Here is a 144,179-nt window from a genome sequence, read left to right on the forward strand (position 1 = left end):
AACAGCACACTATAACAGCTACTAGGAGGAGAATTGACTCTGCGCCAGCCAATACCAGGACACTCATGTAATCTGATTCTACTTAGTATTATTGTAAGATGACAATTAGAGTGCTCAGTGTACTGTGCAAATTACCTGCTGAGTTTTTATTCAGATATGCAATTTCTTTATGATCAGTTTGCATATCTCAAAAGAATCCATTGTCTTGGTGTCAGTATGATTTATACATGTGTACCTAGCTGCATTGCAACTATATCCCACAAGGATAAATAAGATTGTTTCCCCCAACAATCTTCAATACTGTAGCCAAGAACTCACTCCTGTTAAGATTATAGGCAACTGTATTGCTGGAAGACATTTAAATATATAAAGACAGCCTCAAGAACAAAGAGTTCCACATCCTTTCCTCTCCTCCCACCTCTACTTTAATGATTTGACACAAACAAAACAGAATTCCTCTCTTGGAGAACAATGAGTAGCTATAATAAATGAAAACACTGAAATAATACAGCTTCCTAATTAGACAAGGGTGGAAAAAAATCATTTATAAGTTCATTATGTACCACAAGGCAATTGAAGAAAAATACTTCCACAAAATAACAGCTCCTTAGCATCAAGGCTGTATTTTGAAGCAAGAGGGAGAAGACTACTTCCAGACAAAGTGCAAATGCTTTCACAAAACTGAATAAAGCAAAGCAAGCCAATTCTAAAGAATGTTTAAGTATCTGCTTCAAACACAACAGCTTCTTCAAACACAACAGCTTCTTCAAACTATTGCTTAGATGCTGGACTACCATAGAATCATAGAATGGTAGGGGTTGGAAAGGCCTTCCCAGAGATTATTTAGTTCCAACCCCCTGTTAAAGCACGTTCACCTCGATCAGGTCACTCAGGAACATATCCAGGTGGGTTTTGAAAATCTCCAGAGGGGACTCTACAACCTCTCTGGGCAGCTTGTGCCAGGACTCCATCAGAAATTCCCTACAGAATCACTATTGTTCATGATATGCAAACAATTTGGCAATGTGTCTTTTCTGTTGTCAAATCCCAAATCCATGTGACTTGCCCATATATTCGGTGTAGATATCTATTTGTAGATATGGTTTCTTCAAACATTAATCTACATGTAACTTTGAACTACTAAAATGACTGTACTTCTGCCATGTGTCTGTGTGAAAGTTGACAGGATGAGCTTGTGTTTTTTTGCAATGGGGGTTAAGTCTAAGGTGTGATGAAGATGTTAAACATAGTAATTATTAAGGCAATTAAAATTAAAAAAAAATGGGTCAGCATTTTGCTGCTGTTCCTGACTCTCCCTGACTTGCTTCATAATTTTGGCCAAGTAACTTAGCCCTTGATTCTGCAAATACCTTTACTCATGCTAAGTACCACAAACACCTGTATATAGGATAACACAGCTTTATGTGCATAAATTAACAAAACTGGGGTCTTAAAGCTATGTGACTTCACACATTGCTACAATCAACAGAATTGTTCTCTTGTACTCCAATGTGGTGTTATAATATAGGGAGTTCAAAAGAGTGCTTCTCTACCATTACTAAGCACTCCCCAAGAAAACATACCAGAGCACAACAGAAAAAAGGGAAGGCAGAAAGACTAGGATTCCTACATAGAATAATTTCTTCCGATTACTCTACCTTCTTTGCTCCCTTAGACTCAACCTTTGTCACTAAGACGTAAATACTTACAGGAAGTAACTTTGTTCTCTTACATGCACCTAAACATCTGCTACAGTTTTGGGATGCCACGGCTGCAAGGCTGAGAAAGGATGAGAGGCAAAAAGAGAATGAACAGACCTGTAGGCCTTTAGTCTTCCCTGTCCAACAAGCCAAACTTGGGCCAAACCCTGTGGCACAAACTGTGCCAGAAGACAGTGGAAATAACTTTCTGTGCTTATTCTGCATTCACAGTGAGTGCTGTGTTCTTTGCCTTCTGAGCAACAGCTGAGCCCGAGAGTGCAGGCCAAGCCACCTTACAGGAACCGGGCCATGAGCAACCCACACAATGGAGAAAACATGTCCCACTAGCCTCTGGCAGAGAGGAATGGGTGCTCCCACTCGAGCACCTGCAGCAGCCCAGCAGCAGGGCTCAAATGGGACAGTTGGGCTGGATGCTCCTCATCAGCGTCAGGCACATCCAGAGTCACCCCTGAGAGCCGACCCCACAGCACGGGACTCTGACGGCCGCCCCAGTAAGGTTCTAGTCGCTGGAGAGCTCACGTGGAAGGGGCTGCCCAAGCAGCTCCGCACGCGTGAAGGGGATTCAGTCGCTACCGTGGAGAGGATGAGTTAACTCTGACAGACAGAACTCCCTCCTGCCGCGCTGCCAACCTGCCAAGCCGCCAGCCATGTTTCCCACATCGCCCCCACCGCAGGCGCCGCGAGGGAAAGGCCGCCGCGCGGCCTCCCGCCCCCACCTGCAGCCCCTCCCGCGCCGCCGACCGCTCCCTCAGCCTCGCACCGCCTCCCCGCGAGCCCCGCCGCAACGGCCGCCGCTCGAGGCGCCAGCTCTCCTCCCCATTGGCCGCCAGGCCTGCCCGTCAGCCGCCGCTACCGCAGGGGCGTTGGAGGGCGGTGCCGGGCCGCGCCGCGTAGGGCTGCCGGCGAGCGGGGAGAGGAAGCGGCTGCGGGCAGGGCGGGGGGAGAGGCGGGCGGTCTGCTGCGATGTGAGCGCTGCATATCCCTTCCGCTCTCTCCTCATCTTTTTTCTTTTTTTTTTTCTTCCCGGGCTTTTTCAGAGAGCCGCCCCCTCCCCTCTTTTTTTTTCCCTGTAGGAACATACCTGCCTGTATACAGCCACCTACATTTTTTTTTCCTGGTCTTTCTCCGCAGAGGCCAAAGACTCGATCCAGCGGAGTGTGTACCTCCGGTAGCAAGGCAGAGCCCCGTGGTCAGGGGCTCCCTCAGCGACCTCCATCTCGCCCGCCGGTGCCGCCCCCGCAGCGCCATGGATCACCAACCGAAGTTCTTCGAGAACCTCTCGGGCACCGGGAAAGCCATCGGGGTGCTGACCAGCGGCGGCGATGCCCAAGGTAGCTGCTTAAACCTTTCGCTTCGGGGGCGACCGAGAGGAAGATGAGGAGAAGGAGAGGCAGAAGATGGTGGTGGAGGGAATTGCGGGCACGGTGGGGACAGGGGCCAGCCTAAAGGGAAGGTGAGAGTGGGGAGTCCCTCGGGGGATGGTATGAGGAGTCAGGAGCGCGAAGGGCCTCCCAGACAGACAGGCAGGCTGGGAGGGAGGCTGAGGAAGGAGCTATAGTGGATGTAGCAGCGTCTGCGGGAAGGGAGGAGGAAGCATGGGCTGCTTCTGGGGTGGCTGCGGAAAGCCGCGCGGGAGGAGCACATGGAGGTAGTAGAACGAGAAAGCGGGGTCTGGGAGTAGGACACACGAAGTTGCCGAGGTTTCTCTTTCCGTGACGGCCTTCGAGTTGTCTCTCTTAGTAGGGTCATTTAAAATAAATGATAAATCATTTTTGCGCGGCCTGGGCGCCTGAGCTGCAAACGTATCCTCATCCTTCCTCCTCCCTCCGTTTCTCATCACATTTCCCCTGAGTCTGACTTGGCAGGAAAGAGGGTAGAAACGCTCCAATAACTTCTGCCACCAAAATGTCTTCACCCCTCGGGAGATGGTGGGGAGAGGAGAGCGAGGAGGGAGAGCGGATGGCTGATGTGAGCGGAGGAGGAGGTCGTGCTGCCTTGCACGGCGGGTGGGAGGCTGTCTGCGCTGCTGGGGCTCTGCCAGCCCTCGCCTCATCTGCTTTCCACTTCATTTTGGCACCGTGAGCACTTCTATATTCCTACCCATGATTTAGAGCGCTGAGATGGTAGTTTACTCTGTAGCCTCGTGGGAGTATCTTGGAAACGCGTTTCACCTCCTTAAATCTCTGTAAGTGTAGCTGGAGTCCTAGCTATAGGAGAGAGAGAACAAAAGACCTGTAGACATTAAGAGGGAAGGGAAAGAAAAGAGACTTTATCGCAGTAAACTTAGTCATGGAGTCACGTTTTCCTACCCTTTCGTTTCCCCTTTTCTACCAGAATATCTCATATACGTGAATAGTTTGAAGTTTCAGTTAATTAAGATTTCAAGTGTGCAATGCTGCATGCTATTTCAGAGGGCTCTGCTTTTGCCAGTAAAGTTGTTTAGTGATGATTGCTTTTAGCTCCTTCCCTTAAATTACGATTTCCCACCCCCCCGGGGGTGTCTCGAAAGGGGTTTCTCTTAAAGAAGAAACGGCATTCTTATTCGAGAAGGCAGCAGGGCTTTCTTTCCTTTCTTTTGTGTGGGCTCAGTAGTTTAATGACCCATTTCCTCTGCCTTTAACGCACGCGGGGAGCTGCAGGGACCAGCCCGCTTCCACATCTGGGGCGTCCAACCCGCTTTCCTCGCGTGCGAGCGGGTGCCGGCGGCTGCCTCTCCTCCCTTCGCTTTCCCGGCGCGTTCGTGAGGTGGACGCTGGCGTGGACCAGTGTCTCCCCGCTCCCTCCCCACCGCCGGTGTGTACGTGATCCGCCGCGAGTCGCTGCAGATTCCGCCTCTTTGCGTCATCTGGGCAGGGAGAAGCATCCACCCTCCCAACGCCCGCAGGAATAACGGGGAGCCTCCGGGTTTACCTGTGATTATCTGAAACCCTTTCTTGTCAGGAGTGGAAGGGATTCCTTACCAAACGAGGAGGAAAATGTTACGGTTCCAGAGAAAAACCAAATTGATGCCCTTAAATGGCTGCTCTTTGGTCCTTGTTGAGGTTACACTCGTTCAAGTTTTATCCATAGTTTGTTGTCAGTGTCATCAGTTTCACTGCTAAATGATTCAAGGAGGGATTGTGAATAAAGGCATCTCTGTTTTAATGAACTGGTTGCCAAATCGCCATTTTAATTTTAAAGTGTGACAGTGCATTGCCTCAACCAGCAGTAGTGTGTTCATCAGGAGGCTGAGTCGGCTACTTGCTTCCGCGTGGCTGGAGATTATATAATACAGCAACAGATGTATCTCTCTTTATAAACTATTAATCTGTGTTTGCCACTACGTGTATTAAAGCACTTAAAGAACTTGCAGAATCAGTTCATTACCTGACAGATTGCAACTGAAGCATGTTTGCGTGGAGGGACAAAAAAGTACCAGCTTGTGAAAATTACTGTCTGAGGAGTGAGACTGTCGCAAAGACCAAAGAAAGTAAACCGCGTGTCTCCCAAGTTGTTTTGTAGGCAGTGATGTTTCCTTGATTTAGAAGAGACAGAGAAAAAAAACCCAACAGCTCGATTGTTTCAACAGAATTGCCACAGTTAAGGTTCATATGTTTACTATCTTGGTAATAGAATAGACATGTAAAATACACAACCTCAGGTCTGTTTGCATACTAGGTTAGGAGTTGAACAAAGGACAGAATGAGTCATGCCCTGTCAAGGTCATATGCCCTCTGTAGTGGCAAATATGAGAGAAGTGAAGTTGTGAAGCATAAGCAGAAGGAATCTTGTTACTATTACTGCAGAGCTGTTTGAAATGTTTGAGCGAATTGTAGGTGAGGCAAAACTACTAACTCTGAAGTAGGCAAAAAGGTAACCAATATGAAGAACAGAGTTCCAGTCTTCTGGGTTTGTTTTTTTTGTTGTTGTTTTTTTCAGATTTGTTAAACACTAGAAATCTTCAGAATATCCGTAATGAAAGCTAAACTCACAGGACATTGGAGTAGAAAGAACACCCATTAGTGTTGCAGTAAACATATAATCTTCATATCAGTAGGTGCCTTGATTTTAATTGGACTGTAAATCAGCCTAGAACAAAATATGCTTGAAATTATTTTAAAATAGAAGCTACTGCCTTTGCTGTTCTTGTACTTTTTAATAATTTACAAGCAGCATTAGGTAAATCACACAAGCCTTTCTATTTATAGGACATGTTAACTTTTAAATTGCTTTCTCATATTTGTGATACTTCCTTGGAAGGTTTTTTTGTTTGTCCTTTTTACTATCTGTGGAATATTAAGAACTAAAGAATGTGTATGTGTCCCACTGGAACTGTTAGGGTTTAGTTACCATATTTTAAACACAGGTATATTAATTTATTTGGTGGGGTTGAAGAATTTATCAGTGATTTTATTTCATAGAAAAAAAAGACATGTATTTTCAGTACAAGATTTGTAAATACTAAACTTTGCAGGCCATTCCTTTATCTAGCGAAGTGTTAAATTTTGAAGGAAAAAAGTATTTTCACCATATTCACAAGTACCTTGAGGCAAAAGAAATTTTGACAACTGATTCTCAAAATTTAAGTGTTCTATTTCTGGATTATTTCTAAATTATAGTGGCTGCAGTGCAGAAAGGTGGACCAATAAATGGGTTTTAAATCATGTCTCTGTCTTCAGATGGTGAGTCTCTCTGGTCATGATCTGCTTTGGGTCATGAAGTAGACTGGTTGTATTTGAGGTGGGTTGGCAATTGCTGCTACAGACACTTTTGGCCATGGTAGGTTATTTACATTCATATATCCTCCAATCAGAAGATTTTTTTCTGACTCTGGTAGGTATGGCTTAGCAGCAGGAAAAATGTCATCTGAAAGTTTCTGATAGAAGGCAGTTGTGCACTATTGGGGAATGCTGTGTTGGTGGTGACTTGGAGCTGCTGCCCAATTTACTGTCTCAAAGTTACTGTATTTTAATATAACTGTGTTATTTTTGAGATAAGCTCGAAGATTTAGTGTTGTGGTAGGCAGCATAAGTAAATGATTTATAGATTGCAATGTGGTAGTCTGGAATATCATAAACCATGATTGCTACAGCAAAGATTTGCATCTGTCTACATTTGAAGCGTTACCGGCATGTTTAATATAGTATGCAGATGTACTGTCCTTTGTTTAACTCTTGTCTAAATAAGGTACACTGGAAGAAAAAAAAAATAAACAAATAAAAGACCTCCACTCTTTCAGCAATTTCTGATCTTAGAAACAGTATAAAAAAACCCTATAGCCTTTTGGATTCCAGAGTTTTGGAATACCACAGGCTGTGGAAACAAAGATGAACATCTTTCTACTCTTGAAGCTTTACAGACTTCTGAGCAACATCAACAAGACATATTTAATATGATAGGGCAGATGTACTGATCTTGTCCAGGTAACATATGAACAAATAAAATTTTAACATTTAAACAAAAAAACAAAAAAACCCACACCTCTTCTGTCATCCAAATTATAGTTTATTTGTTAACACTTACGTAATTTGAAGATAGTCACAAGGAATTTTTAAATTCTAGCAGCTCTCTAAAAGGCACCTTTTCCAATAAACAATAGTGTGCATGTGTATAAACATCTATTTAAAATACATGGATACATGTGTCAATATATATGGACATAAAATTTGTACATAAAATTAAGGAATATGGTTATTAATGGATGAGTGTAACTATATCAGTGCATTTAATGTTTTGGAGGAACTGCTTCTATGATTAGTGAATTCCATGACTGAAACTTGAGATTTATTTTTTAAACTTTTGAAGGAGATCTATCATGTAGTCTAGATGTTATGCTATTGTATATATTTGTGCAGTGAATGTTCCAATCTAATAAAATATTACTGTTTAGAAAAGTTGTATAGCATTGTCTTCAGCTATCTAGATTCATTATTGTGATTAGATGCAATAAAATCTCTAATTAGAGGTAAATGTAACAAACACAAATTGTTTTCTTAATGATTTGGTCTTGTATTTTGACTGCTTCTCATTTTCCCTTTTGATGATTATAGGCTCTTGCATCATGATGATGATAGGCTCTTACATCATTACTGTTATATCCATTTACATATTTGAAGGAAGTCCTTCTATTTGGTAATGTTTAGACATTTTCCTTAGTTTCTGTGTTTTGCTATATGGTCTTTAAAGTCTTTTATTCAGGATAGCAGTGCATATGTTTAAGTCATTAAGCATTACTGCATTCAAGCCAATATTTATCTTTACAATTGATGGTACTTAAGTATTTCTTGGTGCTCGTCCAAGATGCATAGTTTTGATTTTTCTTTTGTATGGTTAGTATTGCAGTTATTTATTTTAAGGCTTGTCTGGCTGAGAAAAGTGAGGAAAACTTAGCTTTGACACAAAATGGTGTTATAATTTTATTCAAACTTCTCCATGTTAGTGGTGCATGTGTTATGTGGAACAGGATGTAGACATAAGAGAGGAGAAGTCTTGGGGGAAGGGAATGCCTTTGAAATAATGTGAAGATTTCTGCCATAGTTCATAATGCAATGAAAATTATTACTTTCAAAGACAAATAGATAATATCAAGAAGGACAGTAAATTATCAACTCTTAACTTAATTTCAAACATTATGTAAGGCCGTGTAAGTAGTTGCAAATTGCTTAATCTTTGTTGAGATCAGATGAGAAAAATAAGTCTTTTCCTCTGTCACAAGCTTTAATGCAAAAGCAAGTGTCAATTCAGAAGATTTTAAATAATTCTTACATTATTTAAAAAAATACTGGTTTTACTCTTGGCTTTCTTCTGAAGCTGCTCTTCTAATCCTGTATGTTTATCAGACTATATTTATAATTCAGGAGTAAATCCATGGTTAACTCAGTAAATCTCTCTTTCAATAAAAAGCATATAATTATATTTCATACCTATTATGGTAATTCACAAATACTATTGTAAGACTGACAAATAACCAGATACAGCAACATTTTGTTAGACAAGTTCTACAGAGACTTAATGAATTTCTCTGTATTTACATACTTGAATCACTGCAAGGAGTGTATTCAGATTTTGATAGCCAATGTGTAAAGTCTAAAGCTTCAATGTTTTAAGTGTATTTAGTAGATGTTAAATAACATCTTTCACTCCTCAACCCTTCTGAAATGTAGGCCACCTCTTTGTGTAAATTCCCATGTCCTTTTTCTGTATAAATAAATAAAATAGGCATCTAAATTATAAGAAAATATGTGTTACATAAACTTAGAAAGCTACAGTCTTGGAACTAAGAAGATACTTTCTGTCTTTAATTTCAGTGGATTTTTTTTCCTGGGCTTTTGTCCTTTGTTGTAGCAGATAAATTGAGCATTTTACCTAGTTTTTTACATAAGACACACAGAAACTGGGAATTATTCACTAAGAAAGTATATAGAATTGGATCTCAGAAACTTGAAGTTTCTTAAACCAGAAGGTTCTGAGTAGTCGTCCCCTAGTGAGGATGAACATTTTCCCTTTAGAAAATGAACCTTTTAGCCACTCTTCTAGAATTCTGCCATCAAGTGGATAATATAAAAAGTTCTTCTCATGTCTAAGAAAACCCCTCCACAAACAATGACAAGACACTCCCCCCCCCCAAAAAAAAAAACCCCAACAAAATGCAACAAAAAAACGCCTCAAAACCCAAATTACTGAGAAACCTCCTTACCAACTTATAACACAAAAAACCCCACCCTCCCACCTGACATTAATGCAAGCAAGCTGTGGGCTTTGGAAAGAGTAGCTTGTGTTTGTGTCTTCCCTGTTTGAGGAAAATGGGAGTGCTTTAAAATTCTATATATCTGCTTTCCAGGGGACATTGTTTATGAGGGAGGTGGGGATATTCTTGTTATGAAAACTTTTACTGAGGAGAAACCTTTGCTCCGTGTAGTAGGTCTGTTTTGATCTGAGACTGAGCATGATAACTTTTTCAGTACAGCTTATCAGATGAGATTCTTTTCTTTTCTTTGACATCATCCGATCCATCATCCAAACCTGTACTTATAGCTGTCTTGGCATTTGAGAACTTTTTCCAGCTCAGCCGCAAGGCTCACTCTGAAAGAATTCTTGCTGTTATTTTCTAGTACAGAATTGATGTGAATACAATGTTACTTGTGATTTTAATCTTAAGGCTAAGTGACATCTATATGGACATTAAGTTTTGGCAAACTTAATTTTTTGTTTCATATTGGCCAACTTTTCTGACTTTATTCTGGCTTTGTTCCAAAGTCATAAATCTTTTAGAAAACTTCTGTCTCATTCTTTTTGAGACAGATAAACTTCTAAAACTCCATTTTTTTTTTTTCTAATAATGGTTGGATATTGTAGGAATAGATATTTATGGTTTAGTGTGTTGTGGGTTTATGTATTGTAGTTGCTGACTTTTTACATCTTTAGAGAGGTGAACACTTAATAACTATGTTAAACAGCAGAGCTGATTTCTGCTTCGCTATTTTGATACTAAGTATGACAGATTTGGAGAACTGGTGCCCAGTATTTTGTATTGTCACGTTTCTGGCATCCCTTTTCAATTGATGTGCTGAGGCTATTTCTTTCAGTGTAGCCTAACTACTACTTCTATCCTTGTGCTTTGCATAATCTCCGGTGTCTGTTCAAGTGGTATGGAAGCAATTAGTTTTAATACTTTGGGAAATTCCTGAATAATGAGTAAGGTAACACAGAATGTGAAGGGATTGGTTATGACAGAAATTCATTTAACCCATGTGAAAAGACTAGTGGAACTTCAATCTCCTGAGCAACAGTGAGGTGTTTGACCATTGAACTTAAATGGAAGATTTTACAGTAGTATAGTCTCTTACTTTGTAAAGCTCAGGAAAACTGTTATGGCTTTTCCTTTGAAGAAGCTAATTTTTAACCAGCTGAATGTTTTACTTTTCAAATAGAAAATTAATCATTATTGTGAAATGAATTTACTTTCTGTTTCTGGTTTTGTTACTTTTACAATGCTGTGTTACAACAGCATCAATTTAACCTTTGATTAACACATGCTGGTGTCTACATAATTATTGTAATGAGCAGATAGTTCTGAACGCAGGTTCATGGGCTGATTGCACTGTCATTAAGCAAATTTCTATTTTAATAGATGATGATTATCATCTTTAGGAATGAATTAATATTTCCTTTCTTCTTAAAAATACTTAAAATTTATATCATAACAAAGTACTGAATTACCTATAACAATGTGATTTTGCTTTTTCTTCCCAGGTATGAACGCTGCTGTGCGCGCAGTAGTACGCATGGGAATCTATGTAAAAGCCAAAGTGTATTTTGTTTATGAGGTTGGTTTTTGTTTTATTCATTCTTTGTTTGTCTTCTGGCTGTACTTGACTTTTTGTGGAAACCTTGTGGAGAGTGAATAGTCTAAATTAAAGATGCGTTGTAGATGTCATTCCGTTTCATTGTATCAATGTTTTGTATCATATTTTGTATTTTATGGAAAGTACTTTTACTGACATATATGCTAAAACTATTTATTTTTAAAAAAAATATATGAAATTTTTCATAGGCCACCAGAAGCTTTAAAATAGTCAGAAAACCAGAGGTGGTTGTCACCCAGCAGTGAACTGTGTACTTGTGTATGTTAGATATTTGGCCACAAATATTGCATCTTACAAATACCTTTCAAAACCTAGTGGAACTACTAATTCTTAACCTTTTGGCTTCCCCACAGTCTATTTTCCTAAAGTATGATAAGGATGTGCCATTGCCCTCATTTCAGAGATAACACAACTTGGTTTTGATAAAGAATACTACGGTCAAGATGGTGCCAAATTTCCTAGCTTATAGGTAGGAAGTTGTAACTGAAAAAACTCCAACCAACAAATAAAAAAGACCTCACCAAAACACCTTTACCATAAATAGTGTGTTCAGACATCAGAATTTTGTGATTGAAGCTTATGACTGCATGTGCATGAAGATTGTTGATGTCTGCAACAATTATTTGATATGAAGAAATGCTGAGACAAATTTAACGTAAGTTCGAAAATAGTATACCGTCTGTGTATAGCTTACTGGAAGACTAAGTTATAGTTAGACTTTTGCCTGAACCACACTTTCAGTTTTTTGTGGATTAAAAAATGCAATGAGTCTAGTAGTACAAAGTCATTCTGTTCACGCTGGAATTCCTGTACAACTCCTTTGTGGTGATTACCAATCATAAGGAACGTTTGATACAAGGCAAAACTTGGTAGGCAGTATTCCTAACATAATGTCATTTTAATGTTTAATATAAAAATATGAGATGTTAGAATTCATAGAATTGCCAGGAAAGCACTTTAGTTTTATATATGCAAAAGACAATATTTAGCTTTAAAAAGTAGCCATATATGCATTTTATTTGTGTCTGCTTATTCTTATAGTTCATTTACTAAAGAGTTGTGAATTATATTGAAATGCAAATAAGCAGAGGAATGCAAATAAGCAGAGCACTGTGCTTGGAAGTTCTTTTGTGCTACAGCAAGTAGCTCTGAATACTTAGTGTGTGCTAATTACATGGCCAATTTCTAGAATTCCTTCAGCGTTTGGCTGTTTTGTGGGTTGCTGAAATGGGTCAGATACTTTTGTGAAAATGAGGGAATTTTACCCATCTTTAAAGGCTAGAACATGGGTATTTTTTTTTTTTTAATAGTGTTTTAACTTAAGGATTATCATCTTTGTTGTTCATCTTACGGTATATTTACTTTTGTCTCCTTTTAAAAGCTGTTTTGTATCACAGGGTGTATTCAATGATAAATTTCCAAAATTTCAGTTGCTTTCTTGAACTTAGCAAAATTGCACTTTTTAAGTTATAATGTTCCTCTGTTAATTGCTAGAGTTTGCCAACATGAAGTCACACATTTCTGAATGAAAAACAATTGTAAAAATAAAGCCAAAGTTGAAGTTTTGAATTTCAATTAGATATTGTTCTTTCTTCACTATAACAGCATAGAAAAATGCACATTTCACTGGAAGTATGGGTTACATCTCTGAAAGAGATCTTTGTTTCTAGATTGGACTGTTAAATCTTGCATTTCAGGAAGTACTGAATGCTAACCTTTTTTCTTCCCGGTCTTAAAAAAAAATATTAAGTCAGTTTTCTTTCACAATATTTGTAAGTACTTCAAAGAAAATGTCTTAAGCTTTGAAATGAAACAACTATTTCATCTCAGGACTTGGAAATAGGAAAGAGATGGAAGTGACAAGTGTAGTGGAAGGTCAGAATCTTAGAGTGAGACTTGTCACTAATGATCCTTTTTTATAAGGCTTTGCACGACATATACAGAGATGTATTTTTGTATATATTTGAAGTTATTTAACAATTTTAATAAGATCTTCCTAAATTACAGGTTATCAAATACAGGCTTAAGTGTGTTCAGCAATGATAACAGTGTATTTTTAGCCTGCACTCTGAATAGGCATTTTAACTAGACACACGTCAAAATAAAGTGATACTGGTATTGAAACTGCTTTGAAAAAGAAAAAAAACTGAAATAGCAACATCCAAAATGTTAAAGATGTTTTCTTATTTGAAGCCAACAATGAGTTAGAAGTCTCAATCTTTTCAAGCCTTCTTTGCTCTAGTTGTCTTACACACTTTTTCTCCTGTAACTTTCTGTGCCTTAAGAACTTCTTTTTGCACCGTAAAACCATCAATTTTGTACAGTAGTGGCTAAAACTTATATCCATTTTCTAATTAAAACTATAACTCTATTTTTGTTTTGTTTCCTAACTCTATTGTGCTTCATTTTGCAATGAGAGACAGATTACCAAGACAAATAAATAAAGAACAATAAAAATAACTAGATTCAAGTAATGCTGTAGCCTTTTTTAAGTTGGGTTTACCAAAGCCCAAAGAAAGAATCAGGTAGACATTGGAATCCGTGGGCTAGTTAGTCTGTAGTCACCCCCACTGGCTAGACTCATGTTATTCCTCAAATCTACCTGAATCTAAATTAAAATTTGAATGCCTGTGGTCACTCATGCTGTAAAAATCTTGGAGCTGGCAGTACAAATGAAACTACCAGGGTGCCCTAGGAGATTAGTTTAAAATTTTTTAAAACCAACAGAATTATTTAAATTAGTTGGGCTTTTGTGTTCCTTTGTTTGGTTTATTTTTTTCTGTTTAATTTGGAATGATAAAAAAAAGTGATGCCTCCCATTTACAGTAATTCATTTCAGAAATGAAAGTTTTAAATATTTGTACAAATAACCTGCACTTTTTCTAGGATTGAAGCACATAGTTCCCAGTGGATACATGCTCTTACTACTAAGATTCTTCATCTTGATTAAGGTTCTTTTTCTCAAGAGGCTGGCATTGGAAATGCAATGATGTGGCATTCATGAATTTCTGTGAGGAAAACTTCCATGTCCTTCATGTGGTGGTTTGTGCACTCAGTGATGCTAGTATTTTACATTGTCGGGTAATGGCTGAAAAAGCTCAGTAAGTAAACATAAATAATGTAAAGCCCAAAATAGCTTGCATGTAACATATCAGAACGTAACTTCTTTTTTGAAAGCTATTGTTTCCAGAATTAAGACTGGAAGCAACATTTAGGATCTCTACCACTCTCTGCAGGAGTTACAGTATGTATGTTTGCACTCTGTGATCATTTGTCCTGCAGAGATTTAATCTTGTTAAACTTTGAATATTCAAATTTTGCGTAGAGGAAGAAATAAGCATAAAATGGGAATAAGCAAGTATAATATACGTTATAATATAGTAAGTATATTGCTTATATATTTACTATATTTTTGACACTTTACTTTTTACTCTCTTCTTGCCCTGTTACTTTTTTATCTTAGTACCTAAGCTCCATTTTGAGAATCTTAAGTAGGGCTTTTTTTTTTTTTTAAAAAAAAGTAAATTGAGAGGTTCCCATCCTCTTTTTATTAATGGTCTCTATTCACATCTACCAGTAATTTTGAGTGACCAGATACTTGTAACACTGTTTTAACTACTTGATAAAATATTTCAAGTTGAATTCCTACTTTAGAATGAGTTGCCCAGTACCCAACTTAGCATCAGTGTTTTAAAAACAAAAATTGTAATTGTAAATCATTACTATTATCAATACTTCAGTTATAATTAACAATAATATTTTTCCCTATAGCTTTTCTAAAAAACTGTTTTAATTCTGTGACTTTTGAATCTCTTAATGGTGTGGAAGAACAGTGTGAAAATTCTAGCGATGTTCAGAGCTATCTTACATATACTGCTTTGCAAGCAGAACTGAGTTAGGAAAAGCTAATATAACAATTAAAATTAATCTGGCATGTTCAAAAAGTGCCCTGTGCTTACTGTGTACTGGGAGGAATTGTTAGTGCAGCCCCTGTTCTCACTTGTCTACGCATAGAAAGTAGAACTACTGTGGATTCCTAAGCAGAACACTTGAACTCTTTCTGCTTTAGACATGTGTGGTGCAGGAATTGGTCATAGGTTAGCCTAGCTATACTGTATTTAAAAATCTTACAGTTACAAGTAGAATCTGTGTTTTAGATTTGTTAACAAAATACAGTTTGGGAGTTTTCAACATTAAATCTCGTGATATGTGTAGAATTATGTATATGTTTATATAATACTTTCTTGGATGTGCTTTATTTTTCCTCTCAAGTAAAAATGGATGGTAAATGATTGGAGCAAATATGTAAACTGTATATATTTCTGTCAGATTGTAGCACAGCTTACTACTGTCAGTGTTACAAACTGATGCAACATCTGGATTTGTTGCCTATGAATTCTTGTCCTATCATGCTAGTGAAGGACTTAAAGGAGGATACAGCATTTATTTAATATGTATGGCTTTTTAAGCCTGTGTAGGCTTAGTACATTTCCAAGTTACTGTTTACTGGATAAAAGCTATAGATAGTGCCAAAGTGTCTCCAATTTATAATGTCAATTTTGCTGTCTTCTGAACTCCCTTCTGTTTCTAATTCCATCTGATTTATTATTGAGAACCCTAAAACTAAATATGTGCGGTCATACAAGAACTGCATGCAGAAGAAAAGCAAATTGTTTCTCAGCATGAAATCTATATGTACACATAATCAAAAAATGGAAACATGAAAATTGTCATGTTTGTTTTCATTTGTTTTGAATGTTAACACCATTGGTGTTATGGTTGGTAGTGGTGTTTGTATCAGGTTTTTCCAGATTAGAGCTGTGCTGTATTTTATTTTTGTGGATTTTTTTTCTGTGGGTTTTGCTTTGTTTTTGAATCAGTGTTCACCTATTGGAAAAGAATTATAATTGTAACTGTCTTTCTGCTAGTATTTATGCAGAATTAATAAAGCCAGGAGTAACAAAACCTTTCAGCTGCTCACTGGATAGTTTTCCTTCTTTTGATGGAGTGTAGTTCTTTACTTTTCACAACATGCAATGGTTTCTAAAGACCATTTCAGTTACGGTATTAAGGATTTCTTAAATGTATCACTAAAGATTGTATTTTTCTACTAAATTTCTTTCCTCTATTTTGTAACTCCTTCCAAACCTGATTTCTGTGTTTAGAAAATTTGTTAGTTGTTGCTATTTTGTTTTGCTTATACCTGCCTTGAGGGGAAAAAATGTAAAGTGTTACAAAGGTAGATTTTTTTCTTTTTCTAAGGCTAAGGTTATATTTTTAGGGAGCACATTTTATAATGCTTTTGTAGTTCTTAAAAGATAACAGAATATTTATTCCTAAGAAAGGAGAAATACGTTTTCATTCTAGTTTATAAACTGTGTAATCTGTGAAAAGTATTACTTTATCTTGAAGTTTTCTTTTTGATCTTTTAGAAAGAAGAGGTATTGTTTGGCTTTTTTTTTTTCCCCTCCAATGTGATACTTGCTTGAATGTTGTTTCATATAAATTACTTTTTTTTTTTTAATTCAGAGCATTAAAATATGAATAGCAGTGAATAGCAGTGCAATGAAAATGTTACACAATTTTTCAAATCAGGCTTCTGAAATACTTTTTCTATTTCAGGGTTACCAGGGAATGGTTGATGGGGGTGATAATATAGTGGAAGTTTCGTGGGAAAGTGTTTCAAGTATCCTGCAAGTGGTAAGTGTTACAGAATGGGGCTGGAACCCATATCCTCTCTCTTTGAATAGGAAACAAAATTTGAGATCCAGGCAACCACCGTAATTCTATGATGACTGAGTGACCAGCACACATGACATCTAGCAGAGCCTGATTTCTACAGTATAGGTGTCCGACACTTTATATGGATCTTTGCGTGGTCCTGTAGTTGGCCTACACAAACAATCTTGAAAACTTTTGTCCTAGATTTTCAACATTACATGTCATTAGTCTTCTAAAGCCATAATGACAAGCCTATATTTAATAAAAAAGACATTATAGGGCTAAAATATGAAACAACTGTGTTTTGTAAGGCAAGGGTTTGCTTACAAAACTCTGTTGGCTGTGTAAGTGGATTTACAATTATAGCAATGATTGTAATTACAGTGTAGTTCTCCAGCATTCTGATAATACCAATGACTTTGTATATTTCTATTTCAACATTCTGCAATTTGGATCTCATTATACTTTTCCTCAGCATGGCAACCTTACCTCTTCTAGAGCAGATGCTATGTATGGCATAGAGGCCTTACTGCTTGCCAGGCTTGCTGAAAACTACCTTCAGGTGCAGCATATGTTTGTTTGAAGCCTTTTGTAAAGCTACTGTAACACAACACAGTTAGCAGAGGGAAAAATAGTTGTTTTTTTTTTTTTTTTTTTTATTTTAAGCAAACAAATACCTTGGAGAACTGTGAGATATTTTGTCCACATATATTCTGGGTTTTGGTGGGTTTTTTTAATAACTCGTCCATCTTAGACAATCTGTAATCATAGAATATCTGAAGATAGAAGGGGCTGTAAGGATCATCAAGTCCAACTTTCTGGTCTTGGAGGACTATGTAAAACTAAACCCTGTGACTAAGAGCATCATCCAGACACTAAGATTAAGAGAAAATTAAGATTTCATGGCCAAGCCACACATGAGCAGGAGCAGGACATAAGCATCCTTCTATACGTGTACACAACGTACATACTGTAAGAAAAATACTTCTCTGAGCTTAAATGCTAGGAGTTCAACAGACAGTGGAGCTGAGGATACGTCTTAAGGATTGTATTTAATTGTTTTGATAAAAGATTATTGACCTCAATATATATTTCTATTTTATCAGAATAAGTTGTATTACATTGTTTTTGACTAGATGAAGCGAAAGCAGGGAGTATCATCTGCCTTGACTTCAGTGAGGCTTTTGACAATGTCCCACATAACATCCTCATCAGAAAGCTCAGGTAGTGTGGCTTGGATGAATGGACAGTGAGCTTGATCAAGCACTGGCTGAATGACAGAGCCCAGAGGGTGGAGATCAATGGCACAGAATTGAGTTGGAGGCCTGTGGCCAGTGGAGTTCCACAGGGATCGGATCTAGGGCCAGTCTTGTTCAACATCTTCATCAACGACCTGGATGAGGGGACAGAGTGTACCCTCAGCAAGTTTGCTGATGACACCAAACTGGGAGGACTGGCTGATTCCCCAGAAGGCTGCGCTGCCATTCAGCAGGATCTCAACCGGCTTGAGAGTTGGACAGAGAGGAACCTCATGAGGTTCAACAAGGACAAGTGCAGAGTCCTGCACCTGGGGAAGAACAATCCCATGCACCAGGCTGTGGGTCGAACTGCTGAGGAGCAGCTCTACAGAGAGATACCTGGGAGTCCTGATTGACAGCAAACTAAATATGAGCCAGCAATGTGCCCTCATGGCCAAGAAGGCCAATGGCATCCTGAGATCCCTCAAGAAGAGTGTGGCCAGCAGGTTGAGGGAGGTTCTGCTCCCTCTGTACTCTGCCCTTGTGAGGCCTCATCTGGAGTACTGTGTCCAGTTCTGGGCTCCCCAGCTCAAGAGGGACAGGGAACTGTTGGAGAGACTCCAGCACAGGGCTACCAAGATGATCAGGGGACTGGAGCATCTTTTTTTATGAGGAAAGGCTGCAGAAACTGAGACTGTTTAGACTTAGTCTAGAGAAGAGGAGATTGTGGGGGAATCTCATTAATACATAGAAATATCTAAAGGGTGGGTGTTAGGAGGTTGGGACATCAATTTTTCTTTTGTATCCGGTGACAGGACAGTAATAGAAAGAAACTGGAATACAAAAAGTTCTATTTAAACGTAAGGAAAAATTATTTCACAGTAAGGGTAATGAAGCCCTGGCACAGGCTGCCCAGGGAGGTTGTGGAGTCTCCTTCTCTGGAGATCAAAACCCACCTGAATGCCTTCCTGTGTGACTTGATCTAGATGGATGTGTTTCTAGCTGGGGGATTAGACTAGGTGATCTCTAAAGGTCCCTTCCAACCGCTACCGTTCTTTTATTGTATGATTCTACTTCAATTATATGGTCTCTTTTCCATTTAAAACTATGTTTCTTTAATTATGAAGTTATCTAATTTAGATGTGGCTTTTAGTCTTGATTGTTATTTTTAGAATATCATCTCCATGTGTACACCTCTGCTTTTTTGTCTGTGAAGAAAGCTGAACTGCTTTTATTGCACTTTTTGTCTTCCACTAGCAGCTGTTGTGTGTTTTAATGGCAATGGTAAGATAGTGGCTAGGATATTAGCTCGAGAACTGAAATGCTTAATGACTTTACAAATCATATGAGTACAGCTTTTATGTGACTGCTTTGAATCACATTCATCCAAACACTTTACTTAGTACTGTATCTCTTTTCTGTTGTCATCACACATAAGTAACAATTAGATGGTTTCTTGAAATGCTGCTGAAATTAATACCAAACCATGTATCATTTTTCTTCAAGAATAAGTTGGTTATCAGTCATTTGAGCGTTATTTCCATTTTCACTGGTGTATATATTCGTTCTTGAACATAATTCCCCACAGATTTGATAATTCTTTGGTTTTCATCACATTTTACTGTAAAAAGAAAGTTGAAGGTTAAGTTACAGTATAACCATCATTTACTGTATTTTTGCAAGATGAATTAAATACTGGATTATAAATTCAAACTGTTATACTTATTTTTACTAGGGAGGTACAGTTATTGGTAGTGCACGCTGCAAATCCTTTCGTACCCGAGAAGGCCGTCTGCAGGCAGCCTACAACTTGGTTCAGAGAGGAATCACTAATCTTTGTGTAATTGGTGGAGATGGTAGCTTAACTGGTGCCAATCTGTTCCGTGAAGAATGGAGTGGACTTCTAGAAGAACTGGCACAAAAAGGTAAGTTTGCATTTAGACCCTATCTATGGTATTTGTTTAAAATTGGAACATAAAACTGCTGTTTCTGAAAGTGCATCCATCCCAGTGGTTGTCTTTGATATGTATAGGGAAAAGTAAAAGAACACAAAAAGCCTAGATAGTGCTGGGTTGATGCTATATGTTATTTATAATATATAAATACTCTGATAAGTTTCATCGATTTCTGTCTTCAGGACTTCCTGAACGAGATGCTGTTAGCAGTCCTTAATTAATGTCTCTTCCATGAGTGTATAGTCTCCTTGAAAACATACAGATTTTTTTTCTGAAAACATTGTGTAGAGGGAGTTCTACAGCTTCAGTGAATGATGAAGATTGTGAAAAAGCTTCTCTTGTTTATTTTGATCTTGCTGGCTTCTAGTATCATTTGATGTCCTATAATTTTTGTGTTAGAACAAACAGTGAATGATCAATCCTGCTGCTTCTCTGCATGCCACTTGAGATTTTACAGCTGCCTTATTTTCCCTTCATCGTCTCTATTTCTAGATGGAAGAGTCCTAGTTTGCTTAGTTGTTCCTTATGTGTAAGTTCTATACCTTTGATCATCTTTGTTGCCCTTCTCTGAACCTTTTCCAGTTCTACCATGTCCTTTTTGAGGTGGGGAGGACCACAACTGCACGCAGTATTCAAGATGAGGGCAAACCATGGATCTACACAGTAGTATAATGATCTTTGTTTTGTTCTCTATTCTTTTCCTAATATTTCCTAATATTTTGAATTTTTTTTAACTGCTATTGAGCATTGAAGCTGATTTATTAATGAAAACAGCATTATGATACTATGCTGAAAATAGCATTATTTTGTTTCATATCAGGGTTCAATTTTTGTGTGCATTAATCTACATTTATCTACAGTGGGCTGCCCAGGGAGATAGTGGAGTCCCCATCCCTGGAGATATTTAAAAGATGCATAGATGAGATACTGAGGGCCATGGTTTAGTGGTGGGCTTGGCAGTGTTACGTCAGTGGTTGGACTTGATGATCTTAAAGGTATTTTCCAACCAAAATGATTCTATAATGAATTCCATCTGTTAATTTACTACTCACTGTCTTGCTAGTTGTCTTCATTTCTTCTCAGATACTCCACACCTTTAAAACCCAAATAATTCAGTTTGATCAATAAACTTTAGCATCTTGCTGCTCATTCCCCTTTCTAGGTTATTGCTGGCTATATTGAACAGCGCAAATCCCTCTAGAACTCAGTTACCGTCCTCAGATCTAAGAACTTGCATTTACTACTGCCCTCTGTGTCTTATTTTTTACTCTCTTTCACGTCATTTATTCTGTGCAAAAGCTTTGTGTATTATGCTGTGGCTACTTAAGTTTCCTCAAAATCCTTTGATGACAGAACTTGTCAATGGCTTTTTGGAAATCTAAGTAGAATGTGTCAACCAGATACCCATATTCATGTGATTATTAAGTCAACATTGGAATTCTGGAAAAGGTTTGTAATGCATGGTATCTATTAATAGAAAACATTGTGATTCTTCTTCAGAATGCTGTATGTGTCTTCATGGACATTAGTTCACTTTTTCATTATGGTTCTACCATTTTCTCTACTATAGACATTAAGCACACTAATGTATAGTTCTTCAATCCCATATTAAAAATTTGGCATTATATTTACCACCATCCCATCCACAGATACTGAGATCTAAATCTTTAAGCAGCTAAGGCATTTCATCCTTGAGATCCTTTAGAGCTCTTGGATGATTCAGCATTTTCACTAATGTCTTGGGAAACACAGACCAAGACTTAAAATAGGAGCTTTTCAATTCTATTTGCTGATTAATCATGAAATCAGAGCCTTTCAGTGTTGCAAAGGAGAAGACTTCAAAAGTTTAATGCTGGTTTTTGATTGTTTACATATGCCCTTAATCACATTCAGTTTGCAACCTTTTACTTCATTGCACTTCATACACTCAGACTTCAATTTCAATGTCGTTGTTTAAGTTCAAACCATCAATTTTGAGGTTGGTTACAAAACTTGGTAATCTCTTGACACTTGGAAATGGACTGGAAAGCTCTTATTTCCTTCCTTACTGTAAAGAGTTCTGTGCAGGATTGTTTTGTTTGGTTGTTTGGTTTTTGTTTGTAGTTTTTACTAACCATGTTACCTAAATATGTAAATGTAATTTAGTGTTTGGATACAAAAGTAGAGCACCTAAGCATATGTAAAAAATATTTCTTTTTTAAAAATAACTAGTCTTACAGCTCTTTCTCTGGATACTTCTTTACAGGAAAGATTGATGAAGAGGCTGTTAAGAAATATGCTTACCTTAACATTGTGGGAATGGTTGGATCCATAGACAATGACTTTTGTGGCACTGATATGACCATAGGTACTGACTCGGCCTTGCACAGAATTATTGAGGTTGTGGATGCCATCATGACCACTGCTCAAAGGTAAGTTGTGCATATTATAGAAAAATTAAGAAATATGCGGTTGTTTGTGCTTCACATCTGAAGTTTCTTATTGCCATATAATAGTGAAGGATATAAGTTAATTTTAAACAGAAGTTGAGTAACTGGTATTTGTAATATTTCTAGAGTGGGAATAAAAGCTCTTTTTGCTTGGATCTTTAGTCTCAGTTTAATTTTTTTATTAGTATCTACTTTTTCATCATTCCTGTTGTGGCAACATTTGAAGCATCTGATTGTATAGACTGCAGCATCCTCAGGAGCAGGCTTGCTTTTTTTTAGGATATTTTTAGCCTTTCCCAGATGTACTGTCCTAGACAAGATCTAGACACACCTTGAAGAGTACAAAGTAGCATCTGTTTGTATATGAGCTTTCCCTCGATAAAACTTAAGCAATTAAATGATTATTGTGTGTTTTAAAAATACTGCTATATCATTACAATTCGTATATATGGATCTGAGTAATTTACATTTGTATTAAATGTTCACCTCTTCTCTCATATGTTTTAGAAGAAAGCAGTAGTGAAAATGAATTATGTGTTGGGAAGTATGTAATTTTTAAATACAGCTTCTAGTATAGCCTTCTGTTTTGCTAATGAATTCTGTGTTTGGTAAGCATGATAAACACAAGCTTTTTCCTGATATCAGATTCTGATTTCAAGAACTTAGACTCTATTTTTGACTTACGGTATTACAATTAATTTGTTTTCTTATTTCTACAGCCATCAGAGGACATTTGTTCTGGAGGTTATGGGGAGACACTGTGGGTATGTATTGTCTCCAGCAGTTTATATCTGTACATGTATAATTGTGAAAGACCAAGAAATCTGTGCCGTAAATGTCTAATCATTTTTTATGTTTCTTAGGTATCTAGCTCTTGTTAGTGCCTTAGCCTGTGGTGCAGATTGGGTATTTATTCCTGAATACCCACCAGAAGAAGGATGGGAAGATTCAATGTGTGTTAAACTTTCAGAGGTATGTTTGGGATTCCCTGATGACTTTGCAGATGTTTAAAATGCACATGTTTGTTTGGAAGCAGTGATTCAAAAGTGTGATGAGGATTTTCAGCAAGTGTGCTTCTAGTGTTGTGCTATTTGATCTTAAACACTTCTTTTCCTACATTCTGTGATTGTTTTGAATAATTGTATGACCTACTCTAGGGATTACATAAAACTATTTCTATATATGCAGTGTGTGTACCATTCCTCATTGATACACAGCATTTGGCTTCATTAATGAAAAGACCTGTATGATGATAAAATGAGTGTAAACTCTGAAGTGATCAAGCTTAAGAAATATTTCCTAAAATTCTACTAGTTTAAAGTATAACAACTGATTATAAAATTGTGCTGTAAATATCCTTTTTTTCCTTATATTGATGTACTTTTATTTTTATTATAGAATCGTGCACGAAAGAAAAGGTTGAATATTATTATTGTAGCCGAAGGAGCTATTGATTGCCACAACAAACCTATAACATCAGAGAAGGTTAAGGATGTAAGTGTCAACATCCCTATGATACACTTTGTTTTGTTCTTTAGACAGTACTAACAATAACATTTCTGTAAACTTATTCCTGTAAGCTTATCACGTGGTTTACTTCTTGTGTTTTATTGTCTCATGTGCTGCTTTATCTGAATCTCTAGTCCACTAAAGGAGGAATTATTTCAGTGACTGTCAATTAGAACCTTTTCTACTTGTAATATAAGAAAACAGTCCCAAACACCTATTTCGTGAATGTCTTAATTGATAGAATCTGAAATTTACTCCAACCAGTCATGATAATCCCATTTCACTGTATATTTGTATTATTTTAACAAAGGTCTGTCTCATAATGAAATAATACTGTCTGCTTTGGACAAAGTCCTGACACTTTTTTTTTTCTAAATGGCTGCTCTGCTGAAAATTTCATTGATGTCTAAGATGAAGAAAAATGTTTGAGAGAAAATTATTCTGGTTTTTTTGAACAGAGTCTCTTAAGAAAAGAAACTGAAAAGTAGTCATTGGTAGGAGTGAATTATGACTGACTTTTAACTTAATATGAGATTTATTTGTACTTTGACCGTGAAGTTTTGTTTACCACAGCTATCATTTGAGAGTGGTCTTTGACTCTTAATTCAGAATTGCGGGTTTACAAAGCAAAATTTAGCAGCAAGCGATGTTAAGTGTGCATACAACAGAAAGCTATTGTGCATTTAAGAAACATTGCTTGCTGCAAATTTCAAACAGTTAAAAAATTCAAAAACTACAAATAACTGGGATAGATGATTTTGTATATAACTTATAAATTTTCTTTTATGCTTTACAATGTCCGTTACTGATCCCTAACCTTACAAGCTCACAGAAGATATATTAATAAAACATGTCTTTCTGTGACTTTAGATTTGGTGTGTTACAGAGGGAATGGAAAGAAAGTCTGACTGAATGAAACAGTTTTAGTATTGTAATGTTTACAGCAAATTTTTAAAATCTTGTCAGTGATACTTTAGTGAAGATGAGTTTTAATCTTTACTCAGTCCTTTGGGATATTAAGTGTTACACATAGTTGAAATGTAGAGTGACTCAAACATTATATTTGAACTTTGTTCAAGCATTCTAATTATAATATTTAGACCTGTTTTTGTAAGGTTGAGCTGTGCATAATGAAGCCATTGTAACTGTAGTAAAACATTGCAATCTAGGCCATTGTTTTGGTATTGTTAATGTTCGTTTAGATAAGGAACCTGGAGTTTACGTTTGGGTTAGGAATGCACTGAAGACTGGCTTAACTTTAGTGTTCAACTTAGTATTTTCATTATTGTTGACATAGTAATATATAGAGAATTTTACTATTTCAGTAGCACATAAAGCAGAGTGATGCTAACACATGCTTATCTAAAATAGCCTAATAATAAACCCACTTTATTTTAAAAATCTTTGCAGCTCGTAGTTCAGCGACTCGGCTTTGACACTCGAGTAACTATCTTGGGTCACGTACAAAGAGGTGGAACCCCTTCAGCTTTTGACAGAATTTTGGTGAGTGAACCTAAAATAATGACTCATGGCACCACACAGTAGCCCTACATTTAGATCATTTATTTGAGGATGAGGCAGTACTTTAGCTGATTAACTTGACAATCCAATTATTCTCTCACATTAACTGTATAGCTAAAATTCAGAATAACGAAGCCCTTTATCTAAAGGAATATGTATTAGGTTTAAAAGCTGCAAGAAAATTATCTGTGCTTAAGGGTATTAAACAGCCTGCAACATTTTCACTTACCAGGGAATAATTGATTTCAGCTTGATTTTTAGAGAAATCATGACCATTTCTGTGATTGTAAGCCTTATACTTTTAAGTGCTTGCTTAAACATTCAAACATTATCTATTTTCAGGCAAGTCGCATGGGTGTGGAAGCTGTTCTTGCCCTTTTAGAAGCTACTCCAGCTACCCCTGCCTGTGTCGTGTCCCTGTCTGGAAACCAGGCTGTCCGTCTGCCTTTGATGGAGTGTGTGCAGATGGTGAGTTTCTGGCAAAAAGCCAGAATTAATTACAACAGACCACTGTGTACAATAATTGTCTGTTGTCATTAAAACACTGGTGGGAATGTGTGCAGCGCTTTCCCACATCTAGGAAAATGAACTTCATATGTGTTTTCTATATTGTATTACTTATTTGCAAACTACCAACAAACAACATATATTTTTTTTTTTAATTTGTTTTAAAATTTTGTCTTGGATCTTTTCTTTATAACTACAACAAAATTCTTCAGATGCTTGCATCCTTTTACCCATCACACACAGCAGACAGATTTCTGCACTAAAACTGTTCAGTGTAAACTGAAAAAAAAAGTACAAAGTAGATACAGTGACTTTCTTAAATAGTTTTTGTCCCAGGAAGTCTTTAGATTTCTGTTCTGTTTTATTCTTTTCCTGCCCACTGTAATTTATGCTATGATAACAGGTATCTCATAAATTAGTAAAATGGCAATATTTATTTTTTCACTTTAGAAAGCTATTTTGGCATTATATGTGTATTGCAATATATTAAACAATCAAATTCCTGTGTTTTTTAAGCATATTGAGTAATCAACTTGTTTTTTCAAGACTCAAGAAGTCCAGAAAGCCATGGATGAGGGAAGATTTGTTGAGGCTGTGAGGCTTCGTGGAAGGTATTTCTAATAACTTGTATCAGTTTGTTTACTCTAGAAAAACAGGAATGCTTTGCTCCTCTGTTCTTATAGGAATATGGTGTAGTAGTGATTAGTGTCTGGACTCAATCATAAAGGTCTTTTCCAGCCAAAGGATTCTATGATTCTATGCTGGCACTTGACACTTTATTTTAAATAATATAATATCTATACATTTTTGTGTATTTGAGAATAATGGAGGAGATAGAAGACAAGTTGCTTGAATAGAATAGTTGAATTTCTTACTTGCATAAAAACCTGCGAACCAAAGAAAAACTAGTTCAATACTGTCAAACTAGTGACTGATACTAGCCTAACTAGTCACAAAGAAAAGAGCTGCTGTGTTGGATGAGATGACTTGTAGCAGCCATATGTTTGTTTATTCAAGATTTGTTTTTTTTGAGGCCAATGCAGTGAGCTTATTTGTAAGTAGCTGTCAGTTTCCCAACAGTGATGTTGGAGGGAAACATTCAACACTCTTATGTGTCAACAGAGTATTATCTGTTTCAGCTCAGTTGATAATAAAATGCTTTGTCCCAGATCTGTAAAACTAACTTGCAAGCTATAGAGTTATATTTTCTGACTAGTCTCTTACAGGATATTGAGCATTTTCCAGTGTTCTATCATTTCCAGTTTTTTATATGGTTTGTATTTGTAGTAGTTTTGGTGCTAATATTACATGACTATTTTTGAAAGTTTATGAAAAAATTAAATGTTCCTTTTCTTATTTCTTTATCTGTTTAGGAGCTTTGAAAATAACCTTAATACCTACAAGTTACTGTCACACAAAAAACCAGATGCTGAGCTTCCAAAGGTAAGAGGTTCTCTTTGAGTGAGCAATGCCTATCTGCTTTTGGAGAATCATAACAAATAGTGGTTTTCTTCTCACCCCCAGATCCTGCCTTAATACTGTCTTCAAACCTATACCATAGGATATTTTATAAAATTAGTTAAATGCTACAATGTCAGAAAGATGCTTGCAGCACACAGCTTTATTCTAATAATATCTATCATTTTTTAGAAGTGAAATACTACAAATTTCCTGTTAGTTTCTTTCTGTCTTGGATATGTGTCTGATCACAATTGCTATAATGTCTGGTCCAAATATTTACTGTTATGCTCAGTTCCTTAACATGGAGAGAAGGAAAGGTGATGTAATCATGATTAAGAGTCAAAATCTTAGGCTGAAGAAGGAAGATTCAATATGAAATAATTCTATCCTTCCCTTTTGAAGGGCAAAACCACCCAAGAGCAGGAGTAAATCCAGGACTTAGTGGGATGGAATAGTGAAGATGGATGCATCATGTTTACTTGGTCTAATAAATTACTGTGCATAATACAGCAGTGGAAACTCAATTGGGGTTTTTTTGTAGTTTAAGTTGTGTATAGGAGAAAATTTGAATCTATTAGGAGGTAGAAACTAAATATTATGTGCAAAGAAATTTAAGACAGGATTTTTTTTGTCTTCGTTAATAGTTTGCAGAATGATTCTGGTTTTGATGAAAGTTGGTGACTGTCACTTCACTAGTTAATTCTTTTTTTAATTGTGATTTTTACCTTATTTGCATGATTATGTAACTTACCTTTTTTTTTAATTTTTATTCTTCGTAAACATTTGAGTAAAGGTTAATATTTTCAATATTATGAAGGAGAAAAATGCCATTGAAAATAGGAAAAGGTCATTTGAATAGCTGACATCTGTTCTGAAAATCTGTGGATAGCAAGTAATCACAACTAGTCATTTTAATTGACAAAAAATACTGTGTAGTATGTCATGGAAAGCTTCAAACAGTAAAGGAAACTTGGTTACAAATCTAAAGTCATAGTAGAAGCTTCCAAGGAGATGACAATAAAATAACTCTAATTTAAATTATACTTTTGCATAAACATAAGTAGAAGTGAGTATATAGACCAAAGTTACTTCAAGTATTTTTTTTTTTCTCAAAAGTAAAGACCTAAGTTTAACCTTCAAGAGATCAAAGCATTCAGGATTTTTTTTGGTGGATATTTAACATTTGCTTTGACAGATCAGGTGTGTGTCTGTGTTCGGTGGTTTTTTTTTTTTTTTTATGTATACCACTGCAAATTTAGGGCTGTTAGTATTGGGCTTTTGTATTTTGTTTCAAAATAGCTTTGCCATATCTTTTTTTCTGATGGATAACAGTAGAAGGAAAAGTAGGCCACTTGTAATTATTAAGCACTTGGATTTGACCACACAAGCTAAATCTGTGTGCTTCAGTAAAAGCGGATGGAAATTAAAAAGTAGATGAAATATGTACACGTCCCATGAACTGAGGAAGAGGCTAAGCTGATCATATCACTAGAGGCTACTGATTGCTGCACTTCAGCAGTGCTGCTGAGCACAGATATTCTGGTACTGTGTTTCCTTTGCATTTTTCTACACTTTGATTGTTTGAGACCTAAAAAAGAATCCACATATGGTCCCTTTTTTATCTTCTTTTCTTTTTGTCCTGCTGCTCCTTCCTCCCACCTGGGTATTTTTTCTGATTGGAAGAGATTCCATGATCATTACCTAACATCTGTTCTGGTTTTTTGTTTTGTATTGCCGTCTTCCAGGATAAAGCTAATAACTTCTAGCTCTTCCACAGTACCAAATTATTCCAATTCTGCCATGTCAATAGGTATAAACAATTTAAACTCATCCAGCTTGCATTTTTCTTTATATGATTTGCTGCCATTTAAATTCTGTTTGCAAAATTCATATAGAGTGGTTAAACTCTACAGAAGATCAGGCATTCTTTGCTTATATTTTGCTCTCAGTATTAATTTCAAAGCTGTAAAAATAAACCAAAATTAATTGCAATGCTGTCTTCATTTTCTGGAAATAGATTATATTTTTATCCGTGGTAAATCAACAGTTACTGAAGTCAATGAAACTATGTTGATTTACACTAGCTAATCATTTTTCAATTAAAAACAGTAGCTTGTGATTTATCTGGAAATAAACCTTCAATTGCAAAGACTGTTTTGTGTATAGGACTTCAGGAACTTTGAAATTTCCTTTCCTACATTCCAATACATAGCAACTGTGTAGGATGGACAAATGAACCATGTGTAGAAATGAAGGTGTTTATGAACTATTATTTTTTTCTTGCAGACTAATTTTAACGTGGCAGTTTTGAATGTTGGTGCCCCTGCAGCTGGAATGAATGCCGCAGTGAGGGCTGCAGTGAGAGTTGGCATAACTGAAGGCCATAAAATGTTTGCTGTCATTGATGGATTTGAAGGTTTTGCTAGAGGGAAGGTCAGTATTACCTGTGTGCATTACATAGTAATGTGTACCCTGTTCCACACTTCTTACCTTTATGTTCTTAAAAAGTATGTTTTGTCATAACTATTGTGGGAAATGATTCTGTAAATTCTTTTAGACTAATTTATCGTAATTTATTGCTAATTATGTGCTGCAGAGGTACAAAAGATTAATCTGACCTTCAGATTTTGGTCAATATTTAGCGTAAGGTAGGTTTTCCACTGAGTAACAAGCTGATTCTGTGCAATGACTTGTTATATCTGCATTTCTTTGCTGTAAGAAACTTTGCAGTGGTGCTTGTTGAGTGAGGAAACTCCCCCCCCCCAAGTGAGTTAGATTCTTCTCTTCCCCTGTTAAAATATTAAGCATCAGATTGTATACTGAGGAGAGACTGATTTCTACTCCTAGCTGAAGCCATTGATCCCAAAACTGACTTCGAAGACCTAGTTTTAGATTTTTTTGCTTCATGATCAGTAGAAAAAAATGTGAAAATAGGATCATGGTGTGAAACAAGGAGGCAGGGTTGATCATGGTCAGGAGGAAGAAAGAACACATACAATGGAAAGGAATTGGTAACAATTCAAGATAAATTAAGTTAACCTCTTGATGCTGTTTTCTGTCTGCCAGGTTCATTTTTAGTGCTGTCTGTGCACAACAACTTGTTCCAACAGCTTTACATTAAGAAATAGCTGATGTTTGCTACATGTCAAAAGAAGTAATTGGATAATTACTTAACAAAATGTCTTTTTTTTACTTCTGTTCAAAGATAAAGGAAATCAGCTGGGGAGATGTTGGAGGCTGGACCGGTCAAGGAGGATCAATTCTTGGTACCAAACGGTAACATCAATATTTTACTACTTGATATGATGAGTTATAGTATTTTATACAACCAGTGTGTGATTCTGTACTCTTTTTCTTCCACTGAATGTTTTCAATATTTTTTTTAAAAACATTGTTATATTCCAACTTAGGTATCTTTAGAGTACTGTATCAGCACTGAGAGGATGAAATCGGGAGTTAGAGTATCAACTTCAAATTTTCTGGGGCCCTTACCCTTAAAAGCATTTCAGATCTGTAGTTTCTTTACAATTGACATGATTCCTCACTGATTGTCAGGAAGAATTACTTGTATGGGTGAATATGTAAACTGAAAAATATTGTGTTTCCTGCACACTTTACTATTTCAGCGTAGTATCTAGTTCTTATTCTGACAAGTCTGTAAATTGGTTTTATTTTTCTTTTGGTTTAATAATTTTTAGTACTCTTCCTGCAAAATATTTGGAGAAGATTGCTGACCAGATGCGCACTAACAACATTAACGCCCTTATGGTTATTGGTGGATTTGAGGTACATGGAAATGTCTAATTGCATCTCAGTAGACTATAATCCCTAACAGTATGCATAGAGTTCTTTAGTATGTACACAATCTTCACGTGGCTACATTTCGTTATCACCGTATTTGATATACAACACAAACAGTGTTCAGGATCAGAAGCACTGTCACTCACTGGTTGTGTGGAAAGCTGACATCCAAGACACTGACTAATAATTACAAAACAGAATGTTACCAAATGGATAAATGAGGTGAGACAGTGTGATAGTATTTTTGTATTAAAAAGAAATCATTATTTCAGTAGTGGAGGTTCCAGTCTATATCAATACGTAGAACAGACTTCCAGAAGTTCTTGACCTTTAGTTGAAACAAATTGCCCTGTGGTCCCTTATTTAAGCCACTCTTTCTCATGTAAGGCATTTCAAAATCTGAAATTGATCTAGAGAAGTATTTTATTTTTTTTTCTGCATTTCATGATAATTTCATTTAACCAAAATAATAAATGTTGGAAGTCTTGATTCGGGAAAGTATTTTGCTAGCTCTTCCCAGAGAAGAAAGTGTTTGTTGCTTCTTGATAAGGAATGAATCATCTGGTGTCTTTCCAAGCTGTTAGGTGTGGCTATAGTTCAAGAATATTAAAATTTTAAATGCGCAACAGTACTTGAAGTTTGGGGAACTACTTTGCAGCATGTTTGTGTTGTATAAAGCATCTTGTTGTGTCTTAATTATATATTCCGTTGAAAATGGATGTTCTACGTATGATTTATTGTCAAATGTGTACCTGTTTTTAATGCTTTGTTTTTTTCCTGCCTATTAGATTTTAGTGATTCCTTAATGCTTGACTTGCTGAAGTGTGCTGTGGTAGAAATGGCTCCCCCTGTGGCCCTTTCCCTTTTAACACTCCAATTTTGCCCTTATTTTATTCATCCTAATTTTTCACCCAATGCCTGTGCCCAACAGGCATACCTCGGACTTCTGGAATTGTCAGCTGCCCGAGAGAAATATGATGAATTCTGTGTTCCAATGGTTATGGTTCCTGCAACTGTATCCAACAATGTACCGGGTTCAGATTTCAGCATTGGTGCAGATACTGCTCTGAACACTATAACTGATGTAAGTCTATTCTGGTGTGTGCGCTTACTAACAAAACAGTTCTGGTTAAAACTGACCAAATTGGCTAGAACTGGATATTTTTATAGACCAGAACTTTGGAAATGTAATCTGAAAAATTATACAGTTACTTGATACAGACACATTCATGATACCTATGTGAAAAAGAGATAGTTTATGATCCCAAATGCTTCCATTAGATTTCCTCTGGAACTACCATGACCTGTAAATTTGTAACCTACAATATAAAATGGCATATATCTGTTGTATTGGGAAGAAAGAATTTGACCATTTGATGCATTATAGAGGGAAAAAAAGTCCCCATTATACATAGAGTATCGGTATACCTAGCTGTAACAAGCACCAAGTGACTTGTTTCTCTGTTCAGAAAGAGATCCTTAGTTATGTAATAGCTTTATTCCCTTAATAGAGAACTTAAGATCCATATTTCTCTAATAGTAGGAGCTACACGTACACAAGTAACAAAAATAGTTGACATATTATGAAATATATTTAAAAAATCAAATTCAGTAATGCAACATAAATAAAAAATTCTATTTCTATATATTCTGACAATTTTTTGTCTGTGAAACAAGAGCAGTAATACTACACTTCCTTCATACTTTATATTTTCAGCACTATCTGCAGACACGTACATATCACAAATAGAGTTGCAGAGTTAAAACACAGCAAAGACCCTAATAAAACGTTTGCCTTTGAAATAGAATTTTTATTTTCACCAATAAAGAAGAAAACTAATTATTTAATAACTTAGTGGATTATGATGAATTACCATATTTTATTACAAGTTCCTCTTCTTTATTTTTGTCACTGGCCATGTTTGAGTTTGAATGTCGGAATTTTTCACTTGTTGGGCAGTGGAAAAGAAAGAAGTGGAAAAGAAAATAATGAGCACATTGATTGTGTAAAGTGAAAAATAATTTCAAATTGCTTTTGAAAATTGTCAACTCTTCTCTCACCTAGAAGTATTTGGAGAATTTAATCATAATATTATTTTCAGAACTTTAAAAGATTTCTCAAAATCCTATCAACTTCAAAAGCACTAACATAACTTTCACCTTTTTTGTTTGCTTTGTTTTTTTTTACCATGCCAGTATTTTTATCTTCAGCAGAGTAAATTTCCCAGTTTCAGTTTTCTTTAACCATTGCCTTAACCTAGACTATAAGCTAACTAAAATTTATCTTGAACATACTCTTTGTAGACCACTTAGATTATAAATGTTCATGTTGTTTCCAGTTCTGGTAAATAAAAATATCTCTCCAAAATGACTGATCACAAATTAAGGTGAGTAGAATGATTGTGCATAACACCTACTTTTCTTCTTTTCTTTTCTTTTCTTCGTAAGCTTTGTTTACCTAACTGACTTCTTTTTATAGCTTATTTCATGTAGAAGGGATATACTATAGTCAGCCTCTCTCCTTGCTGTTTTGCTTTATAGTTAGGTTTCTAGAGATTTCTAGAATACTCTCAGTTCTCAAAATTCTGGGTTTTACATTTTATTTTGCCTATATTTTTCTCTGAAATAAATATGAAATGTGATGGCTTTGCAAGGTTTAGATTCAGTCCAATGAAAAAATGTAAATTATGTTCTCTTTCGGGAAGGAGCAGACTTTTGTGTTGGAGAAGCATTTCTGCTTGGTATCTTTTCAGTTTCCTGCTTTGATTGTTTGAACATAATTCACTAAAACTGATAATGAAAAATGTATGTTTTCATTCCTGTGTCCTGTGTTCAGATCAGGTTCGATAGTGATGATGCCCCCTATTAAATGTGACTGATAGGCTCAATACAAGTGGTACTATTGACTGTAGTAAATGAAAGTAGCAGATGGACATGAACATCCATAATATCTAGTTTCTGGCATTTTTATTCCTGTTGCCACTAGTAGGTCAATAAATGCATCATAGTCCTCAATGCTCTCATATTAGTACCTCTTAATGATCAGGCAAATGTCATCAGCACCTGTGGTACTGTTCTTACTTCTGTGTTCTTGACAACTGTTAGTAAGGTAAGTACATTTCTGCTGCCTAATGAGGCCTTGTTAGTCTTTGACATGACTAAACACTTGTTAATGTTAGGTTCGTTGAAACTTGTCAAGGCCTGCACATAGTACCATCAGACATTTGCTAAAAAAAGTGTTACGATGTCACATTTTAAAACAAAAACAATAAAAATAAGACTGATGGAATGAGAGATCTGGCAAGTGTTCTTCGCCTCAAGTCATAGTGGATGGTACATTTCTCAGAAATTAGAATTTAGATTCTGTACCAGATTCTGTGGCCCTCTTGATGTTCCCTTTTTTTCCCCATTTTTATTTTAAAATATCGACTTGTAAGCAGTTGAATGGTAGTATTTGGTTTGTCTTTTATGATATGCTGTATTTTTCACTTTAGATTTTCAGAGTATTAGTGAGAACAATTTTCAGTGAAAACTGACATAAAATACCGGGGCAAAGCTGGACATTTCTGTACCTGAAAAGGGTACCTAAGTATGCTTAAGGCATATCTAGATACACAAAATAATTTTTTTAGGATTGTGGGATATGAACATGAACTTTGAGTTTGCTGTGAAAAGAAGCATCAATAAAATAACTACTGTAATAAAAATACCTATATTCTCAATTTCATGTTGCTAATCCAGCAATGAATAGAATTTTATTTCAGACTGTAGAGCTCTGGAATGTCAAAACAAAGATGTGTTAATTTTTTTCCTACATAATCATGAAGGATGGAGTTTTGTTTTTTCTTTTTTTTTAAATGAAAGGTGGAATACTCTAATACTGATAAAAAAGAGGAGTTACCAATACATTTTGCAAATGGAACTAAAAAGCAGAAACATCTCTGTAACTAAGCAGAATGAATAAAAAGTTAGACTCTTTCAGCTAGCCTGTGGATGGACTTGAGGAAACTGTCTGAAAGAGGAATAAACTAGAGGAAGGTATGGAAGAATATTAATTTGACTTAGGAGATATAGAAGTAAATGAGGAAATGAAAAGAAAAATGGAGAAAAATAGAACCTGAAAAAGGGAGAGGCTAAAACTCACTAATGAGTTTCTTTGACGATCTGCCTTTTCCTTTCATCAAAGGGAAGGAAGTAGAGATTGATCAGATGGTTTGGGGGGAAAAATAATAGCAACCAGCCACTGAGGAGCAAAGAAAGCCACTGTTAAATTGCCTTAACACAGTCTCCATGCCCTTGAAGAACACAGACTCCTGTACCCTCCCATTGCTGGAACAAGCATATGTGGCTCCATATTAATCTGAACTGGGAAACTAAGAATTAGATGTGCTAAGGTAGCTAACCAGTTGAATTTTCATCTACTTCAGTGCTAGCAACAGCTACATGTGTAGCTGGACCAGTAAATCCGTACCTTTCAGTAGCTATTTACATCAACATAGTGCCACAGTTTTGCTTAACTGCAGGTATTTTTATAAAGCATGCTTGGTTATGGCAATACCCTTCTTAATAATACAAATACAATGAAAGGGTGTGAAGTGATCAGACCATTTTATTGACATAGTACAGTATCCCTCTATGATCTTATTCTAGTACTTAATTAAAAGCCTTAGTTGTAAAGCGATTGTTAAAACCACCAATCACACATTTGCCCTGTATAATTAAGTTACCCTTTATTGAAAGCATTTTGATATTATTTTGCCACAGTGATGCAAAGATGTTGCATATAGTCATTTAATGCTCGTGCTTGGTGAAGGTGCAGTCTTTGGATATGTTTGCTGAATTCACTTGCATCAAATAAAATGACAATATTTAATGCAAGTAAAACATATCTTAACTACATCTTAACATGTCATAAGTGCAGACTAACTAATTGCATTAGTTATTACTCTAAATCTCCCTTTTTTCTTGGTTTTATCAAATGTCTCAATGTAAAACTTTAGGGGAAACTCATGGTTTGCAGATCTCCAGGAAGCCACGTGGTTTTACCAAACCACTGTGGCTCAGTGAATGTCTATTTTTCAGTAGAAATAAAAATTCAAAGCAACCTGAGTGAGCCAAATTGTGCTCAGCAGTTACTGACTTTTTCTGAGGGAAGTCTTGTCCACTTTTGTGCATAGATGGGGGGGAAGCTCATCTATTGCCATTCTGGCTATACCACTTCTCAGAATTGCAAGTCTGAAAGTGCAGCCTTTTTTCAGACTGTGTCTCAGATTTAAACTGGAAATGCATCCTAGTACTGAGCTTAATTGAAAGTTACACTTTCTAATGTCAGTCTCATGTATTTTGTGAGTTTGCACTTACACACCTAATAATGTATGTCCTGTCCTCTTGTTGAATAAGGCCTGTTCTGTCTAGGACAAAAACCTAGAAAGCACAATTCTTTGAGGTGAATTTTTTTCCCCATATTTTTTCCTAAGTTATTGCTTAAATCAGTCACGGTATAGCTGTTTAAAGATTTAGCTATGTAGAGTTAGCCTAATAGCTATGTCATTTTGATCTGCAATAGTTTACTTCTCTGAACTGATTGGAGAAATGGAAAAGATTCTGTGAACATCAGTTCTTTCTGGGAGAGATTAGAAAGTGGTAATATGCCATATAATCAGGCTTTCTTGTGGAGAGTTGTTACATAGTCAGTTAGAAAAATTACCACTCATCATGAGAGATGCTGCGTAGTTTACGTCAGAAAGAATTGGAATAGCGTAACTAAAATATAAATTCATTGACTTAACAGCTGCAAAGTCTTAACCTTTAATAGGTGTCAACATAATACTTAGGAATACCTAATCCTTCTCACATTCTTTTCACAGATTTATTTTGTAGTGTGTGGAGCCTTCCCAAGGACGTACAGCTGCTTTTTAAAGAATCTTTGAACTATACTTGCAAACTTTTATTACCTCATCCATATGCACATGTTCCTGGATTTTTGGGGAGCCTATGTCCAGTCTTTGTGCATAGAGGCAGATATGTGATGTTGATAGAATCTTGGACAGCATAGGCAAAACTTTTTTCTTTTTTTTCTTGGTGGAAGTAGATGTGTGTCTGGACTTTATAACAGGTTTTTTGTAAAAACTGCTTTCTTTAAGCATTTCCTTCAAGTTGTAGGTGGTTTACTGGTTAGCTTTCTAAACTCCTTAACATGTATCAAACTTTGTTCTTTAAACGGTTTCTTGTGGAATGATTTCCAGTCTATCTTCATGCTGCTTTTTTCTGCCCAACTGCTTCAGACCTCTATGCTGTGCACAATTCACATTCGCTCTGTATTAACTTGCACTAATCTTCTGCGTTTCTTCAAAGAGCATTGTGCCAATGCAACCCCAGTGCACTGTTGTGGTATGTACAGGATATACCCCTGCCAAATAATCTCACCAGTTGTATTTACATGGGCCAATGGACAGCCAAATTTACCATCACATGCAAGGAGTCATTAGCAGAGCAATCCAAAGAGAAGGAATGTGTCACTCATATTTGTACCACTGCTTCAGGCCTATGAAAGTTGTCTGCAGCTACACGAGGCACGTTCCCGCTTTGAGGAGTTTTGCGTACCTATCTGTGTGTTGCCTGCTACTATTAGCAACAATGTGCCAGGCACAGACTTTAGCATTGGTGCTGACACTTCTTTGAATGCTATTGTGGAGGTAAGACTGCCTATCTTTGAAAAGTTAAGATGATAAAATGCATAAGATGAGTATACTTAAAGACCTTGAAATGTCTAGTTTTCTAAATAACTCGGTTACTATATTTTTTTAATGTCTTGTTAAGATATTCTAAAGGTTAACCTTATAAAAGTTGATAATATTCTGTGTTTAGCTAATGGAGACTCTGTTTTGTTATCCAAGACTGATACATTAGTGCTATGTTATGTATAAATGCCACATTTATTGCATGGGGTAATGACTGAGCTCAGTGCACCAGAGCATTTTACATACATGGTTAACACTAAACATGTGAGTGATCCCGTAGACTGTGTTAGGCCCAATATATATATGAAGTTCATATGTACATGTACACATAGTATAAGCAGTTAGGTCTGTCACTGATGCTAGCTAAACAATGTGAGGCCAGAACCTACTATGAATGAATTTTGGTTTAGTCAGAACAGTCCATTCTCCAGTTTTATTCTGCCATAGCTTTTTCTGTGGGAAACAACCGGTGTATGAACACTTCTTTACTATCCTGTTCAGTCTAGTGGGTTCACAGCAAATGAAACTGAGTTGAAGTCTAATGCAAACAAATGAACAAGCCTCTTAACAGTTGTGGGTTTTATGAAACCTCTCATTAGCACAAATTCATACAACTAATTATGAAGTAATTGCCCAGGCAAGTCAGAGAAAGGATCCAATGGTTTGACAGATGTAGGTTTGTTTTCCTTTTCTGATACAATGTAATTTATTCTATAGAATGAAAAAGCCTCAGCAGATAATTGAAAGAGCTGTGCAAGAATACATTATGAAGTGATCTTTGGGAGATGCAATACAGCATCCCTGGAGTGAAGTTGACCTGAGATGTAGTGTGGATAAATTGTAGCAATACATTCACAGGCAGGGCAACAGGTACTTTTACCACTCCATGAGCTGCCTCCTCCTGACCTACTTTATAAATACTAGGCAAAGTCTGCTGTGACTGATATAATTTCTAATATTGGTGCACCTGTAAAAGTTAAAATGGGAGAACACAGTTGGGGAAAAAAAATCACAGATATTGCTGCTTCCTCATATTTCACTGGTCTGGTTATTGGTTTTAGTTGCAATTTACACAGCTTTCGGTAAAAAATAAAAATGGAAAGAGCATTTAGTTTATTAAATGCTTGTGTGTCTATATATATGTGTGTATGTATGTGCATAACACACATGTATGCAAGTATATAAATATGTATAAATGAAATTACTTTTTGGTAGCTGGACCTAAAGAAATGGTTGTAAATATCTGTGAAACAAATACCTCAAGTATTATAGGAACTGTATTTACTCCTTCAGAAAATCAGTAGGGTATGAGGACTTTTTGATGTTACCATAATTCAGGTTTCAAGATGACAAGCTCCCCAGGTACTTTTATTTCTCATTTTTACTATACTGATGTAGGGATACTACATCAGTCTCATAGAAATCTTGTAACTAAGTGTGGTATAACCTATTTATTTTTAAGTGAAAAAATAGTCTCTTTTAATTTCTTTTATTTGCTTTCTGAAAGGAAGATACATTATCTAATGGCTTAAAAATAGCTTTGAATAGTAGAAAAATTAATTCCAAGAAGTGAGTTTATGAAATATCTTCAGATTTTAATAATACTCAAAAAGCTACTTAGGAACCTCTCATGGAGAGTGAATTATGTTACTTTGTGGCATGTAAGCAACAAATCTCTTTGTAGAGAACATTCCTTAGCTGATCAGAGTAAGGTGCAAGTGGAGATTGCACTCTTATTATATTGAATAATTATCTATTAATAACCAAAAAATTCTCCTGTGGTGCTTGTGGTCTTTATGTGGATAACATAATTGAAAAGAAAACCAGAGGGCAATACATGCTCAGGATTTAAGAAACTGTAAGGTTAAGTATGGTTGGGAATGCAGTGAATTTTAAGATCAATACTGAGGAAAAACCTTTTCAGTAATGGACAGAGTTAAAGCAAAACCAGAAATTTACTCTATTTACACTATTGATTATTTTTAAAGCTCCATTACATCTATTTCTGTCTCTTGGAAAAATACAACTTTTAATTCCATGCACAATCCAAAATTAATTATTTTAGTTTTAATTAATTTTAGTTTTTCATTCTTTATTTGCAGAAAGCAAATGAATAGGAGTTGATGGTAGTGAAACATTTTGACTGTGGTGTTCAGTGTACTACTTATAAGTATTGCTCTCTTCCATAATTATTATAGTTAAGTGGGTGATGCTATTTGGGAATTTTTAAAGACGTATTTTTTAGGAATTCTTTTAAGTGTGACACAAAGTTGCATGACACATAAAAGCTTAACAATGCAGACTTTTTTTTTTTTTGTTTAAACTTGAACTATCATGTTTTTGCTCAGACGTGTGATCGCATCAAACAGTCAGCCAGCGGTACCAAACGCCGTGTGTTCATCATCGAGACCATGGGTGGCTACTGCGGGTACCTGGCCAACATGGGGGCCCTCGCGGCAGGAGCTGATGCCGCTTATATCTTTGAAGAACAGTTTGATATTCGAGAGTTGCAGGTATAGAGCATTAGAAACACTTGCCTCGTTCGTAGTACATCCTGAAATTGTTGCACATCTATAGCAAAATGTGTATATCTGAAGTTGATGGCTCATGTAACCAAAAAAAACCCACCTTAGATTGTGTGTAAAAGCTGCATGTGTCAGTAAGACTTTGATATAGTGCCAGTCCTTATGCCGTATTCTGCACATATATACCCAGTTCTTCTTGGCGTCAGGTTCAGTTAACTGACAAAATTATGATATTAGCCATTAAAAACTACTAGATGAACTGATTTTAGTTTTTATTCTTTTGACTGAAGTTCAAATTACATAAAAGTGAACAGACCTGGGCAGTTTTAAAAGAAAAAGAAAAATAGGGGGAAAATAAAAAATCCACTATGAAATTGACCTTGTTTTGCTAGAAGGCTGTTCAGGTCGGGAACTGAACTGCATGTAAGATGTATTAGACACTGACTTTGATACCACAGCTATTTAGAGTATGTTTGAATGTGTCAGAAAAATAAAGATCTTGGGCTTTAAGGATTGCAGATTAGGGAGTAAGCTGCTATAGAACGTGTCTGCTAGGAGGATTCTGTGCTTCTGAGGTAGTTGATCCTAACTGTAGGCAAGGACAAATACAAAGCTAAAAAGAAATTTCCTGAAAGTAGGAAAAAAAAAAAAAAGGCATGAAATGAATCACAATTGCTCACAATTGCTCCCCACTCATTTCTCAGTGGTGTGTACTCCTCATGTCACACAGCGCAGTACCAGCACAGTAGTGCATCGCTGGATCCATAACAGGACTGTTGCAAGAACTGGGAGTGAGAGCAAGCCATGATCTTTTCTGTCAATTTCTGTGTTTTTATGTATATTGAGGTTATCTGGCTTGGTGCTGTACCAGTATAGCATACAAAACCCAACGTGCTATTAGAATCAGTTTGTGATGTGAAGGAAAAAGTTAGTTTCATTCTAAGATGAATAGCCATACACAGTATGTTATCCCAGAGCTCCCAAAACCTGTTGATGATTTGAATTTGCACATACTACTTTACATGTAGTACTTCACGGAGTTCTTGGGGTATATAGGCTCCTTAAAGTTGTTTTAGAGTCCTGTATGGCTCATTACAAATCCTTTTGTTGTTTCAAGGCTAATGTGGAACACTTGACTGAAAAAATGAAAACCAGCATCCAGCGTGGTCTAGTGCTGAGGTAAGAAAAAGCAGTTTTAATAGGCAACATCAGTGATGCTGGGCACTTCCAGACAGGTAGGCTGTTTGCCCACTTGCAAAGCCACTGTATTGCTTGATGAAAAAGTACCCTATGCTTACAATATTAGTAAGGAAGAGGTTAAGGGGCTATTCGTTATCCAGGCTTTTATAAAGGGTAAAATGATGACATTGGGTGTCCAAGCTCTAAATGCTGCTATCAAGAAAATGGGAAAACATTTGTCATTCAATAGCTATAAAGGTATCCACTATGTCAGAGTAAATTTGCTAACAAATATATGGCCTTAATTGTTACAGAAATGAGAACTGCAATGAGAACTACACAACTGACTTCATTTATCAACTGTATTCTGAAGAAGGAAAAGGAGTGTTTGACTGTCGGAAAAATGTATTGGGCCACATGCAACAGGTAAAAATTACGTAACTTTGCGTGAGCAAAGAGCACACACTATTCACCTGTTTCAAGTGTGACTTGAAAAAAAAAGCATGTGGATTTTTGTTTGTAGGTAACTCATAAGTTTTTGTGTAGAATTATGTTGTATTGCAATTCCTTCTTAAAAATCTAGGAAAAAAACCACATTAGCTGCTTAATGATTTTAATTCTTATTTCTATATTAATAAGCAATTGTAATTTAAAAATAGGTAATACAGCTATCTTGTTATTGTAATACATCCTTAGCACACATTTGTCTGCCTCTTTGTAATGTATCTGGCTTCTGGATGCTGGAAGAGATGATATTTCATTAAGAAAATGTACAGCTGAATTTTTCTAGTAGAAGAGACAGTAGAGAGATACTTCTTACATCTGTCTATGCTGCTTGTTAGTGGGCAAACAGTAAGTTTGTAATTTGACTATGCTAATCACCAAGACTGACGTAGAGTAGGGAAACCATGCAGAGCCAGATTTCTCAAGTGAGAACAACTGTCTCTACTTTTAAGTCAAGTGGTATGTTTATTCACCGTACTTACATATTTTTTGGTTATTCAATGCTGAGGTTTGCTAAATTTTACACAGAAAGTGACAAGTTTATTTTGAAGGTCAAGACCAGCATGAGTCAAACGATCTGTTAGGAACTATTTGGAACTCCTTCACATATGATCTCAGTTCCATCTGCTGCACTGAAAATGGACAAAAAAAGAGTCAAGATTTACATAATATGGGGGGGGGGGGACGGACCCAAATGTCAAAGCAAAAGAAAACAAAACCTGAAGCACCACTTTTGCTCCCAGAACTATATAAAGTCTGCTAATACTTGGAATGAAAGCAGCTGAAAAAAAAACCCCGAGTTACTACTAGTGTAGGAAGCCCTAAGGCCATTTTTTCACCCTTAGTGCTATGCCTTATGGTCTTCCTCCTCCTACCTGCACCAGAGAGTGGTGCTTCCCAGACTTTCTGGCTCACAGCACTTGGGTGTTGGAGGTTCCTTCAGACAACCCTTCTTCAGCAGCTTCCTGGCATATCTGATGCTGCATCCAAGTTGCCCTGTGGCAGGGTGAGAGCTAGGCAGTGTTTAAGGAGCAACACTGAGGGAAGTGCAAGAACGGGAAGCAGTGCCTTTCATTTAGCTAAAGGAAAAGTGTTATTGAACCAACAAGAAATCTACAGGTGCTTAACAGAAATTAGAAATGGTATAGCTTGATTTGTGTGGTGGGGAATTTGGTTTGTTTATTTCTAAGTGGGTGGGGGGAAATGGAAGTAAAGGGTAGAGCAGGTCCTTAACAGAGATGACTGATAAAATGAAAAGGCACAAAATACTGTTTCAATAACTTAACTAACCCACACTTTAATTTTCACACAGGGTGGTGCACCATCACCATTTGATAGAAACTTTGGGACAAAAATCTCTGCAAAAGCTATGCAGTGGATCTCCAAAAAGCTGAAAGAAACCTACCGCAAAGGTGCAGAAATACTTGGTGCTGGCTCTTGTTATTGGCTTGGGCAAACTGTCTGTGTGTAAGACTATGATGCAAATATGCCAATGTATATTAGTCAACGTGCTTCTTTCCCTCTTGCTTGCGTTTTTATTATTTGATAGTGTCTTGCAGTGCTTCTTGCTGTAAGATTTCCCCTCAAGCGAGGTCAATAAGAAAACAGCTGTCTGAATTATCTTTCTTTAAAAATATGCTAGTGTGCTTGCAGTTATTCATGCATGAAGGAATTGATGGTTATATAGTTACATCTATCTGTTCTTCCTTTTTGTTTCATGGTGGCTACATGGGAGACAGAAGAAGGTAATATGTCTTCTTTGGGAATTTTTGTAAAGCACTGTTTACTAAAATCTAATTTAAATCTGGATGTTAAAATTAAGTTTCTTTGTTTCTTAATTTTCATTGCTAATCACCAAAGCTGGATTTAAAAAGTGAAGATTTCCTAACCCTATTAAAGTACTAATTGATGTTTTACCATCACATTAAATATTCAGTAACTGGAATTAAGCTACCATAAGCTTCCTGTTCAGTTTAATTACAGACAAAGGGTATTATTTGCCCTTAAAAATGTGAGAAGGATCCTAATTTTTTTCATTCTTTTTAGGAAAAGTATTTGCCAATACAGATGACTCCGTGTGTCTGCTGGGCATGCGAAGACGCAACCTCGTCTTCCAGCCTGTGGCTGAGCTCAAGACTGAAACAGACTTTGTGTATGTATTTGCTGCTGATATTTTCACCAGCTCCACACAGCCCCTCTCTTCACCACCTTACACTGACAGCTTCTCCTTGGTGCTCACATGCAGCCCTTGCCAACCTTTTACTCCACTTTTGCCTTTGGTGTACCTTCACCCCTTGACTCACTGTGCTTATTCACTTGTCTTCTCTACCACCATTCTTCATGCTTTCTCTTCATCCTCCCAAGATGTCTCATTATGCACTCTGGGACCCCACTTTTTCTTTTTAAATAACTTTCTCAGAAATGTCTTTAATTAATTACCTTACATATACAGTTTAGTGGCGCAGCATTTTGTGCCAAATTTAATATTATTCTTATCTATGAAGAACATCTTTGGTAAAAGTATTCATTCCTTCTGTATTCTGGCCTTATTTCCACGCAGTTTAGGTCAGTGTTTACATCTCACCACAACTATCTCGCTCTGACCCTACTTCTAAGGAGGGCCATTCTGTTGGTGTTTCCAGAAGTGCACAAAGTCAATCCCCTTATCTTTTTTTCCCTCTACCCTCCTTCCACAGACACAGGATTCCCAAGGAGCAATGGTGGCTGAAGCTGCGCCCACTGATGAAAATCCTGGCCAAGTACAAGACAAGCTACGATGTTTCAGATTCAGGTCAGCTGGAGCATGTGGCCATGCACAGCCCCAAGGAGGCGGAAACCGGAGCCATCTGAACACACCACCTTTAGATTCTTGTGATAGATGCACATTGTGAGTAACAATGCTTTAGAATCGTTACAGCTTTGTTTTGTAACATTTAAATTATTGTACCAGCACTTTATGTGAAACAAGACATTCAGATGTCACACAGATTTGTCCTGTATGTGTTATGTTTAAACCAACCCCAAGCAGCTCATGGATAAGCACCATTTACTTGATAGTGCCCTTTAACAGTAAGTGCGACACCGTTCTATGCACTCTGTAAGTTACTCATCTACTGCACTATGTTTCCGAGTACTTACACCCAAAATGTAAGTGTAGATGGCTAGCTTTGTGTTGAGTTCCAGGATGTGCTTAATGTATCTGAAGTGAAATAAAATTCTGTTGCAAACATCATGAATGACTTGTCAGAAATTTTATTCACCTGCTTTTAATCAATGGAGGGCATGATGTCTCATAGAGGATTCTCTACAAGCTCCCTTGAAGGGACAAAGCAAGTGCCCTTTTCCTGTCATAACCCTGCAGGAAGTAGTCACAGCAGGGGAAGCTGGTTTGTGGGGAACTTGAAATCCTTTCTGCTTCTTACAGGGATGATAAAAGTACGTTTCAGGGAAAAACAAACCCAACAAACCAAGTTTAACAGCTTGAGATCTGGTTCTTGCTTCCTGTTTTCTTTCTCAGCTGTTCCAAGACCTAAGGAATACAAAACCTGTAACAATAAAAATGGTCAGGCTAATTTTTTAAATTAGGCCAACACCACCAAAAGTGTTTTCTCAGGCCAGCTTACCTGGTAACTAGGCCTGGAGAAAAAGTTATGAGACAGAGCCATGGCTCCTCCCCCAGTTGGCAAGATAATTTGAACTTGAACTTTAAACTATACTGCACAGGGCTTTATTAGTGACTTGCCCTTGGCACTGCAATCCACTACAAACCTGTCTTGATGCCATGTAGAGTGTACTGTCTGTCACACAGCTCCTGTGCCTGGAGATGGCTTATGCAAGGAAGCTGAAGTTACCACACCAAAAAATGAAATCTGTCACTAGGAGAGACACATAGTTCTTTATATTTCCAACAGCAGACACAATTTTAAACAAACACCATTTAAAACTCTAGAATTTTACATATACAAAAATATTTAATTTATATAGTATTCAGATGTGGTTGTAGGAGTGAGTCTTCTGTAAAATGGTCATGCCATCCTGAGCATGTAATTCCTGCTCTCAAATACTGTAGGGTATGGAAAACTTTTCAAACTTTTCACATCATTATTTCAAAAAGGACAGCTTTTAACTGGTTTGTCAGATACTCTTAAAAGCAGCAACGAGCATTTAAGTTGGACCATAGCACTGTTAAAAGTTATTAAAACCTCCTAATTACATAGTCACACAGCTTGGCCTATTTTGTATTAGCTTGGATGTTCAGCAGCAACTCATCGTTTCACCCAAGAGGGATCTTTGGTGATATCTGTGTTTTCTGGGCCCAGTACAGCTTGACCACGAGTGCTCTTCCCAGCAGCAAGATACCTGCAAGAAAGAAGCCAATTAGAAACTGCTGCATTCCATTACCCGTAACTGCTATGCAAGTTCAAAGCCTTTCGAGCTCTGGCAGAAGTGTGCTTTGATCTGTGCCCCTCCTTTGCATTTACAGCACCTTCTGGACTTAAGTGTTCTCTCCCCTGTCATCACACTAGAGCAGTGCCCTAAGGCACAGACCTGACCAGCCTTCTCCTGAAGCTCAAGAATTCCTCTATGGAGGACACAAGTCCAAAGTGGAATTCAGAAATCTGCAGTAGTATAACAGTTGAGAAGAAACAGCTCATACAGCCAGAAGCTGGATGTCTGAGTGTACTCTCTCAAAAGTAAAACAAATCTCCCACAAACTCAATGTAGGAGGGAGTGTCATCTGCTAAAATGTACTAAGCAGAATATAATTAACATCCCTCTTTCTAGGTTACAAAAAAAATGGTAAAAGTAGCACAAAAGGCCAAGAAAGGAAGTCCAAGAACTTTTTGCTGACATCTTTCACAAACTCTTTTCTTCTTCAAATTAGGTTTTTGTTCTACTTTTCCAGTAGACGTTTTCCTAAATTGACTTACTTGTTTGATACATCAACCAAGTTAGCACTGTTGACAGCAAAAAGTTGTTCTCTGTGGGACTGCTTCCTTTCATCTGAAATCCCATATAAGAAATGATCCATTCCTAGGAAGGAAAAAAAACACACAAACCCCGAGATTGCAGAGTTGTCACTGAGATGCCAGTGCACCAAATGAGTGCCAGTAAGACAGGGACAGGTTGGTAGGTAAGGACAGAGACTGCTTGTTCTGAGACAGTATCAAACTGGGAATCAACCATCAAAGGTTAGAACAGAGTAAGGGGGAAAAAAAAGACTCATGCTATTGTGGCAAGTGATTTAGGATGTAACGGTGGTCCAGAAAATCTAAACATGATTCATTCTCGAGTCTCAGTACTTCTAACAACATTTTAGCAAAACTGCCCCCTGATCAAACTCTGAGCAGTGTGAGGGGACAGGTGCTTGTCTCTGCAACAGCACCCAGGCCCACCACACGGTGTTCAGCATTTCATCACTACGTTGCCATGGCACTTTCAAGACGCATGTTCCACTATGGAAATTTAAATCACCACTCACAGATACCATCATTCACTAACTCAGCAAGTTTTGGATTGAAATTAAGACAAGAATGGGGGAGGAAGGGAAAAGCAAGGACAGCAAAGGAACATGTGAGCCAACTCAAAAGATGTGAAGATACTACCAAACCATCACAAGTATGCAGATATGTACAGAAGATAACACCCTCCAGCACAGCAGACAGACTTTTATGCTCTAACTTCCTCCAAATAAGTATGCACAAAAGGTTAGAGACAAAGCATGCATCCTTGTCTCAGGAAAATAATCCTTCAGCTTTTTTTTTTTTTAATCAGAAGACCAAAATTCCTTTTTAGTTGCTTGCATTTAATGCCCTTTCCAAGCCTACAGTTGTTTCTTTAGTCCACCTCCATCTCCTTGGTGTATCACCTGACATCAAGGAGCAGCATAAATACAAGAACTTTAGCAGAGCCTGAATGCCCATGGTATTCCTGCAAGGCAGTGACAGGGATGGACTGCTTCCTGAAACTGCAATTGTCTTACAGCTGCCAAGTGAAAAGTTTATCATATGATACAGTTTGGCAAACTATTTTCTTCCCTTTAAACTTAATATAAACTGTCGGTGCTGGGAGGCTGCTGAGACTATACCTTTATCTGAAGGAGCTATGGGTGCATCTACAGCTCCAAATACTGCCAGCTTAGCTTCATCGATATCTTGTTGTGTGAATTCTCCAGATTTGGCCCATTCCACTGCCTTTTCAAATGTCTTCAAGGTGGCTAATGAATTTGGGTCTCTTAGAAGAAAAAAAAGTTAATTAATTGCTTCAGTCTTACAAAATGAAAAACTCTAGAATCGCCCTGTTCTCATTTCATTCATAGTTTACATCGCACAAACATACACACACGGGGATTAAACCAACCCAGAAACTTCCTTTCTGTGTACAAAGAGTGGGTTTGGTTTTTTTTTTGAAGAACTAAGTGTTATATGGCAGGCATATTTTGAATTTCAGATACCTAAGTTCAGTTACCTAAACATATTTCCAAGACAGTGTGCAGGGAGCTGGTACTAAAGCAGATGGTAAAGCAGCACTGTTTACAATGCACTCCCCATTTGCTGCAACACCTCGGTGAGCATAACTGCCATTAACACCATTAACACCAACAACAGCACTATTTATGACACGCCATATCTTCTCTAAGTTGTTTTTCCTGCTACACCTGTCTTTGCTTTCTGCAAAACAGGTGCAACAGGTTAACAACTGCTGAAATACTAGCCAGGACAAGTCCTACCATGCTGCAGTCTCATAGAGAGGGAAGGCTGCTCAAATTTTAGGTAGGAATTCTAAGTACTGTGCCAGGCTGCCTTTGGTCTAGGAAAGCAATTTAAACCAGAATTTTAGCCATAGAACATTTCTAGTGAGGATTACAGCTTGTCCTTAATACCTCCAGTGCAAATTTCACCTGAAAGTGCTTTGGTAAGACCAAAGCAAGACAACTGGACTGGAAAAAAAGAGGAAAAGAAAAAGAGAAAGCAGTTCTAGCTCATCCCCAGCAATTCTTTCTGCTGAGTCTTTGATGACTCCAGCCAGTCACCAAAGGAAGCTGCACGTTTTCAAACTCCAGACCCTGAGGGAACAACATCATTCCACTTCCTGGTCTCATATTCACAGTAGTCTTAAACTCCCTTTTTTAAGGCCTCCTCAACCCAGGAAGAACCAAGTGAAAGTCAGTTTTATGTAAACTTGGTAGCGAGACAAACACCTAAGTACAACAACAGTTGCCACCAGCATAGATAAATGAGGCTTTCCCAAGGACAGAAACCACAGTAAGCAAGGAGGGGGTTATTGTATACCTTAAGCAATTAATCTTCTCAGCATTGAATTGCTTGTTATTTTGTTCGGTTTATTTCACTTTTAGAGCTACAACTAAGTCAAAAGTAAGACACAGGCAAGTGCCATCAGTGGTCCCCTCAGACGTGAACAGGAAAGAATGAATCCCCCATTACCTGTAGGAGTAGAAAGTGAATATGCCATTGTAACCAAGCTTAGCACCTCCACCATAAGCCCCTCCTTTCTCTCTGATTTCTCTATGTAGGAATTTAGCTGTCATCAACCGTGCAAGAACTCGTAGGCTGTAATGAGAGAAAGATCAACAGCAAAGAAGTTACATTGGACAACACTGATACTCTCAGCTTCCTCTATGAAGTTCTCAAAGATCCCCATTCACAATGCACTGCTGCTTGTACACATCAGCAACAGTAACACCACTCAGTATTTAATAATAGCTTTATAATGTGCCATCAGTGTAAGAGTGGCACTGCTTTAGAAAATTTCTTGACTATTTCCATTTAATAAAATACAAGAACAGCCTCCCAAACTTTGTTACGTGCAACAGGATTGTCAACTCGGGCACATGTAAGTAGGCAGGGCCGTTTATACAGAGGTCAGGGGATAACAGCCCCTCGTTACTTAATCTCAGCTTTTACTAAGCCAGGGCATTTCTGGGCCTAGCCATGCAAAGGCTGCTCTGCAAAGATCCTGTGGCAAACGCACCACAAAGCACCTTCTGTCATTTTCTGTGGTCAGCCTAACACTTTCCATTTTGGTTTGTGCTGTGCAACACATCTAGGACTTTCCTGCTGGTTCTGCTTCCCACCTTGCATAGTCTGCAGCTGTGTAGGGAACTGTTCGAATGCACTCCCCAACATAGTTCACTGGGAAGGGAAGTACAAAATGGGTCTTCATCGGGCACGGTTTGAAAGTAGGATCCTAAGAGAAAAACACATTATTGCCACAGTTAGCACAGATGAGACAATCCATTTCAGAACTCTGGTCTTTTTGAGAACTATGACATTCTGCAACACACAGACACACAAATGCTAAAGCTGTCACTTGACCTATGCTGTGACCGGTCATGTTTTGCTTGTGCCCATATTAGCAACTCAATACATATGACTGCATTGGAAAACTGAAGGAGGTGGACATTGTCTATCAGCTGTCCCTGCAAACCAGCTTCCCCATTGTGCACATCTTGTATTGTTATGGAAGAGTTTTGATTGGTATGCTTCCCCTGACATGTCTTTAGTTTGAAACAAGTGTTCACAACCCCCTACCTCTATGTCCACATAAGTATATGGCCATCACATTACATTTCAATCTGTCTACTCAATTTCAGATATTGGAAACATTCAGAAACTGAGATGTCCCCCAAAATGCAAACTATTTACAAACAGCAGCAGCTATATGAATTTCTGCACAAATATCCCCTGCAACAAGTTCAATTCCTCCTTTCAACTCCACTTCAAAATTCTGAGTCCTCTTCACATGTCCAGGCCTCAGCAGCACTCGCTGCTTTGCCTCTTTCACACACACACCACCTGTCTGTGTGCTCACTTAAGCGCAAGTAGAAGCTTATGCATCTCCAGTAGCTTTTATGACTCGCAAGCCTTTCTAAACTTCAGAGACCTGTTTCTCAGTTCCCTCCCACAACTCTGGCTGTCTGGGCCAAGCACAGCAGCATACACATCAGTGGTCAGCAAGCAGAACCGTGGGCTGAGCTCTTGCTGTCTTCTCAAAGGAGAGCTCAGTGTATGTAAAGCCTTTTTACTCCCCTGTACCCAAACACATATTTTCATTTTTACTTAATTTTCACCAACAATTTTCTGTCAGGTGTTATTCACAGTCAGAATAACTTAGTCCCTTTCTTTCCTTCCTAACTGGGAGTGACACCACAAGACCCTGATCTGAAAGAAACCAGGTTAAGAATAAGTTAAGCACCACTTAAAAGAGACAGCACAAGCACTATTTGCCTGCCTGCATGCATGTGGAGTTAGCTGAAGGATCTCCTGAGTCAAACGGAAGATAACAAAAAAGATGACACAGAGGGATTAAGTCGTCTGACAGCTAGTTTAAGGAAACAATCTGGTGAGAGGGTGGAACTAAAAGGCACATTCTGTTTCAGTAGTGTGCTTCTAAATAGTCAAAGAATCTGTAACAGCTTAATATGAACCATTAGTACCAGTAACAGCCCTGTACTACCAGTATCCCCAACCAATAATGTACTTACATTCACTAGTTTCCTTGTGATCTGCAAACCAGTCAGCACTTCACTTCCCACAGGTTTGACTTCTGAAGATTTCTACAAGAAATCCAGCCCTCATATTAAAAGATGATTTATCAATTTAGATCAACAGTTCTACAAACGGGACCCCTACCACTAAACCTCTGTGCAAATATTGTCAGACTGTATCTTCACAAACGTATGCAGACTCCTCAACTGCTACTCTGTGTTTGAATTGCTAAGCAGTTGCCAAATAAATTTCCTTTCAAGAATAATTTGGTACTGAAGAGTAACTTTGGTACTGATACCAAGACAGACATTAAATGAGGCCCAGACAGTTTCACACTATCACTTCCCTCATAGGTGGGGAACTGGGAGCTTATTCCGGTCCTGTCATAGTTTAAGGCAGATCTGCATATTGACAGAGCAGATCCTTTGTCAACTCTACTGAATGAAGCACATTTTGTGCCCCATGTCCCAAACACCCGGGTAACAAAACAAATTCCTACACAACTAAGGAACAACATGCCATGCCCTGTTTTCTTTTGGTCAAAATTTCAAGCTCAGCTAAAGAAGAAATTACAGATTTATGCAACAGAGAAAGGAAGAATCTCTTTTTCCGCATCCCACGCTACAGCAGTAACCTCAGGGTAAGGCCTGACAGCTGATCTACGGGATTACTACCGTCTGGTTTGTTGAGGTGAAGACAGACTCTGTGGCAAAACACAGAGCAGCTTATCACAGAGCTGACTCCTGCAAATTTCTTCAGACAACTTTGTATGGACATACAATCTTCTCCTGATTGCACAGTGGTCTTTACACAAGATTGAGTCAACTATATCTGATGCCCTTGTCACAAATGAATTCATTTCTTACCTCAATCACATGGGGACGAACAGGCTTTCTCTCTTTTTTACTTCTAGCTATGCCCTTTATGAATGTCTCTACTTCTTTAGATGCTTCTGGTATCTGTTCAGGTGCTGCATTCACTGAACATCTGTTAAAAATACATCTCAAGTTAAGTATGTTTCTGTGGTTTTGGACAGTCCCTTATAATTTGTACCACTTTGTCTTCCTAAACATTTTCTATTAAATCATCAGAATGTTAGTTCTGTAGTCACCGATAATCATTATCACAAGGAAAAAAACCACAAAATAATCATAAGCCAGCATTTGCTGTGCCAAAAAAACGCCAAAAAAGTCACAGTCCAATAGTTTTTCTTTTGCTTGCCCAAAACCACCTTTGAACCTAAACTCTTGCAGTAGGTGTCAAATCACTTTGGTGCACATGACAGCACTACATCAGTTTTTGCTGACTATGTGTGTTTCAAAGAAACTGATTCTCTCTTTACAGGCAGACTTACCATTGTTCACAATCATACAGATACTTCCATAATTTCGTTGATCATTTCAAGCTTCACAAAACAGTACTTTGTAACCCCTGTCACTTCAAATGGATCTCTTTTTGAACTAACACATCTGACACGAAACACCTTAAAGTGCCCTCTTACTTTCTGTAATATATATGCACAAAGAAGACTTCAGAAACATTATAGTTTTCCTTAAGAGAAAACAAATCCCAAACAAACTGTATTCTAGTGGTACAATACAACACAACAGTATTTGTCTAAGGGGTAACTTTAAGAGGGGAAAAAAGGCAGAATTTGAGTATTTCTGCAAAATCCCACAGGGTCTTGACACACCTGCAGTACAACGGTTGCAGATTAATTTTGCTGTACTTTTTTCACACCTGTTAAAAATGGAACAAAATAAGCCACAGCTACCACTTTGAAAGGGAGAAGAATTTAAACTAACAACGCTTTTGTAGCTCTTCCATAGCACTTCTGTTTCACAAAAGCCCAGTACACCCTGAAGTGCCCTGAGAAAGGCACAGAGGCCACGGCCTCTCCAACCAAAACCTCCCTTTTATTTTCATCTGGAACTCACCTGATGTTGTCACTATTCAACAAATACTTCTTAATGCGTGGCAGTTTGCGGAGTATTGGCTTAATGTCAGACATTTCTGCTATTCTCTTCATCAGCTTCACCTGTGTGGGAAAGGAAGTCAGAGATTAAGCCAATAGAATCAGCAAAAATGAGCCTTTTAATTCCAAAGTCAAGGATTTTGGCCTCATTGAAGGGTGCCATTAACTTTTCACCTGATCCATCCCACTGAACAGTTCCTGCAGTTCTCCAGAAGGTGTAAGGTTTTTGCTGGCTCTAACAGAGGCATACAAATGCCCACAGTCTGGAATCCCATTGGAGAGCTCCTGGGCAGTCTTCTTAACCAGCACTCTGAAATATTCCTCCTCCTCAAATCGGGGGCTGAAAAAGAACAGAAGCAGCTAGATCTCAGGCGAAAGCACACCAATGGAATTTAACACCGAATCACTCACCATCCCGAGTTCAACAAAGAGCTTTCAAACTGTTGGTTCTCTGTTTAACCACTACACAGTCATGCAAAGGATGATATACTTAGGTTTAGAAACTGAGAGCAACTAAAGATATAGTTATAACAAGAAATCCCAAAGTAGAGTCCCTAAGAGGAGATGGTTGGGCAAGAGGGGAAAAAAGAGGACCCCAAAGCAAACATTAAAACATAAACAAATGAAACCCAGTGTACTGTACTTGTTAAATATTTCACTCCACAAATGCATCATGTCTGGCAGATTTCTATCCAAGCACAGAGATGAAAAGAGCACACCCTGAAGGAAAAAATAAGAACAAAACACAAAAAAAACCCCTTCACACAACACAACCAAAACAATGGCCTAAGAAATGCACAATAACTTTTTATGTGAATGATGCAATGATGCCAGCCTAATGCTACACATCACAAAACCACTTTAATGCAGCCTTTAGCACTACTAAGATCAGAGCAGACATGAAATGTGACTGTTCCTCACAAAAAGAATGCCTCCTTCTCAACAAGTAAGTAGCAGCTCAGAAACACAATTTCTTTTTTGGCACATGAAGTACAAACAAAACTGTTATAGTGACAGAGGTTTCTTCAAAGTGGTCTCCCTAACTCAGCTCCAGGATCCACAGGGAGCAGACCATCGAAGCAGACCCCAGAAAACCTGAAAAAGTCTTAAGACATACTGCTAGGCCTGTTGCATCCAAAACTAAGATCTAATGATCTAATGAATGCCCTGCAAACATCCCACATCTCTGAAGCACATTAATACACAGGATAACAGCAATCTCCCTGTATAATACTGTACTGTTCTGTCCTCTACCCTCCGTTTCCACAATGTTTTGCAGTACTCAAAAATATGGTGACAGATGCTAGTGAAGCGCTGTCTTAAAATGCATAACCAGGTCAAGCACTCCCCTTAAGAAAAAATGCTGAGCTACTGCAATTGTCAAATTTACATCAGACACAAAAAGTTATGCACTAAGTTTTCAGTGCATGTTAACTGACCCTCTACCTGGAAGCCCTGACTGACCCATAACTACAAAGCAGCTACCACAAGCGTAACATCTCAAAGTTTATGATTAATATACCTGCTCATACACATCCAGGTGTGAATCATCTGGAATGATATGTGGGCTGACAGACATCCCACCTGTTTTTAGTTCTATTTTCTGGGCTTGTTCCCTGTAATCAAGGGCTCCACATCCCATCCTGCAAAAAACAAGAGAGATTTATCTCCATTTCCAGTGTATGCCAAAACTAGGATCCATATGGCATTTGCAGAGTAGACTGGTTAGGCCAATACCGACTCAGTAACTAAACCTGGGGCATTATCAAGCAAACATAATACTTTGCACTTTATTAACACCAAGCTTTCCAAATAAAGCATCCTATTAATTCAAAATGATGTATAAAAAAGTGTGCTTTATGTACAGGCTGGCTACCAACATCCATATGGAAACACACTGAGACTATCACATAAGCTGTTACCACCAATAAAGAGAATAAATTCCTTCCAGTCTAGGTCACTCCTGCTCCGTGCCACTCTTTCCCCTCTGATGAGGTCAGCGTTTCTGTGATCACGTGGTGAAATTAAACCAAAAATCTATTCAAGTGAAAACTGCTAGGCTATTTTTTATTTATATGAATTCTCCAATCTGCTCAGGGAATGCTTGTGTTGATGCTGGGGAAAAAGGCAAAGCAGAGGCTGACGGAGAAGGGGAAAAGAGTTAACAGCTCTGTGGGGAAGACACTGACTTATTGGCATTTCTCTTCTATAATAAGAATAAATGCTGAAATTATTAAAAGCAGTGTTATTTCAGCAAGCTCAACTGCAGTTTCTAAGAAAGAAAATCTCTCACTTGGTAATGACATTGCAGAAGAGTGGCACATATGGTTTGAGCTCCTCGGGAAGCGTGTTCAAGCTGGAAAAAGCTCTGAAATAAACCACCCCATTGGTTGGCTGAGCACAGTACTGGACAGGAACTTCATCAGCTAGGGATAATAAAAACAACAAAAAAGCAAAGAACAACCAACAGTTTTCTACTACAAACACATAAAAGCAAAACATTGTCTTACAAAATCTTCCTGTGGAGTGTTATTTTCTGTTGGCACTTCAGAACCACTTCTTGTTTAAAACTTTGCACATTGCACTGAACCATGAAAGGATTTTATTATTTCTGTTTTGTTGTCCATGATAAAGTAATGGCCAGTCTGAAGAGAAAATTCCATTACCAAAGCCCACATTTTTAGAGGCAACACTTAAATAAAGGAATGGCAATTTGTTTCTGAACAAGTGAAAAGGTTCTTCTCCCTTATTTTTTGCCTTTATCATCTCAATCAAAGTTGAGGAAAGCAGATTCCTGCAGTGTACATTCTCTCTAAGCTACAGCACTAGAACATACACGTTTGCATTTTCACAAAACCAGGTCACTTTAGCATCAAAATTACACATTACTTGATATTTGCTGGCAATTTTGGCAGGTAAGTATTACCTGCAAAATTTTGACAATATTGTAACAAGATTAAGATCTACAATTCCTTGTTTCCTATCAGTCCCTGAGGCAGCCACTGGCGAACAGGGAGAATCCTGCATTGAGGTTATGAAGAATGACAATTATTTTTTCCCTCCATAGCTCCTGAACTATTCTGTTAAATAATGGGTAGCGAGGGTGAGCAGTATGTAAGGCTGTATGCACAAGCTGCCAGTGGTGCTGCATCCTGGGTATGCCTTTGGAAATCAGAGAGGTTGCTGAAGAGCAGTGGAACATGCCACCCTGAGGTTCCTGCGAGGGCAAGGCAGGGTAGGTGGTGAGTAGAGGTACAGGGACACCGTATCGAGCCGCCATCAGGAGGGAAGTGGCTGCTTCGGGCTGAGAACAGCCCCATGCTGCCCCTCAGAGGCGACGCCAAGAAACACCTGCAGATGCACTGCAAACTGTGTGCTGTAGAGGTGGTGAACTAGAGCAAAGGCACGGCAACTATGGACAACTAACAGTGAGTACATATTCTTTGTAAAAAGAGCAAAAAAGAGCAACAAGCAGCCAGGTGACAACCCAACAGTGCTGCTCTCTTGAGGATGGAGTAGTGGCTGCACCAACCTGTGAGCGTTGTCTCTAGCACAGTGAATGGGATTTTGGGCTCGATGTCAGACACTTTTAGAGCTGGGAGACAAGAGGTATCCTGAGGTTTGCTTTGAAGAGCAATTAATTCCAAACCTAGTAAGGAGAGCAGAACATCAGTTTGTCATTTTCAGCCTCTGGTGGAAGCCCTCCCAAAACCTGCTGAGGTGGTGCAGATGAGAAAGACACAGGAGCTTGAAGTTTAGAATTTTTTATCAATAATTCTTCCAGATGTTTTACTGAAAAATTCTGCACACTGTCACATTGTAAAAGCAAACAGAGCACTCATATTTTTAAATTCTCTTTCCAATCCCTCCTTCACATCCTATTTACAGTAACATGTAATTTAAAACCTGAAGAAGTGACATCTGCCATCCCATCCAATCACTCCACCCTGCAACCAGCAACCCAGACCTTGCAGGTAAAAAGCTTCCTTCTAACTCATTTTCCCCACTACTTATGTGCCCCATCAGAACACTGATGCTGCAAAATTGTTGTATTTAATGTTACACTTCAGCCTTTCAGATTCCAGTTGATCTCCAATTTATCTTCCTAAGTAGAAAGCCTCATCTGATTTTCTGCTCCCCTACCTCTCTCTAGTACCAAAGCTTCAGAAGGGTGACATCACTTTTCTGGAGGATTTCTGTGACTAGAATACTGTTTTCACAAAATTAGTTACTGCCCAGGATTATCAAGTTTAAGTTATTGTTCAGAATAAGTCAAACACAACATTTACAATTAGCCTTTTAAGCAGAAAAAGATACAAAGTAGAATTACAAAATATGTTTCATAGGAGTATGGAGCAGATCTCACATGCTCCAAAATAAACAGCTTCAAGGTAATTAATCTTGCACTTAGTGCAAGTTAACATCGGAAAGAATAAGTAGATCAGTATTTTAAAACAATATCCTTCCTTCTGCTCTACTGGAGATGTTGACTGTTCTATTCTCCAGTGTTAAAACTAATGGACTACACTAGTGCAGTGTAAACACTTCACTGCATAACCCCATAACACACAAAAACAAACTTTGAAGAAAAAAAACAACCAACCCTATTGGATCAAATGCTGGAGAGTACCTGAGAATCTAAGACACTCTACAGAATACCAGGAAAAGACTGGCTGCGTTTTTAAGTGGTAATTCAAATAAAAATGTGAAAAAGAATGTTAACCTTTTTCAAAGATTTGGGTTTTTTCTTCTTCAGAAAGAGCATTGACCTTTTTTCCCAGCTTTTCTACTTCCATTTTTGCTTGTTTACCATGGTAGTCTTCCTCTGGACTCATTGATAGAGTCAATCTGTGTGGATTATCCTGCAGAAATATAACCCAAAGCAGAGCATTATTAATTTTGAGGGCAACTTTCTCCTGTTTTGCCTTGAATTATGGCCTCATCAGCAGTAAATATAAACAGTCTGTCATCCTTTGGCTTGTATATTATCAAAAGTATTGAAGTCTTCATTTCACACAGAACAGTTTGCTGCAAGGGCAGGGAAGAGAGGCAGCTTACCACAAAGACAAGCATGAACAACCTTCTGTGAAATTTTAGTAGAGTCAGAATCCCTCAACAGCACATGGTACTCATTAGTTTGATTAAATCAAGGTTAAGCAACTCTATAATGCTATAGAGCAACATGCCACAAGTTTATCTGGAGAATGTTCTAAGATCGAGAATCTGGTTAAATGCAGGAGTGTTTCACTGAACACCTTTTCCAACCTGCCCAAGCTTGAGGGCACAGGGATCTCATCTGACGTAAAATGTGCATGCCTTATCCTGCTCAGAAATGCTTTACACCAGCCTTGCTGCCAGAGAACTCCATGCATCATACAAGTGTCACAACTGCTGTTGAATCTCTCTTTTTTTTTAAACCAGGCTGTGGAATTTTAATAACAAAATTGCTCAAGTAGCTTCCATTTCATATCATAATGGGAGGCTAATGAAAAGACAGCAACTTCAAAATTTGCCCATTTCAAAGCAGGAGCCAAACAGCAACATCTGTCACTGACAGACACTGACAATAATTTGGGACAACGTAATCAGATTCTGCTTGATGAGTTTCTCCCTGTCGTGCTTCTGGGGAAGGACTTTGGAAACCTGATTGACTACACAGTTGAAGAGGGAAATGTAAAATTAACAAGGTATAATAAAATGGACAGGATAAACAGCAGTCTCTGTCTTGTTCCTAGCCTTCCTGATTCATTAGTCTTCAGGCACAATGTACAACAGTGCATAATCCTCTGATATAAGGACAGATAGAAGACATAGGAATAGTTCAAATGAGAACTATTCTCATTAGTTTCTACTGAGTCCAATTTTTGCCTTAGCCCCCTCAGTAGGACTGCACAGTAAAGCACATTCTCAAAAACACTGCATCTGCATTTCTTCCCTACAAAAGCCAAAATTTTAACAGCTCTCAGGCATTACTTCCAGACACTAATAATGCCTCTAAGAAAACAGATTTCAGTTGTTGCCACTGTCTTTGAGTATACGAGAACCAGCATTTACTCACTATTAAGTCAGGCTGGCAGTTACCTACAACAGATCTCCCTTCTAAACAACTGCAACAACTTGACTGGGAAAAATCCCCAAACAAAACCAAAAATCCACCAACAAAACAAACATTAAAAACACCCCCAAACCAAAACCACTTTTGCACTGTTATCACTGTTTTTTTTCTTTTTGCATTGGCTAATTTGGGGCTTCAGAACTATTCAACGTTATAATGCCTTCATTGTTTCCATTTCTTCAAGAACTCCAGAATGTATGGAGAGGAAAATAAGAAAAAGAACTGGAAACAATTGGCACTGACAGCAAAATTTTGACAGCAATTTAGTGAACATGAGGAGAACCAGAACAACCTTATTTATAACCAAAGTCTTTCCAAGGAAAAAGAGATACATCTTGCTATGCTAATACTAAGGAACATGTAACTAGTTATATCCCCTCACATCAAATCAGAATGATACTTCCTATTTACATATACCATTCCATGCTCAGTCTTCAATGAACTATGAGGAGTCCAGGCCCTGGCTGTCTCCAAATTAACCTTACTGCTAAGTTCCCTCCTTCATAAATCCAAACAATTCACAACAGCTTTCTGCTCCCTCTCCCAACTTCTATTCTCAATCCTGGTCATCAGCCTCCTCATTTGGATGTGAGTAAGCAGTCAACCAGTAGAACATCCATTCATTACTATTGGCCAACTACTCTCATGTGTTTCATTATTCTCCTAACCCTCTTCCCCAGTACTGGGACTCTAGAAAATGAAGTACTCAACTACTAAAAGTAATCTAATAGTTTACAACAAACAAACATTAGTTTAGTAAACCAAAGAGTGAAGACTACACATTTTCTCAGAGTTTTGTCAAACATCACAAAGATGCTTCAGAAAAAGAAGGACTTAATCCCCTATCACTGAATCACAGAATTGCTTTGGATAGAAAAGACCTTTGAGATCATCCAACCAGGATGGTCCAACCACTAACTGCACATTGGCAAGCCCATCACTAAACCGTGTCCCTCAGCACCTCATCTATACAGCTTTTAAATATCTCTAAGGATAGGGACTCCACCACCTCCCTGGGCAGCCTGTGCCAGTGTCTAATAACCTTCTCAGTAAAAAAAAAAATCTTCCTAATCTCCAATCTAAACCTCCCCTGGCACAACTTGAGGTCATTTCCTTAACCTGTCATTCAGTACTGGGGAAGAGACCATTCCCTACCTCACTACAATCTCCTTTCAGGTAGATGTAGAAAGTGATCACATCTCTCCTCAGCCTCCCCTTCTCCAGGATAAACAACCCCAACTTCCTCAGCCACTCCTCGAGACTTGTTCTCCAGACCCTTCACCAGCTTCGTCGCCCATCTCTGGACACACTCCAACACCTCAATGTCCTTCTTATAGTGAGGGGCCCAGAACTGGACACAGTATTCAAGGTGCAGCCTCACCAGCACTGAGTACAAGGGGACAACCACTGCCCTAGCCTTGCTGGTCACACTATTTCCAATACAAGCCAGGATGCCATTGGCCTTCTTGGCCATCTGGGCACACTGCTGGCTCATATTCAGGCAGGATTAACACTCCCAGGTCCTCTTTCCACAGGACAGCTTTCCAGCCACTCTGCCCCAAGCCTGTAATGTTGCATGGGGTTGTTGTGGTCCAAGTGCATGACCTGGCACTTGGCCTCATTAAACCTCCTATCTCCAACTCTCAAAGGCTGGTGTTCTACACTAAACTATTCTCTGACCCCTTTACCCCTTCCCCTTTTTTCTTTCTTTCTCTCACCATCCCCCTAAACTGCCCCAATGGCCCCACTAGATAAGCCTCATACAAGCTTCAACATAACAATCAACAACAGCTCCCATTCCATCACCAGCAAACTTCCATTCCATATAAATAAAATATAGTCACATCACCAAAATACAATCAGACCAAAAATATACCTCTACTATCAACAGTAATACTCAACAAACCTTCCAATTATCATCTCAACAAGCACCACAACAAAACCCACACCATACCCCACAACACACCAGTCCCTCAAGTCTCCACAAAAGGATCATCTGCCAGAGACACAAAATAAACAACACTCACCAACATCCCATCTAAATAAACCATAAACACTAACAATACAAAAGAGATCCCCAAATTTAACCTGCATCCTGCAGTAATGTCAACACTAAACCAGGCACACCATATGGCAAGGGATTAAACACAACTGCCAACCCCCCAAAAACAAAACAGAACCCTAAAAAAAAGTACAAAACTTAAAAGTGGTTCTTGCTTGTTTTTTTTCCCAAGGTTTATGGCTGGAACAAAGTCATCAGTAAATCTCAACTACGGGAATCCAACAAAAACGTTGATTTCCCCCCACCCCGCCTCACCCTCCTGAACTCCAAACACCTGATGTCATACATTTACCTACTTACCTCAGGACATAGCATCTACGTAGGTAATACATGCAGTGTATGCACTATACCTATTAACATGCACACATACCTTCTTCCTGCTACATTTCTACTTTCAAGTCTCTGTGTGCGGATGAGTTGCTCATTTGGAAACATCCACGTGCCCTTCTATAGCAATAGGCATCACAATCGAGTAAAACATCAGTTTTTTAGCAATGTTCTGATGTTGGTACTTCCCAAAGTCCAACCAGACAATTTTTTTCTATTTTTGAAGAGATTTTACTTTAACCATTTAAAATTCACATGCTTCACTCAAAACTATGTCTAAAACCAACTTGTATTATAAAATAGCTTTCTATTTAAAATATATTTAAAAATTAATACCAAAAATACTTTTCCCTAAGTTTGCCTACCTTAAAATACATTTTAACTTTTTCCTGAAGAAATGTGGGGTTTTCTTTAAGGCACTGCCTGAACCGAGAGACTTTATCTGCAATCTTCAGGAGCTCCACTGGATCCCCATCTTGATTCCAGCAGGAAGCTATGTACTGAATGGGAAAGAACAATTAGGTAAGCAGGACAATCCATCTCCTTATTTGTAACTGACAGTATCTGCCTTCCAAAATGACCTGATTATTTGTATTTGAATAGCAGATGAGTAGTTCTATAGCAATGAGTAGTTCTATTATATTTGAAGAGGGAGAAAAATATCCAAAATCTGTGTTCAAATTAAAGGGCTATTCCATCATTATCTGTCCCTTGTTCTCTCGATTCTCGTATTTATCATACCAAACCACTATTTTTTTTTTTTCTTCCTTACTATTTTTTTGCATAGGTATATATCTGTATTCAGAACATCTATTGTAACACTCTTTCTCCCATTTAAAATAAACTAATTTTTCAGCTCAGGAAAGAAGGAAAAAAGAAAACAGGCAGTCAAGTAGTAAATAAATATTACAGTCTACTCATTTATTCTATCAGTCAGATAGAGACTTAGGAGAAAGAAGACACTACATAACCAGAAATGCCTTCAGGGCATTCTTTTGGAAGGATTATTCTAGTTTTATTCTCTGGTTTGAGACTATTAAGTTTGTTCAAGTTGCTATTGAAAGTTATCCAAACATACCACAGGGCAAGATACCAAAACCTTCTCCATTTCTACTCTGCGTGAATAGGGAAAAAATGAAACAAAGAAAAATAAAACAACCCCAAGGCACAGGAAAGAAAAAGCCCTTAAAAGCATACTCAAAATAAATGCGGCAGAACTGTCAGAACCACTTTCTCTTATCTCATCTCTAATCACAAGCCCTCCAGACTATTTGAGTAATATCTATTATTATCTATTCTGTGGAAATTCCCTAATGTGTCTTAAAGAACAGTGTTCTTTTAGAATATACCTGAGTTAATTTTCTTGAAATAAAAGCAGTCACTCCTTATTTGGGGCTTCTGTGTGGTCATTATAACTTGATTCTCAGTAAGCAACCTAGAAGCCTATCCCTATCTAAAAGAGTTGCCCAAATGCTTCTTGAGTGCTGCCAAGCTTGGGGCCACCATCACCTGCTTGGAGTCATGGTTTAACCTTGGCCAGCAGCTCAGACCCACACAGCTGCTCGCATGCTGGATGCTGCGGGGATAACTGGAAAGGTAAAAGTGAGAAAACTATGTTGAGACAAAGACAGTTTAACAGGTAAAGCAAAAGCTGCATGCGAGTAGAATAAAGAATTCATGCGCTGCTTCCTGAGGTGTGGGGGTTGCAGGGCTGCATCATGCCTAATGGGTACTCAAGAAGGCAAATGCCATCATTCTGAACATCCTCCCTTCATTCTCCTACCCCAGTTTTATATGCTGAGAGTGATGTCATATGATTTGGGACATCTCTTGGGTCAGCTGGGGACAGCTGTCCTGGCTCTGTCCTCTCCCAGCTTCTTGAGAACACCCAGTCTACTCGCTAGCAAGGCCGAGAGAGGAGCAGAAAAGGCCTTGACACTGTGTGAACACAAACTGTGTGAACAAAAACATCTGTGTGTTGTTAACACCGGTTTCAGCACAAATCCAAAGCAGCCCCTCAGAAGCTACTGTAAAGAAATTTAGCTTTATTCCGGCTCCTTTGCTGCCCTCCTTTGGATATGTTGTAGTATTTTTCTTACACTGAGGAGCCGAAAACTGCACAGAGTACTCAAGGTGAGGCTGCACCAATGCTGAGTGTAGTGGGACAATCACTCTTTCTACCAGTTAGCTAAACTCTCCTCAGTGCACTCCAGGATCTGGTTGGTCCATTTGGCCTTTATGTAACTCATACTGAACTTAACATCAACAAAACCAAACAGGTCCCTTTAGTCACAGAATTCTAGAATAGGCTGGGTTGGAAGAGACCTTTAGAAGTCACCTAGTCCAGCCTCCCTGTAACAACCAGGACCATGTTCAACTAGATTAGATTCCTCGAGCCCTGTCCAACCTGACCTTGAATGTTTCTAGGCTCTTTCTGCAGGGATGTACTTCAGTCTGGTCCCCTAGTCTATATGTACATGCAGGATTACACTGTCCCAGATGCAGAAGATTTGTCCTTGTTGAATTTCAAAGAGTTTGTGATTGTTCAACATCCAATCTATCAAGATATCCCTGTAAGGTCTCTCTGTCCTCCAGGGAATCAACAAGTCCTCCTAATTCAGTATCATCAGTAAACATACTTCGTGTGCACTCAGCTCCTGTGTTCAGGTCATTCATAAAAACACTGACAAGAACTGTCCCTAAAAATTGAGCCCTGGAGAATACCAACAGTGGCTGGCCACAAGCCAGATGTTACCCCATTTACTAAAACTCTCGGACACTCACTCCTCAGCCACCAGTTCACCTATGGTACTATGTTTTAAACAAATACATCATACCGCAGATGTTGTAGGATTAAGTCCTAACAATGAATCAACTTCAGGTCTTAAAAATGTTGAAAGATCAAGTATATGCATAAATATTTCATCAGACAGAATTACACAATCCTAAGATGTGCTAGAAAGTATTGACTATCAGAGTCAGGCACATTCTGCCAGATCCTACTATGAAACATGAAAGGCAATTAAATCTCCACAATTTGTCTGTTTCATTGTCTGGCAATCTGTTTAGAAACAACTCTTGGTTGTGCTCTCTCATTTACAAGCTGTATGTTAATCCAGGGCTCTACTTCTTCACCTAACTTTGTATGCCACACAAATGAACTCTTCTTAACACTGAAGAAGACACAACACTTGAGAGACAACAGAAAGCAAAAATAGTTGCTAAGCAAATGAAACTGCTGCAGAGCAGGAAAAAAAACAGGATACTGGAGAACAAGTGGCAGCAGAAGGCTCTGCCTTCTAAATTGACTGCAAATACTGCAGCTAACTCATTCCCAAATTTAAGACAATGTGCAGACTTCTCAAAGACACCCCATTTTGCTGTGGAGCATGGTTTCCATAACAGCTTTATATCAAAATGTTGATATGGCTTTGGTATCAAAGCCTGAGGCCATGAATTGAATTGGTGTACATTTTCACTTGTGAGTCTTGAAATTAAAATACAGCTGTACAACCTTAAATTCCATAGACATATAGTCCTATTTGATTTAAAAAAAATATATAGGCATCCAACTAAAACATGCAATTCCAAGAGCCAGTATGCCTCTCTGACAGAAGCAATCAGTGCTACTGCAAGCAAAGATACTATTCAGGCAAAGACAACAGGCTCACTGTCTAAGTCATACAGTGTGAAGGCCAGCAATAGTTTGAAGGCTACTGAAAAGAAAGAAGAAAGGTGTACATAAGATGATAAAAGCAAAAGCACTTAAGTGAAAAGTTTTTCATATTAAGAGCCTACAAAATTACTCCAGATTTTGTAAAGATATAGCCATTCCTAAAAAAACCATCACACATGAGCACACATACAGACTTACAGATGTCAGGGCAAGTCCAAAACTTGTAGACTGATGCTTCAGTTGGATTTCAATTTTGTGAAGCAAAGCTTCAATCCTATCTTCCTCAAATCCTTTCCTTTGGGAAGAGATGATAAGAAAAGGAAATCAGATCCATTAACACTAATCACTTTAAGTGAAGTTATGAAAATGAATTATAACATCAATAAAGGAAGCATTACAACATAATGTCTTCCACACTGAATTAAAATTGATATGAAATAATCTTATCATGCTGTGTCATTTAGTGAAATTGCACTAATATCATTAAACTCCTGAAGGTTATTCTGATGAATATGCCACAATAGAGGAAGCAGCAGATAAAGGTTTTAAGAGCATTGAACAATATTACTGCATCTTAGGTGTATTTATTTTAATATAACTATATTTAAGGAGTGTTATTTTATTTAAGTCTGTATTATTACATGCTTATATATTAATATATTATTAATATATATTTGTAAAAGACTGGATGAAAGAACTAACAATATTCTCAAAAATTTAGCATTACTCACGCAATAACTTCATCAACTGTTTTAGCAATTATCTGTTTCACAGTATCAATGTCTCTTTCAGCAATACCCTGAAGACCCACACTGAAATAAGCTTCTCTTGTTGAGCCATTAAACCTAGAACAAAATATACTCAACTCAGTGATAAGTACAGGACTTTAGCATTAAACCTGTCAGCAAAGGCAGAAGAAGGGGAAAAACAACAGTCATTTCCACATACACACAGGATTTTAAAAGCTAGGTAGAAAGAAAATAATTACCAAATAGGCAAGAATGGAACTTAAAAGACTTTTTTTGTTCAATTTCAGCAGTAGTAGTAACCACTATTAAGAAAACATACAGCATATGATATCAGAAAAACAGTTACAGAAGAAAAACTGGTCTTTTTTTGTCTTCCCATCCATCTTAAGTATTTTCAGTTAAAGAAGACTCCTTTTGTAAGGTGAAAAGTTTAGCTGCTTGTAATGCCAAACACATTCTGCTTCAGGAGGTGAGTGCAAATGGTACGTTTACAAATACTGCCTTAAAAGCACAAATTTAAGCTAAGTGCTGAAGGTGAAGTGTTCAATGTTTGTTTCAATTATTTTCAATGGTACTGAAAACAAACAAACAAACAAACCAAAACTAAAGATAATTTTGTCCAAGCTGTCAGGCCAGGTTAATTGTAAGAAGTCATCTTCAGAGAGACAAATTGATACTTGCAGAAGTGCAGAACACCTAGCAGTCTGAACCAAAGTCAACAAAAAAAAAAAGGGAACAGGTGCTCATCAACTCTAAACATCCATTATTCCACGTCTAAGAAACATTCTTAAAAAAAGGAATTCAATGGCAAACTCAGGTGTTGAATTCTGGAACGTTTATCACTGCATTCAAACTTAAGTCTCATAGATTGAGTCATCAGCACAGTCCCTAAGGCAAATTAAAGCCAACTCATTGTACTGTTCACCACCCTATTAATATGATAGTCCACCTGGAAAAGGCTCAGTTGGCAAAACATACAACTGAATCTGTACTTCACTGTCTAAAGACGGAATTCTACTGCCAAGCTCTGTAACATTAAGATGTCTGCATGGCACTGGCAAGCATGACACAGGACTTGCAGGAAGCCCATGATTTCACATAGAGGCAGTTCAAGTCAGGCAGAATACTCCCAGATATTAGAATCTTAGATGAGTATATTAACGTTTCCCGCTGAAATATCTGAGACAGCCAGTGGAGACATAGGCATGATTTTTGTCATCCTCAAGTCTAAAAATCAGTTAGATGAGTCATACTCTGAAAGTATTTCTTTCTGCTGACAGTAAAGGTAACCTAAAAAGGCAACTGAGCCTGTAGCTAAGTGTAGACAATCCACCTACCCTTAGTCTGCAGTGCAGAATGAGCTCTGAAGGCTGGCTACAAGAGCTACAGTTTGAATATAGTTTGAGTAAGTGAACACTGGCACAAATACTTTTTTGTACTGAAATGATGGTAAGTTAGCAGCACCTAATTGTACAAAAGCACATTTGCACCAAACCTACCTAATACTAAATCACAGAATTCAAAAAGGCAAGCATAACACAGCACAGAAAACAGCTAACAAATTCTTCTGATTAATACTAAATGGACAAGATGAACACTCAAGTAATTTACTGCACTGAAGATGTATTATGGTTTTATCTCCCTATTTTTCTTATTCATAAGCTTTAAACAGTATGACTCTGTTTAAATTAACAAAGCTTCCATTGAATTATTCTGACGAGTCAAAAATAACACTTGAGAATACTTTATAATTCAATCACTAGAATATGATTATTATTATGGTGTAGGTTGCTTGTATGAGAGAAACTTTATTCCTATTTGATAGTGGTCTGTAACTTTCCTAATACTGGTTACAGTGAATTGCAACACTTACCCAACATCGGGAGAAAAATCTGTACCAACACCAGACTCAATTAAGGCTTTGTAAAATGGAGAATTTGGCCCATCAACCAACAGTGAAGACAGAAGGCTTAGTGTGAACGTTTCAAAAGTGTCTGTAATACTGAAGAAAAATCAATAGTTCTTAAAACCATCAAGCTATGAATGTGTGACCCCCAGCATGACAGAATTCATTTCAGAAGAATTACTTGTACAAAACAATGTAGAGGGAGCATGGGAGAAATAATTGTCAGTTATGAACACATCATCAAACCCTAGGAAACTAAGTTCTGCATCTTTCACTTGTTATAACTGGTGGTAGAACAAGTTAAATTAGGCTGCAAGGGCAGGTAAAATTAGTAGTAGGGTTGTACAGTAAAGCTTGCACATGGCAGGAAACTGAAAGACAGGTGTATCCAGTGTTCCCACAAGTCTAATCCACTAAACATATTTGTAAGATAACAACAGATTTTCTTTATGTCTATCTGCTAAAGAAACCTACAGGAAAAATTCTGCTTAATAACAAAATCTTCATTTACCACAGCAGCATTTGTCTAGCCTTCTCATAGCATTATTTATCTTAAAGATGACACTTCTGAGAAGGGACTGGGGGACATGAAATATGCCTGTACCTTGCTTCAAGTTCTAAAATAAGCCTTTGATTCAGGATTTCATCTTGATATACTTACTCAGTCAACAAGTAGCTGACGCTGATGGTTGTCTGCTTGGAAGGGTCAGCAGCGAAGGAGTCTAAGCCACATGTTACACTGTGTTCTCTCTGTAAAGCAAGAAATAATATTTAATTGCAGATAAAACTCAGTTACAAATCAAAAATGACTGCATACATCTTCATAGCTTCTTCCTTCCAAAGATTTCAAATAATTTTACAGATATTCAAGAGTAAGTTCAATACACATGAGTAAATACACAAACAGAGTATACTGAAAAATACGAGTTGTATTTCAGTTTTTACAAGTGAAGAATAGAAAAGAGGATAAAAAAAAAACCTAGCCATAACTAACACTCTGAGCTGCATTTGAAAGAAATGCTTACACTTCCGACAAGTCTGCTAGCAAAAGGGGGAGGAGGGAGGGAAAGAATGGAAACAATTTTGACGTTGATGTTTGGAAGGTTAGGTACCATGGGAGGGCATATTTCCTGACACTAAGTATCAACATTTCTTTCAGTAGCACTAAATGCTTTCCGTTAATAAATTCTTCAGTGCCTCAAATACTGAGGGACATGAAAATTGGAAATAAAAAAATAAAAATCAATAACTGCATGTAATCACTCCATCAATGAAACTCAAAAGTAATTTAGTTTTTCCCCACTGTAACAAAAAATAACATTCCAGCTGATTTATACACAAATATACTCCTAAAGAAAAACTCCAGCAGGCTGGGCTAAAACATTAACCTGCTGTTCAGTTTCTGTCATTCCAATACTGGATCTACTTACAGGCTTTTCCCAGAGTTTCTGTTTTGGGATGTCAGTATTTGATTCAATCCTTTTGAATTTTATCAATGCTTCCTCATGTATTTGTTTCAAATGTTGCTCCAGTGGAAAATTACCATAAGTGAAAAACCTGCATTTCAAACGAAAGATTAGGATTAAGCATCAGATTTTACATGAAATTTACAGTAAGAGCTTTTATTATATTCTGAATTTCATGTGTTTTCCACTGATTCAGTTTCACTTACAATGGAAAATACTTTCTAAGGCTCCAGTTTGCCACACACACGAAACTCACAGATCTCCTGGTAAAATTTCACATTTTTCAGCTTTTGTTTTATGTTTCAGGCCACAAAAAGCTATAATTTGTATAGTTGCAGCAAAATACAGTGTTCCAAGAAGCAAGATTAGTAACTGAATTCAGAATCCCAGTGCTCTGAAGTTCCTGAAAATTCTTATGGTCCTCATATATAATGTCTCAACTGATCCATAAGACGTGACCAGGTTCTGCAGGTCAGTCTACCAAGCACACTCCTATACCTACAAGAAACACTGCTGACTTACACTGAGTTAAATATGAACATGAGGTGTATCTCAGGTAAATATCCATTATTTAGAACCTGATACAGTAATACACAACTCAGGAGCAAATTAAACAGATGAAATAGGGTAATTTCTAACTTCTTACTTCATTTCTAACTTAATCTGTACTGACTTCAAGAAGAGACTTCAAGAATAGGAACCCATAGACTCATTTATGCTACTTGTACCATAACTCCCTAACACTATCATCAAATACTTATTAGCATGTTCCATTTTCCTCCAGCCCTATACAAGTTCCAGGTGAAACGTCTGTAATCAAAAAATCCTCAAAACAAATCCTCTTAATCAAGCAGGATGATGCACTACAGAAGACCATCCATCTCTCTTTCCTGTCTCCAATTCACCGTGCTCTGCTCTTCCTAGAGCAAATTCCTTGCTTCAACGCTGTCCTAACTGCTGTAGGGCATGGGTTATCTAAATTGCTAGTGAGTGGAAAGGCTGTATTACTGGTTTTCCCCTCACAAAAATTTGAACAGAGTGCTAACACACTATATAAACTATAAAATTAGTCACAAACTTCAGATACCTGGAATTGCTTGGATGATAATGTGTGGCATGGAACTGTTTAAGCTGCTCCCATGTAAGATCAGGAATACATAATGGATCTCCACCAGATACTACACCATATGTGTGATCAGGAAGGATTTTATTCTGCAGGTGCTGTGCAAATATCCTCTCATTATCTGTCTTAAAAGGAAAATGTCACATTTCAGTAAAAGTCATCAAAACACATTTTGAAAATAAAAGGTGTCAATAAAGATCTTAAAGCTCTAACTTACACAAGAATGCTTCACATAAGCATTTTGTTCTGTACCCAATGTACCTTAATAAAACTAGCTACATTATCATGTCAACTTAAAAGAAAATCCTACAATGTAAATTAATTATTAAAAAGCATTAACAAGAGGTTCTTTTACATGTAAATGAACTATTGACAGGTTACCTTTAAGAATAATCACATAACATATTTTTGATGTTACTGAGGACCTAAATTTCACAGAGGAGGAATGGAAATCTCTGATGATCCAATGCCACCAATAATCCTCAGCTTAAGCCACTTCACCATGAAAAAGATCTTGAAAATTCACAAAACTTACAAATGCCCCTTTCATTTCATTAAAAACAACTCCTTTGAAGACTAGAGGTGTCTGAGGATCAGTTGGGTTCTCATGTTCCAGCCTCCAACCTTCTTGCCTGAAAAAAATTATTAAGAGGAAGTGTTAGGAGTTTGAGTTTTTTTCTTTTTTTAGTTTAAGGTTTGCACACATCTCAGGCTGCCCACATCTTACCAGAAATCTAGTTGCCGTAAACATGGAAAGAAAGCTGCATCCAAGTACACTGACAGGAGATTCTGAAAATCCTTGGGATTTTGTGTGGAAAAAGGATACAGCGTGTAATCACTAGCTGCATATAAATACAAGTAAAAAGATCAGAACTTCAGAAGGTCAGAGATGCATTTTGCCCTCATTCCCAGTTATTTATAAAGAGATTGAAGAGAAGAAAATTACTAAATGATACTTATTTTTCCCGAGGAATACACAGAAATTTAACAATGCAATTATTTTACCACAAAAACTTTTGGTTTTGCCACATTTATAAAAACAATTAAATATATTGGGTTTTAATACATACATCCAGTTCTCTTGGGATTTCTATTGGAACTGCCAAATGAACAAGATCTATTTTGTTGCCTTACCTTGTTAGTTTTTTAATATCTCACTTGCAACATTTGCACTTAATAATAACGGCTCTCCAAAGGGAAATTAGAGGAGCTAAGGGACAGTTCTACTGCAATTAAGATCTCATACATTTTGAGTGCTATTATTTACTTTGGGCTCACCTGTGAATGCATTCATGAAAGTGGACAGAGACCTGTTTAACATTTTAAAGAACGGATCTCTGCAAGGATATTTCTGAGAGCCACATAACACAGTGTGCTCAAGGATATGTGGGACCCCGGTGCTGTCCATCGGAGTGGTTCGGAACTGTACACTGCAAGACAGAGAGGAATGTAGAGGAATGTAGTTATTTGTGAGGAGAAGTCCACTCACCTTCCATCTGCAGCTGAGACTTGTGAGAACATTATCACTATCTAGTAACTAACACTGCCTACAGTGGGATGCAGAATTATCAACTTCTTAGGAAAGACTCTTGAGCTGAGTTCTCAGCCACCTCTTCTAGAAGGTGCACAACCTCTGCACTTCGGGAGGTGTTACAGAAGTTCTTAGCACACAACTAAACACATTTACTCTTTCTTTAAACAAAAGGCTCAGGAAAAAAAACTTCATCAAAGGTTATGGAACAAAGAGACGATTTACAACTTCCAAATAATAACGCAATTTATTGGAAAGTCCAGGTTTTGGCTTATCAGTACAGAAGAGATGACCATAAATTTGAAGTAGTTTAGTGGAGAGACATAAAGATGGATGGAGTCATGCCCTACAGGGAGAGAGGAACTGGGCTCACTTAGCACAGAGAAGGAAAGGCATCAGGGGGCTCAACAGCTGTCTTCCAATACCTACACCGAGGTTATGATGAAGAGAGGTTCTTTGCATAGATATGCACAATGGAAGGACATGAGACATCATTCCTAAATTGAAGGAAGGGAGGTTCCAACATGATATTAAACAAAAAAAACACCTCATTGAACAGACAGTCAAACACTGGGAACAGATTGTCCAGAAAGGTTGTGTAATCTGTCTTTGGAAGTTTTCAAGGCCCACTTGGAAAAATGTCTGAGGAATGACACTTGAATTAATTGCTGACCCTTTTTTGAGCAACAGACAGAACAATACATCCCATGGCACCTTTTCCAACCTGAAAAACTGTAACGAAGGTCCACAAAGGAAGTACTATCCTCTTTGCTATCATAGGAAAATCCAGTTTTGAAGCTGGATTACCAGTTATAAACCACAAGCTGACACAGACATAGGACATGCTATACATATATTAATGTTTTACCTGAACAGATTATTAGAATCTTCCCGGGCCACATGTAAATACCTGGCTCCTGTACCGTCATGACTAAGCTTCACTGCAGTCAGAAACAGCTCAGGAACAGCTGTTACCTGCATTGAAAGAAAACATCTGTATTCTAGTGTGACAGCAACTAGGTCAAATAAATCATGGATGATACAGCAATGATCAAATTGTTGAACCTGTTTATAACACTACCAGATACAGAATTAAATAATTTTTTGTTGTCGCTATAGTTTGTGGGGGGAAAAAAAAGAATGCAAATTGAAAATAAATAAATAAATAAAAATTAAAAACCACTAAAACCAATGAGCTTTACTCTTCTGGTATGGCTATTAAGGCCAGAACAATTTGATCAGAAATACAAAGAAAAGGTTTGTATGAATATAAGAGTAGTTAGGGCTGCAAAAGAAAAATCAAGAAACCCAGTTCTACCACTAGCTCTGTCACCAGCAATCACTTTTTGCAAGTGACTCTCTGCTTCTGCTTTTTTTTTCTAAATTGAAAATAAATTCAACATATTATTTCCATTGCAGGTTCGTAAAATAGGTATTAAAAGCAGCTTAGGAGATACAATATTACTTGAATGTATTTCATTAAACAGCTCACAGTGGAGTTCTGTTATCTCTCAGAACTTTTAAAATCTAAACTTAATGTTCAACATCTGTAGCAGACAGGCACATAAATCCCGGGGTATGTTAATTACTTTGGAAGAGTTATCGCCCTACAGAAACATGTGTTAAAGTTACCTAAAGAATTTGGCTGCAGAGAGATAACTGCAAGTAACTACAGTTTTTTCACTGACCACATAAAGCATCCATAAAAATATTTAGTGTACAAACTCCTAGCCTCCCTGAGGCGCTTGCCAAGGGAAAATGTATCTATACAAAGGCAGCGAAAGCAGCGTAACGAAAGGCGATGCTCACCTGCTTCACAGTGAACCCATGGATCTGCTCGCCTACCCGGTACTGCAGTGCTCTCTCACTGGCGGAAACGCTCTTCCACCTCCATGACTTCCGATTCAAAGACCTGAAACAAAACTTCCCCTTAAAACGAACCCATCTTGCGGTAGTGCTGTAACAGCGAACGAGACGCCGTCCCTCAGGCGGCGCCGAGGGGCGGCGGGGAGATGAGGAGCACCCGCCCGCCCAGCGCCGCGGTCGCGCCGGGCTGCAGCTCGGAGATGCCCTCCGGCAGCCGCGCCTCACCGCCTGCCCGCACGGGTCCCTCTGAGCCCTGCCAGGGACACGGCACGACGCCTCGCGCCCTTCAGCGCGGCGCGAAGGAGCCGGCTTCAGCTCGGAGCCCGTCCAGGCCCGCGGCGGGGCCTGGGCAGCGGAGGGTCGGGCCGCCTTCCCCGCGGAGCGCCGGCTGAGGAGCCGAGACCTGGCAAAGCGGGGTGAGGATCGGCCAGGACCCCTGCCAGCCCTCTCCCCGTCCTCACCGGCCGCAGCTCAACAGCCTCCCGGCCGCTCGGTAGCGGTTCCACATGGCTCAGCACCTCGACAGCGGAACGGGCCGCACGCCCGAGCCAGCGCAGGCGCCGCGGGCCCCGCCCGCATTGGCGGCGGCGGGAGGCTCCGCCCGCAGCGCTGCGGCGGCTGCCGGGGCCGAGGCGGGCAGCGAGCAGGGGGCGGGCCCCAAAGCGGGACGGGACAGCGCGGCGAGAGGGGGGTAGACACCAACCAGCTGCAGCCTTGTGAGGAGAGGGCTGAACGAGTGTCTCTTGATACTCGTTCAGGAAGTTCTCAGGGAAGTCAAAGGCAGTGTTGGTCGTCAAGGGACTGACCTCTGAGCAGAGCCTGTTGTTTACTTTTTTGCATTAAGAAAACCCCACAACACCGGAAATGAATGTGTTTCAAAGGCTGCGTCTCTCCTTGCCTATGTCTTGCCAGTACATCATAACGTTTTTATACCGAGATTTTGTGAGAAGCATGAGCAAAGTAAAAGAAGCGGAAAAATAAGTCAAGTTTTAATCCTGTAATTGTGTGTGTGCGTGCAGAACCTTTATCTGCTGCACAAGGCCTTTTACTCAGGGACCGCACGGTTTAGATAAGCTATTGGATACACAGATGTGCTTCTCCCAGTCCCTGACGTACCAAAGACCTCAGTGAAGACTCACAGAATGTCATTACACCCAACAGGAAAGCACTAGCTATGCCTAGGCTTTTATTCCTTACATTTCGCAGACTGATATGATTTTTAGATAGTAACTTGAGAGTTGATTTTACATTGGTTAATTTGTGAGGTTTCCCAGAAGGCCAGCATCTGTGAGGTACAGTCAGCAAATTACCAGCCCCTCATTCCTGAACATAAGAGCCCAAGTATTGATCTAGACATGAGGCCTGATGCCAAAAGAGGAGGCTACATGGGATTTTGAACAAAACCAGAGTGAGCAACAGGTGCTTCGCACATCCTACTCTGCTTGTCTTCAGTTCTCTGTCAGTTTTGCTAACTGAAAAAAAAGGAATTTAAAGTATCCTGGTAATTTTTGTCTCTACCATCTCTAACCACTTCCTTCTCTGTCTGGCATGGAGTTGTCTGCCTGCCACTGCTGCCTGTGATCAATCACGTTAGGGATTTTGTCATCCTGGGTGACTCAGCCCTCCAGCTGCCCTTCTGCCCTCCCTGCCCTTGCACTGCCCTAAAGCACATCCTCCATCTCCCTGCTAGCTGCTCCTGAATGCTCCAGTGCTGTTCATTTCCTCTGTTTTTCTCATTTGTGCTTTCCATGTAGTTTTCCCATTTCATTAATTTTTAAATTAAATAAAAAAAGCCAATAACTTGCAGTTGTTAAAGTCTGGATGTTGTGCATTAACCTATATAATCTGTCATCTGTCTTAATTGCATATCTCATTCTCTTTCAAGGTTAGTGAAGAGATCCAGTAACTTCCATGTAAAGCTTAGACACAGTGCACTAGTGAATGCAATTTATTTGCTCCTTATTTTCATTATACTTGATTTCCTTCTTGCTTTCTACTCTTTCACCTCTTTTGGTTTTTGTCCTTTTTTTCTATATTTGTTTCAGATTAAAGTCACACTACTTTGATAGTAGCCACTTCCAGCATATGTTTCTTTTCAGGATATACTTCCAGAAATGGAGAGGTTTTAACACCATGAAGGACCAGTTCTGAACTGCTACATTTTTTCAAGCAAAAAACAAACAATGAGATAAACGTATAAGGAACAGTGTTCCCAAAAGAATAAATAGATGAAGAGAAGTGCTTCTGACACTCACATAGAACCGAAAGTTTACACTACATGGTTCAGTAGTCAAATATTTCTGATTATTTCGTGTAGTTAAGGTTTGTTATTAGTCACAACAAGGTTAACTTGTAACATTTCTTATGTTAAAAGACTATACTGTTTTTTCAGTTTGTTCAATTCCTCAGCTTTACTAAGAGTTTCCTAATTTGACTAGAAGCTGCTGCCTCTTTTTACAGATTTCTTGTCATCAATATTTAGTTTGCTTCATGGTTTATAACATTTGTCTTAATGGAACATCAGACTGGCATTCTGCTGCAGACATTTATTTATTTTTAGTTGATGTTTATATTGGAAGGATGATTTACTGGCTGTCTGTTTTCATATCACTGACATAGCATTTGACAGGCAACCTTTCACAAACCTAACCAGGCTGAGTGGGCAGAGCTTCAAAATACATCAAACATCATTCCTAAACTTAAATGTAATCACAAAATGGAAGTCTTTCTTACTGCCCCTTAGACAACTTTAAAAAGATATTTTTTCTTTTTCCTGCCATTGTCTTTGCTGTATTTTGTACATCAGACCTTTTCTGGGAAATGGAATGGACGGTGACATGCTACACTATTTTTTCTTCATTTTCTTGCTGTGTAAGGTTACTGCTGCACTGGTAATGTAAGAGTAGCACATTATATTTTTTGTGAATGCACAGTCACACATGACTTTTGCATCTTAATAAAAAGATAATTCAGAAAATTACATCTCTCCTATGAGGCAAGGCTACAAGACCTGGGGCTGTTTAGCTTGGAGAAGGCTGAGGGGAGATCTTATTAACAGTTGTAAATACATAAAAGGTAGGTTTCAAGAGGATGGAATGAGTCTTTTTTCTGTAGACAGGACAAATGGTGATGGGCACAAGCTGGAACACAGGAAGTTCCATTTGAACATCAGGAGAAACTTCTCCCTTGTGAGGGTGAGGGAGCCCTGGCACAGGCTGCCCAGAGAGGATGTGGAGTCTCCTCTGGAGGTTTTCAAGCCTACTTGGACATGTTCCTGTGTAACCTGCTCTAGGTTAACCTGCTTTAGCAGGGACATTGGACTGGATGATCTCTAAAGGTCCCTTCCAACCCCTACCATTCTGTGATTCTGTGAAAAAAAATCTCACTGCCATGTAAAACATAACAGCTATGAAATTATGTTTGTTGACTTATATTGATAATTCACGTGAAACTATTTGGATTACTATTATCAGATATCACTTTCAGTTATTTAGCAACAAACTCTGTGTAACTGCAGTTACTTCAAAGAGCTTTTCCACTGATGAAAATGAGATGGTAATTTAATCTTCAGTGTTTGACTAGAGAGATACCTTTACTTAGTGTTATTTTACTTCAAAATATTTTGTTTTCAGTCACTTATAAGTTTAACTAAATCGAATATTTAGGGTAAAGAGTCCCATGACTGCTCAAGCTGTTCCTTTCAAAAAAATCAGCTAAAACTGTTCAGGAATGATAATGCTTTTTCGTGTTTAACTAAGAAGCTCCATTCTTTATCCTCTGAAGCAGAGGTTGTTCCCTCCCACTTGTCAAATGCGTCTTTTCTTATCTTCATAGACAATAAAGAGACCCAAATTTTGTGAAGTTAAAATTCCTGGAAAACATTAGTAGATGCTTGTTATATCTGGAAAACTGTATTTTCTCTGGTGTCCCCTATTAAGCATTGGATCTCAACATTTCTCCCTGCACTGAGAGTAAAATATGCCTGCACCTTTCTTCTAGGGTGTTCTCAAGGCTAAAGATAAAAAAAATTTCCTGTGTGACTGCTTCACCCTCCCAGGGGAGAGACCAGTGATTTTCTGCACAGCCCTGTACTGCATGTTGTTGGAAGCAATATAAAGCTCCTTAGGAAAGTCAGCAAAACTTAAAGGAAAAAAGACTATGCTCAAGGTCTACTGAAAGATAAAAATTTAAAGGGGATACAGTTGGTATGTCAGAAATTGTGCTTTGTCAGCAGACAAAGTAATGAGGAGACTATCTGCCTGTCAACCATTTTCTCAGAGCCATGAATAAAGACTCTGTGAAGGAAGCTCATGACAATGATGTGGCAGCTGGTGAGCTGAGAAGAATGAGCTTTCGTATCTCAGATGCCAGCCCTTCTCTTCCGTGGTTCCCTGCCATCACCACTCATCATCTTCTTGAAAGAGGGTCTGATAAGAATAGGTCTTTGAGAGGATATGACCATGACCACAGCTTCAGCTCTATCTTCCACATCACTGAATCCTTCTAGTACTCTTTGCTTGTGTATCAATTCAATTTCCAAAATTATTTATGTGCATTCCTATTTTTAAGTGTATTCTCTTCAGTAACAAAACATTAGCAAGCAAGTACATGGTGGTATGAAAGAAAGGGAAACGTCTTCCACAAAGGTTTTACAGTAGAAAAACAGAATGAACACTGAGTTTGAAGTTCACTGTGGCGATTTTTGGACAATTTGTCTCAAAGAGATCCCACAAAATGGAAATAGGCTCTCCACTGGGCTATGTGACCCCATATAGGACTGAGACTGGCATGTGCAAATCCTGCTTTGTATTGTACTGTCAGAGAACAGGATACTTCCCATTGCCACAGTGCCCGGGACAGGTTTGTTCCCAGGCAATGATTTGAGAGAAAAAAAAAAGGAAAATCGTGTGTCTTGCTAAAAGCCTGGGGTAATGTAGTATATCAGAAGTGCTTCTGTGTTTTAGGATTATCTTAAGCAGACCAGAATATCTGGTTACAGCCAAGATGAAAACCTTGCTTAATAGTTTAAAATAATTTTACTTTCCAACTTCACATCTTTTCCTGCATGTTTATTAAAAGATTTAAATATTTTGATTGCTTCCCCTGCTAACAAATAGTACGATACTGAGGAATTCAGGGACAGGGAGGAGACAGGAAGATTAATGGGAGATAGGAGTTGGGGCAAAGCTGAGAGAAATTACCTGGTTCTGTAATGGCTACAAGTTCCTACCAGACTTTTCATTCATTCTTTTATGAACACTTTGGGAATATCTCCACTTTAACTCTCAGTATGCTCTTTGCTGTAAGAAGATATCCACAACATAGGCAATCATGGGTTACATCAGAGCCCATTTTTGCCAACAGATGAAAACCAAAAGCCTCACTGCTGAGAAATTCCACTGTTATTGTCTCAGACCCATTCACAAACCAAGCAAGTCCACAACACCAAGAAGAGGATAAACAAGTTACTGACACTGCAGCAATCCACGTTTTATGAATTTTGGTTTAGCCTTAGTTGGTTTATATTTCATTTCGTAATTTCTTTGTTGCACCAGAGTGAGAGAAGCCAGAATAAAGATTAATGCTCTGCAGAAGTAGTCTCTCACATAGCTCTAACAAGGTAATTCAGTGTTACTCCTGACACCCTGTTGACAGAGAGCTTTTTTAAGCCCTTAACAGTGCAGATACACGTATAGCATAGATATAGGCAAAGCACACTCTTTGTGTGTGGGAAGAACAACCTCTGCATAAAGTAGTTGTGGTTTTACAGATTTCATTTAAGTGAGCTCATTGCCTGTCTGCAAAACCATATGCTGGATCCTGTGGAGCTGCAGTAATGGAAAAACTAGGAAATATATGCCTTTGTTTAGTATTAGTGAAAAATGTGTAAGATATAAGATCCAGTCCATGTTTGATGCTATCCTGAGTGGCTGGAAAAATGCTCTGCATTTGTTTATATTTCAGCCACCACATGCAGGAAAGAATTTTCTCTTGTTATCTCTTGCCTTTCAATTTGGGGGAAGGATGAAAGAGGGAGAAAAAATATTTAAGTCTCAGATTTCTCACATTCTTTTACATACTTAAGTGTCAGAATAGCAGGATATCTAACTGCAAAGCCAGAGATGTTCATAAAAATTAAGGTCCACACTTGGCCCTTGGTCTTCTCTGGTCCCTATATTGCCCTAAGACATAACTGAGGGGAGGGGAATTTCAGTTTAAATTAACTCAGGTAGTGAGAAAGCTGTAACACAGCAGTGATTTTATAATATGAAACTGTGCAGCATCCCGCAGTGTATGGTAAAATGGCCTTGAAAAAATATGAGGTGCAAAGCCCGAGGATTAAATTGGAGGGTTGTGTAAGGTGATGATAGCGTAACTCAGTTCCACTTGCCTTTTAAAACAGGTCTTTGAGCAAACTATCTCCATAATCTCACCAGATTTTGTTTCAAGGTTAGATTATTCACTTCAAGAGTGACTTAATGTTTATGTGGTCTTAACCATCAGGGGATGGCATAGACAGATTTGTATGCCAGAGGAGCGTTTATTTACTAATCTTCAACTTTTCTTATTTAAATGCTTGTTTGAACTCTTAGTGTACTCAACTGTATGTATTCTGGCATACTGAAGGAGCAGTGACAGTAAAAATGCCATATTTGCATCTGTGATTACTTTAGGTATTGAAAGTTTGTGAAGAGGTCAGAGTAAATGTTCAGGCAAATTATCCCATGACCAGCAAACAGAACCAAATATTGTTTCTTGTTGGCTACATCCCTCACATTGAAGTGAAGCAATTCCACGTTATCTGTCCCCATATTGCAATGCTTCAGGTGCCTCTCATCCCTACTGTAATTTTGCATTGCTTGTACTAGCAATGTAAAATCATTTGCCGTAGCTGATTTGGAGTGATACATGGACAGATTGCTCAGCAAACTGAACATATAATGGATGGGCTCTTTCTGCTTTTTCCCTCATCTGAGCCACTTAAGTTTTTCTGCTGCTCATCTGTCTCTTTTAGCAAAATATAGAATTTAATATCCCTGGGACTTCTGCTCTCGTCAGGTTCCATTTCAATTATTCAGTTTGTGGAGGAGAGGGAAACTCAATGATAGACAGGAAAAGCATGAGTTGCAAGTCTAATTTTCTTAGAAAACCAAGATGTACAAATGATATCAAGTTAAAGTAATCAAAACATTCTCCAGTTCACTGACTGTTTCTGAGCAAAAAGCAAAGCAGTATTATATTTTGTCATACTTGGGTTTAGATTTTTACTGGCTCTTACACAGCTGTTTAAAATGCAGCACAAAACACAACTTGACTTACACATTACTACTACAAACAAATGCTAAGCAGAAAAACCATCTGTATCTTCCACTGTTAATGTCTATATGGTGCTGCAGTTGGCCAAGTCTTACAATCACATTTTAGACATGAGACACAATTGTAAATCTTCTTACATATCTCTACTTCATAGCATCATTTTGTACATGGCATCATTGAAGTTCAACTTTAAAATGGGAGTCATTCTGAAGATTGAGTCTAAACACTTCAGAAATGCTGAAGATGGTGCATAATTTTTTAATTTGCTCAACAATATTGTTTTTTAATCTGTAAGTCTCATGGGTCAAACAATTTCCTCTACCTTACATGTGGTATGGTCAGTAGTACTGAAGTAAATAGCATTTCATGAAGTAAAACACCAGGTATTTCCCCATGGCTTTTTATGGTGCTTTCAACTTATCTGTAGCTGTAATGACAGCTGTCTGGAATGGAAGGCATGCAAATACTATTGCCACGACTCTGCACTCACAGAAAAGCATGCCTCCTGATGGCAGCTGCAGGTTGTATAACATTCTCATTTTGGCCAGAGTACATGTAACTCTCCTTCCTGCAGCAGTGGCTTTCTGCTATGTGTCACTGTGAAATTTACCTAAGTAAGGTTGTAGAACTGAGCCAGGATTTTTATCCTACACACTTTAACTCAGCAGCTTTCAGGACATGTAAATCTCTTTCCTTTGAATAATCCATAAAGTCTTCAAATAGGCAATGTGACCTAATCTACTGAACGATCCTGTGCTTTGTCAGATGTAAAGTATTATCCAAAGTGAATGAAATGAGATGATTTGAAGGTTTGAAAAGATGTCTCTGAAATGTATGAACATATTTGTTTCATCTTCCACATGTAACCCAAATAAAGAGCCCATTATGATGTACTCCACATAGTATACAGTTCATTATGTTCAGCAACATGTCTCTCCCTTCTTGTATTAAAGAAAAGTATTCTCTTTCATCTCTATTCCTGATAAAGACCTGCCGCCTTTTACTGCTTAATAATTGAAGGCAACCTACTACAGAACCTTAGTGTTGGATGACTGCCTGCTCCAATAATGTGAAAAAGAATCAAGTTATTATTTTTGACGACTTTAGTAGTTATTAAAACTGAAGACTATATGTCACTACTCCAGGAATCTTTTAACTCTTCCACTGACTTACAGAAAGAAACCTTGGCCTTGCTAAGGTTAACGATGACTTCTGCATTACTATAATATCTACGTCAGTCATTAAGTCTCTCAGTATCACAGTTTCTCAAAGAAATCACGAGTTAAGATTGTTATTATTAATTATTAATTATCAAGTATTAATTATTAACTAGTAATTATTAATTAATCAATAAGACTAGAATAATATTAACCTCTCTGTTAGAATCACGTAGCACCCAAGTGTTGACATATATCAATGAAACAACTTCTGGAGTTCCTGTAAAATTGACACACATCCTTCATTAGGAGCTTCAAAACAAGGTAATTTCAGAAATATTTATTTTGCATAAATAGATTTTCTGAACAAACATATCTAATTTGAACAAAGACTTCTTAGATACCTTTGTAGTGGTTTTCTTTGTTTTGACAATAGAGTTTTTTTAAGTTTTCTTGGCAGTGTGAAAGCTAATTCAGGTGTGAATCTTTCACAAGACCAGCAACTTCTCTAAAGCTTGTTTTTGCTTAGTTTGACCAAAATCATAGCAAAATCAGTGTAAAAAGAACTCATGAAATTAGCCTTGTAGCTACAGTCTTCTGCATTGTTAAAAACAAACAAGCAAAAAAACCAAACCGTATTTCAGTATGACTTCATCCATGCCCACGTGAAATGTATGTGTCACTGAACTTTTTATCTGTTTGGAAGGTCATTTCACGTGTCTTTCACAAGCCAATGGCAAATGAAGATGATGAAGAAGAATGAAAGTTGCTGACCGAGTTAAGGACCACTCTGCAAATAGGATCAGCACAGCAAAGTTTCATATTCAGGCTTGTAATTTCTTTTTACCACGAGAAATGATATTCAGAACTGGACTGCTCTATGGCTATAGGGTATGTTGTCAATAATAGAAAAAATCCGATAGATATTTTCTGTGACACCGTGACAGAGGGAATTAAAAAGAAGTTGGAAGTGTCGACTTAAAAATGTGTAGCTATGAATATTGAATCCTTGAAACTTCCAACCTTTGCTGTCAATAAAATACATTTAATAATTTTCATTTTACCCATACTATATACTTCACATTTCTGTACTTTGCAAATCTGAAGGAGACACTGTTTCTGCAGCATCTAATACCATTTTCCAATTCCTTCTGTAAAACGAATGCCTAATGAAAAAATTAAGGCCAGGCAGCATATAAGTGGCAGAAGACTATATTCCTAGAGCAACAGCTGACCATAAAAGTGACCATGGTAATAACTTTGACTTATTCAACTCTTAAACCTAACTTAGGGTGCAATTACACTTGGATGAGAAAATGTCTGCCCTTGGCATACAGAAGCCCTGCCATGGGCCAAAGCTTTTGCCTTCTTGTAGTTTTTGTGCCATTGTTATGATAAGCTTTCCCATTGTAATAACTCAAGCATTTGCGGTTTGCCATTCAAAGCAGAACTTATAAAGCTTTCAATAAATGGAATAATGTATACCCTGAATGTCAGATATGACATCAGTCATTACAAAATCACTGTACATGCAAAAGTCATTGAACATACATGCCCCAGGCCTGCTTACTGATACCTTTACTTCACTAGTTTATCTCTTAAAAATAGAGCTCACCAGACACACATTTTGCCTTCAGATAACTGTATGTGGCTGGTATAAAATATTTGCTTGTGTACTATGTAGTGTATCAAGCACTCATGTATGTATCATATGTTTGCATGCAATTTAAATAAAATACCAAAACATGAAAAAATGCATCCAGTGCTATATTGTAGATTCTGCTGTCCTAATGTACCTTCTGGTACATTGACAGTTTTCAGAGGGAGGCTTGGTGTAATTAAATCACAAGAAGGGCTGCATTTATTTGTAAGATTGGACAGTTATATTTTCTGACCCTGCTTAACACATTGTCCAAAATAGAAGTTACTAATTCCATCTAGGAAATCAAATACGTTTTAAATTTAAACCCAAGAAAATATACACAAATGGGCTTTGGAATAATATCTCATGGGTAAGCTTGTTTTGAGAGATTAATTGGAGAATTACATAATTTTGTACATAAGCAAGTAAAATTCAACCGAGTCTTAAAATTTATACCTTAGGGAATCCTGATTGACTTTCTACATATTTCAAAAATAAAAGTACAAGCTCCTTCCAAAGTGCCATTACATGCCATGCATATTCAAGAGTTTTGTCTTAAATGATCCATTTAATCATGCTTAAAGGATCTTGGGAGTGTTGTTTTAGATTACTGACTTTGGAACTACCAAAAAATGCTCGGTCTTCCATAACAAGACATGGGTTTTATTATGCCCTGCACATTCCTCAGATGGGAAATTTTGGTTTTTTTCCCCCCAAATATTAATGACTCAGTGTTTGGGAACCTGATATTGTCAGTGGATAATTTTACATTATTGTGGTGGTAAGTAGTAGAATTTGTGGAGAATTAAAAAAGCTCTCCCATCTTCCAGGCCTTTTTTTTAGACTGTGAAGAAGGTAGAAGGAGAGTGCAACACAGGTGGAGAAGTTAAAGCTGGCCAGGGAAGGGGGAGGACAGAAGAGATGAACTGATGCTATGCCATGGGAAAGGGCAATAATATCAGTTTTAAGTGAGATTGAGGAGCATGGTAGAGTGGTTTCTCAATAAGAGGCATTGGAAAGTGACACCTGCTCTTATTCTTTTTTTCCAGTAAAGTCACAATCTACAAGTTTATAGCTCCTGAAGCATCTGAGTCATCTTCCAGATAGCTTTAGTGTTTAGACAATAGTAGTTCTTCCTATGACAGCTTCTGGGAAAGCACATCGTGTTTGGCCACCTGCTCCCCTGGCTTCTCCGAAGCCCCAGGGGCAGAGCAGAGCTGATGTCAGACAGGAGGAAGGGCTGCAGAGGGAATTTCCGTAACTTGAACTGTTTCTCAGCATTCAGGAGCTGCAATAAAGGATCTGTGAGTTTGACAGAAGAGCTGTGTCTTTGTCCCTAATCCTCTAGAGGGCGAGTGCTGCCTTTCCTATAGTAAAACCTCCTCCAAGTAGGATGTGGTCCTGCGTTAACAGTACAGCTTTTACCCTCGTCTCATTAAAAACTGATATCATCTTTAAAAAAAATAAAATAAGTTTTTAACGGAGATACTCAGTTTAACCCTTGCTTTCTTGCTAGTCACACTGATGGTTTTAATTTCCTTCCTTTTCCTGCTCAGATTATCACATTGATTATACCTCAGGCCTAAAGGAGCTTTCTGTTGACACAGTTGGCAGTGAGACAAGCCACACACTTAGAGCTCATTACATAGGTGGGATTATATCTTAAAGCTAAAATCTGAGAGTACAGAAAAATTACAAAACTCCAATGTTACTTATTGTCATTGAAAACTGAGTGTAGTTATTATTTGTGCAATTTATAATTTGTTTTTTGTAATAATCTGGGTTGAGAAATGGATTTCCACTGAAATAATACAAATATCATAATATGTGATCTAGCTTGGTTTTTATTGTTTGCTTTTCTACAAAACTGGCCATGCCATGTTTTGAGATATGCCAGGTTTAAATGTGATTATTTCAACTTGAAAGAGAAAGCAAAATCTTATGACTTTGCAAACGGGACCAGAAGGAACTGTACTTTAGGCCAAAAGGAACTGTACTTTAAAATGCCATAAAAATGCTGACTTCACTGAAAAATCAAGCTGAAGATATTTCAAGATAGAAACAAACTGGATAGTCTTTTTCCTAAAATGGGGGGAACAATATCTGCTTTTTCACAGCGTAATGAAGATAAGGCCATGTTTGTGTGATACAGGACAGCACTGTGTTCTCTACTCCTTTGTTAGCTAGAAGTAGTTCAATGTGGTTAAACAGCAAAGTACGTTCCCATGCAGAGATATTTGTCTGAGTTACAGAAACAACGTGATTCTTATACCAGGGCAAAACCACCTCCCTAAGACATGATGCAATGCGACACTGATGTGTTTATAATGCTTCTAGTTTTGTGACTAGCTTGTCCAGCACTTCACTACTTGGTGTGGTAATGGATATTTGTGAAAAATTAAGCTATGACTGTAAAGAGTAGCATGCAAAGACTCAGAAGAAATATCCCATGTACCGTTATGGCTTTAAATGGTACACAGTAAATAAAATCACAACTCTAGATGTCCTGAGGATTACTTGGAATACCATTTTACTGTATATTATCCATTCTTGGCACTAAAGAACACTGTGGAAAAAGTAATATGTGATCAAAGACAGTATTCGTTAATTAACAATTAGCTAACAATCTTCAGTCTCATATTTTCTATGTGCTTGATTTTGTATACCAGTTAAAAATTTCTTAATCTAGTTTTGTGACATTGAATGTACAGATGAATATCTAGTGAGCATTTCTCTAAGGAGATGGGACCTATGAGAAATACTCCACTCAGCAGTCTGGGAAGGAGGTAATTCAGAAGCAAATTGACTGAATTATGAAAAAACAACATGGAGAGTCAGAGCCAAGACTGCAGAGGCTCTGTAAAGCTTCCTGACTGTTATAGGTCTGAGGAGAAGGACAAACCAGACGAGAAATGTAATAAAACAAAGTTTAGGCACTCACTGATCAATGAATACTGCCCAGTGCAAAAAAAATCATTCTTTAATTAAAACTCTTCCTGTCTGCCAAGGGAAAGGGCACCATGTGGTTGAGCTGGCAGCTAACTAACAAATAGATTGTAGGATTGTCTATATACAGTGTTTCTTAAAGAACTGGAACATTGTGGTGGGAAGGAACTAATGTTTCTGCCTTTTGCTTGCTTCAATAGAGGGAAACACTAATTGTCTTATGAAGTAACAGCCAGCTAGGTTTTCCCATGTCCATTCAAGTTCTGGCACATCTGTACAGAATTAAAATTTGTAATTCACAGCTAAACATATATATGTATGTAAACTATGTATTTATTAATTGTAGTTGTGTTTGAAGGCCATGATTAAAGATCTAAATCTTCTTGCCTGAAGGACTTCACATGAAAATGAAAGGACAGACTCTATCCCCAGACTGGTCAAGTGAAATCCAATTAAAATATTTCCCCATCATGAGCTATAAGTACGATTAAGCAATGCCTTGAAATAAACATAATGAAAACATTATCCATCATCTTCAATTGTGGTTTTCCAATTAAATCAGGGCATAACCTATTTGACAATTACCATGCAATGATGTCTGTCCCTAGTGGTGAATAAATATCAGTTTGACTTTGGTATGATGAAAGCTTTTATTTTTTTAACTGTTGAGGCACATACATGTTAGGAACCTCATTGATACACAACACATCCAATTGGAATGTATATCCTACCCACTGAATGGAAATTTACTGTGGAGTGATTTCTGTGGGTGAAGTTCAATACAAAGGCAGGGGGAAAGGGCCAATATTTTCAGGGATTTTGAGCTGGGCAGAAAATATGTCATGTGTTTTCAGTTGAAATTGCAAGGCAGAGTGCTGAATGACACAGGGTGGCAGCACAAATCAGCAATAGTGACTTCTGCCCATTGAAAGGATAATAAACTTCCCGTGTCCTCCTTGTAGAAATTCGTGATTTTTATTGGGGTAATTTTGTTCATGCCTTATTGTCAATATATGATCATTTTCCTTAAAGGTCGTTCACCTTAAATTGGATTGTAGACAAGCTAATCTCCTGTGGCTCAGTCTAGCTCTAAATGAAATCATTAGTGGGTGAAGGAATAAATTCCAAGAGAATGCTTGTTCTGGAGTGGGTAAAGTTAGACTTCCCAGGTGAAATCCTGACATGATTGAAATCAAAGGAGTGGGTTTTTATTGACTTATAATGGGACCTGGATTGCAATGCTAGGCTAGGATTTTCAGATCAAAGGAAAGGACGGTAAGATTCAGACATTTGCATCATTTAGTCACTCGGGTCTGCCGACAGCGTGGCAGAAGACTGATCTGACTTGTTTAAAAATCCTAATCCCAAATCCACATTAAGTCACTTCCCTAACTGACCTGGTTTGTAGGTTTCTTGCATGTTTGCACTCCCTGTTGGTTTCATGCAAATACATTGAGGAAATGTGTACTGTTACCTTTAAGCAATATTATTACTAGGATTTCTACACTTTAAAGGGTTTCAGTTTGCAAATTTAGTATATTGTTTTAATGTCGTGGTATTCTTTTTGTGTAGTGATATCCACAAGGTGAAATTAAGCAGAAGTAAACTGAATATTTCTTCTTCATAGCTAATGTACAGAAATTTTGGTTAATTTCTGAATTCATATCAGCTGTTTCATGCATCTGGGTTTCCATCCCACAAAGGTTTATGCAGCTTAACTTTAAGCGTGCCAGTTTTCCCGTTATAGTCACAAGAAACGATTTCCATTTCCAAGTGCTTGTTAGCACGATCAAGGACCTTTAGGTAATACACTATGAGATAGTGTACATTCTCTAAATTCTGTGACTCAATAATTGAGTGTAATAAATGAACAATGATTTGCATCTTCATGTCACAATGTCAGCATTGCTTTAATTTAATCCATTGTATTTGTTTTCTCAGGAACAAGTATCTCATTGAATAGTAATCTTGAAATAGAAAAAATATTTTTTTCTTTTGTTTGCTTAGTCATTTGTTCTTTTATGTGCATTCAGCTCTTGTCCATCCTGAAAGGCTGTAGTAACTGCATATACAGTGAAATTATAGCATCTTGAGAGAAAAGAGACTGAAATCTGAACAAATGAGAGAATAAAGGATTTTTGGCTACTGTTCACAACTCTCTTCACTCATTTTGACTGACAACTACTGAGCATCACTGTCTACTAAACATTATCTGAGACAATAGATTTTACTATCTTGGTATAGGTAACAGTGAAAATAGATGCTTTTTCACACATTTCTATTCTTGTCTTGAATTAAAAACCAAAACACTTCACTCGTCCTTTAAATGCTGCAGTGAAGATAAAGGTCAAGTGCTTTATCTTCATATAAAGATGATTACAATAATCTCCTTACACATTCTCTTCAAAAAGCTGACTTTTCAGTGTCCTCTGCATCTTTCCTGCACTCCTTCTTTGCTTCTGGACACCTTTGTTTCATTCCCATTTACTAGGAATGCATGTAAGTACACTACTGTGGTCGAAATGTCTGCACATTGCACCCTGTATCATTAGATACAGTGAAGATAATAAACAAAAAAGAAGTTAGCTATGAGGATGAGATGAAGCAATCAGTGTCAATGTCAAAAACAGGAAGGACATTTGCACAGCATACATTATGCAGCTCTAAACACTTTCTTGAATATACATTCTAAGCACATAGTCCTTATGATAGAGGTTGTAAGGGGATTTTTAACTTTTATTCCTCAGGGCTCCATCATGCAATGTGGTGCTGAAAGGCTGCAGCTCCTTAAATCACAAAAGTGGTGGCAATATACTAGGTGATTTAAATTATCATAGGTCCATTGAAGTGTTTCTCCATATATTACAGTAACTGCACAAGCAAAAAATCCTAGTCCATAAAAAAAAGAATTTAACAATTCCAGAAGTTGTTCAGTCCTTTATAGAATCAGATCAGCAGACATCAACAGCATTATGAAACATATTTCCAAGTGAGAGATGGGTTTTCATACACCTTAGACATCTGTAGGAATTTTGATGGTTAGAAAGCAAGATGTGTCATTCGAAGAGGGAGAAAAATGTGAGCAATAACTACTTTGTTAGTAGTACTAAGGTGGCATCTGATATTTGAAGCTCAAATCCTGTCTTATTCTGATGTTCTCAGATTAGACAGTAAATGAATTTTTAAGAGCCAAGATGGCTAGGGATAATTACAACCAATTTGTCATCAGTATATTTTTTTTAAAAAAGAACACTTGATCATTAAAAAATTGCCCAAAATAGGTCCAACTGTATTATGTCACCTCTAAGTAAAAGTAGCCAAGACGATTCCAACAGCACATTGGAGCATTGAGAATTTTTATGGTGATGTGAGGTATAATGGATAATCTGACAAATGTAACTATTATGGTTTGAGCACACCACCAAAATAGCTCCCTGCCTTCTGGAAAGTAACAGCACGTTTTAGAATAGCCCAGACTCAATTCATATTGATCCACATAAAGAATAATGACCAACCACACTGTTTCAGTAGAATTAATCCAATCTCTTTCCCTACTTCCCTTGTTGAACCCTCAAGAGAGAATTATAGATTTCTTATACTGTTATGCTCATTCACTTACTATGTGGCAATGACCTACTTTCTGTTTAACACAGTGAACGTGGGACTCTGAATGTACAAGCATACAGCATTAGACTTACGCATATAGCGTTGTGATTGTCAGAGAGAAAATCTGACATCCAATAAATCTTTGATCTCGAAAGGAAATGGTGCTTATTTGCATCTAAGCACTTGCAAGCAATTGCAGGTAATCCAAATGGAAAATCAAAGCCAGAGAAGCTTTTTTTTTGGGTAATTCACATTTAAAAATTCTAGGCAAAAAGCAGTTTGAATTTGATTTGCTCCTAGAAACATGGGCTCTGAATTTGCCAAGTTTACAAAAGCAGCTCCTTTCCAACTCCCTGTGACCTTGCCTTTGGTCATTGCAAAAGAATTGCTAATTAATGGAGCATAAAGTGATATTTATTTGTTCCTTGTAAGTCTCTTTCTTGAGAAGGATGCAACCTGGAGGGGATGTTGATATCGGTTATTATAAAAAGCATAAAACACATCCCCTCAAATGCTACAATCTTACACATGTACTGGAAAGAATGGAAAACCAGATAATGAATAACAAAAATGTTTGGCTCAAAGGCTTGTGAACTGCAATGTGAACCTCATACCTCAGAATTACAGGCACATAAGCAATATGGTTGATACCTGGCATTCTGGGCTTTATGTCATGTTTGCTTTGGTACAAGTCAAAACTGTCATAATCCTGCATGGTTCTATGCCAAGAAGAAAATTGATTTGCTTGAAGTGTGGAAAATTAGATGATCCTACTATCAATGAATTATGTCCTTCATGTGAAAGTGGGTAGGAGAAAAAAAAAGGATTTTTGAGGTTTGAAAATTTGGCTCAAATAGAAGAAAACTTCAGCAGCAAAAATTCTAAGCAGATGAAATTTTCATTGGATGATTTACTGTTTTTTAAAAACGACAATCTGTCTTTTTATAGAAAGGTCATTTTAAAATAGAATTCAGTATTTTGCTCAGAAGCACTGAGCAATACTTGGTGACAGATAGGACTTTCTTCCAGTTTTCTTCCAATTTAGATTCCTCAAAATGAATGCAGAGTCTGGTAATACAGATTTTCATTGGATTCATATTGCAAGGCAGATTTTCAGTCAGCATGCCTTTAGTATTGTCATAAGATTTCTGATGGAGCTGGATGTTGCTCACTACAGATAAAGTTATCGGTCTGGCTCTAAGTGAGTAATGAGGACTTATCTACATGAGAACATTTAGCCAAAGATAGAGTTAACTACTTGTCCTAGTGTGCATGTCCTAGTTTTCTGCTATTGCAAGCTTTTGAATTGTGGCTGCTCAACAGTGGATGAACATAAAAACTGTGTAAGTCAGAAGTTCCCTTATTTTCTACTGCAATTGTTCGAGAAACATAACTTATTTTCTTCTACACAAAAAGAAAGGAACTATGAAAATGAAAAAAAAAACATTGCTTTTTTGTATAATCTTATAATAAACTGACATTTTTGAATTTCTGGAATCTTTTAAAAGTGAATTTCCTTATTCTTCATATGCTTCCTTTCTCATGTTTAATAAAAATGAAGTTTTCTCTCAAAAATGAAAAAACCTGCATAATAAATGAAAAGCAGTACTGCCAAGAGACATTTTTGGTGACAGATCCTTAGATTTACTTTTAATGTGCATATTTGACAGCATATTTTTGAAAGTTCAGAGCTATGCCCTCATAACTGCTACTGGCCCTGTATTATTTGACAACCAAATCTTTTACAGTGCATCAAAGAACATGATCACTAGTCATTAGTGACATGCCAAGTTACAAATACAAATTTATTAGGTTTTTAGTTCTCTCTCTGGGGAAAAAGTGCTCATATCACTATTTTTCATGGTTCAGAAGTGTGTTTTTTCACCTTCTCATGATTCAAAATACCTAACCAACTTTACTCTCTCTGTAAAAGTTAATTAGCAGCTATTATTACATTCCTTTTACTTTTGACAAACTGTATGTATATAATTATAGTTTTACATCCTTTCATTCAGTGGATTGCATCATCTGAACCTGCATGGTAAATGAGCATTATTGTCTCTGTGTTTTCTAGCGATATTAATGTTCAAAGTAACAGCAAAATGTCCTTCATATAAAGAAGTTTAATCCTAGAGTAATTAGGTTCTTCTTTCATCTTCACTCGCAAGACAGAAAAAGGGAAAAAAATTCCAAGCCACTAAAAACTTACAGTCACTGAATAAGTCTTTCCATGATGACTGTAAGTGAACAGATAGACCGCAAACTTTTTGAATCAGTCAAAAGAAATCCTTTCATGTGGTCTGGATCTCAGAAACCATGTTTGAAAATATTTCATGTATGAAATGAATAATGTTGGAAGTAAGACTGCTACACTCCAGCAGCTTTGTTCGTAGTGCATTCTAGGTTGATTGAAAACAATCAGCTGGAAAGACCTGCGTACACAGGGAAATGACACAAGTGGTCCTTACTAAGATATGTAATTTTCCTCTTATTATGCTAATTAAAGAAAATTGCCTTCAATAATACAAAATGATATATCTATATTGGTTCAATTTAACTAATGTTCCATAGCTGCACAGGCAATCCATGAAAGCAAATAAAAAGATATTCAGCTAGAATTTATGGGGAGTGTTCAAGAAATTCTTCAAAAGAAGAGCTGATGTTTACAGTTTCCCCACTACAGATCCTGCTTTATGCTGTTCAAGAGATTTTCTATATTCCTTTTCTAATTTTATAATATAACAATAACTGATTCTCCTGATAAATCTGATTCAATGGAGACAATATTGCAAAGTGACAAATGCTATCTTTCTCCTTTGACAAAGAGAAAGACAACGTTTTTTGTCAGAATTATGTAATTTCACTTCCAAAGAACACGAACAAATAAAAGACGAATCCCTTTTAAGTTTGTCCCGAGCTATTCAAAACTCAGTACTTAACATTAATAGAGTTTCAATCTAAGCTACTTTAATCCCAATATAAAGTGAGTAAAATCAGTTATGCTGCAACTACATTATGCAATAAGGAAAATATAATGTGTGTGGTCAAAACCATAGTTTTATGAGTCCCAATTAATTTCCAAACTCGTATTATATCTTTATGGTAGACTTTCTTGTATTTCCAAGATGAATCGTTATTGAAGTGTTCCCATTTATTTGAGCATAGAATCATTCTTTAAATCAAATGTAATTTTATTGATTGCAGTGATCACAGATTACGTTCCAGTGGTAACTAGAAAAAAAATCAATGTTTTCCAAATGCTACTGCAAAATACTATCCTTTCTTTTTCTAAATGTGAGGGTTCATGATCTTATATGAAAAGGGGTTCAGTACCTTAAGTTTGTTGATGCTATACGGTGACCAGGTAATTGTTGCAGTGTAATTTGTCTCTCTCTGGGTGTGTTAAGTATAGGTGCGTTAAGTTTAGTGACCATAAAGCTTATATCATTTGAAGGAGGATCTGTTTCTTTACTACCTCTTAGTGTTTTCCTAGCAATATGTGGAGAAGCCTTGAAACACACCTACCACCAGCTAATGAACTACATCGACAAAGTAATGACACTATTGCAAGTCAGAAACTGCTGATAAAAGTTAAGTTTTAACTTGTGAACTGAAGCTCATATGGGAAGTAAAAGGACTCACAGTTATTCCAAGTTGGGAGCTGAGCCCATCCTCTGCAGCAGCAGAAGGACTTTCTGAACTCTTTGACACTTGGAAAAGATTTCCACAAAAAAAGATTTCCAATTTCCACACCTCTTAAATCTTAACTTACTCTGCTTAACAACAAGTCATCCAGTGAATGCCAGATACAAAGTGGTTTCCTGTTCAAGAAATGAGATGCAAGGTGTCAATTTCATAACTAGCCCATGAAGTTATATTTTTATTAGGTTTTAACTGGTAATCAACGTTGAAAGATTCTACCCAGTTGCTATTTTCCTAAAACATTAAACTTCCCACCTCTGGGCTAAACTTATAATCAGCAGCGTGTATTTTAAGTTAAATGAATATTTGGAAACTTAATTTAAAGCAAAGTGGCAGCAAAGTGAATTAATGTATTTTGTGGCATTAGCAGCAAAATGGACACTGGACAAAGGCAAGTGATTCGTAAAAGAAGACTGTTTTTAAGTCATCTAGATTTTAAATAATGCATGTAAACTTTACATTGAGTTCCCGTCAATTTACCTGTTTTTTCAAAACATGAGGTTTTTTTCAAAGTCTCCTATTTCTCAGAAGTAGCCAGAGTCCACCCTTTGTCTTATGACTGTACTCTTTGAATCTTTATCTGTCTACATTTCTATACCAGCATTTATGGGGTATTTTTTACCATAATATCTAAATGTTTCACATAACTTAATTTTACACTTAGACACTTCCTGTTAGGATTTATTTTTCATAACTGTGTAAATATATTATCACAGTACATAATAAAAATTCTCCAAGTTCACCCATGTAATGTAACTACAAATTTCAAGAGATTGTATCACCTACCACTCCCTGATGATGTCATTCCTACATCAAATCATTTATTGATCGTGGTTCTACTTTTTTTCCTTTTTCCTATGCAACATTAAAAACCTTTTAGAAATTAGTGATGAGTCAACAGCTTCACTTTCCTGCTTTATTTACTTATAAGCAGAACAGAGGAGAAGAGCTCAGAAGAGACAGATACCGGAACCAGCATAACTGCTAGTGAATTTTCTAAGCTCAGAGGAGTGGAAGATCAAGGCAGGTTTCAGATACAAGCTAAAAAGGAAAAGACTGGAAGGCAGACAATGAGGAATCAACTTCATGCCCGCGTGTTCAGCAGAGCTTCCAAGCTCAGCCTAGATGGCACTGTGCTTTTGGTATACAGAAGGATAAGTGTGGCCTGTACTTTGGATACCAAGAGTGGACCCAAACTGCTATTATTAATATATGCCCTGTCCAGTCAATTCTACATACCAGTAACAGATACCAGTCCATTTTGGGAACAAATCACTGTTACATTCTTGAATTTCTCCATCATGCTTAGCTATACCTCTTCCTCATCCATTCAAAAGGCCTGGAGGAAATCTTTCTGTGACATGTGTAGTTGTGCTCTCCCTTTCTGCAGCACACTGGGCATCCAATTAGTCTTGTGCGTTAACAAGTAGTGAATGGCTGAATCTGAGCCTGACGATGGATTGAGGCCATGCTCACCTGACCATATAGATAAGGAGGGAGAGAGGAGAGGAGACAAAAACTATAGCAGCTGAACTGCTATGTATTTCTTTGGGAGAGAAAGCTAAGTGCTGGGGACAGGTGGAACATGCACAGTTCTGCAAAGCCTCAAAAGGAAGCATGCTTACATATGTACTTTTCTGGGGCAAATTTTTATCTTTGCACATGATCATGTGTGTAAGGCACAAACAGATCTGGGGATCTGAACAAAGTCATAAGCATGCAGCATTCCCACCTACAAATTGAAGGGAATCTGTGAGAAAAAATGTTACAGTCATGAGATATAGCATAGTAATAACGTTTATCCACAATCTATGAAGTTGCTTCTACCCCCCATGTTGTACATTTTGCCAAAAATAAACTGCTGAGGAAATGAGAAGGAAAAAAGGTATACGGAAATTAAAAGTAAATCAGCAAAGATTTTCAAGAACTCATTTTGTGCTGAGAGAAGTGAATGATTTTATAGAGACTTTTAGGTCAAATTGTGCAAGATTACTGATGTTTCTCTCAGAAGAGATCTATCTAATCTCTTACAAAATCTATTTTTAGGATTTCTTATCTTGAACTTCATTTGGTATAAAAGGTAGTTCTGATAATACCATGAAGACAAAACGATATCAAGAGAGAAAAACCTGTGCTCCGTAGTGGGATGGTAGAAATTCATTATTCACAGCTGCATACACACGATTTTGAGTTCTAACAGCTAGCAATTAGTTTAAACAGTAATACCACCAAGGGAAGCATAACTTAGTTAAAATTTACATTTAAATGAGATCATTTGGAGAAATCAAATACAGAACAATCTGTTACTTTTATATAACATTTCATAGTAGATTTTCTTAGCAAGGTATTCCTCACAATATAGTTTTATTACTTGCTGGTCTGAAATTACCATGATACATTTCTATGTGTAGGAAAAAAACCAGAAAGTCTCACCATTTGTTCATTAACAACCTGATGCAGAAAATTATCTTGGTTCAGGAAAGCATATTAACCAAATTTAACTCATCACTCATGCTTGGCCCTGCTGAAAGCTAAGCACATACTTAAGTGTTTTTCTGAACATGGATTGAAATTCTAAATGCATTTGCTTGCTTTCTTCAATTATGTTCTCAACCTACAGTGATGTAAACTATTTCTGTTATTAATATCTTTGAGTTTGTCAGCTATTTTTAATTCTTGTAACCAGTTACAAACCAAGGACACATCATCCCGTAGCAAGACTTTATGGAGACTTTTGTACTGGATAGGAATCACTTGAGATTTAATTGTGAATTTGAAATTGCAACAAAAAGAAAATTAGATCTTCATTCTTCTTGGAAGCTTCTCCATTTCAGCCTTTTTATTAAAAATATGAATTCTGGCCATTATTATAATTAAAATTTCCACATAATAAAAGATTTATAAATAGAAATTCTTGAGACTCCCAAGTGAAAATAAGTCCATTCAATGTTTTTTTGATGTTAAACCTTAAGCTATATTTGCCAATGAAGGGAGAATATTTTACAGGGTTTCTTGAATTTATTTTGTTCAGATTCCTTCATAATTGGACTGCCTGTCTGGATTTTGTGCCATAGAATATGCCATCGTTAAGGATTCTGGAAAGTCACCATCTCTTCTCTGTAAGAGTGTGACCAAATAAAATTTCTGTCTACTAGCTTAAATTGGATCCAGGCAAGGTGCAGAGGAAAGCTTTAGGGGCATAGTACTCTGGAAAAATGCCTTCCAAAAAGATTGGCAGAATAGGGTTCTTAACTCTGAATTACCTGGAGTGCACTGCCATCTGGCCTGGGGGAAGACGCAGGATTCTGCACTGGGGACAGTTTATTGGAGTGCCCACAGACACACCTAGAGCAGCCAGGCTTTTTCAGCTTACTGTCAGAAATGCACTCAGCCGGAGCTATATCTTGCAGCCCCCACTGGAAGGGCTGCAAGTGTCACATTTATGTCCACAAGCCACTTTTCTGCTAAATAAACTAAGTAACTCTATGACAGAGTAGACTAGAAACCTGTGATGGATGACTTCATTATCCATTCACCACCTAGAATGAGCAAATGTTTTATACAGGATAAAGAGTAAGATGAGTCCATGACAGGAAGCATTTCTATAAAGACACAATGGAATAGCTAATAATGAAAAACAATTGCATATGTAGAACAAGTAAGTCCAGAACGCAAACATATCTAAACTGATTTTATGTCAGCAGCATATTTATTAATTATGGAAGAATCTCCTCTTTTCTTTCTTATTTTTATCCCTATTATTTAATATTTTTCTCCTTTTTAGTTTATTGACTTCGTACAGTGTTTTTTAATACATCAGCAGCATGGCATTTTCTGACTAACAGCTAAACTGGGCTCTTTGAGCTTTCCTCTCACCACTAGACAATGCTAATAAAACCTCTCTTGAAAAGCATGAGGTAAACCTCTTTTGAGATAGGTAGTTGGATGGGGATCAATGAGGACTGTGCCAGTGAAAAAGTTAAAAAACATAACAGTGAATGATCAAGGCCAAAAATGATGTAAATTAATGAGAACTTGGCTATCCTCAAACCTGAAACCCAGACTCATCACTCATTCCTGGTCGCTGCTGCAAGCTCCAGTGTAATAAAACAGAGTTTTAAACAGTCTTGTTTTGACATGTTTATGCATTTGTGATGCACTCTTGTCTCTATCTGAAAGCAGCCCTCTGGCAGTGTCAGCAGAGACCAGGAGTGGTATAGGCATGGAGTCTCTCATCTGTAATGGTCATCCGTCTGCCCTGATGAAGAGGGAGCAGGGCATTAGAAGGAGTCAGCTCTGTTACCACTTGTGCTGGTCTCATACTTTAGTCTCCTGTGTACCCAGCTGTGCCACTTACAGAAAACACTAAAATTCATGGTTTATAAAGTTCCTCCAAGGGATTTTAACAGCTAATAACAAGACTCTAAGGCATATTGCTTGATGAATTGAAAAATTTCTTCTAATTACCGATCCAGTGTTTATTACAACCTCATAAATACATAGTTTTAGTGTTTGTTTTCTTTCTTTTGGACAGGTCCTTGTGTAGAACCACAGCTTGTCTCTCTTCATTGTAGGCATAGTGACATCTTGTCAGGTTTTATTATAACAGTTACCAGAAGTTTTAGCTCAGATTTAGCAGAAACCTGAATCTGAATAACTTGTTGGGCTTTAGCATTTTCTTTACGCAGTGCAGACATGTTATGCAACTGGGTGGTCAGGCTGGGTGAAGTTTTGTGCGATAAATATTTGGCTACTTGTCTTGAGCAGTTGATACCAACTGAGAAAACTCATAAGTGTGAAAATGCTTTAGGATGGACGATTCATTCTGTTTTGGGGCCTCACAGACTCCTGGCTTTAATGGGTATTGGATCAGACCCTGCGTTTCTTCCAGCAGACCTTCAGATAACCCTTCTGCTGTGTGTCTATGGAATGGATGGGTGAGTTAAATTAGAATTAACTCCTTGCTATGAGGGAATTTTACTCTGGATTGTTAGTGTGAAAAAAAAGAGAATCATCTGAAATGACTACTCAAGTACTAGCTTTTTAGAGTCAAGCTTTCTTCTTTATGCCACAAATGAAAAAAATAGGCTTTCTACTATGCTGTTGCAGCTGGCAAGGCCCTTGCAAGTGGATCCAAGCCACTTGTAGTCCCCAAAGCTTCAAGCAAGGATGCATCTGACTATCTTCAACTTCTCTTATTCTGAAGTATATTGATACAACCTGTCTTTGAGAGAAAACTGATCTTTGCATGATGTGCCACACCATTTCCTTGCACAAGCAGAAATATTCCACCTTATAAGAACAGTGGATGAGGTTAGAGACTAGATCTGTAGTTTCAAGAATACATACCCATCAAAGTTGACATGATACAGACATCTATTTGAAACATTGCACTTGGTTTCAATAATATGAGCATTGTTTGTAAGGGATAAATCAGTCTTCCCATCTCCAGAACTAGATCTGAGTTGTTCAGCTTTAAAAAAAACACAAACCCAAAATGGAAACTGGAGAAGGAATTACTTGTAGGGTATTTCCTGTTTTGAAGAACTTAAAAAATAAACGTATCTTGCTTTAATATTTTTAAACAAACTGAAACAATCTGCAATTGCTAGCAATTTTAACAAATTGGCCCTGTCACCACTGTCATTTGGCATGAAAAGTTCATGTTTGTCTTTTCCCAGTCAAAGCTATAGTACTGCATTACTGCCTGGACAGATTCAGTGCCTAGATCCTGCTAGCTAATCCAACTGTGTTGGCTATAGTGGAGATGAACAGATCAGGAGAGAAAAGATTTTTCCTTCTCTCAGAAATGATACCCTTACTTCAGCAGATTACAAGAGTATTCATGCTCAGATCAAGGGAGGAATGTCGAAATTACTCAGAAGTAAGCAAGGACAGACAGAAGACATTAATCTGTCCTTTGATTTAGACAAGATGGTGAATAAATGCAAATACAATCTTCACTTTTTTTCTTTGAGGGAGCTTTGTTCCTCCTGAACTTTCCTAGGGTTATGTGAAACCATCATAACCAATGCAAGGCTGCGTACTTACAGATTCTTGATCTCATTTCCACTTCAGCAAAGAACTTGGTGCAATGGGGTGGATGGTCTGACATGGAGTGTGCTACCAAATGGTTTTTCTCATAATCATGAGAATATTTTTCCTGGATTTGCTTCTATCTATTTGAAGTGTAAAATAAACTGGACATGTTCATAAAAAATTTCAGAAAATACTTGTTATATCTTGGCTCTCATTTCTTGTGTATGTTGATCTAATAGAGACAGATGGAAGCTACTGGTGATTTAAGACATTAATGCAGCCAAGGATTGTGCTATCACTGTAAACCATGTTATAATCCATGTTTCATATGGAAACTAAGATTCTAGACTGAATTATAGTGTTACTGTTAAAATACAGTACATTCACTGCAATTTATAATGTAAAAAAACAACTGCAGAGTAAGAAAAGAAATAAACATATGGCATTACTTCTAGGAAACTAGAATATTTATCTATTTCAGCTTGAAAAGGTAACCCAGACTGTGATTTAAGAGGGAAATGATTGCAATAAATCAAATTAAGCAGGAGCCTAGATTAAAGAAGAGAAAACTAGCATAGCAAAGATAAATGCATTTGAGTAAACTTATTTGTGATATTTACAGGACTGCAAGATAGATATTTACTAATCCTTAATTTCTCTGTTAATAAAACAGGTTTATAGGCACCATGTTTCTTGCTCTATAATACTGTGAACATTTGATTTTAATTAGAATTCTGTTATATTAATGTCTATTCTATTAAAACAATCTGGCAAATCAATTTCTGTGTCTGAACCATGCTGAAGTTTATCATGAACTGGTAGATCTTTGTAGTCACAATTCTAACCCAATTGTTTCATTGACCCATGGCCATAGGACTCATAATGCCTCCAGGTAAGTCAAACATATTGTAAGTACGTATGTGCATTCATACATTTGGATCTGTGTACATAAGTGGCTTTGTATATTTAACTGCATTAATATATATAATAACAGTAACCTTTTTTAACCTCTTCAATTTCTTTACAGAGGTTTTTCTCAAAGAACATATTTTGTTACTGATGTTTTCTGGCCTAGATATTACTGCAGAGTTTGGGTTTTTTTAGCAACAAACACAAAAGTTTATAATTTTAGTTTTTTGTAAGCTTCATTCATTTTATCTGATTTCAGTATTTTAAAATTATTTCATTTTTCATCTTCAGGTATATGATGAATAGAGGAGTAGAGAAACTCATAACAGAAATTGAAAACACTGGGATAAAAAAGACGAATAAGGGTACGTGATGAAAATATGCAAAATAATAAACAGTGTAGAGGAGGTAGATCAGGAACATCTGTTCTCCCTGCCTCATAACATAAGAATATGAGGACTTTTATGAAATTAAAAGGTGGTAAATTCAAAAGAGATAAAAAGAAATCTATTGTTGTACAGAGCAGGTAAATATTAAAACTTCTTGCAAAGAAATACTGTTAAGGCTGAAGACTTAGCAAGATTAAAAGGTAGCTGGATGTTTGTATAGTTCCCAAGAATATCTCTATTTACAGTAGTGAATGGAAATATAAACTATGAAGGATTTAATAAATTTCATGCTATGGGTTTATAACAATCTTTATCTGTCATGACTCTGGACTCCACTACCTTCAGCAGGTATCATAATGTTTCTTGTCTGTTACATGATCATCTACTCTTGGTGATTCTCTGGGAAAGGCTTATGAAGGAGGCTGATGTTCTTATGAGAAGAAATACTCTTTCCTTATGGTATTGATATTCAAAATTCTTCATTCTATTCCCCAGATGAGCATAATGTAGAAATGTTAAGTTTTATAGAAGCCATGGGCTGACACTACAGGCTGGTACAGGGCCTGAGAAGAGCTCTTACTTCTAGACCTAATGCTTGTTCCTTATCACTGAGGACCTAGTTGAATAGTGAATGAGAAAGGGCTGAGCCCTCACTCATCCCTGTTCCAAGGGAGGTAATTAGAGTTTATATAAGCTGACTCGTGATCATGCATCTGTGATACAGCTCAGATCATGGGATTGTGGGGATCACAGCAAAACTGAGAAGGTGTGGGCTGGGTGATCAGATAGTGAGATGGATGGTTAACTGGCTGAAGAAAAGAAAGCAGAGAGTTGTGATCTCAATGGAGTAGGGTCTAGTTGAAGGCCTGCATCTACTGAAGTCCTTCGGAGGTAGTTGCTGGGATCAGTACTGTTCAGTATATTCATCAATGACCTTGATGAGGGAACAGAGGCACTATCAGCAAGTTTGCTAATGATACTAAACTGAGGAGAGTAGCTGACACACCAGAAGGCTGTGCTGCCATTCAACAAGACCTGGACAGACTGGAGACTTGGGTAGGGAGAAATCTAATGAAATTCAACAAGGGCAGGTGTAGAGTCTTGCATCTGGGAAAGAATAATCCCATGTACCTGTACAGGCTGGGGAGTGAACTGTTAGTTGTGTAGGGGGGAGGGACCTGGGGATCTTGGTGGACAGTAGGATGAGCATGAGCCAGCAATGTGCCCTCATGGCCAAGAAGTCCAATGGAATCCTGGTGTGTATTAGAAGGGCTGTGGGCAGTAGGTTGAGGAAGGTTCTCCTCCCCCTCTACTCTGCCCTCATGAGACCACATCTGGAATATTGTGTCCAGTTCTGGGTCCTTCAGTTCAAGAAGGACAGGGAGCTACTGGATAGAGTTCAGCACAGGGCTACAAAGGTAATGAAGGGAGTGGAGCATCTCCCTTATGATGAAAGACTGAGGGAGCTGAGGCTCTTGAGCTTGAAGAAGAGGAGATTGAGGGATGACCTCATTAATGTTTAAAAATACATAAAGGATAGGTGTCAGGAGGATGAAGCCAGGCTGTTCTCCATGATGTCCAATGATAGGACAAGGGGCAATAGTACAAGATGGAACATAAGAGTTTCCAAAGAAACATAAGGGAAAACTTCTTCACTGTGAGGGTGAGGGAGCACTGGAACAGACTGCCCAGAGGGGTTGTAAAGTCTCCTTCTCTGGGAACATTCAAAACCCACCTGGACAAGTTCCAGTGTGATCTACTCTAGGTGGTTCTGCTGTGGCAGGGGGGTTAGACTAGATATCTTTGAAGGTCCCTTCTACCTTTAAGATTCCATGATTCTGTAATTCTGTGATTTGTGGGCAGAGGAGGAATAGATTTACTTAGCCATCTTTGAAAGTGGAAGAGTGAAAAATACAGTGTAAACTGGGGTAACTCACCCTTTCCTTTCCTTTCCTTTCCTTTCCTTTCCTTTCCTTTCCTTTCCTTTCCTTTCCTTTCCTTTCCTTTCCTTTCCTTTCCTTTCCTTTCCTTTCCTTTCCTTTCCTTTCCTTTCCTTTCCTTTCCTTTCCTTTCCTTTCCTTTCCTTTCCTTTCCTTTCCTTTCCTTTCCTTTCCTTTCCTTTCCTTTCCTTTCCTTTCCTTTCCTTTCCTTTCCTCTCCTCTCCTCTCCTCTCCTCTCCTCTCCTCTCCTCTCCTCTCCTCTCCTCTCCTCTCCTCTCCTCTCCTCTCCTCTCCTCTCCTCTCCTCTCCTCCCCTACCCTACCCTCCCCTACCCTACCCTACCCTACCCTACCCTACCCTCCCCCTTCCCCTCCCCCTCCCCCTCCCCTTCCCCTCCCCTCCCCCTTCCCCTTCCCCTCCCCCTCCCCTTCCCCTTCCCCTTCCCCTTCCCCTTCCCCTTCCCCTTCCCCTTCCCCTTCCCCTTCCCCTTCCCCTTCCCCTTCCCTTTTCCTCCCATTCTGCCCAACTGTGCTTTGAAACGGCTTACCTCTCACTTTGTCATGGTGATTTTCTAAACAATAGATACCACCACTTGTTAATCCAAGCCTTCAGACTTGAAATATTGGCACAACCTGGTCTGTAGGCACTGCCTTGTCCCAAAGTGTTAATTATAAACAGATGATAATTAAGATTCAGATGATAATTAAGGTTTAATGACCATTCATTATTATCCATGTGCCAGATGCAAATTTGCTTCCAGTGGTGTGAAGTCAATATAGAGTGAAAGGCAGCAGGGATAGGAAACAAGCATCACATTTATCACAACCTGGTGAAAAATTCCCAGTATCAAGTTTGTCATGGTTTGACATGATAGCCTTTTCTGGTAAGGGGGAAGGGGTTGTAAAGATGGCTCCTGTAAGAAGTTTCTCACAACTCTCCCCAGCTCTGAGCCAGACCCACTTCTGGGGCTGAGCCACTTAACCACCTCCATGTTCACTTTTTAAGAAGAAGCCAGAAGAGGAGGCTTATTCCTCCTTCTTCTTCCTGTTTCTTCCTTCTCCCCCTTCTTCTGACTGGTGGTGGTACAAGGAGTAGGAACAGTGAGAGAAACAACCATGCAGACTCCAAGGTCAGTGTCTATGACTGGAGGAAGCCGTGTCCTGTGGGAGGAACCCAGTCACTTCACTACAGATCCTGAGCCAGGGGCAGTGATTTTCTTCTTTAAAACTTATGCCGAGAAGAGGCCTTGTCCCAAGAGAGGGACCCTGTAACTGTAGAAACTGCAATCGTGGCGAAGAATCCATGCCAGAGATATTGACCAAGGACTGTGTCCAGTGTGAGGGACCCTGTATCGGCAGAAGCCGCAGCTGCTGGGAACAACCCACACCAGAGAAGTTTGTTAAGGACTGTGTCCTGGGAGAGGAACCCCGTGTTGGAACAGGGGAAGAATGCAAAGAGTCATCCTCATCTGAGCAGAGAGAAGCAGCAGAGCCCATCTGTGAGAGACTGACCACATCCCCCACTCCCTGCCCCCCTGAGCTGTTGAGAGGGAAGGAGGTAGAGATATCGAGAGCAGTGAGCTGGGCCCAGGAAGAAAGGAGGGATGGGGGGGGGGAGATCTTAAAGTGCTGGTTGTAATTTTCTCATCATCCTACTCCCTTTTGGCTTTTATTCCATTCTGTTTCTTGTAGAATAAACTTTCCTACTTTCCTTTCTAAGTCGAGTACTGGAGTCTGTTTTGCCTGGAACTGTAATTGGCAGCGAGCCCTCCCTGCCCTTGTCTCAATCCACAACAACCTTGCTTATCTTTTTACCCCCATTTCACTGGGGTCTCTGCCATCCTAACGAGGGTGGGGATGAATGGGGGCACCAAGCGAGAGACTGTCATGGTGCTGCTATGCTAGCTGGGCCAAACCACAACAAGTTCTACATAGTGAGGTTCTTCAAACACACAGTTGGTCATGATTCACATTGTAGGTATGGATTAGTTGTCATCTGATAGCCCCTTGTTTAACTAACCTGCAAGCGAACAAGTGCAGGGTTGACATTATACATAGGCTAATTATTATCTAAACCTTTCATCTTTTCCCCTCCTTCAAGATATTTCTCAACTTTTAAAAAATTTTGGAAAGCCTTTTATATCTACAAAATAGACCCAAATCAACAATTTATCTTGAGAACCTAGCAAAAACTTTGACTTTTAAATGCATAGTCATCCTACAGAATGACATTTCCTACAAATAAGAAAACTAGTCTTCTAATCTTTCATTCTTCTCATGCTAATATATTCCTAAGCATATGCAGAATCTTTGTTGAGACTCCCAGTCCAGTTCCTGAGATTTAACCAGAGAGCTTGCCTTAATTATTGAAATCAATTAACTTTTCTTTTAACCAAAACTCTTGGAGATAAGTCTCCACGTAGAGTTCACTTTTGGAACTCTGATGTGCCAGTACATTATGTCCTTTAAGACTTGGTGAAATTATGTAGAGAGACAATAAAACAAGCCTAGTTCAGCATACATATTGTGAAATCTAAATCCAAGAATGATACCCCAAGCACTAAGAGCGTTTGTCCTACAAATCAAACAAAACTGCTGACTACAAAAGAAAGTGACTGCAGCCTGGGAGAAAATGGGAAAAATCAAACGGGACTGAATAACCTAGCACCAAGAAACATAAAAGAGATGGAAATGTTTGTAAAAAAAAATAGCGTTGGCCTTTGTAGGAGGATCTGTGTTTACATGGGTGCTGGGTGCTTGCTTAAATTGCTGTAAGAATTCCTTTCCCACAGCATTTAGAATCAACAATCTGAATGAAAAAGGAGAATTAAAATGAGCATTCCATTCCAGAAAACATACCTGTCCTGGGAAAACATACAATGTCTACAAGTGTGGCAATACATGTCAAGTACAATGGAAGCATAAAGATAATCCTGTTCTGGTGAACCATCTCTTAAGTTTTAACCCTACACGTACTCTCAGATTTAACTGCAGACTACTACCTTACAGCTGTAGATTCTAGAAGCTCAGATGTACTTAGTAGCAAATAAGTAAAAAGTTGTTTATGGGTTTTCTAAAATGAAACAGCTTCCTATCATAATGAGGTCAACAGGCTTGGGAGTGAAAGAACTCACCTTCTTTTCTCTGAATGAGGAGCTGAGAATATGACTGTAGTAAATCTTCAGCAAAGGAATGTTTTTTACATAACCATCACATACCTTCTGATTTACTCCAGTCTGTCTGATAAGTTTTCATTGAAATGAGTCTGTTCAAAGTTACTGTAGTTTTCCTCAGATATTTTACAACAGTGAGGGTATTTCTTGTGCATTAGCATGTAAATTATGATAAAATGCTAAAATAATTATTCCATTGTACAAGCTTAGATTCACCTTAATGACCATTTTAAAATAGTCAGAACGTCAGATAACATTTGGTTACCATCCAGACAATCTCACTCACCGTTCAGAATATGGTTGAATGTTGTATACTGGTCATGAGTTAGAAACAAGACATCTTTTTATAGCTTTTAAATGCATCTGAGAAGCCATAATCTTTCCATAGACTTTATCTTTTTAATAGCATTCTTTAACTATTTTGAGTTGCTTTTAAAAGCAAACATGTATGTCTGATTAATGGTTGTAATAAATTCAGAAACGCATTCCCTCTCTTCTTTCTAAGTGGAAGGTGGATGAGGATTTAGTCAGTGCCTCAGATGAGCTGACCTAGGAAACGGTGACTTACTGTTCTGTGCAATTATACTTAGTGGAAAAGTTCCAAGTTTGAGGAAATCTGGCAGTAGGAGACAGACAGAGTTTTATGCTGGCGATCTAACATGGCAAAGGTTCTGGTACTCGTAAATTCCAGTCACATTATCTCTCCCTGAAAAACGATGACTTGTTTTGACAGTGTGTCGCTAAATACATACCTCCTAAATTAGGAGCCTGAACTCTGGAGGAGTGAATAAGGCATAAGGATTTAAGGAATGTTATCATTTAAACCCTGCTCTGCTACTGACCTGTTCTGTGGCCAGAGGCAAGATCATTCTGTGACCAGAGACAAGGTCATTGACTTTCAGCCTCAGTTTCCCCCCTTCCAAATGTTCTCCGGTGGCCTAAACTAAACATTTATTATGGATAACTAAAATTGTCTCATAGCAGGACATTGTGAGAATGATTTCAGTGTTCTTTCATTGTGCAAGAAGAAACATATAGTACCTAATAGTCGTTTACTCCTGACAGACAGTGAGTCTCAATTTCTAGTTATTTGTGAATTTCCATCAAACTAAAAGAAGGAATCTTTTTTTTTTTTTTTTAGTGCTTGCATGCCAAATCTTTAGCTGCACTTCAGTAATTAACAGCCTGATCAATGTATAAAGTGCCCAAATATGATTTGTGATATATTAGTTATTCTTGTTGTATCCAATTTTAGCTTCTTCTGTATTTTTCAAAGGATTTTATGAGATTTCTGGGTCAAATCCACAGCTGGTTTCAACTGTCATAGTACCAATGAAGTCAGTGACAATGTCTTTTAAATTAGACCTGCAGGGCCCAAGGATGGCTGCAGCCAACTGCATCAAACTGTCATACTTCACATCATTCTGTACCAAAGCTAAATGCAAATGGTACTTTTGCACATGATACGGTGCACAGAAGTCAATCAAACCCAGCCAATTTACATCAGAAGATTAGCTTGCCTGCTTTGTATAACTTAACATCCAACACTCACAAAAACCTCCAGGAAAGGAAAAAAAAATGAAATGCATGGGACAGTGAGACCCCCGAGCAGAGGCACAGGTTGATCCTGCATTCAGCTGCAGCACTTTGAGCAATGGGGCAAGAGGGATTCCTCTGTTGCTGTCACTGATTTATTGAGTGACCTTGGAAACGTCTTTGTGCCTTAGTGACCATCTGTAGCACTACTTAAATACTTTGCAAGCTTAATTGCTGCTCCTAAAGCATTGTAAGACCCTTCAGTAAAAGACATAATGTCTGTTTAATGTCACATTGTTTTATTTGAAACCCGGAAACGTTCAGAACATGAAATACTGAATATAAAGCTGTTCAAAACCATATGTCTTATTTCAATAATTCACTGTAAGTTGACTTACAGTTCCCCTGCTGTAAGGAGGAATACTGTGCAATTAAATCCCATGTCACCCTTCTGCAGATACTGTAGTTGTAAGTTCCAGGGGTGTGTAGATTTCAATCTAAGGCCTTGTCTGAAATTCTAACTGCTTTCATAATTTTTAAATTGAGTATCTCATCCAACTCCCACTGAAATCAAAGGAAGGACTTTACAAGATGCTGTAACTGCCTAAAAAGAGTATTTGAGAAACACAGCCATTAAGAGGTACTCATACAGCGCCATCATGTTTCACAACAGAGCAGAGGTGCGCAATCTGTCCTGAGTCAGTTTTTATTGTCAATCAAAAAGTGTTCCATGTAGAAAGCTAACAGTAGAGTGAATTAAAAAAAAAAATATCTACACTATGCTATGTAATGAGATGAACAGATAATTTTCATATGGAATAACACATATGATGGTATAATCCAGCTGAATAAGACAGGAAACCTTCAGATCCCTTTGACTAATTTATTACAGTGGGTCAGTATTAGTATGGATCCCATTAATTTTTCAGTTTAAATACAAATAAACCTAATCAGCCTCTCACGAAGTGCCCCTGTCAAATGTCAGAGTGAAATTCTGCTTTTTACAGTGTGTTTTATTTATACTTGGGGGCATGTTCCTAATTACAGTTGTGGGAGTAATTTGTAGAGGATATGCCATTTGAAAAATGAAAGCTTTTCTTTCTGTTGACAGAAATACTTGCGAGTGGATGACAATGTCCTCCAGGGTCTGCTCAGAAGTTCATTTGGTGAACCTCTCTTCCAGACACTTCCAGGTTCTGACTAGAGGTTCTCTGAATGGAGATGTTACCTACTTAGCAACAGTACAGAGGATAACACTCTTTCTGTCCTGCAACAAAATACCCTCCATTAGCCTAGTACAACCCCCACCCCTAGATCATGAAATTACAAGAGATGTTGAAAAGCCACTTTTAACTTCTCATGTATTTCAAATTCAGTGTTCTGGTACAGAAGATACAGAAGCTACTTTGGACTCCAGAATAAAAGGGACTTTTACTTAGTGATTCCTCATTAGGGTCTTGCTGCTCACTGAAAGAATGAGAGGAAAAATTTTGCTGTGGTATACGTCAAAACAAAAGTTATGCAGGATGGCATAATTTGAAGATTTGCAAATCTGTGTCACATATCTCTTTGTATCCCTTATTTTGCTCTTGTCTCATTCTTCCAGGAAAAGAATGTGTTCAACTCCTCCATTCTATGGCTGAGCTGTTGCTAAGAGCCTAGTGCTGTCACATTTACCTAAGCAGTTGCAATAAACAGCATTATTAATTGCTACTTTATAAAGCATTTATAAATCATGAAAAACAGTCCATAAAATGGTGCTCTGTTCTATTTACAATATATTGCTTTTCCTCAGTATCTGATTTTCTTACTTGCTATACAGGAATTGCACCCATCAGACTCCAGAAGACACGGTGACCCAGTGCTTTGCTGTACAAGCTGTGTTCTAAGGACCTCAGCATAGACTGACAAAGGACAGATAATCTGTCAGAAGTATAAAAGGGTTTTAGAGAAGGTAAAATTGGTCCCCAGAGTGTACTTGGTAAGAGACTGGGCACAAATAGCCCTACAGCCCGGCTGAGCACTATATGGAGATTTTAAGATATTTGAGAAACATGCTGAACAATGAACATTGTAACGCTTCTGTGCTCTTTGGAGATCAAAGAAAGTAAATCTATCTTCTGCTGAGAACTGGGCAGACTTTTGTACAGCATCTGCATGTGAGCAGTGAAAATAGAGCTGCAGTTTGTCCCTGCCCTCTCCTCTTGCCAAGAGTAGCAGAGATCCAACCTAAGAAATATGCAACCAGATCCAGAGACAAAGGAATAAGTGTCTCTACTGACAGCGCTGGAACTAGGCAAGTATTGGGAAGTCTGGTCCAAAGTACAGTATGTGTCCTAATCTTGCTGATGATTATTCTTGTTGCTGATTTATTAAATCAGAGGTTATTTTAGGCAAATCCATCTTGCAATCCCGGATCTATCAGAAGGCTCCTGTCTGGAAGAAGCAGAAATAAGTGCTACTTAAGACTACTGGTAGGAGTAATTTCCCATTTAATATCATATTATAAATCAGGTGCCTGCTATGCCTCAACAATATAAAAGCTGAAGTAATCAAATTTAAAATAGAATGAAAGCAAAGCATGGTACTTTGCTCTGTCACATGCTGTTTCTATACCATGTACAAAGGAAGCAGACACTGAAAGTAGGAGCGCTCTGTATTAAATTTTCTTTAACATTTGCCTGCAGTGAATTTTAGAGACTGAGAGATAGTCTTCTATCCATTCATGCATATAGCTCTTATTTACAGTGCCGTGAATGACACAGGTCCCCGCGTAAAGGAACATACTTTCCAAACAGAATCGTAGGAGTGATGCTTTTGGTTGCCTAGAGATAGCAACAGCAACAGCTTCACACTTTACCTACGGGCCTTCTCCAGCTTGTGTGTGATTTACCTGATTTTGGTTTTACATTTACAAAAGCCTGTAGAGCACAGCAATGGGTGCAGCAGCGCGAGCTGGGGCTGCAGACCCGACGGCGCTGGCGACGGTGCCGGGCTCGCCACGTGAGCGTTCCGCTAGGTGACAGTGTGGTCCTCGGAATCCGAGCTGCCGCCCGCGAAACCGCGGCAGGCACTGAACCTTGTTAGGACTGTAATCATCATCTGAAAAAAATGTTCCCCGGAATAATAACTAGGAAAACTGCATGCAAATTGCATTGTCTTTTCAGGAAAAAAAAAATCTCTTATGAGTTTAAAATGTGCTAAAAATAGAACTTGAATACATATAAGGAATGTGCTGGTTATTACGTCCTCACCTCAGGAGATCTGTGCAGTTAACTGAGGCTAGGAACTGAATTCAGATCAGAAAAGAGTATTAAAGGAAAACAGTTTTATCCAGATTTTTTTTTTTTTTTTGAGGATAAAGTGCTTGAAATTGAGAGGGAGGGATGGAGGAAAAATCCTTCCATCTTTCCTGGTGTAAGAAGCAGAAAATCAAACAAAATGTAGATAAATTTGTCTTGGGGAATGTCAGAAGATGGCTACAGAGAAAGATGCACTCAATTGCTGTCATGCAAAACGGACTGGCCAGACTGGAGAGTAAGAAAGAGTATTGGGGAGCTGCAGATTCCCTACCATCCAGAATTAGAATGTCATTCAGCACAATGCTCCAGCATTCTTCTGTAAATCAGAAGGAAGATAAGGTGGAAAATGAGCAACTGATCATGCAAATGCACTTATAAGGAAGCAGTGTGATGCGCTTGATGATCAAGGTATAGGAAAATAAAACAATGTGACTCCAAATCCAGAAAGCATTTTCACACTGACTTGTTGATGGAGATGAGTTGTGCTCTTGCTTTCAGCACGACCACATGGTGTGTTTCTACTGCATGCACTGAAATACCTGACTGAATTACAGTGAGTGACAGAGGTAAGGTAACAGGATTGAGAGCAGCCTGAGGTCCTGCAAGCTCCTGAATCTCTCTGATTCTCTAGAAACTATTCATCACTTGAATGAAACACTCAGCATCATAAAAATAGCCTTCTTTACGTTATTGTGCAAGGTGATTTCTTCTAAGGTGACTTAATAACATTACCAACATTTCAAATCATCCCGTGGCTTCATCAACATCAGCATTTTCTCATCAGTGAATTTAGTCACATCTTTTTTATGCTGTCCCCCCCCCCCCACTTTTTTTGGCTGCTGCTTATGAGTATTCTGGGTATGGATGCAATATTCGGGAAGTTGTGCATGTGCAGGGTGATTGCTGATATCAAGTGTGCTTCCCAAAAGCACCAGATGCGGTTCTAAATCAAGCTGAGCCTCCAAGCTTTGGGAAGTGGCTGATATCAGAGAGCCTCAGGAAGACTGTAGAGAAGGATGTTGCCAAATGGCATGCATCCAATTAGCTTCCTCAGTGGCACGTTTAGGAGAATTAGGGGAGACTTGTGGATATGGAAGAACTGTGGATGTGGATTCTTCTTTTTTTGTCTTTTTTTCTTTTTTTTTTTTTTTCACATCCAAGAAAGTACATAACAAGCTATGTGTTCTGGTAAAGTTATATGTTCTGATAACCATCATGCCCCAAATTTCATAGTGTTATCTCTAGGTAATAGTGATGTTACATTCTTAAGAATCAAAGGCACAATATAATTAGGAGGGGTATTATTTTGTGTTTAGCAGAGCACTAAATTAATGATATATGGGCATGATTCCGCTGGTGCACATCCCTGTTACTATGGCAACAATATTATGTCATGTGAGTCTGTCCTTGGTGTTACTTAGAGCAGCAAGGTCTCAGCAAGCTCCTCATTTATTTCAGAGACCTAAATAGTCACTTTGTGTGTAGAATGAAATCAGTTTTATTATAGCTGCAAATGTTATATATTCCATTAATTGCTTCTCTTATGTTATCGTGTTAATTTACTTTACTTACATGGAGCATTAGCATTAACATAAAACAGATAATTAGTGAACTGCAAATGACTAATGCACTCATATTGTGCAAATTCTTCTTTTCATATTCAAAGCACCACCATGTGCTCCAACTTCTTCAACCCCAACCATTAACCTCAAGGGTTTGCAGACCAAAAAAGGAGATGGAGTCAGTCCAAGAGGAAACATTCCCAGCTCCAGAAGCACTATATGCTGATTCACAGAGAAAGAATTTCAGAAATCCAGCCTCTCTCCTTCCCCCGTCACTTCTCCTCTCAGCTTCTAAGTAAAAAGAAGAAACAATTTTTAGAAGGATTCCTGCTAGGGGCACATGGTGTCAGGTTCAATCCTCTGTTTTCCTGCATGTAAACCAAAGTTCTTTGATCAGGATCACTAAGATTACTGTAAATCTGTCAAGAAATTGCAGTGCAAATAGGGGCATATCCTAAAGACTATCCAGATTAGATTCTGATAATCTTGATTTATTGTTCTGTTTTTCCAAACATACTTTGGTTTGCAATAGTAACCTCTGAAATGTCTGAATCAATGTCACTGTACAGCACACTTCTCTCAGGTTAATGCAATTGCTTTAGCTAATGAGATTATTCTGCGGAGCAGCAGCCAGCAGACGGCAGCCTGCCTGGTTCTCTTTCAGCTAATGCATTTTTCATAAAATATGGGAAAGTAAACCAAAGGTACATCGACTGTGTGTGTACGGGGGGAGGAGGGGGAGGAGAGGAAATGTTTTGCTAATCAGAATCTACAATTAAAGGAAAATATTGTGGGTTTTTTTCCCTTTTTTTGCATAGCCTAGATGTGTTAATCAGATTTGTTGTGTTATCAGTCCTTTTTGTACTAAACAATACTGAATCTTGGTTAAAACAAAATGATTCCCTTCCTCCACTTCAAGCTTTGGATACTTTAGAGAAATACTGTATCACCAAAGTACCAGCTGGCCAATCAATTTATCTTGACATTTACAGCTGGGAAGTTCATCTATTAATAAGAGTTGCATCATGTACCAAAAGACGATTAATGATAACCATATATCAATATACAGACTGTATATAAAGCCATATTCCTCCTCTTAAGAAAATAGAATAGAGCTACAACATTAGTACTGTAATAAAAAATTTTGAATCATCCACTCTTTGCTAGTTCCTGGAAATACAGGGCAAGATCCTCAGCCTGTGTAAATCATCATGGAGGCAGCTGCAACGAGAGTGATTAAGATCAACAGAAAATGTGACTCACAGGCTTATCTGCAGTTTTCCTTACTGTTACATCTCTCTCCCTGGAGTCCTTTGCTTTCCAAAAAATTCAGTATCACCCACTGATGAAATGGAACATGAAAGGCAAAATAAGGTAAAGAAAGAGATTCTTTATACACATTAAAGAGTGACATTTATAAATTCTGAGAAGACTCATTCCCTTGCTTCGTCATTTTCCCGTTTTGGGTCACTGCAGAAGGTTAACACCTTCTGCACAGGGAGCTTTCTGCCTACCACAGGGCTGTCCTTCATTGCAGGAAACTGGAGAACAGTGAAGACAGAAGATTTGATAGAGTATCACTGTGCATAAATGCTTTTTTTTGCCTATGTACTTTCACTATGCATGACTCAGGTGCTATAATGATGGTCAAAAAAGCCATGTTCAGAAATCTGAATTATTCTGAGAAAGAGGCCCACTTATCTCTCCCCCATCCCTCCTCATCCTCCATCACCCTTCAGCCTGCTTGATAAGGTCAATGCCAAAACACTATTGAGTTATGGCTGAAAAGCAGATTCTAAAAGAATGTTTTCTCCCAATTTCTTTTACTCCTTTCTACATCTTTCTTTCCTGCTACTGTATCCTATGGCATTCTGTAATAATAACCACCAAGATGATCTCCATTTTAGTGTTGACTGGATATCCCTTATTCCTCAAACATTAATTCATATCAAAGAAGGAGATCACTTACATGAAGAATATATGGCTGTGTACAGTTATCGGTGCCACAAAATGTAAGCTTAATTCACACAAATGATCCCATTTATTTTATTTTGATTGCTTAAGCTTTTGCAGTCCAGGCTTTCCAGGGCTAATGTAATAAAGCCTGCACGGCCAATAAACCTTTGTGTTTCCTTTTCTCTAGTTCAACTTCCTTCCTTCTTTCACATCTCTCAAAACTTTCCTTAGTCTGACATCCATTAAATGCCCTCTAACAGAAACTAATGTTGTCACATTGGTTTCATCTTTCCATTCTCATTTGTCTGATAGAAAGTGAAATATCTGTTTTGGCTGCATACATTGCATGAAAGGACCGTGCTGTTAGTAAACTAATAGAAAAATAAGGAGGTCTATATTCCTATCCCATCTTTATTTATTTCCTCCTCCAAATAAAGTAGCTTGATATGTGATTTGGTAAAAGTGTTAAAGGGCAAATTACTAATCCCATAGGTAATACAAAGAATAAATAACATAACAAACAATCATGTTCCCTTGGGTAAACTTTCTAAAATGAAATCCTTAGCATGTCTGCCTTTCTGCTTTCATCTTCTCACTGAGGAAAGTTAAACGCTGTATTATTTAGTTAATCGTTTTACTTAGGTCGTTACCACAGGCTCCATAGGTTAGATGGTTCTGAGTTTCCTTTTGTAGATTTGCTTTTACTACTAGAATTTTAGTTGCTACTGACAGTTTCCCCAGTACCACAGGGCACATTCTCATTGTGCCTTCCTTGGAAGGTTCTTTGTGTAGTTGATTTTATTAATGATCTTAATTTGCTGTCGTGTCAGTGCATTCACCAAGTGGTGTGACAAGGGTTGACAGAGTCTTACAGTGAATACAAAAGTGGGAAATGAGTGTGTGAGGTAACCACCCTCCATAAAGACTGTTTTTTTGAAAGAAATGTTAGGAAATTCCCCTGAAGAACTGAGAGCAGTGGAACCTTACATAAATACTCCTTAACTCTTTATCTGAAAACTTTGAGATCCTCTTTCATTTAATATTATTGTTAATAAACTGTTTCCCATAAATTTCATTACTCTTTTTTTAAATGTAACCTAAGACAGAAAAGATCTAATCTAGCAGAGCAGGTAGTTTGTTTGATGAAACGTTAACTGTTGGGAGACTTTAAAAATTAGTGAGATACCTAATTGACATTAGTTGACTAATACCTCTTAAATTACTCACCTTTTATACAACTTCCCAGGGAGTTCCAATGAAATAGGAAGATTTGGACTTTGAACTCCTAAGGACCAAGGCAGTTCTTTAAGTTAAGACCATCTTTTGCTGTTTTTTCTATTTAAATGAATTATAAATACTGACTGTTAAGAGGGAAAATGCTCATTAGTGTCTTACTGTGCTTCACACATGCTATTCACAGGCTGATCTAGTCATGTATGAAATTCTATGGACTTCAAAGTTTCAAAGGTCAAAAAAGTATTGCCTGTTTCAAAAAGATAGGACAAGAGACAGTAATTCTAGGACAGGTCCTTGTGATTTCTTGGAAGCCAATATGAAGAATATTTGAAGTTATACAGACCTGGAAGTTCTCTATCTTTGCAGAGCTATGTTTTCCTAAGAAGTTCTTAACATGTCCTCATAAAGCTTTGCTACAAGAGATTGAATGTCCTCTATTTCCTCAAAGAAATTGTATTTTATTCAATATATTTTGTCAACTTCTTTGTTAAAAAGAAGTATTCCTTATGTAGCTCAAAAAAAAAATCAATCGGTCACAAATGGATCACAACATTTTAGACTGAAGGTGGGAGCTATTTATCTGTGTTTCAGCTGAGCAGATTTAGAGAAGCAGTTAGACATAAGCAAAAAAAAAAAAAAAAAAGGAATTGGAGTACAGAATAATATCAACCCTCTTATTGTGAAAATAGAGCATGAGTGTTTAAAAGCAAAAGTTTTTAGGGTCCTAAAAATGGGGGAGTAAGATCTTTCTCGGACAAGTGAAAGTACAGTTATTTTATGCCCAGACAATTGTTGACATCTACTGAAACATCAAAAAAGAAAATGCAATAAAGCTGTGAACTTAATTGCTTCAGCAGGGACACCTGTCTCGTACAAACTGATGCCAGGACACCAAATTCATCTCTGGATGGCCACCCTGACAGTAACAAAATATTTGGTTTGTCAGCAAGCGCTAACTCTCACTGTTGAATGCAGCAGGATCCTCAAGATATTTTTTAAGCAATCTGGTCACTTAGTGTTTTATTGTTCTTCACAATCATTTAAATTCCACTGGTTTTGAGTCCTTATTATTCCTTTGCCAGAGTCTCCCTTGCTGCTCTGCCAAAGACTCGAGAGGTTTCTGGACTGCTATATAGCAGACATCACAGAAGGCTAATAATAAAAATACCCCACCTTGGCAAAGCATCAAATTAGATGAAAGGAATCACCGAGGTCCATACATTTGCCAAGTAACCTGGCACAGAACCAGAATGAATGGTTACAACTTGTATTTGTGTTTCTTGAAGAAAATAGCCCAGCTGAAGATTCAGAACTGCTCTGAGCCCTGGGGAGACATATTTAGGATTTATAATCCATTTCAAAAGGGAAATGAAGGAGATTTTGTGGATGATGGACAGAATTAAAACAGCAAATTTGGAACACCACTACTGAGTTTATCAAATCTTGCTTCCTTGCAGCAAACACCTTGCAAGTTGTGTGATTATTCAAGCAGACATTCCTCCACAATCCCTTTCAAAGACTAGGATGAAGGTCAAGTTTTCTTTGTTTCCTGGTGGCACTGGTGTCAGCAGTCACAGTGAGATCTGAGTTTCAGAGAGGTCTGAAGAAGAGCCTGGGGATCCAATATCTCTCACACTTGACACTGTTCACATTCTATATTGGACCTTGCTTTACATCAGAAGCCAGAGAATGATTGCTCACAATCTGCAGCATTTCTAGGTTCAAGCCACCAAGTATTTACTATAGAGATGATGAGTAGAAATAGTTCTGAACACACTTTAATCAATTTCAATATTTGTGTAAATTATAGTAACGTCTGAAGGCTATTATTGGATAGGCATCATCTAAATAAGCTTTTCTACATGCTGCTACACCAGGCTTTGTAAAAGCAGCATATTCTGGTAGTCTTGGTGCTTTCATTATGTACCTACTTGGGGAAGGCAGAGAGAGTTGATTAGATATGGGATGTTTGAACTTACTCTGTGAAGAATTTCTTCAAAGTGAAGTGAGAAGCTGAGTGACAGTTTAAGTTTTATTTAGCCCTATCATATGCATACCTTTAGCATTGAGTCAGTGGGTAGGAGTTTCTTCCCATTTTTCACTGAAAATCAACCAATTTTCAACCACAGATTAGATCACTTAAGGATGAAATAATTCAGTGCAAAGCAGCTGCATTGACATCAGTCGGCAAAGGATACACATCTTGGCTGAGATCATGGGAATGTATCACCAGTTTCATCAGTCTGCCTAAGCAGAAGGGGGTAAGATGCTGACAATGCTCACAAACTTACAGAGATGCTTGTAAAAAACTGTGGTGGATTATTCACAGACTGTCATCTTCTGTGCTCCAGAGCTGTGGTCAGTAACAGAGGCCTGGGGTGGAAATGTTCTTTCTAGGAAAATACTCCTTTCTACCACGTAGCACGTACTGCATGGTCTCAGAGAAGATCAAATGTACTGAATTCATCAAGCATCCTTATATTAAAACTACATTTATTTAACTTTGTAGTTATTCATTAAAAACTGCCTATTTTTACTGATTGTTTACCAACACAGGACAATATGTATGTGTTCTGTGTCACATGGCTAATTTGAACTTGTAAAAATGTTGTAATTTTCTTCTAAATCTAACATGGTCCCTTAAGCATGAGGCAACATGCTCTATTTTTATGTCAGTGACACTATTCAGAAAGCATTAAATTCGTTTCACCACTTAACACATGGTTTGTATTTATGAATTTAACCTCCTTTTAAGGACAACTTTCCTATTTGGCTGAGTTGCTTTCTTTCTCCTATTATTATTACTGGCTTTACAGTTTCACCTACATGTTTTACTGTTAGGAACACTGTACAAAAACATAGCAAGAAATTAAAAATCAAGTTATGAAAAGCTATATTCCCCTTTAATGATGACTTGGGGTTGTCCTTGTTTTGCTGAGCTAAGTAAGTCAAACCTCCTTACTTATTTATGTTGTTGCTGTGGCTCAGTTCACCTGGTGCTGCTCACATGTGAAATGGGGAGTTTTTTCTAGTTTCTACTGCCAATTCTTTTTCTCTTTTTTTTTTTTTTTTGTTTTCTCTGTGACAGACTATGTGTGGGCAGTTGGGAAAGGAGGTGAAGCTGAGTCTGGACAAGAAAATTGTGGTATCTTCCATGTAGCACAGAAAACTCTTTAACATCTTCATCAATGCCTTGACAATGAGACAAAACATAGCCTCTGCAAGTTTGCAATTGATACCAAAGCACAGAAATGAGTTAGTACAGAAAAAGTACCTCAACTAGCAAGATAAGTAGGTAAACAGAAAATACACAAAGACCAACAAAGACAAATGCAAATTCTGAACCTGAGATGGAATGACCACATGCAGCAGTCCACGCTGGGAACTGACTGTCCAGGTAGCAGCCCTGCAAAAAGGCCCTGGAAGTCCTCATAAGTAACCATATGGACATTAATTAGCAATGGGCCTCTACAGTTATGAGGGCTAACAGCATGCTGGTCTGTATTAACAAAAGAGTAGCCAACAAATTAATTTTTCCCCCTACACAATACTTGTAAGGCCACCTTCAGGAGCAGGGTGCCATGAGGAAATGAGTTCAGCAGAGGACCAGAACAATGGACTGGAGGATTTGCTGTGCAGTGATGCCAAGGGAGTGCAATTTGTCAGGCTGCAGAAGGAAAAGCTCTTATTACTGTCTTCATCTATTCTGGTGTGTGCTTAAATGCAAGACAGAGCCTTACTTTGCAGGAGTGTATAGCAAAAGGACAAGGAGCAATGGTCACATAAGGAGAAATTCTGACCAGATATAGGGAAAAGAAAATAACATGGAGACTTGTTAAGCACTGTAAGCATATTGGTCAGATAGATTATGAGGTCTCTATATTCAGAGATATTAAAAACTCAACTGGACATGGCCTTTGAGAGGTCTGGGCTAACTTTTATGTTACACCTGCTTTGAGTATGAGGTTGGACCAGGTGACTCTCAGAGGTGTCTACAAACATAAACTATTCCACTGTCTGTGACTTTAACTTATTACATGAGATTAAGAAAAAGTCTAGTTCAGTCCACTACATTAGTAGCAAAGAGAATAATACTCTTCTGGAAGGAAGATATTTATCTATTATTAACAGAAACTGCTATTTCAGTATTAATGACTGATATAACAGGCATTTCCTGGCATTTAATGACCTGTTGAGTGCCTGAGAAGTAGCTGAGAGCCCTTTGCTTGACTTGTCATTAGTTGACAGAAAATGACCAACTTGGAGAGCACTAGCACTGTGGTAGATACTGAGAACATTTGAAAGAAAGAAAAATGCATTAATTGGACTAAATTCTTTTCTCAGATAATGTCAAGAGGGTTGAATGTGTGTTACTAAGAGCAGATCTGGGGCCACAATCCTTTTTCAAATATTTTTTTATGTGCTGAATAACTGAAAGTAGATCCTCACATTGCTATGGCTACTGTGTTGATAACAGAGCGCCACATTCCCTCCTAATGAAAATCTATTGAATATGTCCTACAATTATTAAGGGCTGATGCTGCAAGGAGCAGGAGGGCAGGATTCCTTTCTCATTATCACATATTTTGTACATCTTACTTTCCTTTCAACCACCCATTGCATGTCTCATTCTTCCATTCTACGTATAAGAGATAGAGCTATTCCATGATATAATTAGTTTATTTGAGTGCATAATCAGCACAGCTCACAGTCATTCATTGCTCACTTTATTTTTGGTAGGAAAAGCAGTAGTCTATTATGCGTTGATAGGCAGTTGTCTTTTGCTAGGACTCGAGCTCTGTGCTCTGAGCACTGTGTTTGTTTTGAGTGTCACCCTGGAGAGGATCGGAAAAAGTGAGAGGACTCTAGGTGTGGTCCTTGGATGCAAAGCACAAACAAGTTGATCTATATTCAGGGCTATGGGGACAGTACACTGTTTTGAAAATGTTTTTATAGACATTGTTGGTATTTAAAAAAGAACCCACCAAACCAATCAAAAGCCCAGACTATGCTGCTTAGATCTTTTCTGTAGTACTAAATACACAAGGGCATGCAAACATAAGCTACTGCATTAAAATACATTGAAACAAGCAATTTACAACATACCTGGGAAAATATATTCAAAATAAGAAGTGTATCTTAGTATATCAAGAAACTAATAGCAGTCCTTATTCTGTGCACTGCTAGAAGGACACATTACTTTCAAATGAGTTGAACCTGCCAGTATCTGACATATATAGCTCATGTCCCTAACATAGCATAAGAATCGGTGTTCTTACAACATGGTTATTCAGATTGAATAGTTGTTTTTAATGAGGGTTAAATTTGAACTCAACTGGTCTTCTAAGATGAAGGTTATATAGCAAACAGGGAGACTCCTGGGAGCCTTACTGCATGATAGATGTCTGAAGGAAGGGTAATTCTGTCTGTCCGTTCCTGTCACCATAGCAATTCAAGCCAAGGCTGCTCTCTTCTATCTAGGACAGGTCATTGAGTGTGGGCACAAGTATTGGAGGAAGGCAAATATTGCATTTATCTTGAAAAAAGGCTGAGGACAATCCAGTGAAGTGCAGGTTAGTCAGACTAAAATAATGAAGCAAGTCCTTTTGGAGCATGTTTCTGGGACCATGAAGGAGAATAAGTTGAAAAGGAACAGTCTGATTGGCTTTTCCAAGGCTATCTCATGTCAGACCAACCTGACAGCCTAACAGAAAATAACTGGATTTACTTGACTTTGAGTTGCTGTCACTCTTCCACTGTATTCTTGTGCTCAGGTAGGAATGTGTTAGTCTTGATCAGTGGGCAGCCAGGTGCATAAAGCAATGCCTGGATGAGCTATACTATGCCTGGAAGTCCGTCACAAGTTGGGTACCACAGGGGTTTATCTGGATTTTTCATGTTTAACATCTCTATCTATGACCTTAAGGTGTCAACTCTGATCAAGTTTGCAGATGTCATCAAACTAGGAGTAGGGAAGGGGGAGAGAGTCAACATGCCTGAGAGCTGCTATCCAAAGGGACAGGCGGGAGGAGTGAGCCAACGGGAAGTATGTAAAATTCAGCCGGAACTCATGCCTAGTCCCACACCAGGAAAGGATCAGTTCCTTCCAGTGACACAGGATGATGCTATGGCGGCTGCAGAGTAGCTACTCAGGAAGGGACAGTGATACAGGTAGCCCAGTGTGCAGTCTCCACCCTTGTAGGTTTTCAAGATCTGACTGGACAAAACTCAGAACAACCTGGTCTGACTTCATAGTTGACTCAGCTTTGAGCAGGAAGTTAGACTGGAGATCTCCTGAGGTCCCATCCAGCCTGAATTATCCTACAGTCCTCTGATTCCTTTATATGTTTTAGGCCTGGTAATTTTAGTATATGAAGCCATTATCAAACTGTCATTGCCTGTCACTCCGTTCAAGTGTTTGGATAAATGTGCATGTACATTGGGTTAGTACAGAATTCTTATGACATAAAAGCACATGACTTGAGAAAAGTTACATGTTGGAGTAGACTTTATCTGCAACGATATTGTATTCAACAGTGAGGTGCATATTCTGACTGTTAACTAATAGCCACCTCAGTAACACAATAAACCAGGATTTGGTCTAACCTAACTACTTCAGCATACTGACAAAACGTGCCACTGTGTGAATCCACATCTGTCTGGGATAAAATATATGGGATATAAAAAAAACTGTGGAAGAACTTCAGAAAGGACTATAGAGATCATCATAGGTGTGAAATGGCTTCTCTGTGAGTAGTGGTTACACAGGCTATGACTCTTCAGTCTGCTAAGGATTTAACTAAGGTGGATATGATAAAAGGCTGTGATAAAGCATGGACAGGATGAACAGAGATCAGCTGTTTATTCTTTTCTTAAAGAACTGAGTGGCATGGATTGAAACCAGCAAATACGAAGCACAAAACAAGGTAAACAATTCTTTGTACAGATACAACTGAGCTGTGACATTATTGGCAAGAGAATGATGTGGATTCTAAAAGTTTCCATAGCCTTTAAGGGTAAGTGATGGAGTTTGTGGAAATTAATCTGAAACTACTGGACACAAAGTTGAAGAGTTCTGTGATCTGTGCTCAGCTGGTGGCCAGGAGGACCTTTTGGGGAAGTGAACAGTCTGCACTTCTTCTAGGACTGTATGATTACCTGGATATCTGCTCTTGAACACCAGCAGACAACTGGCCTTGGTGTACCTTTTATCTGACACAGTATGGCCACTCATGTGTAGCTGTGTGCTGGAAGCAGAATACTACATATAAAAGGGAAGACTCTTCAGTTAGAAGATTTACCTGAGTCATATCATAATCTGATATGTCTTTGCAAAGACATGTATTTGCAAAGAATTTTAAAGAACAGAAATCTCTCTCAGACCTGTGAACAAGCAGAGCTCATTCTGCAGAAGTGGTGTGGTCTGTGGTAAAATTAAACAAAAGATTGTATTCAGCTGTGACACTAGTGTAGCATTCTCTCTGAAGTCACAGGACTCCTGCATGCATCAAATTCAAGATAATCCATAGATAAATTGCGAAAATAGATCCAAATGCACTTATGTGATGGGAATAATGTTATTCACAGTAAAAGCTGTGGTGTTCATCACCTGTTCAACCCTTTGTCACAGATTCCTGAAGGACAGATGGATACAATCCCATATCTAGTTAGAAATATGCTCTGGATTATTTCCATTCCAAATGATCAAAACAAAATTGCTTCTCTGAAGATAACCTATTGAAGGTAGTCCCACCTAGGGGTGCATAGCTGGTTTGATAACTTTTATTTCAACTCCAGGGAACGTCTTGGTTTCTATGCCAGCTTGACAAACCAGTGCTCAATAGAAGCACAAATAGTTGGTATCATTTTAGGCTTTTTAGATTGATTTCAGGAAAAGTTTGATTATGTATGCATTTGGTAGGTTTATATTTAACTAAGTCTGAGAACAGAAAAGACATTTAATTAGGGTGTATATATAAATTCATGTTGAAGCTCAAATAGCAAATGGTGCAAACACAAATCAGACTGAGTCTGCTGACTTCCAGAGAGGTATGTTAAACTAATCTATAGATGCAAAAGTAATTTCTTATCTCTCAGCTGTTGATTATGTACAGAATATATCTACCATTCACATTGATATATGATATGTAGCACAAAATATTACAATACTAAAAATTTTCTGAAGTTCACTTTATATGCACAGGTGCATAATGGAAACAATTTTTACTTGCTTGAGGTGTTTCCTTCTGAAGTGCAGGTAGTTCCATGTTTGAGTTTCAAAGCATGTTTCAAGCCATGGCACAGCATTCTTTATAGGAGTTTTTGCAGATGAATTCCTTGTCCTTTTGGCAGTCCACTGTATAATTCCTGTGCTCCCTTTTCCGTCCTAATGTGAAATCTTTCCTGACTTCCGTTACCAAGAAGGAATAGTGATATAAAAATTAATTCCCAGGCCTCTGGTAGGAAAAGGCCCAAACTCATTGAGGTAATTTATTTTCACATCTTTTGAAGAGTGAATGAGTGAAGACCAACAGGTAGCTTAGCTTTTGCAGGAGATATAGGACTTTCATTTTGTAGTTGGTAGTGTTGGTGATTTATCTGTTCTGTTTGCGAATTGGGTTTTGTCCAGGTGAGTTTAGATAGGAATTGTGTTAGACACTCTGGAGGGTATAAATTGAGAGGAATGCAAAGAAATATCAAATGCTAGAAGGCCATGGGAAAAAAGTACACGGACAGATGAAACAGAAAATGTAAAATTAAATATTTGATTAATATTATTAATCTTCTACATTGTTAATAACGTAAGAGAATCTAGTTTTAGACAACTGAAAAGTTACTGTGTACAGGAATTTGAAGATCATTATTTTCAACATCGTGTTCATTCTCAGATACAGTTTTTGATATTATACACCACTCAAATCCCTAAGCCATCATAATCTGTAACTCAATTTCCATTTATACCTAAAAAGCTTCTGACAACTGTTTAAACACCAATATCCTCACAACTACATAGAAATTTTACTCCTACTGGGTATCAAGTGAAAGAATCTAAAGTTTAAAATGACACTAAGCTTAACAGGCACGCTCCTAGTGATTTTCTGCTGATGTTGGTATTTAATGGATTTTTCCTTCAATATTTCCTGATTTGTCAGTAGCCATAGATTCTTACTAAGATCTTTCAAACCAACACACAGTCTTTTGACTGAATATTGATATAATTTGATCAGACTCTTCAGCCTTTTTCCTAATAATTTGTTATCACAGGCACGTGGACTTCTTTTTCAATGATTCATCAGCTCTCATGAAGAAACAGCACCAGCAAGGCAGAAGAGCTGCATTCTGAGACCAATATATGAAGTGATCCAACTACATTTTAAAAATGCAATTTCTGCCTCCCACTTTGGCATTTGTGCCTTATCTTTTATGTGTACAATCTGTATTTATTTTCTTGGCTTGTGGGCAAGGATGCAGTAGAAGTAAACAAATGCATACATATGATAATATCAAGTAATTTCCTCAAATAATATAAATTGACCACAGTTGCAGTTCTGTGCCCTGACTATGAAGTTCCATCAGCTCCATGCCTGAGCAATACATATTATTTACATGGGCCATTTTACTGTGAGTCCCAAAATTTCGGAGCCTCATTAGTAAGCCATAACATTTCATTGTAAAGGTCAATCTATTGGGCTGTACCAGTATGTAAGCTATGAGTCATCTTGCTGGTTTCTTTTTTCTTTTAAAATTTTTTTAGAAGCCTGGAAAGGAGGTCTGGATGTTAAATTTGGGCCAAATAGAGGAGTCAGTGAGGAAATATTGGTTTCAGGTATGTATACAGTTAACAATTCTAATTTGCTAACAACTTTAGTCATTAGTTTATTAATTTATCTCAAAAGATATTCACATATGCATGCCTATGCTTACAGTCAGATGTCAGATCTGCTTTTTGCTCTAGAGCTGGTAACTGGTGGTTAGGTGAAGGTCAAGATTATCCTTGTCATAGTCTGCTTATTATTTCATTGTGGTCAAAATCAAAGGTGAGGGATTGGTAGAAGCATGACATTTTAAAGCTCCTTGACAACTGCTGTTTCTGCAAGAGATATTATTATCATTGTTTTCCATGACTATTGTTAGGGCGTCACCATATCATGTTCCCTTTGTCCACTTTGTCACCTTGACATGCATTAGGCTGTAATTCTGCTTGATCCCAGCCTGGAAAGACTGCATTTTTATGTTGTGCAAGAAATAAGAAAAATATTGTCTTCTCATGTTTGTAAAGATTTGCTATGCTGCAGTCAGCTGCACTTTTCTCAGAGAAGGAGTTGACAGCAAGGCTATTGTAACCTGCTTCCCAGACTGACTAGATTGTATCCAGACAGGCCTGTTTGCCTCTGACAGCAAATGCATCTGTAGAAAGCAAGACTTCACTTTGTCTGAGCTTTTTCTGGAGTCCTGAACTGGAGATCCATAAAGATTGTGTGGAAGCTCCAGGTTTTAAATCTGAGCCCTTCTCCAGGGCTTCTTCTCTCCCAGTCTCAAGGCTGCAGTTGCTCAGTCTGCATGTTAGGAAGGCAAAGCTCGGTTTACCCTGCGGTTAGTGGTTTCACATTTGAGTTTTGAAAAACTGAAGTCATGCACTAAAATCTTTGTCATCAACCTACTTGAAGAGTGGCCACACTTAAATGTTCTTCTTGATGTGCTTCATAAAATTGAAGTTTTCCATGGGATTCCCTATTCTGATTTTGCTCTTTATCACATTATGTTTAAGGTCTTGTGACAGCAGCTTTTGTCTTGACTGGAAGATATGGACCTGAAGTTTTCTGAGACTGTAAGTAGCATGATAAACTGAGCATGTGGAGAAGAAAGTCAGCCGCTGTCCTGGGGTTTTATTTTGCCATGCCCATATTAACTTTTCTGTTGGCTTAAAGAGAAAACTTGGCACCTGGACTGCTTCTCTAGCTCAGCAGAACAAAACACTGGCTTCTTGGCTAGCTTGAACGTCCTTGGGTGTTTCTTTATATGGAAAATAATTCTCACTGCTGCTAACAAATCAGAATACTGATCCCCAGTCTTTGTACAGAACGTATTAGCTCAAGCTCATGGTGCCTGTTACAATTAAAACCAAAATCATGAACGCTTTTTTTTCTTTTCCCTTTTTTTTTTTTTTTCCCAACTGTTTGGAAAATTGAGACTGAGAATGTGCAGAGTGACTTAGCCAGGGTTATGTAGCAAATCAGGTGTGCAGTTAGGACAGATTCTGATTCTGTGAGACTCAATGTCTCAGACACTGGGTCCACAGTGAGCACATAAGTAAGAAACTGTCCAGTGAGGACACCACAGCAAGAGCTGCCTCTCACAGAATGTTTCACCAGCCCCATTTGTTTCCATTGTTTTCAATCTTTCCATATCACCCTCCCTCTCAGGTAGTGAGGATTTCAATGGCAAAGCATTTGAAAATGCAGGATACTCTGTTCAGAATGAGAATGAGAGTGAGATGAGTTTCCAGGTTCAGAAGTGGTTGCAAGTTTAGCCATAGCAGAGCAGCCTCTTATCCCCCTCTGCTGAGTCTGCTCCACTTCTCTTGCACAGGTAATGATGCAATTGCTGTGGAGCTATCAATATAATTCTTTCTCTCACTCTGTTTTCAGGGCTGAAGGATAAAACTAGTTTGGCTCATCAGAATTCATTCATTCCTTCAGAAGTTCAAAGCTAGGTCAGCACAAACCAGATCTTTGGCTTGGAAACATTTAGGTTTCTTTTTTTTCCTTCTTCTTCTTCTTTTTTTTTTTTTTTTTTTTTTGTTTTTTAAACCTTGCATTAGAGCTGTGTTTAACGATGTCCTCACATAAAAGCTTTTTGGCACAGAAAGTCATTCTCTTTCATGTCACCGATTAATTCAGACCATTAACTAAGAAGCAAACTAGCTAATCATTTGTCCATATGTGGCCTGCATATGTAGCAAGCTTGTAGGCTTATAAGTGCAGTTGGCTAGCAAAGAAACCACTGGCATTTCATTACGTTTCTGTGTATCTCAGCACTTTCTGTCCCTGCTCAAAGAAAAAAATAGAGAAGTCAAAGCAGAGCCTATCTTTACAGTAATTCCTACAAATGCAATCAGAAACAGAAAAGCTCCTTATCTGACATTTCTAGTCCAATTTCCATATTTTTTTACCAAAAGAACAGTCACTTGTTCCAAACTTTGGTTCATTTCTTGCAATGTGCTCTTGGTAAAACTCTATGATGATTGTTAAGTTTATATTGTGAATAAAATCAAAGAGAATTGGGAGAAGTAAAGAATAGCTGAAAGTTAGAAGTTATTTCTCTTGTTGCAATCTCAATCTGTGATTTTAACACTTTTATTACAGGCTTTACTGGAGTTTCTGAACTCTTCTCTATCAAGTCTCAATTTAATCAAGACTTTTATTTTGGCTTATTCTCTTTCAGTATTTTCCTAGTTCAAGTCTATAATCATTATTTGATAATTTTAATTATAGCTGATGCTCAAGAGACCTGAAACATAGCTTTCCTTATCTTTATGAGATACTGTGGAGTTTTGAAGATATCGTAATTTAAATGCTATTAGGAAAGTCTTACATGAAGTGGAAGTGAGATCTGGACCACAGATCTCACTGAAGCCATGAATGGCTTCAGGATTTTATTAATTGCTTTGTGCTTGATTCCTATAAACATCAAGGACCTAACAGGTGTAGGGTGCATGTCCATACTAGAGAACTTTGCGTGGGGCTTCAGAATACAACTCCAGGTTAATGAAAAATGCTCAAGCCTATGCAGCTTATTTAGCAAAGCAAGATATCATAAATTCACTGCCTTCTGTCTCCACAAAAACCCTTTGTGTCTCTGTATAAGCTGAAAGAGTTATTTCCTACATAGGATATACTCAGGTCAAGGTGGTGAGAAACAGAGTGTGCAGGTGAAACTTTGTTCTGCTTTACCTTTTCTATTATGATGTCATGGTTAAGGCCCATTAGGGAACAAAAGACCACGATTAGCCTCAAGTACCAAAGACCCGAGGACTGCCAAAGGGCAGGGAGGGTGAGAAGGTGATCTTAAAGGGCTGGTTGCACTCTTCATCATTGTACCACTTTGTTTTTTTTGTGTTGGTTATGTTTTGGGGTTTTAAGGTTGTGTTTTAGTTGGTGTTGGATTAAATTATTTTCTGTTTTCTTCCCCAAGCCGAGTAGCCTGGTCTGTTTTGTCAGGCCCATAAGGGACAACTAAGTCCTCCCTGCCCTTTGGCAATCCTCAGGTCTTTGGTACTTGAGGATAATCGTGGTCTTTTGTTCCCTGATGGGCCTAAACCATGACACATGAGATCTGGCCAGCCCTTGGAGGTGACTGGTGAGCTCATGGGAGTACTACTGTGCTTCATGCTCCATCGTATTTCCTCAAGATTGTCTCCTGTTTTGATTATTTTTTTCACTCTGGCACGTATCACAAGGCTCACAGACAGTACATGTCACTGTGCTGCAGCTTTTCTCTTCCACAGGATTTTTGGCTGCAGACACAAACAACGCTTATTAAGTTTCCCTAGAAGGAATAAGCAATCAGTTTATCCTAAGCCTAGCTCTGAACAGTCAAATCTTCTGAGATAGATATTTTTTTCCTAGCAGTGTCTTTCAAAATCTCCACAATCAAGCTCCACAGTACAACTTTCAAGTTATTAAGGATGTATAATACCTGGAACAACTCTCAAGACAATAAATTTGCTCATGGACACCTTGTATTCTTTTATATTTTTATTTAGAAAATGTGATGAACTCTGTTATCTGTCTGCTTTCATTTGTGATGAACTCTATTTTCTGTCTGCCTTTATGTGTCCTCCTGAGTTAGCTACATCACTTCATTTGAAGGTGATTTTTTTTTTTTAAATTTTATCTTCTTTCTATTTATCTTTCTTTTGTTTTCCTTTCAGTGCTATTCCAACTCCAGTCTAGTGGATGTCAGCGTTATATCTAATCCTCTGAAACTGAATTCCCCATCTTTTTGTTTTTTATTGTAATCTTCCAAGGCAAAGTATTGTCTATGATTTCTGCTGGAATGAAAGTAGTGGAGACAGAAAACAATATTTGTCTGCTTGGAGACAAAAGAATCACAAACTTCTCCACAATGAAGTCGGCATGAAGTTTCAGTATTTTTATCTGTGGATAATTGTTTCTGTGATTAACAAGGAAAAGTTGCTAGGCAGTTGTAGACTACAGAGGGAACTAAGAACTGATCTGACTTAGAACATTAGAACATTAAACTAATTCAACATCAGGTTGTTGGAAAAGCGATCAGACAAAATAGAAATTAGAATAGTAATAGAAATTACTCTAGCCTATAGAAAGAAAAAGAGTCAACACATCCATAACAATCCTGTTTTCATCTTTAGTGAGTTGTGAACCTCAGTTTTTTTTCCAAAGGCAAAAAGAACAAAAAAAAGAATGGGAGAGAAAAGAGCATTGAACAGGTAAAAATTATTTATCTTGAGAAAACTGGGATATGTATTGTTTTGCTGGTTACTGAAAAACAATTGTTTTGCTGGTTGTCTGAGGCAACACGCAACTGAGTGTGCATAACAGAGGAAAATTCACTCTTCATTAATGCTGATAAGAAGTTACTCCACTTCACTTTGATAGACAGCACAGTTGACTTGAGCTAACCTAGCAAAGTTGTTCCTAAGAATAGTATGTCCTTAACAGGGAAAGGAGGGTCTGAAAGCAGTAGAGAGTGGAAGTGCGTCAGAATTAGCAAAGCTATGGGAGAAAAGTTTCAATCAACTCTCTGTTGTATCATTCTGAAGATATGTTTCCTCAGAAACAGCTTTGTTCTTGGTAAATAATGCAATGTTCTAAGGAGATTGTTGCCAAAACTGAAAGATTTGGACTAAAGTCAGATCTTCTACAATAAATCTTACTTGTTCTGTGAGGGTTGTGCTGGATATCCAGGCTGAGGATGGACAAATTGTCTGACTGTACCCTAAAAGGGGAGGAATGGTTAAAGACCTGAGCAGCAGAGGGAGTGTGGCCAGAGAGATAAGAAAATGTCAGAAGTATGTTTTTGTCAGAGGCTGTAATAATCAGTGAAAGCACTACACACACAGATCCTTAAAATACTTTTAAGAATCTGGGTCTTCCCCCAGGATTATCCAGGCTTTTGATCCTGATAAGATGATTGATGAAGGTGCCAATAAGTACTGCTTACAGAGATGCTATTTATGATGTCTGAATCCAAAGCCATCAGTTCGGAATGTGGGACATGCTAAGGCGGTAATTTGCAATTGTATAACTATTTGTGAAGACTCCACTCCTAGTATATGAATTTGGTGTGAACTTAGGTCTAGTGGAAGCGTTCCTGCTATTTCCCTATCACTTACTCCATTTCGGCTTTGGACTAGCAGGTACAAAATAATACATATTTAATTTTATTTTACTTTGGCAATAGCCTATTGTAACTATATGTCTGTTAAGAGGTAGTACTGCCTGATGGCCAGAAAAGAGATGTTGCCTTTAGCCATGGTGTCTCTTAATGTAGTATCCTCTCTGATCTGTTATCTTAATGCACTGTTACTGTCATACCATTTCTTATAAGAACATAGAATGTAAGAACAATGATATTTGGATTATTCCTGTCTAGCTCTGCATCTGAGAGTGGCAAGTGGAATATGATATGGAAAAAATAAGAGGCTTTAGAGGCTGAGCAGAATGATGTGCAGTGATTCTGCACCTCAAAGTTTCCATCAGTTTATCTCTAACCTTGTTGACAGTATTAGGTCTGAGCCCTTTTTAATACTCAGTAAAGCCCTTTTCACCAACGCTATACTTTTCCTTACCTCAGTGTCACACAGTTTTTATTTAGAGCTCTGCAGTAGTGAGTAATGATCTCCCTGTGATAGAACCAAACATTTAGTCATGTAATGTTTTATGGAAAAAAAATTCTTAAATACTAACATTACAACAACAACAACAAAAGTTTCTCTTTCCCTTTTTGTTTTAGTTTCAGTCAACTCCAAACTCCATTACCTATAAATAAGACAGGAGGTATGCTGAACAGAAACTCATATCATACTGAACATATTCTATTGTTTTTTATTTACAAAGTAAGGTTAAGTGTAGTTGCTGTATAAGTTAATTTTCTTTATAATGGATTATATTTTCTGTTTAGGAATATCTATATGCAATTAATTGAAGCCAAGAAATAATGTTTAATCTGGCCTGATGTGCATGGAAAACCAGGCAGATTCTATTATCCTTTTGTTTCATCAGAGGCTGGTAGTGCAGAGCTTTCGCTAGCTCTGCATCACAGGCTTAGAAAAGGTTGATGAAAGGGAGAACATCATTGCAGAAGGCGTTTCCTGGCCTGGGGTAGAGGAGGGAAGGAGTTCTGCATTTTTCAGTTTTGTTTGGTTTTTTTTTTTATATAAGATATATTTTAATACTGATCTCTTCCTCTCCCCAGTGTCATAAAGTTTCTGAACCAGAATAGAGAGAAAAGTGCTTTTGTTGCTGAAGCAGAATGTAGCAATATATCTGCTTGCCACGTGTCATTATCAAAGAAATACTGCAACCAGGTTAGGTAAAACATTTTGAACCTCAAAAACATTTAAAATTTCAGTCCAAGCCAATAAAGGTTATAACACAGGTACAATAATATGCCCCTTTTGAAATCTGTTACTTACTCTTTTATCAAAACATTTTCTTTTGTTTTTTTTCTGGTTTTTTTATTACCTTCCATTATCTTTGCAAGGTACTTGGGAGCCAGGCTACTCATAGAAGAGCATTTTCTCTCAGGTCCAAAGTTGTTTGTGTAAATTGTAGCTCTTCCTAGATTTCTACAATACATAAACACACTTAAATACACACGCTACAATAGAGTTTTGTTCCAGCTGACAACATAAACTCTACCTTTCACATCTGTTCCTTTCTTCTACTTGTTCACCTCTGGTTTCAACACTGCTCTTCCATATGTCCTCATCACATTTCATTCAAATCCCCTCTGGTCTATCACTAATATGCTTGAAAAGAGATATCCCTGTCCTTTCTCATTAAAGCCAAGACTAATCTGAAAGTATTTTTACTCTCCAATTATATGATTAGTAATGGGAGTTTCTTACAATATATCTCTCTTCACTCCTCCTCGTATCGCCATCTCACTGCAAAATAATCCTGTCAACTGAAGTGACATTTTTATATTGGTGTCATCTAAAGAGGGGAAAGGATCAGAAATCTGTAACACAAGTTCCCTTTAAGATTGTCATTTTGGGTCTCTCTTTGTGGAGATATCTCTTTGAACATAAATGGTGAGGTTTCAAGCAAAAAAAAAAAAAAATCACAGCTGATTTCTTTACCTAAAAATGATAATAATAATAACTCTGCTAAATTGCTTTTCAATGAGCTGCGTTACTGGGGAGAAGCCTCTGGAGCAGCAAGATATGAGGCACGCTGAAGGTGGGAAGAAGTGTGGCAGGACTGCTGCTTCTCCATGTCCCTGCAGAGCCCTCTGGGCTGAGGAATCAGTGTGCATGGAGCAAGCATTGCCAAAATACTCCTCACAGCACTGTCTGACAAGGCAGCCCAGACGAAAGCTGTGCTATTTTAGCAAAAGACTTTAGATAAAAATAATACCCTAATACATAGCAATGATCTAATCGTTTATAACAGGTTTATTCACAAGTGCTCATTTAGTGTCCACTTAGGTAAAACTCCAGTTGATTTATCAGCTAGTCAATCAAAAAGCAAAATATTTTGCCAAATGTTTAAAAATAAGTAGCCATCTGACTTCAACAAAGGAACTTTTGCCCCATCCAGCTGTTGTTTTGGTAGAGTTTTCTATAGCCATTTATGGTGTTTCTTTTCTCTTCTGCTCCTATGGTTTGTTTCTCTTATGCAATGAATTGTGAGAGTAAGACAAACTAGGAAAAGAGATAACGACACCATGTGATTTTTCTTTATTTGTTCTGTAAAGCCTGTAGCTCATTTTATATAATTGTATAAATGGCAGTAAAATAATTGGCTTCAGTGTGAGCTTTATTTGGCTAATTTCTACATAAAGACTGCAGTCTGGGTCTCCTGCTGTTTTAAGCAGTTCCAAAATACTGAGATATCTTTTTTCTTTCCACATTTGTGCAATATCTAATTATTATTTCACATCTCTACAGAGCTGGGGTGCTTGGGCGAAAAAAGAGAAGCAAAATGAAAACACCAAGTGAATACATTTTAGAAATGTGTAGTGTTGGGTGGTCTCTTTTCAGAACTTTGCTTGTGATTTCCATTTAAAATAATGTATGAAAGTACCTAGCAATTCTGATATTTCCATTTTTTAGTCCCTAAGTGGCTTTTCATTCTGAGAGAGAATAATAAATATTTTAAAATACCTTAATTGAGGTACATAATACTTTTCATACATAAAAATCTTATCTCTGTCCCAGAGGAGGATGCAGGGAGAGTTGGGGTGACACAAACCACAACAGCTTTGTGTTGTAGCAGTATAGAGCACAGTATGTTGCAATAGCTGCTGTAAACTGGTCATGCAGAAGCCTGTGCTCCACTGCTGTTGAAGGATACAGCAGACTGACACATCCCCTAGCACAGGGGTTAGCCTTTGAGTGGATATAAGACTTTATATCAATTTCTTGTTGCTTTCATAGATGAGAAACGAAACAAATCAAATAAGGATTTCACCAAGGAACCAAAATTTGATATGAAACCTTTCTTTCTGAGTCAGAGAAGCACAAAATCTAAGAGGCTGCAGACTTTCACAGCCTGAGTTTTTTTTTTTTTTTGTAGAGTCTACTCCTCTATGTAAATAAGAGGCTTTCCAAGAATAACATTGAACATTTAAAGTCTGACAGATATTTTGCTTAATCAGTAGGAGAAATATTGGACTGAATATACATCAATCCCACTGTAATCTCCTACTCCTTCAGACCAAACCAGCTACTTTTACAGAAATAGAAATAATTACATTGCTGTAAATTACTTGATTCTGGATAGTAAAGTAGAACCGAGAAAGTAGCTAAAGGGACCAATAAAAACCAACCAGGAGAAATAATTATATATTTGGAGAAATTATATGAAATATTTGGAGAACAATTTGAAATAGGGATGCTGTGTGGCCTTAGTTTGAAATAACAATGGCTTTCTGATGGCTGTTCTCTTGCAATTGAATTGTTCAGCTACAATATGTATTGGTTATTCAAGCAGATAATCATGTCTTAGAGATTCCCATTGTAGATATTTGATGAGTTCATTACAATTTACTTGCCCTGAAATTCAGTATCTCCTTGCTCCTGCTGCTGCCTTTCTAACAAATGAAGAGATTAAATGTGAAAGGAGCACAAACCCAGAGGGAAGGAAGGTGTTAAAGGCTAAGTAGTCCTGTAAAAGTTTTTGTGCTCTTCCTCCAGCTCACACATCAAGAGGCACTCAGGACCCAAATGCAGCAATTGTTATAAATGCCAGTCAGAAAAGTACTTGTTCTCTTCTGCAAAAAGTGATACGGAAGTATCACCTAGCTTTTACATAAAGATCTAATAACAGCATAAACAAACTGCCCTTGGACAGTTAAGTCTCCATGAAGATCTCCATCTTGCAAAAGAAAGACTTTGAAGTTTTGGTAGTGGATATGCCTAAAGTACAAGCATCTCAAGTACAAGCAGCTAAGCAACAAAGGTTCAGCTTTTATGACAAAGGATGGGAAGTATTGTGTGGCAGGAGAGATTGAACAGTGATGCAATTATTTTTCTTTTCCTCTGAGAGCACACAGACTGGTGAAGACAAAGGAGGGAGCAACAGTTGTCTTGGATGTCCAATAAACGTGCCCCATGTATAAAAACTTAGAAATGACATTGAAACAAGCAGTATGCTTTAGAGAGATTGAAGATTGCATCCACTGAAGACCTATAGCTAGGTGACAGCTTGGAATGAAACTGATGTCTTCCATAGGCCAGCTGACTACTGGTTTTCTAGGATCTTTGGTGTATTGACCTATAACTTCTGCTATAATCCTATGTGCTTACTTAAAAGTAGAGTATAATGTGCAAGGTAGCCCATGTGCAGAATAGACATTCCACTTGAATTTAGAGAGAATAAATTACTCATGTACTATAAAATAAAAACAGGTTATAAAACATGCAGGAAAATGGAGAAGAACAAGTTGTACTGCCAGCTCCAGCACAGATGCATATGCACAACACTGAGAAAATAGGCTGTCTTTCCCAGCCTCAGTGACAGCAAATAAAGAGTAATGGCTAACAAAACAATGTGATAAAGGCGGGGTTGTGTGAGTTGCTCTTTTGCAGGAAACTCATAATGCAGGATATTCATTAGTCATATTATTGCTAAACAAGTTCGATGTATGGTTCCCTGTCCACTCAACTGAAAGCACAGTATGTACTACATATTTCCTCTGATACATTGGCAGTGATGAAATCTAAACTGGCTCTAACGTAACCCAGAAAGGAAAATAAAAGCCGCAGTTCTTAGAAGAGGAGGGAAAGGAAAGCAAAGGAACAGTGAGGACATATTCATTTAAAATGATGTGAAAGACCAAGAGTATGTACCACATCAGAGAAGAAAAAAAACATGAGAAGTGGCATTTGACAAGTACTACACAAAATCTATAGCACTAGGCAGTGCTTTACATTTGTGTATTATGTTTCTTGGCTTGGCTGCTGCCAGTAGTGGTTCCTGTAATACAAAGGATGGACAAGAGTGGCCAGCCTACAGTTGGTGATGGAGCTTTATATCAACAGTAAAGGCAGAAAGACTGATATAGACAACAGATCAACAATTTTTTCATTGGAACAAAATGAGTTTTGATGGTCTTAATCCAGATGGAAGATGGCAGTTAATTGATAAGTATGGAGTGCTTTCTGGTCTTCTGAGCATCTAAAGAAGTCACTACAGAAAGGCCTCGGAGGATGTGAGGGCATCCAGGTATTCAGTGTTTGCTCATCAGATCCAGCAAGAGATGTCAGAATGCTCAATTATGAGTGCTTGGTAACAAGAAATCTTCAGTCTCTAAGATATTCCTTAATTTCTCAACTTTCTTTTCCAGATGTGAAAGCTGAAAAGACACTGATGAGGTAGTCAGATATTCAGTCAAATGACTTCAAAGTAACAGCTTACCATGCATCAAAGCCATGGTAAATATTCTTATGAGTGCTCTTAGCCAAAAAGCATACCTCAGATGAGTTGAAACAATATAGCTCACACTGGAAAGGATTTGAGCTAAGTGCATCTGAGATGACGTGAACACTGTTTTAGAGCCAATGATATCTCACTTGTCAGTACTATTCCCACACTTACATATTGTCACACATAGAAGCATAGACATTGGCAACTCTGTCCTTGTACATCATGTCACCTCCAGGATTGTGTATAAGCCATATTTTTACGTGAAGAGAGATTGTCAAAGGAACCTAAAGAAGTAAAAATATCTGAAGTCCACTGAAATTCAGTGCAAATTGAACTTTGAACAGATCAAGACCCCGAGTAAATTACCAAGGAGTCAGAAAAATATCACAGATATTGCTGAAGTAAATTCAAATAATTGATAGTACCGAGTTGCAGTTTAATATTACCCATAATCTCATGTTTTGTTTAGTAAAGCACATAGTTTATCTTAGATTTTAAAAGCAATTAATTTCTCTTGATAGATAAGATCTTACATTATTTTGTCTGTTTGGATTGTTGTCAGTTATCAAGTCAGGACTAACTCAAAATTATTATTCCAAGCATTTATAATTTTTCATCTTGTAAAAAAACACTGAGCCCTCACCCCAGCTGACTCATCTCTAGATACAGGAATAAAAAATCCTAGCATTCACAATGACTGATCTTTGGAGCTCAGTTTTATCCTAAATGAATACAACTTCTTCAAATAGATAAATTCAGAGATTTAGTACATGTTCACTAGGAATTTGAAGGAAGGCTTGCTGGGAAGTCTTGTGATGATCTATGTTGACTTTCTGCAGCACACTCTTTTGAACCAAGAGATGGCATTGGAGACAAGTCTTGTGGTTTAGGCCCATCCAGGGACAAAAGACCACAATTAGACCACAGACCGTTGTACTCCCAAAGGACAAGGAGGGCTTAATCTCTGCTTATGGTCCCAGACAAAACAGACAAGGCTATGCAGCTTGGGGAAGAAAACAAAAACTAAAACTTAATCTGCCTCCAACCAAAACATAAGAAACAGAAATATCCAACAGAAAAATAATAGAGAGTAGGGTGAATGATGGAAGTGGAAAGAGCTCTTTAAGATCACATTTCCCTCATCCCTTCTCTCTTCCCAGGCTTAGAGCCCTGAGCCCAGTGTCATTACCTCCTCCTCCCATAAGCAATGAGGGAGGCAGGGAATGACGAGGGCAGTCACTCCTTTCCTGATATCTCTTTCTGCTTAATGCACTCCTGAGGAGAAGTGCTCCTCGCCAGACCTCCCTTGCTCCAGCTTGAAGTCTCCCACACATCGGGCAGCCCTGCATGGGCCGCTCCCACAGGCCACTGTAACCTCAGTTCATCTTCTCCAGGTTGGGGTCTAAACTGCTGACTCCTTCTGACCCAGAGACTCCAGCTCTCACCCCCTCTGGCAAAGGGTCTCCGCTTCTTGTCACAGACTGCAAGGATGTCTCTGGCCTGGCATCGCTCCTTCTGTCTTTTCCTGGCTGTGGGGTCTGCGTGGTCAATTCCATCTTGCCCTTCCCTTCCATCTCCTCCACACATTTCAAATTCCCATCCTTAAATAGTGATGGCAGAGGCATCAGCTTAGCTGGAGGTGGGTCTGAACCTCAGAGCCGAGGGGAAAGTCCGAGAACTCTTTCCTGGGCCTGCAATGTAGCCCCATGCCCCAGTTAGCAAGCAAAAGCAGCTCCTCACAGACCTATAACAACAGGCCACATTAATTAAGCCCTTGACGCTTCGATGGCACTTATTAACTAGTAAATTGTTAAGCAAAATATTAATATTCCTGAAGCTGTATTTTGGCCTTACTGATTTGCCTGGTCACACAGCTCCAAGCAGCGTATGAAGTTTTCTAGCTTTCTTTGCTCTGGGGACCAAGCAAGTCAGTGCTGAGACACAGACTTTTGTGAAGACTTAAGCTATCCATCAGATGTTTTATTGGGCAAAGGGGAATTGAGGGTTAGAGACTTAATCCTTGAAGCAAATTTATTTCCTAACTTTGATTTTGCCTACAAAACAAAGTCCTTTTAAACCCAGCCATAAGATTGACTGGATGCGTTTTTCCAGCTTGATAGCAAAACTTTTTATCCTGCATTTTATGAGACAATATGAGCTCATCAGCGTCCTTCAGTATAGGGCTGAGCCTCAGCTTCTCTTGCATTTGAGCTGACTTGTCCAAAGAATCCCAGGAGAGATGGATAGTGGTTCCAGCCCTCCATCTTAGGTCTCAGATTCCTTTTAAGACATGGAAATGAGTGTTAGTGTCAGCAAAAGCATGGAAAGCAGTGTCAAGAGAGACAAAACAAACATGTTATACCAATATGGTAATTCACTACTCAAAGACTAGGGCAGTGAAAGGATAAAGTTATTCTTGAGTTAATTCACATACTGACACATCATAATATTTGAAAGCATTGCAATGATACTTCTTTAGATGTGCAAAGAGATGTCAGTAGTGAAAAAACCTGGAGAAATCTGAGTTTGTTGGCTGAATCCAATTTAAGATCAATGAAGCTTTTAAGCACTATGATTACTGGTAACAGGAATACTCATGAAAAGAAATATTTGACAGCAAACAAGATGTTAAGAAAGAAAATAATGTAATCAAGTTTTTTCTCAAGAAAAAGGTAAGGGACAGAAAATAATCTAGTCTAATGTAATTTTTGCACTAGCTTGTAACAAGTCTTTTAAAAATAAACTTTTGAAAAACAAAAAAGAAGTTTTTATAACAGATAGGTGGAGGGGAATGAACTAGAAAAAAGAAAGAGAGAAATCCTGTAGTCTTCCAGGAGAAAATTCTGCCTGCTCTCCCTGGCTACCCACAGGAAATACAAGTACTGCAGGGGAGAGTGTGTTTTTGTAGTTACTGAGAGTTGCAGTGTAGGACTGACTGCGAAGACATGTCCCATACCAGCTAGCACACACTGTACTGTAAACTGGAAATGACAGAAGAGCACTTTCACCCCGTCTACAGCACATTACGAGAACAGCAGCAAATCCCAGGGTTGCCTTGACCTAAAGAAAAGCCAAATAGTTTGGCAGAACATACTGTAGGTTCTTCCAAATATGGAAGTTTCTTCTGATCTCTGGGCATATTTCAGCAGAACTATTTTTAAACATAATGTTCACGCTTTTCAAGTACTTTTCTTTGATTGGGAAGAAGAAAATATGGAAAGAGTGGAGTAATTCCCTTTGTTTTGTTCCATTTTTTAATCAGTATGTTCCCGATGTCAGGAATATCAAATAACATGAGTGCATATATACAGCCGAGAGAGATAACAACCATATTTCTTAGCTCACTACAGATGCTGTAATTTGAAAAAAAAAGAAGGAAAAAAAAAAAAACCCACAACAATTCTTTATCTCCCCTCCTCCAGCTCAATAACATGCATTATCATAATCTAGTCTGGCAAAAGCAGCAGAAATTGTACAGAATTACTACCCTTCACTGTTTTTCAGCTCTCTGAGAACCCACACACAAGTTCCTGTAGCAAGACATTAATTCCAGAACCTTGAGCTTCACAGTGGTATTAGAACAGCACTTTGTCATCTTTTCAGGGTCATCATCTCAAATGACACTGAAAATATGAATACACCTTCTGAGTGCTCCTTTGTCATAGAGATAACTGAGACTATGAAAGATGGAACTGGGCATTATTACTAAGTGACACTGGTTGATTATCACCATGGGCACTGTTCCAGGATTTCCATCAGTCCAAGACCAATAATATGAGTCATACCAAACATTTGCTAGATAGTAGACTTGGTTTATTCTGCAACAAAAAAATATCCCATGTCTAGAAACAAATTTTTGGAGCCTATTGGTTACAAAGGTGTCTTGCACAGAAAGGATTTTTTCTTCTCTAATTTTCTTCATAGCCAGATGACGATAATGAATAAAAAAACGATTGGGCTTCTCTTAGCTTTATGATCATCCTCAAGAACTGGCATGGGCCATGGAACATTCCTATTGGCCAATCTGGATGTGTAACACTGGTTTCAGTAGGCAAAAGAGTTCAGCTGTATGGACAATGGCACTGCCATGTCACTTGCCTTGATGACTGAAGAACATTGTCTGACCACTTTTATTTACTAGAACAGACGCAACTGTTGGTGCACGGTCGCTATGAAAGGCTTGATTCCAGTTCTTTTGTTGGCCTATGATACAGATTGATTAAAATTTTCTTTGTGTCCTTGACTTGCTTATTTTGTGTAACCTAGGAACCTAAAAGTCTTTTCTGGGTCACATGAACAATTTATTTAATCCAAAATCTTTCTCTGGCAATGAGAAAAAGCCTACAGATCAGTTTAAGAACAGAAAAAACATAGCAGACCTTGCCAAGAATCCTCTCTTCAGTTCCAGTGATTTTGAGTTCAGACGCTGTTCAAGGCAGCGGCACTATTTTAGCATTCAATCAGCCCCTGATAGATTTCTCTTCTGTCAGTGTGAAGCTGGGATCCCTCCAGTGTCTTGCAGTATTGAGGTCTACTTCTTACCTTCACTTTGTGTGACAACAGAATCATTTTGTTTGCTTTCAGTCTGTCAACTGCTAGTTTGATGTTATTGTGCTTCAATAGTGGACACTGATCGTTCTCTGTTTATCCTCTCCATGTAACTCATGATTTTATAGATCACTTTTCTTTGGGGCATCTTAATTGACTTCTTTTCTAGGAGGGAGCTTGGTGGTTCTTTTTTTACGTGCCATTCCATAATTGTCACCTGTGTGCTCTTTTGGTTTTTGTTTTTTTTTTTTTTTTTCCCTTCAAACAGACAGAAAAGTCTTTTAAGCTGTTCAGGATGGGAGATCTCTTACTGAATTTGTATGGTGCCTCAAGCATGGGTGAGTAGGTGCTGTTGTAATACAGTATGAAGGAAGAGCTGTAGATCAAAGGCAAGATTTATGTAGTTATTGAGGTACCTTAGAAGGCAGAAGGTGACAAAAAAGATTTACAGAAGCTTCTCAGGAGATTAGATGCCTAACTTCTCTCCATAGTCTTACCAGCACAGCAGAACCCTTTTCATGTTGCTGATCTTTTGGATAATAGCCCATAGAGCAGTGATTAAAAGCACTAAGCGATATCATATGCACACAGAAAACTGCGCTGTTACCTTTTAAGCCCAATCAGCACCCAGGCATGACACATCTGTAGAAAGAGAGAGAGTCTGGAAAATATAAATAATGCGAATTTAGGTGATTCACAGAGGAAACTGTCCTGTGAATATAAAAGAGCTAATAAGAAAATCACAACGAAAAGAAGTTCAGCAACACTGTAAGGAATGAGCTTGGGAAATTAATGCAGTCCTAAGAATTCTTGGAAAGAAAGGTGATGTATTACTCTTCTTTGACATGTACTGTATTTCATCCATAGAGATGTTTTTCTCTCTTTTGTGTAATGGTCTGCTAAAAGGTGAGCTTGAAAATCAGTTTAACATTTTCAATTTCCCCTAATTTCATTTTACAAAGAAGGAATCACAATGAATCAGACCATTGATGTTTTTGTCAGTCTCAAACTTGTACAAGCATATCTTACAGAAAGATGGGTAAGGAAAAAACGGCTATCACAAGACAAAGACATAGTTAGAGACACTTGAGTTAAAAACTCAAACATTGAATTACTGAGAGATTTTCTGGTGTTTTTAACATTGAAACCACCAAGTTATTTCTTTGCTATAGAAACTAATTTAAACAAAGCCAGTAAATGTATCTGCACATTTTTTTGAAAGTCTTCATTTTTGTGAATACAATTCATTTGACCTCACTAATTATTATTTTTTATGCTCATGGAGCTGAGAAGGAAAAATAACTGAAATGGATTCCCAAAGTACCATCTTTTTCACTTGTAGACCAGCCATACATATTTGCCAGGTTACACAAAATCTGATATTCTTGACCAGCATTTCCCACAATTTTATTAGGAAGAAAGCAAAGAAGAGGAGGAAAAGAGAGAAATCAAATGTTTATTAGTCCTGTAAGTTACAAACATCTCAGATAGAGGGAGTGCAGATAGAGGTCCTTGTTAGACTTACAGCTGCATTTAGCCTTGACTGGAGAAAAAGGCCCATTGGATTAATTACTGAGGTAACTGCATGAACTCTATGGTCTGTGTAACACAGAATGTCAGGCT

General features: G+C 38.0%; 2 protein-coding genes across 6 annotated transcripts; one reads left to right on the plus strand and one right to left on the minus strand.

The window, feature by feature from the left end:
• The first annotated feature begins 2,635 nt into the window (after nucleotides 1–2,635).
• PFKP (phosphofructokinase, platelet) lies at nucleotides 2,636–45,387 on the plus strand. Of its 3 annotated transcripts, XM_061997287.1 has the most exons (24): nucleotides 2,636–2,686; nucleotides 2,853–3,052; nucleotides 10,953–11,026; nucleotides 16,688–16,765; nucleotides 19,760–19,949; nucleotides 22,225–22,390; nucleotides 23,128–23,172; nucleotides 23,272–23,380; nucleotides 23,807–23,902; nucleotides 25,328–25,420; nucleotides 25,781–25,906; nucleotides 26,492–26,556; nucleotides 27,319–27,388; nucleotides 29,693–29,839; nucleotides 30,612–30,682; nucleotides 31,105–31,192; nucleotides 32,139–32,291; nucleotides 37,750–37,902; nucleotides 40,296–40,460; nucleotides 41,590–41,651; nucleotides 41,966–42,077; nucleotides 43,468–43,567; nucleotides 44,202–44,307; nucleotides 44,852–45,387. In XM_061997287.1, the coding sequence occupies exons 2-24, from the start codon at nucleotides 2,968–2,970 to the stop codon at nucleotides 45,003–45,005; spliced, it is 2,508 nt and encodes an 835-aa protein (XP_061853271.1). In that variant the 5' UTR covers nucleotides 2,636–2,686; nucleotides 2,853–2,967; the 3' UTR covers nucleotides 45,006–45,387. The 3 variants fall into 3 exon arrangements, with proteins under 3 accessions (XP_061853271.1, XP_061853272.1, XP_061853274.1); XM_061997288.1 differs by lacking the exon at nucleotides 37,750–37,902 and having other exon boundaries at nucleotides 2,656–3,052; XM_061997290.1 differs by lacking the exon at nucleotides 32,139–32,291 and having other exon boundaries at nucleotides 2,656–3,052.
• A 4-nt stretch (nucleotides 45,388–45,391) lies between these two features.
• Nucleotides 45,392–75,029, minus strand: PITRM1 (pitrilysin metallopeptidase 1). 3 transcript variants are annotated; one of them, XM_061997285.1, is made up of 27 exons: nucleotides 74,922–75,029; nucleotides 74,404–74,506; nucleotides 73,463–73,569; nucleotides 72,342–72,493; nucleotides 71,791–71,905; nucleotides 71,599–71,695; nucleotides 71,028–71,188; nucleotides 69,905–70,031; nucleotides 69,136–69,224; nucleotides 68,442–68,570; nucleotides 66,551–66,664; nucleotides 66,018–66,114; nucleotides 62,509–62,643; nucleotides 58,363–58,501; nucleotides 57,172–57,288; nucleotides 55,933–56,065; nucleotides 55,162–55,282; nucleotides 54,283–54,359; nucleotides 53,814–53,979; nucleotides 53,602–53,702; nucleotides 52,531–52,651; nucleotides 51,661–51,732; nucleotides 50,251–50,363; nucleotides 49,601–49,726; nucleotides 48,244–48,389; nucleotides 47,087–47,189; nucleotides 45,392–46,514 (listed from the first exon to the last, which is right to left on the minus strand). In XM_061997285.1, exons 1-27 carry the CDS (start codon nucleotides 74,966–74,968, stop codon nucleotides 46,421–46,423), a joined length of 3,102 nt encoding a protein of 1,033 aa, XP_061853269.1. In that variant the 5' UTR covers nucleotides 74,969–75,029; the 3' UTR covers nucleotides 45,392–46,420. The 3 variants fall into 3 exon arrangements, 2 of the variants coding, with proteins under 2 accessions (XP_061853269.1, XP_061853270.1); XM_061997286.1 differs by lacking the exon at nucleotides 74,922–75,029 and adding an exon at nucleotides 74,686–74,756; XR_009818819.1 differs by lacking the exon at nucleotides 48,244–48,389 and having other exon boundaries at nucleotides 46,425–46,514.
• Nucleotides 75,030–144,179: the final 69,150 nt, after the last annotated feature.

This window comes from Colius striatus, chromosome 5 (assembly GCF_028858725.1).
Source record: "Colius striatus isolate bColStr4 chromosome 5, bColStr4.1.hap1, whole genome shotgun sequence".
Taxonomy (NCBI): domain Eukaryota; kingdom Metazoa; phylum Chordata; class Aves; order Coliiformes; family Coliidae; genus Colius; species Colius striatus.

Excerpts from the sequence above, each read along its gene's own strand:
- PFKP (XM_061997287.1), top strand. The coding sequence starts at position 2,968 with ATGGATCACCAACCGAAGTTCTTCGAGAACCTCTCGGGCACCGGGAAA. Across the intron at positions 31,193-32,138 it reads TGGTTATTGGTGGATTTGAG|GCATACCTCGGACTTCTGGA; the intron begins GTACATGGAAAT and ends TGTGCCCAACAG. Across the intron at positions 41,652-41,965 it reads CAGCGTGGTCTAGTGCTGAG|AAATGAGAACTGCAATGAGA; the intron begins GTAAGAAAAAGC and ends TAATTGTTACAG.
- PITRM1 (XM_061997285.1), bottom strand. The coding sequence starts at position 74,968 with ATGTGGAACCGCTACCGAGCGGCCGGGAGGCTGTTGAGCTGCGGCCG. Across the intron at positions 56,066-57,171 it reads GCTAGAGACAACGCTCACAG|CTGATGAAGTTCCTGTCCAG; the intron begins GTTGGTGCAGCC and ends TATTATCCCTAG. Across the intron at positions 46,515-47,086 it reads TTGGTTGATGTATCAAACAA|GTATCTTGCTGCTGGGAAGA; the intron begins GTAAGTCAATTT and ends TCTTTCTTGCAG.